We start from the raw sequence: 144,179 nt of genomic DNA on the forward strand, positions 1-144,179 counted from the left end.
TCAGATTTGCATCTAATGTACCGAAGCTGGACTTAGACATAATTTCACTCTCACAACATTATGGCTGGTTGGAGACAGTCCGAACCACAAATACCGGGTCCATGGTTCTGGCCATATACTGGGGGGACGGGGACGACTCCCATTAACCCCTGACTATACCGGGGATACGCTTATCACAATGCCTTACTGGTCTGTGCTGAAGCAGGGCATTCTGGCAGCCAAGTGGCTTGACTTTTATTAGTGAGCATGGTTACCCCCTCTCGGAACCACAGACTTAGAAATCGCCAGCTCATATACAGTGCATAAAATATATTTATATATATACCCTTATACATCATTTTAATAAAAAATATCACAAAATTCTTCTAAGTCCCTCAGGAAGAGTGAAAGACGCGCACGTTCATTTACAGAGCTCCTAGACCTTCCTATAAGAAGTTAGCCAAAAAGTAGCTTCGAAAAACGCTTAGGTTAAGTTTCAGAGTTGCTTCTAATGTACCGAAGCTGGACTTAGAGATGCTGTAATTTCACTCTCACAACATTATGGCTGGTTGGAGACAGTCCGAACCACAAATACCGGGTCCATGGTTCTGGCCATATACTGGGGGGACGGGGACTACTCCCATTAACCCCTGACTATACCGGGGATACGCTTATCACAATGCCTTTCTGGTCTGTGCTGAAGCAGGGCATTCTGGCAGCCAATTGGCTTGACTTTTATTAGTGAGCCTGGTTACCCCCTCTCGGAACCACAGACTTAGAAATCGCCAGCTCATATACAGTGCATAAAATATATTTATATATATACCCTTATACACCATTTAAATAAAAAATATCACAAAATTCTTCTACGTCACTCGGGAAGAGTGAAAGACGCGCACGTTCATTTTCAGAGCTCCTAGACCTTCCTATAAGAAGTTAGCCAAAAAGTAGCTTCGAAAAACGCTTAGGTTAAGTTTCAGAGTTGTTTCTAATGTACTGAAGCTGGACTTAGACATAATTTCACTCTCACAACATTATGGCTGGTTGGAGACAGTCCGAACCACAAATACCGGGTCCATGGTTCTGGCCATATACTGGGGGGGGGGGGGGACGACTCCCATTAACCCCTGACTATACCGGGGATACGCTTATCACAATGCCTTACTGGTCTGTGCTGAAGCAGGGCATTCTGGCAGCCAAGTGGCTTGACCTTTATTAGTGAGCCTGGTTACCCCCTCTCGGAACCACAGACTTAGAAATCGCCAGCTCATATACAGTGCATAAAATAAATGTATATATATATATACCCTTATACTGTACACCATTTTAATAAAAAATATCACAAAATTCTTCTAAGTCCCTCGGGAAGAGTGAAAGACGCGCACATTCATTTTCAGAGCTCTTAGACCTTCCTATAAGAAGTTAGCCAAAAAGTAGCTTCGAAAAACGCTTAGGTTAAGTTTCAGAGTTGCTTCTAATGTACCAAAGCTGGACTTAGACATAATTTCACTCTCACAACATTATGGCTGGTTGGAGACAGTCCGAACCACAAGTACCGGGTCCATGGTTCTGGCCATATACTGGGGGGACGGGGACGACTCCCATTAACCCCTGACCATACCGGAGATACGCTTATCACAATGCCTTACTGGTCTGTGCTGAAGCAGGGCATTCTGGCAGCCAAGTGGCTTGACCTTTATTAGTGAGCCTGGTTACCCCCTCTCGGAACCACAGACTTAGAAATCGCCAGCTCATATACAGTGCATAAAATATATTTATATATATACCCTTATACACCATTTTAATAAAAAATATCACAAAATTCTTCTAAGTCCCTCGGGAAGAGTGAAAGACGCGCACGTTCATTTTCAGAGCTCCTAGACATTCCTATAAGAAGTTAGCCAAAAAGTAGCTTCGAAAAAAGCTTAGGTTAAGTTTCAGATTTGCATCTAATGTACCGAAGCTGGACTTAGACATAATTTCACTCTCACAACATTATGGCTGGTTGGAGACAGTCCGAACCACAAATACCGGGTCCATGGTTCTGGCCATATACTGGGGGGACGGGGACTACTCCCATTAACCCCTGACTATACCGGGGATACGCGTATCACACTGCCTTACTGGTCTGTGCTGAAGCAGGGCATTCTGGCAGCCAAGTGGCTTGACCTTTATTAGTGAGCCTGGTTACCCCCTCTCGGAACCACAGACTTAGAAATCGCCAGCTCATATACAGTGCATAAAATATATTTATATATATACCCTTATACACCATTTTAATAAAAAATATCACAAAATTCTTCTACGTCACTCGGGAAGAGTGAAAGACGCGCACGTTCATTTTCAGAGCTCCTAGACCTTCCTATAAGAAGTTAGCCAAAAAGTAGCTTCGAAAAACGCTTAGGTTAAGTTTCAGAGTTGCTTCTAATGTACCAAAGCTGGACTTACAGTAGACATAATTTCACTCTCACAACATTATGGCTGGTTGGAGACAGTCCGAACCACAAGTACTGGGTCCATGGTTCTGGGCGTATACTGGGGGGACGGGGACGACTCCCATTAACCCCTGACTATACCGGGGATACGCGTATCACAATGCCTTTCTGGTCTGTGCTGAAGCAGGGCATACTGGCAACCAATTGGCTTGACTTTTATTAGTGAGCCTGGTTACCCCCTCTCGGAACCACAGACTTAGAAATCGCCAGCTCATATACAGTGCATAAAATATATTTATATATATACCCTTATACACCATTTAAATAAAAAATATCACAAAATTCTTCTACGTCACTCGGGAAGAGTGAAAGACGCGCACGTTCATTTTCAGAGCTCCTAGACCTTCCTATAAGAAGTTAGCCAAAAAGTAGCTTCGAAAAACGCTTAGGTTAAGTTTCAGAGTTGCTTCTAATGTACCAAAGCTGGACTTAGACATAATTTCACTCTCACAACATTATGGCTGGTTGGAGACAGTCCGAACCACAAATACCGGGTCCATGGTTCTGGCCATATACTGGGGGGGGGGGGACGACTCCCATTAACCCCTGACTATACCGGGGATACGCTTATCACAATGCCTTACTGGTCTGTGCTGAAGCAGGGCATTCTGGCAGCCAAGTGGCTTGACCTTTATTAGTGAGCCTGGTTACCCCCTCTCGGAACCACAGACTTAGAAATCGCCAGCTCATATACAGTGCATAAAATAAATGTATATATATATATACCCTTATACTGTACACCATTTTAATAAAAAATATCACAAAATTCTTCTAAGTCCCTCGGGAAGAGTGAAAGACGCGCACATTCATTTTCAGAGCTCTTAGACCTTCCTATAAGAAGTTAGCCAAAAAGTAGCTTCGAAAAACGCTTAGGTTAAGTTTCAGAGTTGCTTCTAATGTACCAAAGCTGGACTTAGACATAATTTCACTCTCACAACATTATGGCTGGTTGGAGACAGTCCGAACCACAAGTACCGGGTCCATAGTTCTGGCCATATACTGGGGGGACGGGGACGACTCCCATTAACCCCTGACCATACCGGAGATACGCTTATCACAATGCCTTACTGGTCTGTGCTGAAGCAGGGCATTCTGGCAGCCAAGTGGCTTGACCTTTATTAGTGAGCCTGGTTACCCCCTCTCGGAACCACAGACTTAGAAATCGCCAGCTCATATACAGTGCATAAAATATATTTATATATATACCCTTATACACCATTTTAATAAAAAATATCACAAAATTCTTCTAAGTCCCTCGGGAAGAGTGAAAGACGCGCACGTTCATTTTCAGAGCTCCTAGACATTCCTATAAGAAGTTAGCCAAAAAGTAGCTTCGAAAAAAGCTTAGGTTAAGTTTCAGATTTGCATCTAATGTACCGAAGCTGGACTTAGACATAATTTCACTCTCACAACATTATGGCTGGTTGGAGACAGTCCGAACCACAAATACCGGGTCCATGGTTCTGGCCATATACTGGGGGGACGGGGACTACTCCCATTAACCCCTGACTATACCGGGGATACGCGTATCACACTGCCTTACTGGTCTGTGCTGAAGCAGGGCATTCTGGCAGCCAAGTGGCTTGACCTTTATTAGTGAGCCTGGTTACCCCCTCTCGGAACCACAGACTTAGAAATCGCCAGCTCATATACAGTGCATAAAATATATTTATATATATACCCTTATACACCATTTTAATAAAAAATATCACAAAATTCTTCTACGTCACTCGGGAAGAGTGAAAGACGCGCACGTTCATTTTCAGAGCTCCTAGACCTTCCTATAAGAAGTTAGCCAAAAAGTAGCTTCGAAAAACGCTTAGGTTAAGTTTCAGAGTTGCTTCTAATGTACCAAAGCTGGACTTACAGTAGACATAATTTCACTCTCACAACATTATGGCTGGTTGGAGACAGTCCGAACCACAAGTACTGGGTCCATGGTTCTGGGCGTATACTGGGGGGACGGGGACGACTCCCATTAACCCCTGACTATACCGGGGATACGCGTATCACAATGCCTTTCTGGTCTGTGCTGAAGCAGGGCATACTGGCAACCAATTGGCTTGACTTTTATTAGTGAGCCTGGTTACCCCCTCTCGGAACCACAGACTTAGAAATCGCCAGCTCATATACAGTGCATAAAATATATTTATATATATACCCTTATACACCATTTAAATAAAAAATATCACAAAATTCTTCTACGTCACTCGGGAAGAGTGAAAGACGCGCACGTTCATTTTCAGAGCTCCTAGACCTTCCTATAAGAAGTTAGCCAAAAAGTAGCTTCGAAAAACGCTTAGGTTAAGTTTCAGAGTTGCTTCTAATGTACCAAAGCTGGACTTAGACATAATTTCACTCTCACAACATTATGGCTGGTTGGAGACAGTCCGAACCACAAATACCGGGTCCATGGTTCTGGCCATATACTGGGGGGACGGGGACTACTCCCATTAACCCCTGACTATACCGGGGATACGCGTATCACACTGCCTTACTGGTCTGTGCTGAAGCAGGGCATTCTGGCAGCCAAGTGGCTTGACCTTTATTAGTGAGCCTGGTTACCCCCTCTCGGAACCACAGACTTAGAAATCGCCAGCTCATATACAGTGCATAAAATATATTTATATATATACCCTTATACACCATTTTAATAAAAAATATCACAAAATTCTTCTACGTCACTCGGGAAGAGTGAAAGACGCGCACGTTCATTTTCAGAGCTCCTAGACCTTCCTATAAGAAGTTAGCCAAAAAGTAGCTTCGAAAAACGCTTAGGTTAAGTTTCAGAGTTGCTTCTAATGTACCAAAGCTGGACTTACAGTAGACATAATTTCACTCTCACAACATTATGGCTGGTTGGAGACAGTCCGAACCACAAGTACTGGGTCCATGGTTCTGGGCGTATACTGGGGGGACGGGGACGACTCCCATTAACCCCTGACTATACCGGGGATACGCGTATCACAATGCCTTTCTGGTCTGTGCTGAAGCAGGGCATACTGGCAACCAATTGGCTTGACTTTTATTAGTGAGCCTGGTTACCCCCTCTCGGAACCACAGACTTAGAAATCGCCAGCTCATATACAGTGCATAAAATATATTTATATATATACCCTTATACACCATTTAAATAAAAAATATCACAAAATTCTTCTACGTCACTCGGGAAGAGTGAAAGACGCGCACGTTCATTTTCAGAGCTCCTAGACCTTCCTATAAGAAGTTAGCCAAAAAGTAGCTTCGAAAAACGCTTAGGTTAAGTTTCAGAGTTGCTTCTAATGTACCAAAGCTGGACTTAGACATAATTTCACTCTCACAACATTATGGCTGGTTGGAGACAGTCCGAACCACAAATACCGGGTCCATGGTTCTGGCCATATACTGGGGGGACGGGGACTACTCCCATTAACCCCTGACTATACCGGGGATACGCGTATCACACTGCCTTACTGGTCTGTGCTGAAGCAGGGCATTCTGGCAGCCAAGTGGCTTGACCTTTATTAGTGAGCCTGGTTACCCCCTCTCGGAACCACAGACTTAGAAATCGCCAGCTCATATACAGTGCATAAAATATATTTATATATATACCCTTATACACCATTTTAATAAAAAATATCACAAAATTCTTCTACGTCACTCGGGAAGAGTGAAAGACGCGCACGTTCATTTTCAGAGCTCCTAGACCTTCCTATAAGAAGTTAGCCAAAAAGTAGCTTCGAAAAACGCTTAGGTTAAGTTTCAGAGTTGCTTCTAATGTACCAAAGCTGGACTTACAGTAGACATAATTTCACTCTCACAACATTATGGCTGGTTGGAGACAGTCCGAACCACAAGTACTGGGTCCATGGTTCTGGGCGTATACTGGGGGGACGGGGACGACTCCCATTAACCCCTGACTATACCGGGGATACGCGTATCACAATGCCTTTCTGGTCTGTGCTGAAGCAGGGCATACTGGCAACCAATTGGCTTGACTTTTATTAGTGAGCCTGGTTACCCCCTCTCGGAACCACAGACTTAGAAATCGCCAGCTCATATACAGTGCATAAAATATATTTATATATATACCCTTATACACCATTTAAATAAAAAATATCACAAAATTCTTCTACGTCACTCGGGAAGAGTGAAAGACGCGCACGTTCATTTTCAGAGCTCCTAGACCTTCCTATAAGAAGTTAGCCAAAAAGTAGCTTCGAAAAACGCTTAGGTTAAGTTTCAGAGTTGCTTCTAATGTACCAAAGCTGGACTTAGACATAATTTCACTCTCACAACATTATGGCTGGTTGGAGACAGTCCGAACCACAAATACCGGGTCCATGGTTCTGGCCATATACTGGGGGGACGGGGACGACTCCCATTAACCCCTGACTATACCGGGGATACACTTATCACAATGCCTTACTGGTCTGTGCTGAAGCAGGGCATTCTGGCAGCCAAGTGGCTTGACCTTTATTTGTGAGCCTTGTTACCACCTCTCGGAACCACAGACTTAGAAATCGCCAGATCATATACAGTGCATAAAATATATTTATATATATACCCTTATACCACCATTTTAATAAAAAATATCACAAAATTCTTCTAAGTCCCTCGGGAAGAGTGAAAGACGCGCACGTTCATTTTCAGAGCTCCTAGACCTTCCTATAAGAAGTTAGCCAAAAAGTAGCTTCGAAAAACGCTTAGGTTAAGTTTCAGAGTTGTTTCTAATGTACTGAAGCTGGACTTAGACATAATTTCACTCTCACAACATTATGGCTGGTTGGAGACAGTCCGAACCACAAATACCGGGTCCATGGTTCTGGCCATATACTGGGGGGGGGGGACGACGACTCCCATTAACCCCTGACTATACCGGGGATACGCTTATCACAATGCCTTACTGGTCTGTGCTGAAGCAGGGCATTCTGGCAGCCAAGTGGCTTGACCTTTATTAGTGAGCCTGGTTACCCCCTCTCGGAACCACAGACTTAGAAATCGCCAGCTCATATACAGTGCATAAAATAAATGTATATATATATACCCTTATACTGTACACCATTTTAATAAAAAATATCACAAAATTCTTCTAAGTCCCTCGGGAAGAGTGAAAGACGCGCACATTCATTTTCAGAGCTCTTAGACCTTCCTATAAGAAGTTAGCCAAAAAGTAGCTTCGAAAAACGCTTAGGTTAAGTTTCAGAGTTGCTTCTAATGTACCAAAGCTGGACTTAGACATAATTTCACTCTCACAACATTATGGCTGGTTGGAGACAGTCCGAACCACAAGTACCGGGTCCATGGTTCTGGCCATATACTGGGGGGACGGGGACGACTCCCATTAACCCCTGACCATACCGGAGATACGCTTATCACAATGCCTTACTGGTCTGTGCTGAAGCAGGGCATTCTGGCAGCCAAGTGGCTTGACCTTTATTAGTGAGCCTGGTTACCCCCTCTCGGAACCACAGACTTAGAAATCGCCAGCTCATATACAGTGCATAAAATATATTTATATATATACCCTTATACACCATTTTAATAAAAAATATCACAAAATTCTTCTAAGTCCCTCGGGAAGAGTGAAAGACGCGCACGTTCATTTTCAGAGCTCCTAGACATTCCTATAAGAAGTTAGCCAAAAAGTAGCTTCGAAAAAAGCTTAGGTTAAGTTTCAGATTTGCATCTAATGTACCGAAGCTGGACTTAGACATAATTTCACTCTCACAACATTATGGCTGGTTGGAGACAGTCCGAACCACAAATACCGGGTCCATGGTTCTGGCCATATACTGGGGGGACGGGGACGACTCCCATTAACCCCTGACTATACCGGGGATACGCTTATCACAATGCCTTACTGGTCTGTGCTGAAGCAGGGCATTCTGGCAGCCAAGTGGCTTGACCTTTATTAGTGAGCCTGGTTACCCCCTCTCGGAACCACAGACTTAGAAATCGCCAGCTCATATACAGTGCATAAAATATATTTATATATATACCCTTATACATCATTTTAATAAAAAATATCACAAAATTCTTCTAAGTCCCTCAGGAAGAGTGAAAGACGCGCACGTTCATTTTCAGAGCTCCTAGACCTTCCTATAAGAAGTTAGCCAAAAAGTAGCTTCGAAAAACGCTTAGGTTAAGTTTCAGAGTTGCTTCTAATGTACCGAAGCTGGACTTAGACATGCTGTAATTTCACTCTCACAACATTATGGCTGGTTGGAGACAGTCCGAACCACAAATACCGGGTCCATGGTTCTGGCCATATACTGGGGGGACGGGGACGACTCCCATTAACCCCTGACTATACCGGGGATACGCTTATCACAATGCCTTTCTGGTCTGTGCTGAAGCAGGGCATTCTGGCAACCAATTGGCTTGACTTTTATTAGTGAGCCTGGTTACCCCCTCTCGGAACCACAGACTTAGAAATCGCCAGCTCATATACAGTGCATAAAATATATTTATATATATACCCTTATACACCATTTTAATAAAAAATATCACAAAATTCTTCTACGTCACTCGGGAAGAGTGAAAGACGCGCACGTTCATTTTCAGAGCTCCTAGACCTTCCTATAAGAAGTTAGCCAAAAAGTAGCTTCGAAAAACGCTTAGGTTAAGTTTCAGAGTTGCTTCTAATGTACCAAAGCTGGACTTAGACATAATTTCACTCTCACAACATTATGGCTGGTTGGAGACAGTCCGAACCACAAATACCGGGTCCATGGTTCTGGCCATATACTGGGGGGACGGGGACGACTCCCATTAACCCCTGACTATACCGGGGATACACTTATCACAATGCCTTACTGGTCTGTGCTGAAGCAGGGCATTCTGGCAGCCAAGTGGCTTGACTTTTATTAGTGAGCCTGGTTACCCCCTCTCGGAACCACAGACTTAGAAATCGCCAGCTCATATACAGTGCATAAAATATATTTATATATATACCCTTATACACCATTTTAATAAAAAATATCACAAAATTCTTCTACGTCACTCGGGAAGAGTGAAAGACGCGCACGTTCATTTTCAGAGCTCCTAGACCTTCCTATAAGAAGTTAGCCAAAAAGTAGCTTCGAAAAACGCTTAGGTTAAGTTTCAGAGTTGCTTCTAATGTACCAAAGCTGGACTTAGACATAATTTCACTCTCACAACATTATGGCTGGTTGGAGACAGTCCGAACCACAAATACCGGGTCCATGGTTCTGGCCATATACTGGGGGGACGGGGACGACTCCCATTAACCCCTGACTATACCGGGGATACACTTATCACAATGCCTTACTGGTCTGTGCTGAAGCAGGGCATTCTGGCAGCCAAGTGGCTTGACCTTTATTTGTGAGCCTGGTTACCACCTCTCGGAACCACAGACTTAGAAATCGCCAGCTCATATACAGTGCATAAAATAAATTTATATATATACCCTTATACACCATTTTAATAAAAAATATCACAAAATTCTTCTAAGTCCCTCGGGAAGAGTGAAAGACGCGCACGTTCATTTTCAGAGCTCCTAGACCTTCCTATAAGAAGTTAGCCAAAAAGTAGCTTCGAAAAACGCTTAGGTTAAGTTTCAGAGTTGCTTCTAATGCACCAAAGCTGGACTTAGACATAATTTCACTCTCACAACATTATGGCTGGTTGGAGACAGTCCGAACCACAAGTATCGGGTCCATGGTTCTGGGCGTATACTGGGGGGACGGGGACGACTCCCATTAACCCCTGACTATACCGGGGATACGCTTATCACAATGCCTTTCTGGTCTGTGCTGAAGCAGGGCATTCTGGCAGCCAATTGGCTTGACTTTTATTAGTGAGCCTGGTTACCCCCTCTCGGAACCACAGATTTAGAAATCGCCAGCTCATATACATGCATAAAATATATTTATATATATACCCTTATACACCATTTTAATAAAAAATATCACAAAATTCTTCTAAGTCCCTCGGGAAGAGTGAAAGACGCGCACGTACATTTTCTGAGCTCCTAGACCTTCCTATAAGAAGTTAGCAAAAAAGTATCTTCGAAAAACGCTTAGGTTAAGTTTCAGAGTTGCTTCTAATGTACCAAAGCTGGACTTAGACATAATTTCACTCTCACAACATTATGGCTGGTTGGAGACAGTCCGAACCACAATTACCGGGTCCATGGTTCTGGGCGTATACTGGGGGGACGGGGACGACTCCCATTAACCCCTGACTATACCGGGGATACGCTTATCACAATGCCTTTCTGGTCTGTGCTGAAGCAGGGCATTCTGGCAGCCAAGTTGCTTGACCTTTATTAGTGAGCCTGGTTACCCCCTTTCGGAACCACAGACTTAGAAATCGCCAGCTCATATACAGTGCATAAAATATATTTATATACTGTATATACCCTTATACACCATTTTAATAAAAAATATCACAAAATTCTTCTAAGTCCCTCGGGAAGAGTGAAAGACGCGCACGTTCATTTTCAGATCTCCTAGACCTTCCTATAAGAAGTTAGCCAAAAAGTAGCTTCGAAAAACGCTTAGGTTAAGTTTCAGAGTTGCTTCTAATGTACCAAAGCTGGACTTAGACATAATTTCACTCTCACAACATTACAGTATGGCTGGTTGGAGACAGTCCGAACCACAATTACCGGGTCCATGGTTCTGGGCGTATACTGGGGGGACGGGGACGACTCCCATTAACCCCTGACTATACCGGGGATACTCTTATCACAATGCCTTTCTGGTCTGTGCTGAAGCAGGGCATTCTGGCAGCCAATTATCTTGACTTTTATTAGTGAGCCTGGTTACCCCCTCTCGGAACCACAGACTTAGAAATCGCCAGCTCATATACAGTGCATAAAATATATTTATATATATACCCTTATACACCATTTTAATAAAAAATATCACAAAATTCTTCTAAGTCCCTCGGGAAGAGTGAAAGACGCGCACGTACATTTTCTGAGCTCCTAGACCTTCCTATAAGAAGTTAGCAAAAAAGTATCTTCGAAAAACGCTTAGGTTAAGTTTCAGAGTTGCTTCTAATGTACCAAAGCTGGACTTAGACATAATTTCACTCTCACAACATTATGGCTGGTTGGAGACAGTCCGAACCACAATTACCGGGTCCATGGTTCTGGGCGTATACTGGGGGGACGGGGACGACTCCCATTAACCCCTGACTATACCGGGGATACGCTTATCACAATGCCTTTCTGGTCTGTGCTGAAGCAGGGCATTCTGGCAGCCAAGTTGCTTGACCTTTATTAGTGAGCCTGGTTACCCCCTCTCGGAACCACAGACTTAGAAATCGCCAGCTCATATACAGTGCATAAAATATATTTATATACTGTATATACCCTTATACACCATTTTAATAAAAAATATCACAAAATTCTTCTAAGTCCCTCGGGAAGAGTGAAAGACGCGCACGTTCATTTTCAGATCTCCTAGACCTTCCTATAAGAAGTTAGCCAAAAAGTAGCTTCGAAAAACGCTTAGGTTAAGTCTCAGAGTTGCATCTAATGTACCGAAGCTGGACTTAGACATAATTTCACTCTCACAACATTATGGCTGGTTGGAGACAGTCCGAACCACAAATACCGGGTCCATGGTTCTGGCCATATACTGGGGGGACGGGGACGACTCCCATTAACCCCTGACTATACCGGGGATACGCTTATCACAATGCCTTACTGGTCTGTGCTGAAGCAGGGCATTCTGGCAGCCAAGTGGCTTGACCTTTATTAGTGAGCCTGGTTACCCCCTCTCGGAACCACAGACTTAGAAATCGCCAGCTCATATACAGTGCATAAAATAAATTTATAAATATATACCCTTATACTGTACACCATTTTAATAAAAAATATCACAAAATTCTTCTAAGTCCCTCGGGAAGAGTGAAAGACGCGCACGTTCATTTTCAGAGCTCTTAGACCTTCCTATAAGAAGTTAGCCAAAAAGTAGCTTCGAAAAACGCTTAGGTTAAGTTTCAGAGTTGCTTCTAATGTACCAAAGCTGGACTTAGACATAATTTCACTCTCACAACATTATGGCTGGTTGGAGACAGTCCGAACCACAATTACCGGGTCCATGGTTCTGGGCGTATACTGGGGGGACGGGGACGACTCCCATTAACCCCTGACTATACCGGGGATACGCTTATCACAATGCCTTTCTGGTCTGTGCTGAAGCAGGGCATTCTGGCAGCCAATTATCTTGACTTTTATTAGTGAGCCTGGTTACCCCCTCTCGGAACCACAGACTTAGAAATCGCCAGCTCATATACAGTGCATAAAATATATTTATATATATACCCTTATACACCATTTTAATAAAAAATATCACAAAATTCTTCTAAGTCCCTCGGGAAGAGTGAAAGACGCGCACGTTCATTTTCAGAGCTCCTAGACCTTCCTATAAGAAGTTAGCCAAAAAGTAGCTTCGAAAAACGCTTAGGTTAAGTTTCAGATTTGCATCTAATGTACCGAAGTTGGACTTAGACATAATTTCACTCTCACAACATTATGGCTGGTTGGAGACAGTCCGAACCACAAATACCGGGTCCATGGTTCTGGCCATATACTGGGGGGACGGGGACGACTCCCATTAACCCCTGACTATACCGGGGATACGCTTATCACAATGCCTTACTGGTCTGTGCTGAAGCAGGGCATTCTGGCAGCCAAGTGGCTTGACCTTTATTAGTGAGCCTGGTTACCCCCTCTCGGAACCACAGACTTAGAAATCGCCAGCTCATATACAGTGCATAAAATATATTTATATATATACCCTTATTCATCATTTTAATAAAAAATATCACAAAATTCTTCTAAGTCCCTCAGGAAGAGTGAAAGACGCGCACGTTCATTTTCAGAGCTCCTAGACCTTCCTATAAGAAGTTAGCCAAAAAGTAGCTTCGAAAAACGCTTAGGTTAAGTTTCAGAGTTGCTTCTAATGTACCGAAGCTGGACTTAGACATGCTGTAATTTCACTCTCACAACATTATGGCTGGTTGGAGACAGTCCGAACCACAAATACCGGGTCCATGGTTCTGGCCATATACTGGGGGGACGGGGACGACTCCCATTAACCCCTGACTATACCGGGGATACGCTTATCACAATGCCTTTCTGGTCTGTGCTGAAGCAGGGCATTCTGGCAACCAATTGGCTTGACTTTTATTAGTGAGCCTGGTTACCCCCTCTCGGAACCACAGACTTAGAAATCGCCAGCTCATATACAGTGCATAAAATATATTTATATATATACCCTTATACACCATTTTAATAAAAAATATCACAAAATTCTTCTACGTCACTCGGGAAGAGTGAAAGACGCGCACGTTCATTTTCAGAGCTCCTAGACCTTCCTATAAGAAGTTAGCCAAAAAGTAGCTTCGAAAAACGCTTAGGTTAAGTTTCAGAGTTGCTTCTAATGTACCAAAGCTGGACTTAGACATAATTTCACTCTCACAACATTATGGCTGGTTGGAGACAGTCCGAACCACAAATACCGGGTCCATGGTTCTGGCCATATACTGGGGGGACGGGGACGACTCCCATTAACCCCTGACTATACCGGGGATACACTTATCACAATGCCTTACTGGTCTGTGCTGAAGCAGGGCATTCTGGCAGCCAAGTGGCTTGACCTTTATTTGTGAGCCTGGTTACCACCTCTCGGAACCATAGACTTAGAAATCGCCAGCTCATATACAGTGCATAAAATAAATTTATATATATACCCTTATACACCATTTTAATAAAAAATATCACAAAATTCTTCTAAGTCCCTCGGGAAGAGTGAAAGACGCGCACGTTCATTTTCAGAGCTCCTAGACCTTCCTATAAGAAGTTAGCCAAAAAGTAGCTTCGAAAAACGCTTAGGTTAAGTTTCAGAGTTGCTTCTAATGCACCAAAGCTGGACTTAGACATAATTTCACTCTCACAACATTATGGCTGGTTGGAGACAGTCCGAACCACAAGTATCGGGTCCATGGTTCTGGGCGTATACTGGGGGGACGGGGACGACTCCCATTAACCCCTGACTATACCGGGGATACGCTTATCACAATGCCTTTCTGGTCTGTGCTGAAGCAGGGCATTCTGGCAGCCAATTGGCTTGACTTTTATTAGTGAGCCTGGTTACCCCCTCTCGGAACCACAGATTTAGAAATCGCCAGCTCATATACATGCATAAAATATATTTATATATATACCCTTATACACCATTTTAATAAAAAATATCACAAAATTCTTCTAAGTCCCTCGGGAAGAGTGAAAGACGCGCACGTACATTTTCTGAGCTCCTAGACCTTCCTATAAGAAGTTAGCAAAAAAGTATCTTCGAAAAACACTTAGGTTAAGTTTCAGAGTTGCTTCTAATGTACCAAAGCTGGACTTAGACATAATTTCACTCTCACAACATTATGGCTGGTTGGAGACAGTCCGAACCACAATTACCGGGTCCATGGTTCTGGGCGTATACTGGGGGGACGGGGACGACTCCCATTAACCCCTGACTATACCGGGGATACGCTTATCACAATGCCTTTCTGGTCTGTGCTGAAGCAGGGCATTCTGGCAGCCAAGTTGCTTGACCTTTATTAGTGAGCCTGGTTACCCCCTCTCGGAACCACAGACTTAGAAATCGCCAGCTCATATACAGTGCATAAAATATATTTATATACTGTATATACCCTTATACACCATTTTAATAAAAAATATCACAAAATTCTTCTAAGTCCCTCGGGAAGAGTGAAAGACGCGCACGTTCATTTTCAGATCTCCTAGACCTTCCTATAAGAAGTTAGCCAAAAAGTAGCTTCGAAAAACGCTTAGGTTAAGTCTCAGAGTTGCATCTAATGTACCGAAGCTGGACTTAGACATAATTTCACTCTCACAACATTATGGCTGGTTGGAGACAGTCCGAACCACAAATACCGGGTCCATGGTTCTGGCCATATACTGGGGGGACGGGGACGACTCCCATTAACCCCTGACTATACCGGGGATACGCTTATCACAATGCCTTACTGGTCTGTGCTGAAGCAGGGCATTCTGGCAGCCAAGTGGCTTGACCTTTATTAGTGAGCCTGGTTACCCCCTCTCGGAACCACAGACTTAGAAATCGCCAGCTCATATACAGTGCATAAAATAAATTTATAAATATATACCCTTATACTGTACACCATTTTAATAAAAAATATCACAAAATTCTTCTAAGTCCCTCGGGAAGAGTGAAAGACGCGCACGTTCATTTTCAGAGCTCTTAGACCTTCCTATAAGAAGTTAGCCAAAAAGTAGCTTCGAAAAACGCTTAGGTTAAGTTTCAGAGTTGCTTCTAATGTACCAAAGCTGGACTTAGACATAATTTCACTCTCACAACATTATGGCTGGTTGGAGACAGTCCGAACCACAATTACCGGGTCCATGGTTCTGGGCGTATACTGGGGGGACGGGGACGACTCCCATTAACCCCTGACTATACCGGGGATACGCTTATCACAATGCCTTTCTGGTCTGTGCTGAAGCAGGGCATTCTGGCAGCCAATTATCTTGACTTTTATTAGTGAGCCTGGTTACCCCCTCTCGGAACCACAGACTTAGAAATCGCCAGCTCATATACAGTGCATAAAATATATTTATATATATACCCTTATACACCATTTTAATAAAAAATATCACAAAATTCTTCTAAGTCCCTCGGGAAGAGTGAAAGACGCGCACGTTCATTTTCAGAGCTCCTAGACCTTCCTATAAGAAGTTAGCCAAAAAGTAGCTTCGAAAAACGCTTAGGTTAAGTTTCAGATTTGCATCTAATGTACCGAAGTTGGACTTAGACATAATTTCACTCTCACAACATTATGGCTGGTTGGAGACAGTCCGAACCACAAATACCGGGTCCAAGGTTCTGGCCATATACTGGGGGGACGGGGACGACTCCCATTAACCCCTGACTATACCGGGGATACGCTTATCACAATGCCTTACTGGTCTGTGCTGAAGCAGGGCATTCTGGCAGCCAATTGGCTTGACTTTTATTAGTGAGCCTGGTTACCCCCTCTCGGAACCACAGACTTAGAAATCGCCAGCTCATATACAGTGCATAAAATATATTTATATATATACCATTATACATCATTTTAATAAAAAATATCACAAAATTCTTCTAAGTCCCTCGGGAAGAGTGAAAGACGCGCATTTTCATTTTCAGAGCTCCTAGACCTTCCTATAAGAAGTTAGCCAAAAAGTAGCTTCGAAAAACGCTTAGGTTAAGTTTCAGAGTTGTTTCTAATGTACTGAAGCTGGACTTAGACATAATTTCACTCTCACAACATTATGGCTGGTTGGAGACAGTCCGAACCACAAATACCGGGTCCATGGTTCTGGCCATATACTGGGGGGGGGGGACGACTCCCATTAACCCCTGACTATACCGGGGATACGCTTATCACAATGCCTTTCTGGTCTGTGCTGAAGCAGGGCATTCTGGCAGCCAATTGGCTTGACTTTTATTAGTGAGCCTGGTTACCCCCTCTCGGAACCACAGACTTAGAAATCGCCAGCTCATATACAGTGCATAAAATATATTTATATATATACCATTATACATAATTTTAATAAAAAATATCACAAAATTCTTCTAAGTCCCTCGGGAAGAGTGAAAGACGCGCACGTTCATTTTCAGAGCTCCTAGACCTTCCTATAAGAAGTTAGCCAAAAAGTAGCTTCGAAAAACGCTTAGGTTAAGTTTCAGAGTTGTTTCTAATGTACTGAAGCTGGACTTAGACATAATTTCACTCTCACAACATTATGGCTGGTTGGAGACAGTCCGAACCACAATTACCGGGTCCATGGTTCTGGGCGTATACTGGGGGGACGGGGACGACTCCCATTAACCCCTGACTATACCGGGGATACGCTTATCACAATGCCTTTCTGGTCTGTGCTGAAGCAGGGCATTCTGGCAGCCAATTATCTTGACTTTTATTAGTGAGCCTGGTTACCCCCTCTCGGAACCACAGACTTAGAAATCGCCAGCTCATATACAGTGCATAAAATATATTTATATATATACCCTTATACACCATTTTAATAAAAAATATCACAAAATTCTTCTAAGTCCCTCGGGAAGAGTGAAAGACGCGCACGTTCATTTTCAGAGCTCCTAGACCTTCCTATAAGAAGTTAGCCAAAAAGTAGCTTCGAAAAACGCTTAGGTTAAGTTTCAGATTTGCATCTAATGTACCGAAGTTGGACTTAGACATAATTTCACTCTCACAACATTATGGCTGGTTGGAGACAGTCCGAACCACAAATACCGGGTCCAAGGTTCTGGCCATATACTGGGGGGACGGGGACGACTCCCATTAACCCCTGACTATACCGGGGATACGCTTATCACAATGCCTTACTGGTCTGTGCTGAAGCAGGGCATTCTGGCAGCCAATTGGCTTGACTTTTATTAGTGAGCCTGGTTACCCCCTCTCGGAACCACAGACTTAGAAATCGCCAGCTCATATACAGTGCATAAAATATATTTATATATATACCATTATACATCATTTTAATAAAAAATATCACAAAATTCTTCTAAGTCCCTCGGGAAGAGTGAAAGACGCGCATTTTCATTTTCAGAGCTCCTAGACCTTCCTATAAGAAGTTAGCCAAAAAGTAGCTTCGAAAAACGCTTAGGTTAAGTTTCAGAGTTGTTTCTAATGTACTGAAGCTGGACTTAGACATAATTTCACTCTCACAACATTATGGCTGGTTGGAGACAGTCCGAACCACAAATACCGGGTCCATGGTTCTGGCCATATACTGGGGGGGGGGGACGACTCCCATTAACCCCTGACTATACCGGGGATACGCTTATCACAATGCCTTTCTGGTCTGTGCTGAAGCAGGGCATTCTGGCAGCCAATTGGCTTGACTTTTATTAGTGAGCCTGGTTACCCCCTCTCGGAACCACAGACTTAGAAATCGCCAGCTCATATACAGTGCATAAAATATATTTATATATATACCATTATACATAATTTTAATAAAAAATATCACAAAATTCTTCTAAGTCCCTCGGGAAGAGTGAAAGACGCGCACGTTCATTTTCAGAGCTCCTAGACCTTCCTATAAGAAGTTAGCCAAAAAGTAGCTTCGAAAAACGCTTAGGTTAAGTTTCAGAGTTGTTTCTAATGTACTGAAGCTGGACTTAGACATAATTTCACTCTCACAACATTATGGCTGGTTGGAGACAGTCCGAACCACAAATACCGGGTCCATGGTTCTGGCCATATACTGGGGGGGGGGACGACGACTCCCATTAACCCCTGACTATACCGGGGATACGCTTATCACAATGCCTTACTGGTCTGTGCTGAAGCAGGGCATTCTGGCAGCCAAGTGGCTTGACCTTTATTAGTGAGCCTGGTTACCCCCTCTCGGAACCACAGACTTAGAAATCGCCAGCTCATATACAGTGCATAAAATAAATGTATATATATATACCCTTATACTGTACACCATTTTAATAAAAAATATCACAAAATTCTTCTAAGTCCCTCGGGAAGAGTGAAAGACGCGCACATTCATTTTCAGAGCTCCTAGACCTTCCTATAAGAAGTTAGCCAAAAAGTAGCTTCGAAAAACGCTTACTGTAGGTTAAGTTTCAGAATTGCTTCTAATGTACCAAAGCTGGACTTAGACATAATTTCACTCTCACAACATTATGGCTGGTTGGAGAATGTCCGAACCACAAGTACCGGGTCCATGGTTCTGGCCATATACTGGGGGGACGGGGACGACTCCCATTAACCCCTGACCATACCGGAGATACGCTTATCACAATGCCTTACTGGTCTGTGCTGAAGCAGGGCATTCTGGCAGCCAAGTGGCTTGACCTTTATTAGTGAGCCTGGTTACCCCCTCTCGGAACCACAGACTTAGAAATCGCCAGCTCATATACAGTGCATAAAATATATTTATATATATACCCTTATACATCATTTTAATAAAAAATATCACAAAATTCTTCTAAGTCTCTCAGGAAGAGTGAAAGACGCGCACGTTCATTTTCAGAGCTCCTAGACCTTCCTATAAGAAGTTAGCCAAAAAGTAGCTTCGAAAAACGCTTAGGTTAAGTTTCAGAGTTGCTTCTAATGTACCGAAGCTGGACTTAGACATGCTGTAATTTCACTCTCACAACATTATGGCTGGTTGGAGACAGTCCGAACCACAAATACCGGGTCCATGGTTCTGGCCATATACTGGGGGGACGGGGACTACTCCCATTAACCCCTGACTATACCGGGGATACGCGTATCACACTGCCTTACTGGTCTGTGCTGAAGCAGGGCATTCTGGCAGCCAAGTGGCTTGACCTTTATTAGTGAGCCTGGTTACCCCCTCTCGGAACCACAGACTTAGAAATCGCCAGCTCATATACAGTGCATAAAATATATTAATATATATACCCTTATACACCATTTTAATAAAAAATATCACAAAATTCTTCTAAGTCCCTCTGGAAGAGTGAAAGACGCGCACGTTCATTTTCAGAGCTCCTAGACCTTCCTATAAGAAGTTAGCCAAAAAGTAGCTTCGAAAAACGCTTAGGTTAAGTTTCAGAGTTGCTTCTAATGTACCGAAGCTGGACTTAGACATGCTGTAATTTCACTCTCACAACATTATGGCTGGTTGGAGACAGTCCGAACCACAAATACCGGGTCCATGGTTCTGGCCATATACTGGGGGGACGGGGACTACTCCCATTAACCCCTGACTATACCGGGGATACGCGTATCACACTGCCTTACTGGTCTGTGCTGAAGCAGGGCATTCTGACAGCCAAGTGGCTTGACCTTTATTAGTGAGCCTGGTTACCCCCTCTCGGAACCACAGACTTAGAAATCGCCAGCTCATATACAGTGCATAAAATATATTAATATATATACCCTTATACACCATTTTAATAAAAAATATCACAAAATTCTTCTAAGTCCCTCTGGAAGAGTGAAAGACGCGCACGTTCATTTTCAGAGCTCCTAGACCTTCCTATAAGAAGTTAGCCAAAAAGTAGCTTCGAAAAACGCTTAGGTTAAGTTTCAGAGTTGCTTCTAATGTACCAAAGCTGGACTTACAGTAGACATAATTTCACTCTCACAACATTATGGCTGGTTGGAGACAGTCCGAACCACAAGTACTGGGTCCATGGTTCTGGGCGTATACTGGGGGGACGGGGACGACTCCCATTAACCCCTGACTATACCGGGGATACGCTTATCACAATGCCTTTCTGGTCTGTGCTGAAGCAGGGCATTCTGGCAACCAATTGGCTTGACTTTTATTAGTGAGCCTGGTTACCCCCTCTCGGAACCACAGACTTAGAAATCGCCAGCTCATATACAGTGCATAAAATATATTTATATATATACCCTTATACACCATTTAAATAAAAAATATCACACAATTCTTCTACGTCACTCGGGAAGAGTGAAAGACGCGCACGTTCATTTTCAGTGCTCCTAGACCTTCCTATAAGAAGTTAGCCAAAAAGTAGCTTCGAAAAACGCTTAGGTTAAGTTTCAGAGTTGCTTCTAATGTACCAAAGCTGGACTTAGACATAATTTCACTCTCACAACATTATGGCTGGTTGGAGACAGTCCGAACCACAAGTACCGGGTCCATGGTTCTGGCCATATACTGGGGGGACGGGGACGACTCCCATTAACCCCTGACCATACCGGAGATACGCTTATCACAATGCCTTACTGGTCTGTGCTGAAGCAGGGCATTCTGGCAGCCAAGTGGCTTGACCTTTATTAGTGAGCCTGGTTACCCCCTCTCGGAACCACAGACTTAGAAATCGCCAGCTCATATACAGTGCATAAAATATATTTATATATATACCCTTATACACCATTTTAATAAAAAATATCACAAAATTCTTCTAAGTCCCTCGGGAAGAGTGAAAGACGCGCACGTTCATTTTCAGAGCTCCTAGACATTCCTATAAGAAGTTAGCCAAAAAGTAGCTTCGAAAAAAGCTTAGGTTAAGTTTCAGATTTGCATCTAATGTACCGAAGCTGGACTTAGACATAATTTCACTCTCACAACATTATGGCTGGTTGGAGACAGTCCGAACCACAAATACCGGGTCCATGGTTCTGGCCATATACTGGGGGGATGGGGACGACTCCCATTAACCCCTGACTATACCGGGGATACGCTTATCACAATGCCTTACTGGTCTGTGCTGAAGCAGGGCATTCTGGCAGCCAAGTGGCTTGACCTTTATTAGTGAGCCTGGTTACCCCCTCTCGGAACCACAGACTTAGAAATCGCCAGCTCATATACAGTGCATAAAATATATTTATATATATACCCTTATACATCATTTTAATAAAAAATATCACAAAATTCTTCTAAGTCCCTCAGGAAGAGTGAAAGACGCGCACGTTCATTTTCAGAGCTCCTAGACCTTCCTATAAGAAGTTAGCCAAAAAGTAGCTTCGAAAAACGCTTAGGTTAAGTTTCAGAGTTGCTTCTAATGTACCAAAGCTGGACTTAGACATAATTTCACTCTCACAACATTATGGCTGGTTGGAGACAGTCCGAACCACAAGTATCGGGTCCATGGTTCTGGGCGTATACTGGGGGGACGGGGACGACTCCCATTAACCCCTGACTATACCGGGGATACGCTTATCACAATGCCTTTCTGGTCTGTGCTGAAGCAGGGCATTCTGGCAGCCAATTGGCTTGACTTTTATTAGTGAGCCTGGTTACCCCCTCTCGGAACCACAGATTTAGAAATCGCCAGCTCATATACATGCATAAAATATATTTATATATATACCCTTATACACCATTTTAATAAAAAATATCACAAAATTCTTCTAAGTCCCTCGGGAAGAGTGAAAGACGCGCACGTACATTTTCTGAGCTCCTAGACCTTCCTATAAGAAGTTAGCAAAAAAGTATCTTCGAAAAACGCTTAGGTTAAGTTTCAGAGTTGCTTCTAATGTACCAAAGCTGGACTTAGACATAATTTCACTCTCACAACATTATGGCTGGTTGGAGACAGTCCGAACCACAATTACCGGGTCCATGGTTCTGGGCGTATACTGGGGGGACGGGGACGACTCCCATTAACCCCTGACTATACCGGGGATACGCTTATCACAATGCCTTTCTGGTCTGTGCTGAAGCAGGGCATTCTGGCAGCCAATTATCTTGACTTTTATTAGTGAGCCTGGTTACCCCCTCTCGGAACCACAGACTTAGAAATCGCCAGCTCATATACAGTGCATAAAATATATTTATATATATACCCTTATACACCATTTTAATAAAAAATATCACAAAATTCTTCTAAGTCCCTCGGGAAGAGTGAAAGACGCGCACGTTCATTTTCAGAGCTCCTAGACCTTCCTATAAGAAGTTAGCCAAAAAGTAGCTTCGAAAAACGCTTAGGTTAAGTTTCAGAGTTGTTTCTAATGTACTGAAGCTGGACTTAGACATAATTTCACTCTCACAACATTATGGCTGGTTGGAGACAGTCCGAACCACAAATACCGGGTCCATGGTTCTGGCCATATACTGGGGGGGGGGGGGACGACTCCCATTAACCCCTGACTATACCGGGGATACGCTTATCACAATGCCTTTCTGGTCTGTGCTGAAGCAGGGCATTCTGGCAGCCAATTGGCTTGACTTTTATTAGTGAGCCTGGTTACCCCCTCTCGGAACCACAGACTTAGAAATCGCCAGCTCATATACAGTGCATAAAATATATTTATATATATACCATTATACATCATTTTAATAAAAAATATCACAAAATTCTTCTAAGTCCCTCGGGAAGAGTGAAAGACGCGCACGTTCATTTTCAGAGCTCCTAGACCTTCCTATAAGAAGTTAGCCAAAAAGTAGCTTCGAAAAACGCTTAGGTTAAGTTTCAGAGTTGTTTCTAATGTACTGAAGCTGGACTTAGACATAATTTCACTCTCACAACATTATGGCTGGTTGGAGACAGTCCGAACCACAAATACCGGGTCCATGGTTCTGGCCATATACTGGGGGGGGGGACGACGACTCCCATTAACCCCTGACTATACCGGGGATACGCTTATCACAATGCCTTACTGGTCTGTGCTGAAGCAGGGCATTCTGGCAGCCAAGTGGCTTGACCTTTATTAGTGAGCCTGGTTACCCCCTCTCGGAACCACAGACTTAGAAATCGCCAGCTCATATACAGTGCATAAAATAAATGTATATATATATACCCTTATACTGTACACCATTTTAATAAAAAATATCACAAAATTCTTCTAAGTCCCTCGGGAAGAGTGAAAGACGCGCACATTCATTTTCAGAGCTCTTAGACCTTCCTATAAGAAGTTAGCCAAAAAGTAGCTTCGAAAAACGCTTACTGTAGGTTACAGTAAGTTTCAGAATTGCTTCTAATGTACCAAAGCTGGACTTAGACATAATTTCACTCTCACAACATTATGGCTGGTTGGAGAATGTCCGAACCACAAGTACCGGGTCCATGGTTCTGGCCATATACTGGGGGGACGGGGACGACTCCCATTAACCCCTGACCATACCGGAGATACGCTTATCACAATGCCTTACTGGTCTGTGCTGAAGCAGGGCATTCTGGCAGCCAAGTGGCTTGACCTTTATTAGTGAGCCTGGTTACCCCCTCTCGGAACCACAGACTTAGAAATCGCCAGCTCATATACAGTGCATAAAATATATTTATATATATACCCTTATACATCATTTTAATAAAAAATATCACAAAATTCTTCTAAGTCTCTCAGGAAGAGTGAAAGACGCGCACGTTCATTTTCAGAGCTCCTAGACCTTCCTATAAGAAGTTAGCCAAAAAGAAGCTTCGAAAAACGCTTAGGTTAAGTTTCAGAGTTGCTTCTAATGTACCGAAGCTGGACTTAGACATGCTGTAATTTCACTCTCACAACATTATGGCTGGTTGGAGACAGTCCGAACCACAAATACCGGGTCCATGGTTCTGGCCATATACTGGGGGGACGGGGACTACTCCCATTAACCCCTGACTATACCGGGGATACGCGTATCACACTGCCTTACTGGTCTGTGCTGAAGCAGGGCATTCTGGCAGCCAAGTGGCTTGACCTTTATTAGTGAGCCTGGTTACCCCCTCTCGGAACCACAGACTTAGAAATCGCCAGCTCATATACAGTGCATAAAATATATTTATATATATACCCTTATACACCATTTTAATAAAAAATATCACAAAATTCTTCTAAGTCCCTCTGGAAGAGTAAAAGACGCGCACGTTCATTTTCAGAGCTCCTAGACCTTCCTATAAGAAGTTAGCCAAAAAGTAGCTTCGAAAAACGCTTAGGTTAAGTTTCAGAGTTGCTTCTAATGTACCAAAGCTGGACTTACAGTAGACATAATTTCACTCTCACAACATTATGGCTGGTTGGAGACAGTCCGAACCACAAGTACTGGGTCCATGGTTCTGGGCGTATACTGGGGGGACGGGGACGACTCCCATTAACCCCTGACTATACCGGGGATACGCTTATCACAATGCCTTTCTGGTCTGTGCTGAAGCAGGGCATTCTGGCAACCAATTGGCTTGACTTTTATTAGTGAGCCTGGTTACCCCCTCTCGGAACCACAGCATTAGAAATCGCCAGCTCATATACAGTGCATAAAATATATTTATATATATACCCTTATACACCATTTAAATAAAAAATATCACAAAATTCTTCTACGTCACTCGGGAAGAGTGAAAGACGCGCACGTTCATTTTCAGAGCTCCTAGACCTTCCTATAAGAAGTTAGCCAAAAAGGTGCTTCGAAAAACGCTTAGGTTAAGTTTCAGAGTTGCTTCTAATGTACCAAAGCTGGACTTAGACATAATTTCACTCTCACAACATTATGGCTGGTTGGAGACAGTCCGAACCACAAGTACCGGGTCCATGGTTCTGGCCATATACTGGGGGGACGGGGACGACTCCCATTAACCCCTGACCATACCGGAGATACGCTTATCACAATGCCTTACTGGTCTGTGCTGAAGCAGGGCATTCTGGCAGCCAAGTGGCTTGACCTTTATTAGTGAGCCTGGTTACCCCCTCTCGGAACCACAGACTTAGAAATCGCCAGCTCATATACAGTGCATAAAATATATTTATATATATACCCTTATACACCATTTTAATAAAAAATATCACAAAATTCTTCTAAGTCCCTCGGGAAGAGTGAAAGACGCGCACGTTCATTTTCAGAGCTCCTAGACATTCCTATAAGAAGTTAGCCAAAAAGTAGCTTCGAAAAAAGCTTAGGTTAAGTTTCAGATTTGCATCTAATGTACCGAAGCTGGACTTAGACATAATTTCACTCTCACAACATTATGGCTGGTTGGAGACAGTCCGAACCACAAATACCGGGTCCATGGTTCTGGCCATATACTGGGGGGACGGGGACGACTCCCATTAACCCCTGACTATACCGGGGATACGCTTATCACAATGCCTTACTGGTCTGTGCTGAAGCAGGGCATTCTGGCAGCCAAGTGGCTTGACCTTTATTAGTGAGCCTGGTTACCCCCTCTCGGAACCACAGACTTAGAAATCGCCAGCTCATATACAGTGCATAAAATATATTTATATATATACCCTTATACATCATTTTAATAAAAAATATCACAAAATTCTTCTAAGTCCCTCAGGAAGAGTGAAAGACGCGCACGTTCATTTTCAGAGCTCCTAGACCTTCCTATAAGAAGTTAGCCAAAAAGTAGCTTCGAAAAACGCTTAGGTTAAGTTTCAGAGTTGCTTCTAATGTACCGAAGCTGGACTTAGACATGCTGTAATTTCACTCTCACAACATTATGGCTGGTTGGAGACCGTCCGAACCACAAATACCGGGTCCATGGTTCTGGCCATATACTGGGGGGACGGGGACTACTCCCATTAACCCCTGACTATACCGGGGATACGCGTATCACACTGCCTTACTGGTCTGTGCTGAAGCAGGGCATTCTGGCAGCCAAGTGGCTTGACCTTTATTAGTGAGCCTGGTTACCCCCTCTCGGAACCACAGACTTAGAAATCGCCAGCTCATATACAGTGCATAAAATATATTTATATATATACCCTTATACACCATTTTAATAAAAAATATCACAAAATTCTTCTAAGTCCCTCTGGAAGAGTGAAAGACGCGCACGTTCATTTTCAGAGCTCCTAGACCTTCCTATAAGAAGTTAGCCAAAAAGTAGCTTCGAAAAACGCTTAGGTTAAGTTTCAGAGTTGCTTCTAATGTACCAAAGCTGGACTTAGACATAATTTCACTCTCACAACATTATGGCTGGTTGGAGACAGTCCGAACCACAAATACCGGGTCCATGGTTCTGGCCATATACTGGGGGGACGGGGACGACTCCCATTAACCCCTGACTATACCGGGGATACGCTTATCACAATGCCTTACTGGTCTGTGCTGAAGCAGGGCATTCTGGCAGCCAAGTGGCTTGACCTTTATTTGTGAGCCTGGTTACCACCTCTCGGAACCACAGACTTAGAAATCGCCAGCTCATATACAGTGCATAAAATAAATTTATATATATACCCTTATACACCATTTTAATAAAAAATATCACAACATTCTTCTAAGTCCCTCGGGAAGAGTGAAAGACGCGCACGTTCATTTTCAGAGCTCCTAGACCTTCCTATAAGAAGTTAGCCAAAAAGTAGCTTCGAAAAACGCTTAGGTTAAGTTTCAGAGTTGCTTCTAATGTACCAAAGCTGGACTTAGACATAATTTCACTCTCACAACATTATGGCTGGTTGGAGACAGTCCGAACCACAAGTATCGGGTCCATGGTTCTGGGCGTATACTGGGGGGACGGGGACGACTCCCATTAACCCCTGACTATACCGGGGATACGCTTATCACAATGCCTTACTGGTCTGTGCTGAAGCAGGGCATTCTGGCAGCCAAGTGGCTTGACCTTTATTAGTGAGCCTGGTTACCCCCTCTCGGAACCACAGACTTAGAAATCGCCAGCTCATATACAGTGCATAAAATATATTTATATATATATCCTTATACATCATTTTAATAAAAAATATCACAAAATTCTTCTAAGTCCCTCAGGAAGAGTGAAAGACGCGCACGTTCATTTTCAGAGCTCCTAGACCTTCCTATAAGAAGTTAGCCAAAAAGTAGCTTCGAAAAACGCTTAGGTTAAGTTTCAGAGTTGCTTCTAATGTACCGAAGCTGGACTTAGACATGCTGTAATTTCACTCTCACAACATTATGGCTGGTTGGAGACCGTCCGAACCACAAATACCGGGTCCATGGTTCTGGCCATATACTGGGGGGACGGGGACTACTCCCATTAACCCCTGACTATACCGGGGATACGCGTATCACACTGCCTTACTGGTCTGTGCTGAAGCAGGGCATTCTGGCAGCCAAGTGGCTTGACCTTTATTAGTGAGCCTGGTTACCCCCTCTCGGAACCACAGACTTAGAAATCGCCAGCTCATATACAGTGCATAAAATATATTTATATATATACCCTTATACACCATTTTAATAAAAAATATCACAAAATTCTTCTAAGTCCCTCTGGAAGAGTGAAAGACGCGCACGTTCATTTTCAGAGCTCCTAGACCTTCCTATAAGAAGTTAGCCAAAAAGTAGCTTCGAAAAACGCTTAGGTTAAGTTTCAGAGTTGCTTCTAATGTACCAAAGCTGGACTTAGACATAATTTCACTCTCACAACATTATGGCTGGTTGGAGACAGTCCGAACCACAAATACCGGGTCCATGGTTCTGGCCATATACTGGGGGGACGGGGACGACTCCCATTAACCCCTGACTATACCGGGGATACGCTTATCACAATGCCTTACTGGTCTGTGCTGAAGCAGGGCATTCTGGCAGCCAATTGGCTTGACTTTTATTAGTGAGCCTGGTTACCCCCTCTCGGAACCACAGATTTAGAAATCGCCAGCTCATATACATGCATAAAATATATTTATATATATACCCTTATACACCATTTTAATAAAAAATATCACAAAATTCTTCTAAGTCCCTCGGGAAGAGTGAAAGACGCGCACGTACATTTTCAGAGCTCCTAGACCTTTCTATAAGAAGTTAGCCAAAAAGTATCTTCGAAAAACGCTTAGGTTAAGTTTCAGAGTTGCTTCTAATGTACCAAAGCTGGACTTAGACATAATTTCACTCTCACAACATTATGGCTGGTTGGAGACAGTCCGAACCACAATTACCGGGTCCATGGTTCTGGGCGTATACTGGGGGGACGGGGACGACTCCCATTAACCCCTGACTATACCGGGGATACGCTTATCACAATGCCTTTCTGGTCTGTGCTGAAGCAGGGCATTCTGGCAGCCAATTATCTTGACTTTTATTAGTGAGCCTGGTTACCCCCTCTCGGAACCACAGACTTAGAAATCGCCAGCTCATATACAGTGCATAAAATATATTTATATATATACCCTTATACACCATTTTAATAAAAAATATCACAAAATTCTTCTAAGTCCCTCGGGAAGAGTGAAAGACGCGCACGTTCATTTTCAGAGCTCCTAGACCTTCCTATAAGAAGTTAGCCAAAAAGTAGCTTCGAAAAACGCTTAGGTTAAGTTTCAGATTTGCATCTAATGTACCGAAGTTGGACTTAGACATAATTTCACTCTCACAACATTATGGCTGGTTGGAGACAGTCCGAACCACAAATACCGGGTCCAAGGTTCTGGCCATATACTGGGGGGACGGGGACGACTCCCATTAACCCCTGACTATACCGGGGATACGCTTATCACAATGCCTTACTGGTCTGTGCTGAAGCAGGGCATTCTGGCAGCCAATTGGCTTGACTTTTATTAGTGAGCCTGGTTACCCCCTCTCGGAACCACAGACTTAGAAATCGCCAGCTCATATACAGTGCATAAAATATATTTATATATATACCATTATACATCATTTTAATAAAAAATATCACAAAATTCTTCTAAGTCCCTCGGGAAGAGTGAAAGACGCGCACGTTCATTTTCAGAGCTCCTAGACCTTCCTATAAGAAGTTAGCCAAAAAGTAGCTTCGAAAAACGCTTAGGTTAAGTTTCAGAGTTGTTTCTAATGTACTGAAGCTGGACTTAGACATAATTTCACTCTCACAACATTATGGCTGGTTGGAGACAGTCCGAACCACAAATACCGGGTCCATGGTTCTGGCCATATACTGGGGGGGGGGGGACGACTCCCATTAACCCCTGACTATACCGGGGATACGCTTATCACAATGCCTTTCTGGTCTGTGCTGAAGCAGGGCATTCTGGCAGCCAATTGGCTTGACTTTTATTAGTGAGCCTGGTTACCCCCTCTCGGAACCACAGACTTAGAAATCGCCAGCTCATATACAGTGCATAAAATATATTTATATATATACCATTATACATCATTTTAATAAAAAATATCACAAAATTCTTCTAAGTCCCTCGGGAAGAGTGAAAGACGCGCACGTTCATTTTCAGCGCTCCTAGACCTTCCTATAAGAAGTTAGCCAAAAAGTAGCTTCGAAAAACGCTTAGGTTAAGTTTCAGAGTTGTTTCTAATGTATTGAAGCTGGACTTAGACATAATTTCACTCTCACAACATTATGGCTGGTTGGACACAGTCCGAACCACAAATACCGGGTCCATGGTTCTGGCCATATACTGGGGGGGGGGACGACGACTCCCATTAACCCCTGACTATACCGGGGATACGCTTATCACAATGCCTTACTGGTCTGTGCTGAAGCAGGGCATTCTGGCAGCCAAGTGGCTTGACGTTTATTAGGGAGCCTGGTTACCCCCTCTCGGAACCACAGACTTAGAAATCGCCAGCTCATATACAGTGCATAAAATAAATGTATATATATATACCCTTATACTGTACACCATTTTAATAAAAAATATCACAAAATTCTTCTAAGTCCCTCGGGAAGAGTGAAAGACGCGCACATTCATTTTTAGAGCTCTTAGACCTTCCTATAAGAAGTTAGCCAAAAAGTAGCTTCGAAAAACGCTTACTGTACTGTAGGTTAAGTTTCAGAATTGCTTCTAATGTACCAAAGCTGGACTTAGACATAATTTCACTCTCACAACATTATGGCTGGTTGGAGAATGTCCGAACCACAAGTACCGGGTCCATGGTTCTGGCCATATACTGGGGGGACGGGGACGACTCCCATTAACCCCTGACCATACCGGAGATACGCTTATCACAATGCCTTACTGGTCTGTGCTGAAGCAGGGCATTCTGGCAGCCAAGTGGCTTGACCTTTATTAGTGAGCCTGGTTACCCCCTCTCGGAACCACAGACTTAGAAATCGCCAGCTCATATACAGTGCATAAAATATATTTATATATATACCCTTATACATCATTTTAATAAAAAATATCACAAAATTCTTCTAAGTCTCTCAGGAAGAGTGAAAGACGCGCACGTTCATTTTCAGAGCTCCTAGACCTTCCTATAAGAAGTTAGCCAAAAAGTAGCTTCGAAAAACGCTTAGGTTAAGTTTCAGAGTTGCTTCTAATGTACCGAAGCTGGACTTAGACATGCTGTAATTTCACTCTCACAACATTATGGCTGGTTGGAGACAGTCCGAACCACAAATACCGGGTCCATGGTTCTGGCCATATACTGGGGGGACGGGGACTACTCCCATTAACCCCTGACTATACCGGGGATACGCGTATCACACTGCCTTACTGGTCTGTGCTGAAGCAGGGCATTCTGGCAGCCAAGTGGCTTGACCTTTATTAGTGAGCCTGGTTACCCCCTCTCGGAACCACAGACTTAGAAATCGCCAGCTCATATACAGTGCATAAAATATATTTATATATATACCCTTATACACCATTTTAATAAAAAATATCACAAAATTCTTCTAAGTCCCTCTGGAAGAGTGAAAGACGCGCACGTTCATTTTCAGAGCTCCTAGACCTTCCTATAAGAAGTTAGCCAAAAAGTAGCTTCGAAAAACGCTTAGGTTAAGTTTCAGAGTTGCTTCTAATGTACCAAAGCTGGACTTAGACATAATTTCACTCTCACAACATTATGGCTGGTTGGAGACAGTCCGAACCACAAGTACCGGGTCCATGGTTCTGGCCATATACTGGGGGGACGGGGACGACTCCCATTAACCCCTGACTATACCGGGGATACGCTTATCACAATGCCTTACTGGTCTGTGCTGAAGCAGGGCATTCTGGCAGCCAAGTGGCTTGACCTTTATTAGTGAGCCTGGTTACCCCCTCTCGGAACCACAGACTTAGAAATCGCCAGCTCATATACAGTGCATAAAATATATTTATATATATACCCTTATACACCATTTTAATAAAAAATATCACAAAATTCTTCTAAGTCCCTCGGGAAGAGTGAAAGACGCGCACGTTCATTTTCAGAGCTCCTAGACATTCCTATAAGAAGTTAGCCAAAAAGTAGCTTCGAAAAAAGCTTAGGTTAAGTTTCAGATTTGCATCTAATGTACCGAAGCTAGACTTAGACATAATTTCACTCTCACAACATTATGGCTGGTTGGAGACAGTCCGAACCACAAATACCGGGTCCATGGTTCTGGCCATATACTGGGGGGACGGGGACGACTCCCATTAACCCCTGACTATACCGGGGATACGCTTATCACAATGCCTTACTGGTCTGTGCTGAAGCAGGGCATTCTGGCAGCCAAGTGGCTTGACCTTTATTAGTGAGCCTGGTTACCCCCTCTCGGAACCACAGACTTAGAAATCGCCAGCTCATATACAGTGCATAAAATATATTTATATATATACCCTTATACATCATTTTAATAAAAAATATCACAAAACTCTTCTAAGTCCCTCAGGAAGAGTGAAAGACGCGCACGTTCATTTTCAGAGCTCCTAGACCTTCCTATAAGAAGTTAGCCAAAAAGTAGCTTCGAAAAACGCTTAGGTTAAGTTTCAGAGTTGCTTCTAATGTACCGAAGCTGGACTTAGACATGCTGTAATTTCACTCTCACAACATTATGGCTGGTTGGAGACAGTCCGAACCACAAATACCGGGTCCATGGTTCTGGCCATATACTGGGGGGACGGGGACTACTCCCATTAACCCCTGACTATACCGGGGATACGCGTATCACACTGCCTTACTGGTCTGTGCTGAAGCAGGGCATTCTGGCAGCCAAGTGGCTTGACCTTTATTAGTGAGCCTGGTTACCCCCTCTCGGAACCACAGACTTAGAAATCGCCAGCTCATATACAGTGCATAAAATATATTTATATATATACCCTTATACACCATTTTAATAAAAAATATCACAAAATTCTTCTACGTCACTCGGGAAGAGTGAAAGACGCGCACGTTCATTTTCAGAGCTCCTAGACCTTCCTATAAGAAGTTAGCCAAAAAGTAGCTACGAAAAACGCTTAGGTTAAGTTTCAGAGTTGCTTATAATGTACCAAAGCTGTACTTACAGTAGACATAATTTCACTCTCACAACATTATGGCTGGTTGGAGACAGTCCGAACCACAAGTACTGGGTCCATGGTTCTGGGCGTATACTGGGGGGACGGGGACGACTCCCATTAACCCCTGACTATACCGGGGATACGCTTATCACAATGCCTTTCTGGTCTGTGCTGAAGCAGGGCATTCTGGCAACCAATTGGCTTGACTTTTATTAGTGAGCCTGGTTACCCCCTCTCGGAACCACAGACTTAGAAATCGCCAGCTCATATACAGTGCATAAAATATATTTATATATATACCCTTATACACCATTTAAATAAAAAATATCACAAAATTCTTCTACGTCACTCGGGAAGAGTGAAAGACGCGCACGTTCATTTTCAGAGCTCCTAGACCTTCCTATAAGAAGTTAGCCAAAAAGTAGCTTCGAAAAACGCTTAGGTTAAGTTTCAGAGTTGCTTCTAATGTACCAAAGCTGGACTTAGACATAATTTCACTCTCACAACATTATGGCTGGTTGGAGACAGTCCGAACCACAAGTATCGGGTCCATGGTTCTGGGCGTATACTGGGGGGACGGGGACGACTCCCATTAACCCCTGACTATACCGGGGATACGCTTATCACAATGCCTTTCTGGTCTGTGCTGAAGCAGGGCATTCTGGCAGCCAATTGGCTTGACTTTTATTAGTGAGCCTGGTTACCCCCTCTCGGAACCACAGATTTAGAAATCGCCAGCTCATATACATGCATAAAATATATTTATATATATACCCTTATACACCATTTTAATAAAAAATATCACAAAATTCTTCTAAGTCCCTCGGGAAGAGTGAAAGACGCGCACGTACATTTTCTGAGCTCCTAGACCTTCCTATAAGAAGTTAGCCAAAATGTATCTTCGAAAAACGCTTAGGTTAAGTTTCAGAGTTGCTTCTAATGTACCAAAGCTGGACTTAGACATAATTTCACTCTCACAACATTATGGCTGGTTGGAGACAGTCCGAACCACAATTACCGGGTCCATGGTTCTGGGCGTATACTGGGGGGACGGGGACGACTCCCATTAACCCCTGACTATACCGGGGATACGCTTATCACAATGCCTTTCTGGTCTGTGCTGAAGCAGGGCATTCTGGCAGCCAAGTTGCTTGACCTTTATTAGTGAGCCTGGTTACCCCCTCTCGGAACCACAGACTTAGAAATCGCCAGCTCATATACAGTGCATAAAATATATTTATATATATACCCTTATACACCATTTTAATAAAAAATATCACAAAATTCTTCTAAGTCCCTCTGGAAGAGTAAAAGACGCGTACGTTCATTTTCAGAGCTCTTAGACCTTCCTATAAGAAGTTAGCCAAAAAGTAGCTTCGAAAAACGCTTAGGTTAAGTTTCAGAGTTGCTTCTAATGTACCAAAGCTGGACTTAGACATAATTTCACTCTCACAACATTATGGCTGGTTGGAGACAGTCCGAACCACAAGTACCGGGTCCATGGTTCTGGCCATATACTGGGGGGACGGGGGGGACTCCCATTAAGCCCTGACTATACCGGAGATACGCTTATCACAATGCCTTACTGGTCTGTGCTGAAGCAGGGCATTCTGGCAGCCAAGTGGCTTGACCTTTATTAGTGAGCCTGGTTACCCCCTCTCGGAACCACAGACTTAGAAATTGCCAGCTCATATACAGTGCATAAAATATATTTATATATATACCCTTATACACCATTTTAATAAAAAAATATCACAAAATTCTTCTAAGTCCCTCGGGAAGAGTGAAAGACGCGCACGTACATTTTCAGAGCTCCTAGACCTTTCTATAAGAAGTTAGCCAAAAAGTATCTTCGAAAAACGCTTAGGTTAAGTTTCAGAGTTGCTTCTAATGTACCAAAGCTGGACTTAGACATAATTTCACTCTCACAACATTATGGCTGGTTGGAGACAGTCCGAACCACAATTACCGGGTCCATGGTTCTGGGCGTATACTGGGGGGACGGGGACGACTCCCATTAACCCCTGACTATACCGGGGATACGCTTATCACAATGCCTTTCTGGTCTGTGCTGAAGCAGGGCATTCTGGCAGCCAATTGTCTTGACTTTTATTAGTGAGCCTGGTTACCCCCTCTCGGAACCACAGACTTAGAAATCGCCAGCTCATAGACAGTGCATAAAATATATTTATATATATACCCTTATACACCATTTTAATAAAAAAATATCACAAAATTCTTCTAAGTCCCTCGGGAAGAGTGAAAGACGCGCACGTACATTTTCAGAGCTCCTAGACCTTTCTATAAGAAGTTAGCCAAAAAGTATCTTCGAAAAACGCTTAGGTTAAGTTTCAGAGTTGCTTCTAATGTACCAAAGCTGGACTTAGACATAATTTCACTCTCACAACATTGTGGCTGGTTGGAGACAGTCCGAACCACAAGTACCGGGTCCATGGTTCTGGGCGTATACTGGGGGGACGGGGACGACTCCCATTAACCCCTGACTATACCGGGGATACGCTTATCACAATGCCTTACTGGTCTGTGCTGAAGCAGGGCATTCTGGCAGCCAATTGGCTTGACTTTTATTAGTGAGCCTGGTTACCCCCTCTCGGAACCACAGACTTAGAAATCGCCAGGTCATATACAGTGCATAAAATATATTTATATATATACCATTATACATCATTTTAATAAAAAATATCACAAAATTCTTCTAAGTCCCTCGGGAAGAGTGAAAGACGCGCACGTTCATTTTCAGAGCTCCTAGACCTTCCTATAAGAAGTTAGCCAACAAGTAGCTTCGAAAAACGCTTAGGTTAAGTTTCAGAGTTGTTTCTAATGTACTGAAGCTGGACTTAGACATAATTTCACTCTCACAACATTATGGCTGGTTGGAGACAGTCCGAACCACAAATACCGGGTCCATGGTTCTGGCCATATACTGGGGGGGGACGACGACTCCCATTAACCCCTGACTATACTGGGGATACGCTTATCACAATGCCTTTCTGGTCTGTGCTGAAGCAGGGCATTCTGGCAGCCAATTGGCTTGACTTTTATTAGTGAGCCTGGTTACCCCCTCTCGGAACCACAGACTTAGAAATCGCCAGCTCATATACAGTGCATAAAATATATTTATATATATACCATTATACATCATTTTAATAAAAAATATCACAAAATTCTTCTAAGTCCCTCGGGAAGAGTGAAAGACGCGCACGTTCATTTTCAGAGCTCCTAGACCTTTCTATAAGAAGTTAGCCAAAAAGTAGCTTCGAAAAACGCTTAGGTTAAGTTTCAGAGTTGTTTCTAATGTACTGAAGCTGGACTTAGACATAATTTCACTCTCACAACATTATGGCTGGTTGGAGACAGTCCGAACCACAAATACCGGGTCCATGGTTCTGGCCATATACTGGGGGGACGGGGACGACTCCCATTAACCCCTGACTATACCGGGGATACGCTTATCACAATGCCTTACTGGTCTGTGCTGAAGCAGAGCATTCTGGCAGCCAAGTGGCTTGACCTTTATTAGTGAGCCTGGTTACCCCCTCTCGGAACCACAGACTTAGAAATCGCCAGCTCATATACAGTGCATAAAATAAATGTATATATATATACCCTTATACTGTACACCATTTTAATAAAAAATATCACAAAATTCTTCTAAGTCCCTCGGGAAGAGTGAAAGACGCGCACATTCATTTTCAGAGCTCTTAGACCTTCCTATAAGAAGTTAGCCAAAAAGTAGCTTCGAAAAACGCTTAGGTAAAGTTTCAGAGTTGCTTCTAATGTACCAAAGCTGGACTTAGACATAATTTCACTCTCACAACATTATGGCTGGTTGGAGACAGTCCGAACCACAAGTACCGGGTCCATGGTTCTGGCCATATACTGGGGGGACGGGGACGACTCCCATTAACCCCTGACCATACCGGAGATACGCTTATCACAATGACTTACTGGTCTGTGCTGAAGCAGGGCATTCTGGCAGCCAAGTGGCTTGACCTTTATTAGTGAGCCTGGTTACCCCCTCTCGGAACCACAGACTTAGAAATCGCCAGCTCATATACAGTGCATAAAATATATTTATATATATACCCTTATACACCATTTTAATAAAAAATATCACAAAATTCTTCTAAGTCCCTCGGGAAGAGTGAAAGACGCGCACGTTCATTTTCAGAGCTCCTAGACATTCCTATAAGAAGTTAGCCAAAAAGTAGCTTCGAAAAAAGCTTAGGTTAAGTTTCAGATTTGCATCTAATGTACCGAAGCTGGACTTAGACATAATTTCACTCTCACAACATTATGGCTGGTTGGAGACAGTCCGAACCACAAATACCGGGTCCATGGTTCTGGCCATATACTGGGGGGACGGGGACGACTCCCATTAACCCCTGACTATACCGGGGATACGCTTATCACAATGCCTTACTGGTCTGTGCTGAAGCAGGTCATTCTGGCAGCCAAGTGGCTTGACCTTTATTAGTGAGCCTGGTTACCCCCTCTCGGAACCACAGACTTAGAAATCGCCAGCTCATATACAGTGCATAAAATATATTTATATATATACCCTTATACACCATTTTAATAAAAAATATCACAAAATTCTTCTAAGTCCCTCGGGAAGAGTGAAAGACGCGCACGTTCATTTTCAGAGCTCCTAGACCTTCCTATAAGAAGTTAGCCAAAAAGTAGCTTCGAAAAACGCTTAGGTTAAGTTTCAGAGTTGTTTCTAATGTACTGAAGCTGGACTTAGACATAATTTCACTCTCACAACATTATGGCTGGTTGGAGACAGTCCGAACCACAAATACCGGGTCCATGGTTCTGGCCATATACTGGGGGGGGGGGGGGGACGACTCCCATTAACCCCTGACTATACCGGGGATACGCTTATCACAATGCCTTTCTGGTCTGTGCTGAAGCAGGGCATTCTGGCAGCCAATTGGCTTGACTTTTATTAGTGAGCCTGGTTACCCCCTCTCGGAACCACAGACTTAGAAATCGCCAGCTCATATACAGTGCATAAAATATATTTATATATATACCATTATACATCATTTTAATAAAAAATATCACAAAATTCTTCTAAGTCCCTCGGGAAGAGTGAAAGACGCGCACGTTCATTTTCAGAGCTCCTAGACCTTCCTATACGAAGTTAGCCAAAAAGTAGCTTCGAAAAACGCTTAGGTTAAGTTTCAGAGTTGTTTCTAATGTACTGAAGCTGGACTTAGACATAATTTCACTCTCACAACATTATGGCTGGTTGGAGACAGTCCGAACCACAAATACCGGGTCCATGGTTCTGGCCATATACTGGGGGGGGGGGGACGACTCCCATTAACCCCTGACTATACCGGGGATACGCTTATCACAATGCCTTTCTGGTCTGTGCTGAAGCAGGGCATTCTGGCAGCCAATTGGCTTGACTTTTATTAGTGAGCCTGGTTACCCCCTCTCGGAACCACAGACTTAGAAATCGCCAGCTCATATACAGTGCATAAAATATATTTATATATATACCATTATACATCATTTTAATAAAAAATATCACAAAATTCTTCTAAGTCCCTCGGGAAGAGTGAAAGACGCGCACGTTCATTTTCAGAGCTCCTAGACCTTCCTATAAGAAGTTAGCCAAAAAGTAGCTTCGAAAAACGCTTAGGTTAAGTTTCAGAGTTGTTTCTAATGTACTGAATCTGGACTTAGACATAATTTCACTCTCACAACATTATGGCTGGTTGGAGACAGTCCGAACCACAAATACCGGGTCCATGGTTCTGGCCATATACTGGGGGGGGGGACGACGACTCCCATTAACCCCTGACTATACCGGGGATACGCTTATCACAATGCCTTACTGGTCTGTGCTGAAGCAGGGCATTCTGGCAGCCAAGTGGCTTGACCTTTATTAGGGAGCCTGGTTACCCCCTCTCGGAACCACAGACTTAGAAATCGCCAGCTCATATACAGTGCATAAAATAAATGTATATATATATACCCTTATACTGTACACCATTTTAATAAAAAATATCACAAAATTCTTCTAAGTCCCTCGGGAAGAGTGAAAGACGCGCATATTCATTTTCAGAGCTCTTAGACCTTCCTATAAGAAGTTAGCCAAAAAGTAGCTTCGAAAAACGCTTACTGTAGGTTAAGTTTCAGAATTGCTTCTAATGTACCAAAGCTGGACTTAGACATAATTTCACTCTCACAACATTATGGCTGGTTGGAGAATGTCCGAACCACAAGTACCGGGTCCATGGTTCTGGCCATATACTGGGGGGACGGGGACGACTCCCATTAACCCCTGACCATACCGGAGATACGCTTATCACAATGCCTTACTGGTCTGTGCTGAAGCAGGGCATTCTGGCAGCCAAGTGGCTTGACCTTTATTAGTGAGCCTGGTTACCCCCTCTCGGAACCACAGACTTAGAAATCGCCAGCTCATATACAGTGCATAAAATATATTTATATATATACCCTTATACATCATTTTAATAAAAAATATCACAAAATTCTTCTAAGTCTCTCAGGAAGAGTGAAAGACGCGCACGTTCATTTTCAGAGCTCCTAGACCTTCCTATAAGAAGTTAGCCAAAAAGTAGCTTCGAAAAACGCTTAGGTTAAGTTTCAGAGTTGCTTCTAATGTACCGAAGCTGGACTTAGACATGCTGTAATTTCACTCTCACAACATTATGGCTGGTTGGAGACAGTCCGAACCACAAATACCGGGTCCATGGTTCTGGCCATATACTGGGGGGACGGGGACTACTCCCATTAACCCCTGACTATACCGGGGATACGCGTATCACACTGCCTTACTGGTCTGTGCTGAAGCAGGGCATTCTGGCAGCCAAGTGGCTTGACCTTTATTAGTGAGCCTGGTTACCCCCTCTCGGAACCACAGACTTAGAAATCGCCAGCTCATATACAGTGCATAAAATATATTTATATATATACCCTTATACACCATTTTAATAAAAAATATCACAAAATTCTTCTAAGTCCCTCTGGAAGAGTGAAAGACGCGCACGTTCATTTTCAGAGCTCCTAGACCTTCCTATAAGAAGTTAGCCAAAAAGTAGCTTCGAAAAACGCTTAGGTTAAGTTTCAGAGTTGCTTCTAATGTACCAAAGCTGGACTTACAGTAGACATAATTTCACTCTCACAACATTATGGCTGGTTGGAGACAGTCCGAACCACAAGTACTGGGTCCATGGTTCTGGGCGTATACTGGGGGGACGGGGACGACTCCCATTAACCCCTGACTATACCGGGGATACGCTTATCACAATGCCTTTCTGGTCTGTGCTGAAGCAGGGCATTCTGGCAACCAATTGGCTTGACTTTTATTAGTGAGCCTGGTTACCCCCTCTCGGAACCACAGACTTAGAAATCGCCAGCTCATATACAGTGCATAAAATATATTTATATATATACCCTTATACACCATTTAAATAAAAAATATCACAAAATTCTTCTACGTCACTCGGGAAGAGTGAAAGACGCGCACGTTCATTTTCAGAGCTCCTAGACCTTCCTATAAGAAGTTAGCCAAAAAGTAGCTTCGAAAAACGCTTAGGTTAAGTTTCAGAGTTGCTTCTAATGTACCAAAGCTGGACTTAGACATAATTTCACTCTCACAACATTATGGCTGGTTGGAGACAGTCCGAACCACAAGTACCGGGTCCATGGTTCTGGCCATATACTGGGGGGACGGGGACGACTCCCATTAACCCCTGACCATACCGGAGATACGCTTATCACAATGCCTTACTGGTCTGTGCTGAAGCAGGGCATTCTGGCAGCCAAGTGGCTTGACCTTTATTAGTGAGCCTGGTTACCCCCTCTCGGAACCACAGACTTAGAAATCGCCAGCTCAAAAACAGTGCATAAAATATATTTATATATATACCCTTATACACCATTTTAATAAAAAATATCACAAAATTCTTCTAAGTCCCTCGGGAAGAGTGAAAGACGCGCACGTTCATTTTCAGAGCTCCTAGACATTCCTATAAGAAGTTAGCCAAAAAGTAGCTTCGAAAAAAGCTTAGGTTAAGTTTCAGATTTGCATCTAATGTACCGAAGCTAGACTTAGACATAATTTCACTCTCACAACATTATGGCTGGTTGGAGACAGTCCGAACCACAAATACCGGGTCCATGGTTCTGGCCATATACTGGGGGGACGGGGACGACTCCCATTAACCCCTGACTATACCGGGGATACGCTTATCACAATGCCTTACTGGTCTGTGCTGAAGCAGGGCATTCTGGCAGCCAAGTGGCTTGACCTTTATTAGTGAGCCTGGTTACCCCCTCTCGGAACCACAGACTTAGAAATCGCCAGCTCATATACAGTGCATAAAATATATTTATATATATACCCTTATACATCATTTTAATAAAAAATATCACAAAACTCTTCTAAGTCCCTCAGGAAGAGTGAAAGACGCGCACGTTCATTTTCAGAGCTCCTAGACCTTCCTATAAGAAGTTAGCCAAAAAGTAGCTTCGAAAAACGCTTAGGTTAAGTTTCAGAGTTGCTTCTAATGTACCGAAGCTGGACTTAGACATGCTGTAATTTCACTCTCACAACATTATGGCTGGTTGGAGACAGTCCGAACCACAAATACCGGGTCCATGGTTCTGGCCATATACTGGGGGGACGGGGACTACTCCCATTAACCCCTGACTATACCGGGGATACGCGTATCACACTGCCTTACTGGTCTGTGCTGAAGCAGGGCATTCTGGCAGCCAAGTGGCTTGACCTTTATTAGTGAGCCTGGTTACCCCCTCTCGGAACCACAGACTTAGAAATCGCCAGCTCATATACAGTGCATAAAATATATTTATATATATACCCTTATACACCATTTTAATAAAAAATATCACAAAATTCTTCTAAGTCCCTCTGGAAGAGTGAAAGACGCGCACGTTCATTTTCAGAGCTCCTAGACCTTCCTATAAGAAGTTAGCCAAAAAGTAGCTACGAAAAACGCTTAGGTTAAGTTTCAGAGTTGCTTATAATGTACCAAAGCTGGACTTACAGTAGACATAATTTCACTCTCACAACATTATGGCTGGTTGGAGACAGTCCGAACCACAAGTACTGGGTCCATGGTTCTGGGCGTATACTGGGGGGACGGGGACGACTCCCATTAACCCCTGACTATACCGGGGATACGCTTATCACAATGCCTTTCTGGTCTGTGCTGAAGCAGGGCATTCTGGCAACCAATTGGCTTGACTTTTATTAGTGAGCCTGGTTACCCCCTCTCGGAACCACAGACTTAGAAATCGCCAGCTCATATACAGTGCATAAAATATATTTATATATATACCCTTATACACCATTTAAATAAAAAATATCACAAAATTCTTCTACGTCACTCGGGAAGAGTGAAAGACGCGCACGTTCATTTTCAGAGCTCCTAGACCTTCCTATAAGAAGTTAGCCAAAAAGTAGCTTCGAAAAACGCTTAGGTTAAGTTTCAGAGTTGCTTCTAATGTACCAAAGCTGGACTTAGACATAATTTCACTCTCACAACATTATGGCTGGTTGGAGACAGTCCGAACCACAAGTATCGGGTCCATGGTTCTGGGCGTATACTGGGGGGACGGGGACGACTCCCATTAACCCCTGACTATACCGGGGATACGCTTATCACAATGCCTTTCTGGTCTGTGCTGAAGCAGGGCATTCTGGCAGCCAATTGGCTTGACTTTTATTAGTGAGCCTGGTTACCCCCTCTCGGAACCACAGACTTAGAAATCGCCAGCTCATATACAGTGCATAAAATATATTTATATATATACCCTTATACACCATTTTAATAAAAAATATCACAAAATTCTTCTAAGTCCCTCGGGAAGAGTGAAAGACGCGCACGTTCATTTTCAGAGCTCCTAGACCTTCCTATAAGAAGTTAGCCAAAAAGTAGCTTCGAAAAACGCTTAGGTTAAGTCTCAGAGTTGCATCTAATGTACCGAAGCTGGACTTAGACATAATTTCACTCTCACAACATTATGGCTGGTTGGAGACAGTCCGAACCACAAATACCGGGTCCATGGTTCTGGCCATATACTGGGGGGACGGGGACGACTCCCATTAACCCCTGACTATACCGGGGATACGCTTATCACAATGCCTTACTGGTCTGTGCTGAAGCAGGGCATTCTGGCAGCCAAGTGGCTTGACCTTTATTAGTGAGCCTGGTTACCCCCTCTCAGAACCACAGACTTAGAAATCGCCAGCTCATATACAGTGCATAAAATAAATTTATATATATATACCCTTATACTGTACACCATTTTAATAAAAAATATCACAAAATTCTTCTAAGTCCCTCTGGAAGAGTAAAAGACGCGTACGTTCATTTTCAGAGCTCTTAGACCTTCCTATAAGAAGTTAGCCAAAAAGTAGCTTCGAAAAACGCTTAGGTTAAGTTTCAGAGTTGCTTCTAATGTACCAAAGCTGGACTTAGACATAATTTCACTCTCACAACATTATGGCTGGTTGGAGACAGTCCGAACCACAATTACCGGGTCCATGGTTCTGGGCGTATACTGGGGGGACGGGGACGACTCCCATTAACCCCTGACTATACCGGGGATACGCTTATCACAATGCCTTACTGGTCTGTGCTGAAGCAGGGCATTCTGGCAGCCAATTGGCTTGACTTTTATTAGTGAGCCTGGTTACCCCCTCTCGGAACCACAGACTTAGAAATCGCCAGCTCATATACAGTGCATAAAATATATTTATATATATACCATTATACATCATTTTAATAAAAAATATCACAAAATTCTTCTAAGTCCCTCGGGAAGAGTGAAAGACGCGCACGTTCATTTTCAGAGCTCCTAGACCTTCCTATAAGAAGTTAGCCAACAAGTAGCTTCGAAAAACGCTTAGGTTAAGTTTCAGAGTTGTTTCTAATGTACTGAAGCTGGACTTAGACATAATTTCACTCTCACAACATTATGGCTGGTTGGAGACAGTCCGAACCACAAATACCGGGTCCATGGTTCTGGCCATATACTGGGGGGGGACGACGACTCCCATTAACCCCTGACTATACCGGGGATACGCTTATCACAATGCCTTTCTGGTCTGTGCTGAAGCAGGGCATTCTGGCAGCCAATTGGCTTGACTTTTATTAGTGAGCCTGGTTACCCCCTCTCGGAACCACAGACTTAGAAATCGCCAGCTCATATACAGTGCATAAAATATATTTATATATATACCATTATACATCATTTTAATAAAAAATATCACAAAATTCTTCTAAGTCCCTCGGGAAGAGTGAAAGACGCGCACGTTCATTTTCAGAGCTCCTAGACCTTTCTATAAGAAGTTAGCCAAAAAGTAGCTTCGAAAAACGCTTAGGTTAAGTTTCAGAGTTGTTTCTAATGTACTGAAGCTGGACTTAGACATAATTTCACTCTCACAACATTATGGCTGGTTGGAGACAGTCCGAACCACAAATACCGGGTCCATGGTTCTGGCCATATACTGGGGGGACGGGGACGACTCCCATTAACCCCTGACTATACCGGGGATACGCTTATCACAATGCCTTACTGGTCTGTGCTGAAGCAGAGCATTCTGGCAGCCAAGTGGCTTGACCTTTATTAGTGAGCCTGGTTACCCCCTCTCGGAACCACAGACTTAGAAATCGCCAGCTCATATACAGTGCATAAAATAAATGTATATATATATACCCTTATACACCCTTTTAATAAAAAATATCACAAAATTCTTCTAAGTCCCTCGGGAAGAGTGAAAGACGCGCACGTTCATTTACAGAGCTCCTAGACCTTCCTATAAGAAGTTAGCCAAAAAGTAGCTTCGAAAAACGCTTAGGTTAAGTTTCAGAGTTGCTTGTAATGTACCGAAGCTGGACTTGGACATAATTTCACTCTCACAACATTATGGCTGGTTGGAGACAGTCCGAACCACAAGTACCGGGTCCATGGTTCTGGGCGTATACTGGGGGGACGGGGACGACTCCCATTAACCCCTGACTATACCGGGGATACGCTTATCACAATGCCTTTCTGGTCTGTGCTGAAGCAGGGCATTCTGGCAGCCAAGTGGCTTGAACTTTATTAGTGAGCCTGGTTACCCCCTCTCGGAACCACAGACTTAGAAATCGCCAGCTCATATAGAGTGCATAAAATATATTTATATATATACCCTTATTCACCATTTTAATAAAAAATATCACAAAATTCTTCTAAGTCCCTCGGGAATAGTGAAAGACGCGCACGTTCATTTTCAGAGCTCCTAGACCTTCCTATAAGAAGTTAGCCAAAAAGTAGCTTCTAAAAACGCTTAGGTTAATTTTCAGAGTTGCTTCTAATGTACCGAAGCTGGACTTAGACATAATTTCACTCTCACAACATTATGGCTGGTTGGAGACAGTCCGAACTACAAATAGCGGGTCCATGGTACTGGGCATATACTGGGGGGACGGGGACGACTCCCATTAACCCCTGACTATACCGGGGATACGCTTATCACAATGCCTTTCTGGTCTGTGCTGAAGCAGGGCATTCTGGCAGCCAAGTGGCTTGACCTTTATTAGTGAGCCTGGTTACCCCCTCTCAGAACCACAGACTTAGAAATCGCCAGCTCATATACAGTGCATAAAATATATTTATATATATACCCTTATACACCATTTTAATAAAAAATATCACAAAATTCTTCTAAGTCCCTCGGGAAGAGTGAAAGACGCGCAGGTTCATTGTCAGAGCTCCTAGACCTTCCTATAAGAAGTTAGCCAAAAAGTAGCTTCTAAAAACGCTTAGGTTAAGTTTCAGAGTTGCTTCTAATGTACCGAAGCTGGACTTAGACATAATTTCACTCTCACAACATTATGGCTGGTTGGAGACAGTCCGAACCACAAGTACCGGGTCCATGGTTCTGGGCGTATACTGGGGGGACGGGGACGACTCCCATTAACCCCTGACTATACCGGGGATACGCTTATCACAATGCCTTTCTGGTCTGTGCTGAAGCAGGGCATTCTGGCAGCCAAGTGGCTTGAACTTTATTAGTGAGCCTGGTTACCCCCTCTCGGAACCACAGACTTAGAAATCGCCAGCTCATATAGAGTGCATAAAATATATTTATATATATATACCCTTATACACCATTTTAATAAAAAATATCACAAAATTCTTCTAAGTCCCTCGGGAAGAGTGAAAGACGCGCACGTTCATTTTCAGAGCTCCTAGACCTTCCTATAAGAAGTTAGCCAAAAAGTAGCTTCGAAAAACGCTTAGGTTAAGTTTCAGAGTTGCTTGTAATGTACCGAAGCTGGACTTGGACATAATTTCACTCTCACAACATTATGGCTGGTTGGAGACAGTCCGAACCACAAGTACCGGGTCCATAGCTCTGGGCGTATACTGGGGGGACGGGGACGACTCCCATTAACCCCTGACTATACCGGGGATACGCTTATCACAATGCCTTTCTGGTCTGTGCTGAAGCAGGGCATTCTGGCAGCCAAGTGGCTTGGCCTTTATTAGTGAGCCTGGTTACCCCCTCTCGGAACCACAGACTTAGAAATCGCCAGCTCATATACAGTGCATAAAATATATTTATATATATACCCTTTTACACCATTTTAATAAAAAATATCACAAAATTCTTCTAAGTCCCTCGGGAAGAGTGAAAGACGCGCACGTTCATTTATAGTGCTCCTAGACCTTCCTATAAGAAGTTAGCCAAAAAGCAGCTTCTAAAAACGCTTACAGTAGGTTAAGTTTCAGAGTTGCTTCTAATGTACCGAAGCTGGACTTAGACATAATTTCACTCTCACAACATTATGGCTGGTTGGAGACAGTCCGAACCACAATTAGCGGGTCCATGGTTCTGGGCATATACTGGGGGGACGGGGACGACTCCCATTAACCCCTGACTATACCGGGGATACGCTTATCACAATGCCTTTCTGGTCTGTGCTGAAGCAGGGCATTCTGGCAGCCAAGTGGCTTGACCTTTATTAGTGAGCCTGGTTACCCCCTCTCAGAACCACAGACTTAGAAATCGCCAGCTCATATACAGTGCATAAAATATATTTATATATATACCCTTATACACCATTTTAATAAAAAATATCACAAAATTCTTCTAAGTCCCTCGGGAAGAGTGAAAGACGCGCACGTTCATTTTCAGAGCTCCTAGACCTTCCTATAAGAAGTTAGCCAAAAAGTAGCTTCTAAAAACGCTTAGGTTAAGTTTCAGAGTTGCTTCTAATGTACCGAAGCTGGACTTAGACATAATTTCACTCTCACAACATTATGGCTGGTTGGAGACAGTCCGAACCACAAGTACCGGGTCCATGGTTCTGGGCGTATACTGGGGGGACGGGGACGACTCCCATTAACCCCTGACTATACCGGGGATACGCTTATCACAATGCCTTTCTGGTCTGTGCTGAAGCAGGGCATTCTGGCAGCCAAGTGGCTTGAACTTTATTAGTGAGCCTGGTTACCCCCTCTCGGAACCACAGACTTAGAAATCGCCAGCTCATATAGAGTGCATAAAATATATTTATATATATACCCTTATTCACCATTTTAATAAAAAATATCACAAAATTCTTCTAAGTCCCTCGGGAATAGTGAAAGACGCGCACGTTCATTTTCAGAGCTCCTAGACCTTCCTATAAGAAGTTAGCCAAAAAGTAGCTTCTAAAAACGCTTAGGTTAATTTTCAGAGTTGCTTCTAATGTACCGAAGCTGGACTTAGACATAATTTCACTCTCACAACATTATGGCTGGTTGGAGACAGTCCGAACTACAAATAGCGGGTCCATGGTACTGGGCATATACTGGGGGGACGGGGACGACTCCCATTAACCCCTGACTATACCGGGGATACGCTTATCACAATGCCTTTCTGGTCTGTGCTGAAGCAGGGCATTCTGGCAGCCAAGTGGCTTGACCTTTATTAGTGAGCCTGGTTACCCCCTCTCAGAACCACAGACTTAGAAATCGCCAGCTCATATACAGTGCATAAAATATATTTATATATATACCCTTATACACCATTTTAATAAAAAATATCACAAAATTCTTCTAAGTCCCTCGGGAAGAGTGAAAGACGCGCACGTTCATTTTCAGAGCTCCTAGACCTTCCTATAAGAAGTTAGCCAAAAAGTAGCTACTAAAAACGCTTAGGTTAAGTTTCAGAGTTGCTTCTAATGTACCGAAGCTGGACTTAGACATAATTTCACTCTCACAACATTATGGCTGGTTGGAGACAGTCCGAACCACAAGTACCGGGTCCATGGTTCTGGGCGTATACTGGGGGGACGGGGACGACTCCCATTAACCCCTGACTATACCGGGGATACGCTTATCACAATGCCTTTCTGGTCTGTGCTGAAGCAGGGCATTCTGGCAGCCAAGTGGCTTGAACTTTATTAGTGAGCCTGGTTACTCCCTCTCGAAACCACAGACTTAGAAATCGCCAGCTCATATAGAGTGCATAAAATATATTTATATATATACCCTTATTCACCATTTTAATAAAAAATATCACAAAATTCTTCTAAGTCCCTCGGGAATAGTGAAAGACGCGCACGTTCATTTTCAGAGCTCCTAGACCTTCCTATAAGAAGTTAGCCAAAAAGTAGCTTCTAAAAACGCTTAGGTTAATTTTCAGAGTTGCTTCTAATGTACCGAAGCTGGACTTAGACATAATTTCACTCTCACAACATTATGGCTGGTTGGAGACAGTCCGAACTACAAATAGCGGGTCCATGGTACTGGGCATATACTGGGGGGACGGGGACGACTCCCATTAACCCCTGACTATACCGGGGATACGCTTATCACAATGCCTTTCTGGTCTGTGCTGAAGCAGGGCATTCTGGCAGCCAAGTGGCTTGACCTTTATTAGTGAGCCTGGTTACCCCCTCTCAGAACCACAGACTTAGAAATCGCCAGCTCATATACAGTGCATAAAATATATTTATATATATACCCTTATACACCATTTTAATAAAAAATATCACAAAATTCTTCTAAGTCCCTCGGGAAGAGTGAAAGACGCGCAGGTTCATTGTCAGAGCTCCTAGACCTTCCTATAAGAAGTTAGCCAAAAAGTAGCTTCTAAAAACGCTTAGGTTAAGTTTCAGAGTTGCTTCTAATGTACCGAAGCTGGACTTAGACATAATTTCACTCTCACAACATTATGGCTGGTTGGAGACAGTCCGAACCACAAGTACCGGGTCCATGGTTCTGGGCGTATACTGGGGGGACGGGGACGACTCCCATTAACCCCTGACTATACCGGGGATACGCTTATCACAATGCCTTTCTGGTCTGTGCTGAAGCAGGGCATTCTGGCAGCCAAGTGGCTTGACCTTTATTAGTGAGCCTGGTTACCCCCTCTCGGAACCACAGACTTAGAAATCGCCAGCTCATATACAGTGCATAAAATATATTTATATATATATACCCTTATACACCCTTTTAATAAAAAATATCACAAAATTCTTCTAAGTCCCTCGGGAAGAGTGAAAGACGCGCACGTTCATTTACAGAGCTCCTAGACCTTCCTATAAGAAGTTAGCCAAAAAGCAGCTTTGAAAAACGCTTATGTTAAGTTTCAGAGTTGCTTCTAATGTACCGAAGCTGGACTTAGACATAATTTCACTCTCACAACATTATGGCTGGTTGGAGACAGTCCGAACCACAAATAGCGGGTCCATGGTTCTGGGCATATACTGGGGGGACGGGGACGACTCCCATTAACCCCTGACTATACCGGGGATACGCTTATCACAATGCCTTTCTGGTCTGTGCTGAAGCAGGGCATTCTGGCAGCCAAGTGGCTTGACCTTTATTAGTGAGCCTGGTTACCCCCTCTCAGAACCACAGACTTAGAAATCGCCAGCTCATATACAGTGCATAAAATATATTTATATATATACCCTTATACACCATTTTAATAAAAAATATCACAAAATTCTTCTAAGTCCCTCGGGAAGAGTGAAAGACGCGCACGTTCATTTTCAGAGCTCCTAGACCTTCCTATAAGAAGTTAGCCAAAAAGCAGCTTCTAAAAACGCTTAGGTTAAGTTTCAGAGTTGCTTCTAATGTACCGAAGCTGGACTTAGACATAATTTCACTCTCACAACATTATGGCTGGTTGGAGACAGTCCGAACCACAAATAGCGGGTCCATGGTTCTGGGCATATACTGGGGGGACGGGGACGACTCCCATTAACCCCTGACTATACCGGGGATACGCTTATCACAATGACTTTCTGGTCTGTGCTGAAGCAGGGCATTCTGGCAGCCAAGTGGCTTGACCTTTATTAGTGAGCCTGGTTACCCCCTCTCAGAACCACAGACTTAGAAATCGCCAGCTCATATACAGTGCATAAAATATATTTATATATATACCCTTATACACCATTTTAATAAAAAATATCACAAAATTCTTCTAAGTCCCTCGGGAAGAGTGAAAGACGCGCAGGTTCATTTTCAGAGCTCCTAGACCTTCCTATAAGAAGTTAGCCAAAAAGTAGCTTCTAAAAACGCTTAGGTTAAGTTTCAGAGTTGCTTCTAATGTACCGAAGCTGGACTTAGACATAATTTCACTCTCACAACATTATGGCTGGTTGGAGACAGTCCGAAACACAAGTACCGGGTCCATGGTTCTGGGCGTATACTGGGGGGGCGTGGGGGACTCCCATTAACCCCTGACTATACCGGGGATACGCTTATCACAATGCCTTTCTGGTCTGTGCTGAAGCAGGGCATTCTGGCAGCCAAGTGGCTTGAACTTTATTAGTGAGCCTGGTTACCCCCTCTCGAAACCACAGACTTAGAAATCGCCAGCTCATATAGAGTGCATAAAATATATTTATATATATACCCTTATTCACCATTTTAATAAAAAATATCACAAAATTCTTCTAAGTCCCTCGGGAATAGTGAAAGACGCGCACGTTCATTTTCAGAGCTCCTAGACCTTCCTATAAGAAGTTAGCCAAAAAGTAGCTTCTAAAAACGCTTAGGTTAATTTTCAGAGTTGCTTCTAATGTACCGAAGCTGGACTTAGACATAATTTCACTCTCACAACATTATGGCTGGTTGGAGACAGTCCGAACTACAAATAGCGGGTCCATGGTACTGGGCATATACTGGGGGGACGGGGACGACTCCCATTAACCCCTGACTATACCGGGGATACGCTTATCACAATGCCTTTCTGGTCTGTGCTGAAGCAGGGCATTCTGGCAGCCAAGTGGCTTGACCTTTATTAGTGAGCCTGGTTACCCCCTCTCAGAACCACAGACTTAGAAATCGCCAGCTCATATACAGTGCATAAAATATATTTATATATATACCCTTATACACCATTTTAATAAAAAATATCACAAAATTCTTCTAAGTCCCTCGGGAAGAGTGAAAGACGCGCAGGTTCATTGTCAGAGCTCCTAGACCTTCCTATAAGAAGTTAGCCAAAAAGTAGCTTCTAAAAACGCTTAGGTTAAGTTTCAGAGTTGCTTCTAATGTACCGAAGCTGGACTTAGACATAATTTCACTCTCACAACATTATGGCTGGTTGGAGACAGTCCGAACCACAAGTACCGGGTCCATGGTTCTGGGCGTATACTGGGGGGACGGGGACGACTCCCATTAACCCCTGACTATACCGGGGATACGCTTATCACAATGCCATTCTGGTCTGTGCTGAAGCAGGGCATTCTGGCAGCCAAGTGGCTTGAACTTTATTAGTGAGCCTGGTTACCCCCTCTCGGAACCACAGACTTAGAAATCGCCAGCTCATATAGAGTGCATAAAATATATTTATATATATACCCTTATTCACCATTTTAATAAAAAATATCACAAAATTCTTCTAAGTCCCTCGGGAATAGTGAAAGACGCGCACGTTCATTTTCAGAGCTCCTAGACCTTCCTATAAGAAGTTAGCCAAAAAGTAGCTACTAAAAACGCTTAGGTTAAGTTTCAGAGTTGCTTCTAATGTACCGAAGCTGGACTTAGACATAATTTCACTCTCACAACATTATGGCTGGTTGGAGACAGTCCGAACCACAAGTACCGGGTCCATGGTTCTGGGCGTATACTGGGGGGACGGGGACGACTCCCATTAACCCCTGACTATACCGGGGATACGCTTATCACAATGCCTTTCTGGTCTGTGCTGAAGCAGGGCATTCTGGCAGCCAAGTGGCTTGAACTTTATTAGTGAGCCTGGTTACCCCCTCTCGAAACCACAGACTTAGAAATCGCCAGCTCATATAGAGTGCATAAAATATATTTATATATATACCCTTATTCACCATTTTAATAAAAAATATCACAAAATTCTTCTAAGTCCCTCGGGAATAGTGAAAGACGCGCACGTTCATTTTCAGAGCTCCTAGACCTTCCTATAAGAAGTTAGCCAAAAAGTAGCTTCTAAAAACGCTTAGGTTAATTTTCAGAGTTGCTTCTAATGTACCGAAGCTGGACTTAGACATAATTTCACTCTCACAACATTATGGCTGGTTGGAGACAGTCCGAACTACAAATAGCGGGTCCATGGTACTGGGCATATACTGGGGGGACGGGGACGACTCCCATTAACCCCTGACTATACCGGGGATACGCTTATCACAATGCCTTTCTGGTCTGTGCTGAAGCAGGGCATTCTGGCAGCCAAGTGGCTTGACCTTTATTAGTGAGCCTGGTTACCCCCTCTCAGAACCACAGACTTAGAAATCGCCAGCTCATATACAGTGCATAAAATATATTTATATATATACCCTTATACACCATTTTAATAAAAAATATCACAAAATTCTTCTAAGTCCCTCGGGAAGAGTGAAAGACGCGCAGGTTCATTGTCAGAGCTCCTAGACCTTCCTATAAGAAGTTAGCCAAAAAGTAGCTTCTAAAAACGCTTAGGTTAAGTTTCAGAGTTGCTTCTAATGTACCGAAGCTGGACTTAGACATAATTTCACTCTCACAACATTATGGCTGGTTGGAGACAGTCCGAACCACAAGTACCGGGTCCATGGTTCTGGGCGTATACTGGGGGGACGGGGACGACTCCCATTAACCCCTGACTATACCGGGGATACGCTTATCACAATGCCTTTCTGGTCTGTGCTGAAGCAGGGCATTCTGGCAGCCAAGTGGCTTGACCTTTATTAGTGAGCCTGGTTACCCCCTCTCGGAACCACAGACTTAGAAATCGCCAGCTCATATACAGTGCATAAAATATATTTATATATATATACCCTTATACACCCTTTTAATAAAAAATATCACAAAATTCTTCTAAGTCCCTCGGGAAGAGTGAAAGACGCGCACGTTCATTTACAGAGCTCCTAGACCTTCCTATAAGAAGTTAGCCAAAAAGCAGCTTTGAAAAACGCTTATGTTAAGTTTCAGAGTTGCTTCTAATGTACCGAAGCTGGACTTAGACATAATTTCACTCTCACAACATTATGGCTGGTTGGAGACAGTCCGAACCACAAATAGCGGGTCCATGGTTCTGGGCATATACTGGGGGGACGGGGACGACTCCCATTAACCCCTGACTATACCGGGGATACGCTTATCACAATGCCTTTCTGGTCTGTGCTGAAGCAGGGCATTCTGGCAGCCAAGTGGCTTGACCTTTATTAGTGAGCCTGGTTACCCCCTCTCAGAACCACAGACTTAGAAATCGCCAGCTCATATACAGTGCATAAAATATATTTATATATATACCCTTATACACCATTTTAATAAAAAATATCACAAAATTCTTCTAAGTCCCTCGGGAAGAGTGAAAGACGCGCACGTTCATTTTCAGAGCTCCTAGACCTTCCTATAAGAAGTTAGCCAAAAAGCAGCTTCTAAAAACGCTTAGGTTAAGTTTCAGAGTTGCTTCTAATGTACCGAAGCTGGACTTAGACATAATTTCACTCTCACAACATTATGGCTGGTTGGAGACAGTCCGAACCACAAATAGCGGGTCCATGGTTCTGGGCATATACTGGGGGGACGGGGACGACTCCCATTAACCCCTGACTATACCGGGGATACGCTTATCACAATGACTTTCTGGTCTGTGCTGAAGCAGGGCATTCTGGCAGCCAAGTGGCTTGACCTTTATTAGTGAGCCTGGTTACCCCCTCTCAGAACCACAGACTTAGAAATAGCCAGCTCATATACAGTGCATAAAATATATTTATATATATACCCTTATACACCATTTTAATAAAAAATATCACAAAATTCTTCTAAGTCCCTCGGGAAGAGTGAAAGACGCGCAGGTTCATTTTCAGAGCTCCTAGACCTTCCTATAAGAAGTTAGCCAAAAAGTAGCTTCTAAAAACGCTTAGGTTAAGTTTCAGAGTTGCTTCTAATGTACCGAAGCTGGACTTAGACATAATTTCACTCTCACAACATTATGGCTGGTTGGAGACAGTCCGAAACACAAGTACCGGGTCCATGGTTCTGGGCGTATACTGGGGGGGCGGGGGGGACTCCCATTAACCCCTGACTATACCGGGGATACGCTTATCACAATGCCTTTCTGGTCTGTGCTGAAGCAGGGCATTCTGGCAGCCAAGTGGCTTGAACTTTATTAGTGAGCCTGGTTACCCCCTCTCGAAACCACAGACTTAGAAATCGCCAGCTCATATAGAGTGCATAAAATATATTTATATATATACCCTTATTCACCATTTTAATAAAAAATATCACAAAATTCTTCTAAGTCCCTCGGGAATAGTGAAAGACGCGCACGTTCATTTTCAGAGCTCCTAGACCTTCCTATAAGAAGTTAGCCAAAAAGTAGCTTCTAAAAACGCTTAGGTTAATTTTCAGAGTTGCTTCTAATGTACCGAAGCTGGACTTAGACATAATTTCACTCTCACAACATTATGGCTGGTTGGAGACAGTCCGAACTACAAATAGCGGGTCCATGGTACTGGGCATATACTGGGGGGACGGGGACGACTCCCATTAACCCCTGACTATACCGGGGATACGCTTATCACAATGCCTTTCTGGTCTGTGCTGAAGCAGGGCATTCTGGCAGCCAAGTGGCTTGACCTTTATTAGTGAGCCTGGTTACCCCCTCTCAGAACCACAGACTTAGAAATCGCCAGCTCATATACAGTGCATAAAATATATTTATATATATACCCTTATACACCATTTTAATAAAAAATATCACAAAATTCTTCTAAGTCCCTCGGGAAGAGTGAAAGACGCGCAGGTTCATTGTCAGAGCTCCTAGACCTTCCTATAAGAAGTTAGCCAAAAAGTAGCTTCTAAAAACGCTTAGGTTAAGTTTCAGAGTTGCTTCTAATGTACCGAAGCTGGACTTAGACATAATTTCACTCTCACAACATTATGGCTGGTTGGAGACAGTCCGAACCACAAGTACCGGGTCCATGGTTCTGGGCGTATACTGGGGGGACGGGGACGACTCCCATTAACCCCTGACTATACCGGGGATACGCTTATCACAATGCCTTTCTGGTCTGTGCTGAAGCAGGGCATTCTGGCAGCCAAGTGGCTTGACCTTTATTAGTGAGCCTGGTTACCCCCTCTCGGAACCACAGACTTAGAAATCGCCAGCTCATATACAGTGCATAAAATATATTTATATATATATACCCTTATACACCCTTTTAATAAAAAATATCACAAAATTCTTCTAAGTCCCTCGGGAAGAGTGAAAGACGCGCACGTTCATTTACAGAGCTCCTAGACCTTCCTATAAGAAGTTAGCCAAAAAGCAGCTTTGAAAAACGCTTATGTTAAGTTTCAGAGTTGCTTCTAATGTACCGAAGCTGGACTTAGACATAATTTCACTCTCACAACATTATGGCTGGTTGGAGACAGTCCGAACCACAAATAGCGGGTCCATGGTTCTGGGCATATACTGGGGGGACGGGGACGACTCCCATTAACCCCTGACTATACCGGGGATACGCTTATCACAATGCCTTTCTGGTCTGTGCTGAAGCAGGGCATTCTGGCAGCCAAGTGGCTTGACCTTTATTAGTGAGCCTGGTTACCCCCTCTCAGAACCACAGACTTAGAAATCGCCAGCTCATATACAGTGCATAAAATATATTTATATATATACCCTTATACACCATTTTAATAAAAAATATCACAAAATTCTTCTAAGTCCCTCGGGAAGAGTGAAAGACGCGCACGTTCATTTTCAGAGCTCCTAGACCTTCCTATAAGAAGTTAGCCAAAAAGCAGCTTCTAAAAACGCTTAGGTTAAGTTTCAGAGTTGCTTCTAATGTACCGAAGCTGGACTTAGACATAATTTCACTCTCACAACATTATGGCTGGTTGGAGACAGTCCGAACCACAAATAGCGGGTCCATGGTTCTGGGCATATACTGGGGGGACGGGGACGACTCCCATTAACCCCTGACTATACCGGGGATACGCTTATCACAATGACTTTCTGGTCTGTGCTGAAGCAGGGCATTCTGGCAGCCAAGTGGCTTGACCTTTATTAGTGAGCCTGGTTACCCCCTCTCAGAACCACAGACTTAGAAATCGCCAGCTCATATACAGTGCATAAAATATATTTATATATATACCCTTATACACCATTTTAATAAAAAATATCACAAAATTCTTCTAAGTCCCTCGGGAAGAGTGAAAGACGCGCAGGTTCATTTTCAGAGCTCCTAGACCTTCCTATAAGAAGTTAGCCAAAAAGTAGCTTCTAAAAACGCTTAGGTTAAGTTTCAGAGTTGCTTCTAATGTACCGAAGCTGGACTTAGACATAATTTCACTCTCACAACATTATGGCTGGTTGGAGACAGTCCGAAACACAAGTACCGGGTCCATGGTTCTGGGCGTATACTGGGGGGGCGGGGGGGACTCCCATTAACCCCTGACTATACCGGGGATACGCTTATCACAATGCCTTTCTGGTCTGTGCTGAAGCAGGGCATTCTGGCAGCCAAGTGGCTTGAACTTTATTAGTGAGCCTGGTTACCCCCTCTCGAAACCACAGACTTAGAAATCGCCAGCTCATATAGAGTGCATAAAATATATTTATATATATACCCTTATTCACCATTTTAATAAAAAATATCACAAAATTCTTCTAAGTCCCTCGGGAATAGTGAAAGACGCGCACGTTCATTTTCAGAGCTCCTAGACCTTCCTATAAGAAGTTAGCCAAAAAGTAGCTTCTAAAAACGCTTAGGTTAATTTTCAGAGTTGCTTCTAATGTACCGAAGCTGGACTTAGACATAATTTCACTCTCACAACATTATGGCTGGTTGGAGACAGTCCGAACTACAAATAGCGGGTCCATGGTACTGGGCATATACTGGGGGGACGGGGACGACTCCCATTAACCCCTGACTATACCGGGGATACGCTTATCACAATGCCTTTCTGGTCTGTGCTGAAGCAGGGCATTCTGGCAGCCAAGTGGCTTGACCTTTATTAGTGAGCCTGGTTACCCCCTCTCAGAACCACAGACTTAGAAATCGCCAGCTCATATACAGTGCATAAAATATATTTATATATATACCCTTATACACCATTTTAATAAAAAATATCACAAAATTCTTCTAAGTCCCTCGGGAAGAGTGAAAGACGCGCAGGTTCATTGTCAGAGCTCCTAGACCTTCCTATAAGAAGTTAGCCAAAAAGTAGCTTCTAAAAACGCTTAGGTTAAGTTTCAGAGTTGCTTCTAATGTACCGAAGCTGGACTTAGACATAATTTCACTCTCACAACATTATGGCTGGTTGGAGACAGTCCGAACCACAAGTACCGGGTCCATGGTTCTGGGCGTATACTGGGGGGACGGGGACGACTCCCATTAACCCCTGACTATACCGGGGATACGCTTATCACAATGCCATTCTGGTCTGTGCTGAAGCAGGGCATTCTGGCAGCCAAGTGGCTTGAACTTTATTAGTGAGCCTGGTTACCCCCTCTCGGAACCACAGACTTAGAAATCGCCAGCTCATATAGAGTGCATAAAATATATTTATATATATACCCTTATTCACCATTTTAATAAAAAATATCACAAAATTCTTCTAAGTCCCTCGGGAAGAGTGAAAGACGCGCAGGTTCATTGTCAGAGCTCCTAGACCTTCCTATAAGAAGTTAGCCAAAAAGTAGCTTCTAAAAACGCTTAGGTTAAGTTTCAGAGTTGCTTCTAATGTACCGAAGCTGGACTTAGACATAATTTCACTCTCACAACATTATGGCTGGTTGGAGACAGTCCGAACCACAAGTACCGGGTCCATGGTTCTGGGCGTATACTGGGGGGACGGGGACGACTCCCATTAACCCCTGACTATACCGGGGATACGCTTATCACAATGCCTTTCTGGTCTGTGCTGAAGCAGGGCATTCTGGCAGCCAAGTGGCTTGACCTTTATTAGTGAGCCTGGTTACCCCCTCTCGGAACCACAGACTTAGAAATCGCCAGCTCATATACAGTGCATAAAATATATTTATATATATATACCCTTATACACCCTTTTAATAAAAAATATCACAAAATTCTTCTAAGTCCCTCGGGAAGAGTGAAAGACGCGCACGTTCATTTACAGAGCTCCTAGACCTTCCTATAAGAAGTTAGCCAAAAAGCAGCTTTGAAAAACGCTTATGTTAAGTTTCAGAGTTGCTTCTAATGTACCGAAGCTGGACTTAGACATAATTTCACTCTCACAACATTATGGCTGGTTGGAGACAGTCCGAACCACAAATAGCGGGTCCATGGTTCTGGGCATATACTGGGGGGACGGGGACGACTCCCATTAACCCCTGACTATACCGGGGATACGCTTATCACAATGCCTTTCTGGTCTGTGCTGAAGCAGGGCATTCTGGCAGCCAAGTGGCTTGACCTTTATTAGTGAGCCTGGTTACCCCCTCTCAGAACCACAGACTTAGAAATCGCCAGCTCATATACAGTGCATAAAATATATTTATATATATACCCTTATACACCATTTTAATAAAAAATATCACAAAATTCTTCTAAGTCCCTCGGGAAGAGTGAAAGACGCGCACGTTCATTTTCAGAGCTCCTAGACCTTCCTATAAGAAGTTAGCCAAAAAGCAGCTTCTAAAAACGCTTAGGTTAAGTTTCAGAGTTGCTTCTAATGTACCGAAGCTGGACTTAGACATAATTTCACTCTCACAACATTATGGCTGGTTGGAGACAGTCCGAACCACAAATAGCGGGTCCATGGTTCTGGGCATATACTGGGGGGACGGGGACGACTCCCATTAACCCCTGACTATACCGGGGATACGCTTATCACAATGACTTTCTGGTCTGTGCTGAAGCAGGGCATTCTGGCAGCCAAGTGGCTTGACCTTTATTAGTGAGCCTGGTTACCCCCTCTCAGAACCACAGACTTAGAAATCGCCAGCTCATATACAGTGCATAAAATATATTTATATATATACCCTTATACACCATTTTAATAAAAAATATCACAAAATTCTTCTAAGTCCCTCGGGAAGAGTGAAAGACGCGCAGGTTCATTTTCAGAGCTCCTAGACCTTCCTATAAGAAGTTAGCCAAAAAGTAGCTTCTAAAAACGCTTAGGTTAAGTTTCAGAGTTGCTTCTAATGTACCGAAGCTGGACTTAGACATAATTTCACTCTCACAACATTATGGCTGGTTGGAGACAGTCCGAAACACAAGTACCGGGTCCATGGTTCTGGGCGTATACTGGGGGGGCGGGGGGGACTCCCATTAACCCCTGACTATACCGGGGATACGCTTATCACAATGCCTTTCTGGTCTGTGCTGAAGCAGGGCATTCTGGCAGCCAAGTGGCTTGAACTTTATTAGTGAGCCTGGTTACCCCCTCTCGAAACCACAGACTTAGAAATCGCCAGCTTATATAGAGTGCATAAAATATATTTATATATATACCCTTATTCACCATTTTAATAAAAAATATCACAAAATTCTTCTAAGTCCCTCGGGAATAGTGAAAGACGCGCACGTTCATTTTCAGAGCTCCTAGACCTTCCTATAAGAAGTTAGCCAAAAAGCAGCTTCTAAAAACGCTTAGGTTAAGTTTCAGAGTTGCTTCTAATGTACCGAAGCTGGACTTAGACATAATTTCACTCTCACAACATTATGGCTGGTTGGAGACAGTCCGAACCACAAATAGCGGGTCCATGGTTCTGGGCATATACTGGGGGGACGGGGACGACTCCCATTAACCCCTGACTATACCGGGGATACGCTTATCACAATGACTTTCTGGTCTGTGCTGAAGCAGGGCATTCTGGCAGCCAAGTGGCTTGACCTTTATTAGTGAGCCTGGTTACCCCCTCTCAGAACCACAGACTTAGAAATCGCCAGCTCATATACAGTGCATAAAATATATTTATATATATACCCTTATACACCATTTTAATAAAAAATATCACAAAATTCTTCTAAGTCCCTCGGGAAGAGTGAAAGACGCGCAGGTTCATTGTCAGAGCTCCTAGACCTTCCTATAAGAAGTTAGCCAAAAAGTAGCTTCTAAAAACGCTTAGGTTAAGTTTCAGAGTTGCTTCTAATGTACCGAAGCTGGACTTAGACATAATTTCACTCTCACAACATTATGGCTGGTTGGAGACAGTCCGAACCACAAGTACCGGGTCCATGGTTCTGGGCGTATACTGGGGGGACGGGGACGACTCCCATTAACCCCTGACTATACCGGGGATACGCTTATCACAATGCCATTCTGGTCTGTGCTGAAGCAGGGCATTCTGGCAGCCAAGTGGCTTGAACTTTATTAGTGAGCCTGGTTACCCCCTCTCGGAACCACAGACTTAGAAATCGCCAGCTCATATAGAGTGCATAAAATATATTTATATATATACCCTTATTCACCATTTTAATAAAAAATATCACAAAATTCTTCTAAGTCCCTCGGGAAGAGTGAAAGACGCGCAGGTTCATTGTCAGAGCTCCTAGACCTTCCTATAAGAAGTTAGCCAAAAAGTAGCTTCTAAAAACGCTTAGGTTAAGTTTCAGAGTTGCTTCTAATGTACCGAAGCTGGACTTAGACATAATTTCACTCTCACAACATTATGGCTGGTTGGAGACAGTCCGAACCACAAGTACCGGGTCCATGGTTCTGGGCGTATACTGGGGGGACGGGGACGACTCCCATTAACCCCTGACTATACCGGGGATACGCTTATCACAATGCCTTTCTGGTCTGTGCTGAAGCAGGGCATTCTGGCAGCCAAGTGGCTTGACCTTTATTAGTGAGCCTGGTTACCCCCTCTCGGAACCACAGACTTAGAAATCGCCAGCTCATATACAGTGCATAAAATATATTTATATATATATACCCTTATACACCCTTTTAATAAAAAATATCACAAAATTCTTCTAAGTCCCTCGGGAAGAGTGAAAGACGCGCACGTTCATTTACAGAGCTCCTAGACCTTCCTATAAGAAGTTAGCCAAAAAGCAGCTTTGAAAAACGCTTATGTTAAGTTTCAGAGTTGCTTCTAATGTACCGAAGCTGGACTTAGACATAATTTCACTCTCACAACATTATGGCTGGTTGGAGACAGTCCGAACCACAAATAGCGGGTCCATGGTTCTGGGCATATACTGGGGGGACGGGGACGACTCCCATTAACCCCTGACTATACCGGGGATACGCTTATCACAATGCCTTTCTGGTCTGTGCTGAAGCAGGGCATTCTGGCAGCCAAGTGGCTTGACCTTTATTAGTGAGCCTGGTTACCCCCTCTCAGAACCACAGACTTAGAAATCGCCAGCTCATATACAGTGCATAAAATATATTTATATATATACCCTTATACACCATTTTAATAAAAAATATCACAAAATTCTTCTAAGTCCCTCGGGAAGAGTGAAAGACGCGCACGTTCATTTTCAGAGCTCCTAGACCTTCCTATAAGAAGTTAGCCAAAAAGCAGCTTCTAAAAACGCTTAGGTTAAGTTTCAGAGTTGCTTCTAATGTACCGAAGCTGGACTTAGACATAATTTCACTCTCACAACATTATGGCTGGTTGGAGACAGTCCGAACCACAAATAGCGGGTCCATGGTTCTGGGCATATACTGGGGGGACGGGGACGACTCCCATTAACCCCTGACTATACCGGGGATACGCTTATCACAATGACTTTCTGGTCTGTGCTGAAGCAGGGCATTCTGGCAGCCAAGTGGCTTGACCTTTATTAGTGAGCCTGGTTACCCCCTCTCAGAACCACAGACTTAGAAATCGCCAGCTCATATACAGTGCATAAAATATATTTATATATATACCCTTATACACCATTTTAATAAAAAATATCACAAAATTCTTCTAAGTCCCTCGGGAAGAGTGAAAGACGCGCAGGTTCATTTTCAGAGCTCCTAGACCTTCCTATAAGAAGTTAGCCAAAAAGTAGCTTCTAAAAACGCTTAGGTTAAGTTTCAGAGTTGCTTCTAATGTACCGAAGCTGGACTTAGACATAATTTCACTCTCACAACATTATGGCTGGTTGGAGACAGTCCGAAACACAAGTACCGGGTCCATGGTTCTGGGCGTATACTGGGGGGGCGGGGGGGACTCCCATTAACCCCTGACTATACCGGGGATACGCTTATCACAATGCCTTTCTGGTCTGTGCTGAAGCAGGGCATTCTGGCAGCCAAGTGGCTTGAACTTTATTAGTGAGCCTGGTTACCCCCTCTCGAAACCACAGACTTAGAAATCGCCAGCTTATATAGAGTGCATAAAATATATTTATATATATACCCTTATTCACCATTTTAATAAAAAATATCACAAAATTCTTCTAAGTCCCTCGGGAATAGTGAAAGACGCGCACGTTCATTTTCAGAGCTCCTAGACCTTCCTATAAGAAGTTAGCCAAAAAGTAGCTTCTAAAAACGCTTAGGTTAATTTTCAGAGTTGCTTCTAATGTACCGAAGCTGGACTTAGACATAATTTCACTCTCACAACATTATGGCTGGTTGGAGACAGTCCGAACTACAAATAGCGGGTCCATGGTACTGGGCATATACTGGGGGGACGGGGACGACTCCCATTAACCCCTGACTATACCGGGGATACGCTTATCACAATGCCTTTCTGGTCTGTGCTGAAGCAGGGCATTCTGGCAGCCAAGTGGCTTGACCTTTATTAGTGAGCCTGGTTACCCCCTCTCAGAACCACAGACTTAGAAATCGCCAGCTCATATACAGTGCATAAAATATATTTATATATATACCCTTATACACCATTTTAATAAAAAATATCACAAAATTCTTCTAAGTCCCTCGGGAAGAGTGAAAGACGCGCACGTTCATTTTCAGAGCTCCTAGACCTTCCTATAAGAAGTTAGCCAAAAAGCAGCTTCTAAAAACGCTTAGGTTAAGTTTCAGAGTTGCTTCTAATGTACCGAAGCTGGACTTAGACATAATTTCACTCTCACAACATTATGGCTGGTTGGAGACAGTCCGAACCACAAATAGCGGGTCCATGGTTCTGGGCATATACTGGGGGGACGGGGACGACTCCCATTAACCCCTGACTATACCGGGGATACGCTTATCACAATGACTTTCTGGTCTGTGCTGAAGCAGGGCATTCTGGCAGCCAAGTGGCTTGACCTTTATTAGTGAGCCTGGTTACCCCCTCTCAGAACCACAGACTTAGAAATCGCCAGCTCATATACAGTGCATAAAATATATTTATATATATACCCTTATACACCATTTTAATAAAAAATATCACAAAATTCTTCTAAGTCCCTCGGGAAGAGTGAAAGACGCGCAGGTTCATTTTCAGAGCTCCTAGACCTTCCTATAAGAAGTTAGCCAAAAAGTAGCTTCTAAAAACGCTTAGGTTAAGTTTCAGAGTTGCTTCTAATGTACCGAAGCTGGACTTAGACATAATTTCACTCTCACAACATTATGGCTGGTTGGAGACAGTCCGAAACACAAGTACCGGGTCCATGGTTCTGGGCGTATACTGGGGGGGCGGGGGGGACTCCCATTAACCCCTGACTATACCGGGGATACGCTTATCACAATGCCTTTCTGGTCTGTGCTGAAGCAGGGCATTCTGGCAGCCAAGTGGCTTGAACTTTATTAGTGAGCCTGGTTACCCCCTCTCGAAACCACAGACTTAGAAATCGCCAGCTCATATAGAGTGCATAAAATATATTTATATATATACCCTTATTCACCATTTTAATAAAAAATATCACAAAATTCTTCTAAGTCCCTCGGGAATAGTGAAAGACGCGCACGTTCATTTTCAGAGCTCCTAGACCTTCCTATAAGAAGTTAGCCAAAAAGTAGCTTCTAAAAACGCTTAGGTTAATTTTCAGAGTTGCTTCTAATGTACCGAAGCTGGACTTAGACATAATTTCACTCTCACAACATTATGGCTGGTTGGAGACAGTCCGAACTACAAATAGCGGGTCCATGGTACTGGGCATATACTGGGGGGACGGGGACGACTCCCATTAACCCCTGACTATACCGGGGATACGCTTATCACAATGCCTTTCTGGTCTGTGCTGAAGCAGGGCATTCTGGCAGCCAAGTGGCTTGACCTTTATTAGTGAGCCTGGTTACCCCCTCTCAGAACCACAGACTTAGAAATCGCCAGCTCATATACAGTGCATAAAATATATTTATATATATACCCTTATACACCATTTTAATAAAAAATATCACAAAATTCTTCTAAGTCCCTCGGGAAGAGTGAAAGACGCGCAGGTTCATTGTCAGAGCTCCTAGACCTTCCTATAAGAAGTTAGCCAAAAAGTAGCTTCTAAAAACGCTTAGGTTAAGTTTCAGAGTTGCTTCTAATGTACCGAAGCTGGACTTAGACATAATTTCACTCTCACAACATTATGGCTGGTTGGAGACAGTCCGAACCACAAGTACCGGGTCCATGGTTCTGGGCGTATACTGGGGGGACGGGGACGACTCCCATTAACCCCTGACTATACCGGGGATACGCTTATCACAATGCCATTCTGGTCTGTGCTGAAGCAGGGCATTCTGGCAGCCAAGTGGCTTGAACTTTATTAGTGAGCCTGGTTAACCCCTCTCGGAACCACAGACTTAGAAATCGCCAGCTCATATAGAGTGCATAAAATATATTTATATATATACCCTTATTCACCATTTTAATAAAAAATATCACAAAATTCTTCTAAGTCCCTCGGGAATAGTGAAAGACGCGCACGTTCATTTTCAGAGCTCCTAGACCTTCCTATAAGAAGTTAGCCAAAAAGTAGCTTCTAAAAACGCTTAGGTTAATTTTCAGAGTTGCTTCTAATGTACCGAAGCTGGACTTAGACATAATTTCACTCTCACAACATTATGGCTGGTTGGAGACAGTCCGAACTACAAATAGCGGGTCCATGGTACTGGGCATATACTGGGGGGACGGGGACGACTCCCATTAACCCCTGACTATACCGGGGATACGCTTATCACAATGCCTTTCTGGTCTGTGCTGAAGCAGGGCATTCTGGCAGCCAAGTGGCTTGACCTTTATTAGTGAGCCTGGTTACCCCCTCTCAGAACCACAGACTTAGAAATCGCCAGCTCATATACAGTGCATAAAATATATTTATATATATACCCTTATACACCATTTTAATAAAAAATATCACAAAATTCTTCTAAGTCCCTCGGGAAGAGTGAAAGACGCGCACGTTCATTTTCAGAGCTCCTAGACCTTCCTATAAGAAGTTAGCCAAAAAGTAGCTTCTAAAAACGCTTAGGTTAAGTTTCAGAGTTGCTTCTAATGTACCGAAGCTGGACTTAGACATAATTTCACTCTCACAACATTATGGCTGGTTGGAGACAGTCCGAAACACAAGTACCGGGTCCATGGTTCTGGGCGTATACTGGGGGGGCGGGGGGGACTCCCATTAACCCCTGACTATACCGGGGATACGCTTATCACAATGCCTTTCTGGTCTGTGCTGAAGCAGGGCATTCTGGCAGCCAAGTGGCTTGAACTTTATTAGTGAGCCTGGTTACCCCCTCTCGAAACCACAGACTTAGAAATCGCCAGCTCATATAGAGTGCATAAAATATATTTATATATATACCCTTATTCACCATTTTAATAAAAAATATCACAAAATTCTTCTAAGTCCCTCGGGAATAGTGAAAGACGCGCACGTTCATTTTCAGAGCTCCTAGACCTTCCTATAAGAAGTTAGCCAAAAAGTAGCTTCTAAAAACGCTTAGGTTAATTTTCAGAGTTGCTTCTAATGTACCGAAGCTGGACTTAGACATAATTTCACTCTCACAACATTATGGCTGGTTGGAGACAGTCCGAACTACAAATAGCGGGTCCATGGTACTGGGCATATACTGGGGGGACGGGGACGACTCCCATTAACCCCTGACTATACCGGGGATACGCTTATCACAATGCCTTTCTGGTCTGTGCTGAAGCAGGGCATTCTGGCAGCCAAGTGGCTTGACCTTTATTAGTGAGCCTGGTTACCCCCTCTCAGAACCACAGACTTAGAAATCGCCAGCTCATATACAGTGCATAAAATATATTTATATATATACCCTTATACACCATTTTAATAAAAAATATCACAAAATTCTTCTAAGTCCCTCGGGAAGAGTGAAAGACGCGCAGGTTCATTGTCAGAGCTCCTAGACCTTCCTATAAGAAGTTAGCCAAAAAGTAGCTTCTAAAAACGCTTAGGTTAAGTTTCAGAGTTGCTTCTAATGTACCGAAGCTGGACTTAGACATAATTTCACTCTCACAACATTATGGCTGGTTGGAGACAGTCCGAACCACAAGTACCGGGTCCATGGTTCTGGGCGTATACTGGGGGGACGGGGACGACTCCCATTAACCCCTGACTATACCGGGGATACGCTTATCACAATGCCATTCTGGTCTGTGCTGAAGCAGGGCATTCTGGCAGCCAAGTGGCTTGAACTTTATTAGTGAGCCTGGTTACCCCCTCTCGGAACCACAGACTTAGAAATCGCCAGCTCATATAGAGTGCATAAAATATATTTATATATATACCCTTATTCACCATTTTAATAAAAAATATCACAAAATTCTTCTAAGTCCCTCGGGAATAGTGAAAGACGCGCACGTTCATTTTCAGAGCTCCTAGACCTTCCTATAAGAAGTTAGCCAAAAAGTAGCTTCTAAAAACGCTTAGGTTAATTTTCAGAGTTGCTTCTAATGTACCGAAGCTGGACTTAGACATAATTTCACTCTCACAACATTATGGCTGGTTGGAGACAGTCCGAACTACAAATAGCGGGTCCATGGTACTGGGCATATACTGGGGGGACGGGGACGACTCCCATTAACCCCTGACTATACCGGGGATACGCTTATCACAATGCCTTTCTGGTCTGTGCTGAAGCAGGGCATTCTGGCAGCCAAGTGGCTTGACCTTTATTAGTGAGCCTGGTTACCCCCTCTCAGAACCACAGACTTAGAAATCGCCAGCTCATATACAGTGCATAAAATATATTTATATATATACCCTTATACACCATTTTAATAAAAAATATCACAAAATTCTTCTAAGTCCCTCGGGAAGAGTGAAAGACGCGCACGTTCATTTTCAGAGCTCCTAGACCTTCCTATAAGAAGTTAGCCAAAAAGTAGCTACTAAAAACGCTTAGGTTAAGTTTCAGAGTTGCTTCTAATGTACCGAAGCTGGACTTAGACATAATTTCACTCTCACAACATTATGGCTGGTTGGAGACAGTCCGAACCACAAGTACCGGGTCCATGGTTCTGGGCGTATACTGGGGGGACGGGGACGACTCCCATTAACCCCTGACTATACCGGGGATACGCTTATCACAATGCCATTCTGGTCTGTGCTGAAGCAGGGCATTCTGGCAGCCAAGTGGCTTGAACTTTATTAGTGAGCCTGGTTACCCCCTCTCGGAACCACAGACTTAGAAATCGCCAGCTCATATAGAGTGCATAAAATATATTTATATATATACCCTTATTCACCATTTTAATAAAAAATATCACAAAATTCTTCTAAGTCCCTCGGGAATAGTGAAAGACGCGCACGTTCATTTTCAGAGCTCCTAGACCTTCCTATAAGAAGTTAGCCAAAAAGTAGCTTCTAAAAACGCTTAGGTTAATTTTCAGAGTTGCTTCTAATGTACCGAAGCTGGACTTAGACATAATTTCACTCTCACAACATTATGGCTGGTTGGAGACAGTCCGAACTACAAATAGCGGGTCCATGGTACTGGGCATATACTGGGGGGACGGGGACGACTCCCATTAACCCCTGACTATACCGGGGATACGCTTATCACAATGCCTTTCTGGTCTGTGCTGAAGCAGGGCATTCTGGCAGCCAAGTGGCTTGACCTTTATTAGTGAGCCTGGTTACCCCCTCTCAGAACCACAGACTTAGAAATCGCCAGCTCATATACAGTGCATAAAATATATTTATATATATACCCTTATACACCATTTTAATAAAAAATATCACAAAATTCTTCTAAGTCCCTCGGGAAGAGTGAAAGACGCGCAGGTTCATTGTCAGAGCTCCTAGACCTTCCTATAAGAAGTTAGCCAAAAAGTAGCTTCTAAAAACGCTTAGGTTAAGTTTCAGAGTTGCTTCTAATGTACCGAAGCTGGACTTAGACATAATTTCACTCTCACAACATTATGGCTGGTTGGAGACAGTCCGAACCACAAGTACCGGGTCCATGGTTCTGGGCGTATACTGGGGGGACGGGGACGACTCCCATTAACCCCTGACTATACCGGGGATACGCTTATCACAATGCCATTCTGGTCTGTGCTGAAGCAGGGCATTCTGGCAGCCAAGTGGCTTGAACTTTATTAGTGAGCCTGGTTACCCCCTCTCGGAACCACAGACTTAGAAATCGCCAGCTCATATAGAGTGCATAAAATATATTTATATATATACCCTTATTCACCATTTTAATAAAAAATATCACAAAATTCTTCTAAGTCCCTCGGGAATAGTGAAAGACGCGCACGTTCATTTTCAGAGCTCCTAGACCTTCCTATAAGAAGTTAGCCAAAAAGTAGCTTCTAAAAACGCTTAGGTTAATTTTCAGAGTTGCTTCTAATGTACCGAAGCTGGACTTAGACATAATTTCACTCTCACAACATTATGGCTGGTTGGAGACAGTCCGAACTACAAATAGCGGGTCCATGGTACTGGGCATATACTGGGGGGACGGGGACGACTCCCATTAACCCCTGACTATACCGGGGATACGCTTATCACAATGCCTTTCTGGTCTGTGCTGAAGCAGGGCATTCTGGCAGCCAAGTGGCTTGACCTTTATTAGTGAGCCTGGTTACCCCCTCTCAGAACCACAGACTTAGAAATCGCCAGCTCATATACAGTGCATAAAATATATTTATATATATACCCTTATACACCATTTTAATAAAAAATATCACAAAATTCTTCTAAGTCCCTCGGGAAGAGTGAAAGACGCGCACGTTCATTTTCAGAGCTCCTAGACCTTCCTATAAGAAGTTAGCCAAAAAGTAGCTACTAAAAACGCTTAGGTTAAGTTTCAGAGTTGCTTCTAATGTACCGAAGCTGGACTTAGACATAATTTCACTCTCACAACATTATGGCTGGTTGGAGACAGTCCGAACCACAAGTACCGGGTCCATGGTTCTGGGCGTATACTGGGGGGACGGGGACGACTCCCATTAACCCCTGACTATACCGGGGATACGCTTATCACAATGCCTTTCTGGTCTGTGCTGAAGCAGGGCATTCTGGCAGCCAAGTGGCTTGAACTTTATTAGTGAGCCTGGTTACCCCCTCTCGAAACCACAGACTTAGAAATCGCCAGCTCATATAGAGTGCATAAAATATATTTATATATATACCCTTATTCACCATTTTAATAAAAAATATCACAAAATTCTTCTAAGTCCCTCGGGAATAGTGAAAGACGCGCACGTTCATTTTCAGAGCTCCTAGACCTTCCTATAAGAAGTTAGCCAAAAAGTAGCTTCTAAAAACGCTTAGGTTAATTTTCAGAGTTGCTTCTAATGTACCGAAGCTGGACTTAGACATAATTTCACTCTCACAACATTATGGCTGGTTGGAGACAGTCCGAACTACAAATAGCGGGTCCATGGTACTGGGCATATACTGGGGGGACGGGGACGACTCCCATTAACCCCTGACTATACCGGGGATACGCTTATCACAATGCCTTTCTGGTCTGTGCTGAAGCAGGGCATTCTGGCAGCCAAGTGGCTTGACCTTTATTAGTGAGCCTGGTTACCCCCTCTCAGAACCACAGACTTAGAAATCGCCAGCTCATATACAGTGCATAAAATATATTTATATATATACCCTTATACACCATTTTAATAAAAAATATCACAAAATTCTTCTAAGTCCCTCGGGAAGAGTGAAAGACGCGCAGGTTCATTGTCAGAGCTCCTAGACCTTCCTATAAGAAGTTAGCCAAAAAGTAGCTTCTAAAAACGCTTAGGTTAAGTTTCAGAGTTGCTTCTAATGTACCGAAGCTGGACTTAGACATAATTTCACTCTCACAACATTATGGCTGGTTGGAGACAGTCCGAACCACAAGTACCGGGTCCATGGTTCTGGGCGTATACTGGGGGGACGGGGACGACTCCCATTAACCCCTGACTATACCGGGGATACGCTTATCACAATGCCTTTCTGGTCTGTGCTGAAGCAGGGCATTCTGGCAGCCAAGTGGCTTGACCTTTATTAGTGAGCCTGGTTACCCCCTCTCGGAACCACAGACTTAGAAATCGCCAGCTCATATACAGTGCATAAAATATATTTATATATATATACCCTTATACACCCTTTTAATAAAAAATATCACAAAATTCTTCTAAGTCCCTCGGGAAGAGTGAAAGACGCGCACGTTCATTTACAGAGCTCCTAGACCTTCCTATAAGAAGTTAGCCAAAAAGCAGCTTTGAAAAACGCTTATGTTAAGTTTCAGAGTTGCTTCTAATGTACCGAAGCTGGACTTAGACATAATTTCACTCTCACAACATTATGGCTGGTTGGAGACAGTCCGAACCACAAATAGCGGGTCCATGGTTCTGGGCATATACTGGGGGGACGGGGACGACTCCCATTAACCCCTGACTATACCGGGGATACGCTTATCACAATGCCTTTCTGGTCTGTGCTGAAGCAGGGCATTCTGGCAGCCAAGTGGCTTGACCTTTATTAGTGAGCCTGGTTACCCCCTCTCAGAACCACAGACTTAGAAATCGCCAGCTCATATACAGTGCATAAAATATATTTATATATATACCCTTATACACCATTTTAATAAAAAATATCACAAAATTCTTCTAAGTCCCTCGGGAAGAGTGAAAGACGCGCACGTTCATTTTCAGAGCTCCTAGACCTTCCTATAAGAAGTTAGCCAAAAAGCAGCTTCTAAAAACGCTTAGGTTAAGTTTCAGAGTTGCTTCTAATGTACCGAAGCTGGACTTAGACATAATTTCACTCTCACAACATTATGGCTGGTTGGAGACAGTCCGAACCACAAATAGCGGGTCCATGGTTCTGGGCATATACTGGGGGGACGGGGACGACTCCCATTAACCCCTGACTATACCGGGGATACGCTTATCACAATGACTTTCTGGTCTGTGCTGAAGCAGGGCATTCTGGCAGCCAAGTGGCTTGACCTTTATTAGTGAGCCTGGTTACCCCCTCTCAGAACCACAGACTTAGAAATCGCCAGCTCATATACAGTGCATAAAATATATTTATATATATACCCTTATACACCATTTTAATAAAAAATATCACAAAATTCTTCTAAGTCCCTCGGGAAGAGTGAAAGACGCGCAGGTTCATTTTCAGAGCTCCTAGACCTTCCTATAAGAAGTTAGCCAAAAAGTAGCTTCTAAAAACGCTTAGGTTAAGTTTCAGAGTTGCTTCTAATGTACCGAAGCTGGACTTAGACATAATTTCACTCTCACAACATTATGGCTGGTTGGAGACAGTCCGAAACACAAGTACCGGGTCCATGGTTCTGGGCGTATACTGGGGGGGTGGGGGGGACTCCCATTAACCCCTGACTATACCGGGGATACGCTTATCACAATGCCTTTCTGGTCTGTGCTGAAGCAGGGCATTCTGGCAGCCAAGTGGCTTGAACTTTATTAGTGAGCCTGGTTACCCCCTCTCGGAACCACAGACTTAGAAATCGCCAGCTCATATACAGTGCATAAAATATATTTATATATATACCCTTATACACCATTTTAATAAAAAATATCACAAAATTCTTCTAAGTCCCTCGGGAAGAGTGAAAGACGCGCACGTTCATTTTCAGAGCTCCTAGACCTTCCTATAAGAAGTTAGCCAAAAAGCAGCTTCTAAAAACGCTTAGGTTAAGTTTCAGAGTTGCTTCTAATGTACCGAAGCTGGACTTAGACATAATTTCACTCTCACAACATTATGGCTGGTTGGAGACAGTCCGAACCACAAATAGCGGGTCCATGGTTCTGGGCATATACTGGGGGGACGGGGACGACTCCCATTAACCCCTGACTATACCGGGGATACGCTTATCACAATGCCTTTCTGGTCTGTGCTGAAGCAGGGCATTCTGGCAGCCAAGTGGCTTGACCTTTATTAGTGAGCCTGGTTACCCCCTCTCAGAACCACAGACTTAGAAATCGCCAGCTCATATACAGTGCATAAAATATATTTATATATATACCCTTATACACCATTTTAATAAAAAATATCACAAAATTCTTCTAAGTCCCTCGGGAAGAGTGAAAGACGCGCACGTTCATTTACAGAGCTCCTAGACCTTCCTATAAGAAGTTAGCCAAAAAGCAGCTTCGAAAAACGCTTATGTTAAGTTTCAGAGTTGCTTCTAATGTACCGAAGCTGGACTTAGACATAATTTCACTCTCACAACATTATGGCAGGTTGGAGACAGTCCGAACCACAAATAGCGGGTCCATGGTTCTGGGCATATACTGGGGGGACGGGGACGACTCCCATTAACCCCTGACTATACCGGGGATACACTTATCACAATGCCTTTCTGGTCTGTGCTGAAGCAGTACATTCTGGCAGCCAAGTGGCTTGACCTTTATTAGTGAGCCTGGTTACCCCCTCTCAGAACCACAGACTTAGAAATCGCCAGCTCATATACAGTGCATAAAATATATTTATATATATACCCTTATACACCCTTTTAATAAAAAATATCACAAAATTCTTCTAAGTCCCTCGTGAAGAGTGAAAGACGCGCACGTTCATTTTCAGAGCTCCTAGACCTTCCTATAAGAAGTTAGCCAAAAAGTAGCTTCGAAAAACGCTTAGGTTAAGTTTCAGAGTTGCTTCTAATGTACCAAAGCTGGACTTAGACATAATTTCACTCTCACAACATTATGGCTGGTTGGAGACAGTCCGAACCACAAGTACCGGGTCCATGGTTCTGGGCGTATACTGGGGGGACGGGGACGACTCCCATTAACCCCTGACTATACCGGGGATACGCTTATCACAATGCCTTTCTGGTCTGTGCTGAAGCAGGGCATTCTGGCAGCCAAGTGGCTTGAACTTTATTAGTGAGCCTGGTTACCCCCTCTCGGAACCACAGACTTAGAAATCGCCAGCTCATATACAGTGCATAAAATATATTTATATATATATACCCTTATACACCATTTTAATAAAAAATATCACAAAATTCTTCTAAGTCCCTCGGGAAGAGTGAAAGACGCGCACGTTCATTTTCAGAGCTCCTAGACCTTCCTATAAGAAGTTAGCCAAAAAGTAGCTTCGAAAAACGCTTAGGTTAAGTTTCAGAGTTGCTTCTAATGTACCGAAGCTGGACTTAGACATAATTTCACTCTCACAACATTATGGCTGGTTGGAGACAGTCCGAACCACAAATAGCGGGTCCATGGTTCTGGGCATATACTGGGGGGACGGGGACGACTCCCATTAACCCCTGACTATACCGGGGATACGCTTATCACAATGCCTTTCTGGTCTGTGCTGAAGCAGGGCATTCTGGCAGCCAAGTGGCTTGACCTTTATTAGTGAGCCTGATTACCCCCTCTCAGAACCACAGACTTAGAAATCGCCAGCTCATATACAGTGCATAAAATATATTTATATATATACCCTTATACACCATTTTAATAAAAAATATCACAAAATTCTTCTAAGTCCCTCGGGAAGAGTGAAAGACGCGCACGTTCATTTTCAGAGCTCCTAGACCTTCCTATAAGAAGTTAGCCAAAAAGTAGCTTCTAAAAACGCTTAGGTTAAGTTTCAGAGTTGCTTCTAATGTACCGAAGCTGGACTTAGACATAATTTCACTCTCACAACATTATGGCTGGTTGGAGACAGTCCGAACCACAAGTACCGGGTCCATGGTTCTGGGCGTATACTGGGGGGACGGGGACGACTCCCATTAACCCCTGACTATACCGGGGATACGCTTATCACAATGCCTTTCTGGTCTGTGCTGAAGCAGGGCATTCTGGCAGCCAAGTGGCTTGAACTTTATTAGTGAGCCTGGTTACCCCCTCTCGGAACCACAGACTTAGAAATCGCCAGCTCATATAGAGTGCATAAAATATATTTATATATATACCCTTATACACCATTTTAATAAAAAATATCACAAAATTCTTCTAAGTCCCTCGGGAAGAGTGAAAGACGCGCACGTTCATTTTCAGAGCTCCTAGACCTTCCTATAAGAAGTTAGCCAAAAAGCAGCTTCTAAAAACGCTTAGGTTAAGTTTCAGAGTTGCTTCTAATGTACCGAAGCTGGACTTAGACATAATTTCACTCTCACAACATTATGGCTGGTTGGAGACAGTCCGAACCACAAATAGCGGGTCCATGGTTCTGGGCATATACTGGGGGGACGGGGACGACTCCCATTAACCCCTGACTATACCGGGGATACGCTTATCACAATGCCTTTCTGGTCTGTGCTGAAGCAGGGCATTCTGGCAGCCAAGTGGCTTGACCTTTATTAGTGAGCCTGGTTACCCCCTCTCAGAACCACAGACTTAGAAATCGCCAGCTCATATACAGTGCATAAAATATATTTATATATATACCCTTATACACCATTTTAATAAAAAATATCACAAAATTCTTCTAAGTCCCTCGGGAAGAGTGAAAGACGCGCAGGTTCATTTTCAGAGCTCCTAGACCTTCCTATAAGAAGTTAGCCAAAAAGTAGCTTCTAAAAACGCTTAGGTTAAGTTTCAGAGTTGCTTCTAATGTACCGAAGCTGGACTTAGACATAATTTCACTCTCACAACATTATGGCTGGTTGGAGACAGTCCGAACCACAAATAGCGGGTCCATGGTTCTGGGCATATACTGGGGGGACGGGGACGACTCCCATTAACCCCTGACTATACCGGGGATACGCTTATCACAATGCCTTTCTGGTCTGTGCTGAAGCAGGGCATTCTGGCAGCCAAGTGGCTTGACCTTTATTAGTGAGCCTGATTACCCCCTCTCAGAACCACAGACTTAGAAATCGCCAGCTCATATACAGTGCATAAAATATATTTATATATATACCCTTATACACCATTTTAATAAAAAATATCACAAAATTCTTCTAAGTCCCTCGGGAAGAGTGAAAGACGCGCACGTTCATTTTCAGAGCTCCTAGACCTTCCTATAAGAAGTTAGCCAAAAAGTAGCTTCTAAAAACGCTTAGGTTAAGTTTCAGAGTTGCTTCTAATGTACCGAAGCTGGACTTAGACATAATTTCACTCTCACAACATTATGGCTGGTTGGAGACAGTCCGAACCACAAGTACCGGGTCCATGGTTCTGGGCGTATACTGGGGGGACGGGGACGACTCCCATTAACCCCTGACTATACCGGGGATACGCTTATCACAATGCCTTTCTGGTCTGTGCTGAAGCAGGGCATTCTGGCAGCCAAGTGGCTTGAACTTTATTAGTGAGCCTGGTTACCCCCTCTCGGAACCACAGACTTAGAAATCGCCAGCTCATATAGAGTGCATAAAATATATTTATATATATACCCTTATACACCATTTTAATAAAAAATATCACAAAATTCTTCTAAGTCCCTCGGGAAGAGTGAAAGACGCGCACGTTCATTTTCAGAGCTCCTAGACCTTCCTATAAGAAGTTAGCCAAAAAGCAGCTTCTAAAAACGCTTAGGTTAAGTTTCAGAGTTGCTTCTAATGTACCGAAGCTGGACTTAGACATAATTTCACTCTCACAACATTATGGCTGGTTGGAGACAGTCCGAACCACAAGTACCGGGTCCATGGTTCTGGGCGTATACTGGGGGGACGGGGACGACTCCCATTAACCCCTGACTATACCGGGGATACGCTTATCACAATGCCTTTCTGGTCTGTGCTGAAGCAGGGCATTCTGGCAGCCAAGTGGCTTGAACTTTATTAGTGAGCCTGGTTACCCCCTCTCGGAACCACAGACTTAGAAATCGCCAGCTCATATAGAGTGCATAAAATATATTTATATATATACCCTTATACACCATTTTAATAAAAAATATCACAAAATTCTTCTAAGTCCCTCGGGAAGAGTGAAAGACGCGCACGTTCATTTTCAGAGCTCCTAGACCTTCCTATAAGAAGTTAGCCAAAAAGCAGCTTCTAAAAACGCTTAGGTTAAGTTTCAGAGTTGCTTCTAATGTACCGAAGCTGGACTTAGACATAATTTCACTCTCACAACATTATGGCTGGTTGGAGACAGTCCGAACCACAAATAGCGGGTCCATGGTTCTGGGCATATACTGGGGGGACGGGGACGACTCCCATTAACCCCTGACTATACCGGGGATACGCTTATCACAATGCCTTTCTGGTCTGTGCTGAAGCAGGGCATTCTGGCAGCCAAGTGGCTTGACCTTTATTAGTGAGCCTGGTTACCCCCTCTCAGAACCACAGACTTAGAAATCGCCAGCTCATATACAGTGCATAAAATATATTTATATATATACCCTTATACACCATTTTAATAAAAAATATCACAAAATTCTTCTAAGTCCCTCGGGAAGAGTGAAAGACGCGCAGGTTCATTTTCAGAGCTCCTAGACCTTCCTATAAGAAGTTAGCCAAAAAGTAGCTTCTAAAAACGCTTAGGTTAAGTTTCAGAGTTGCTTCTAATGTACCGAAGCTGGACTTAGACATAATTTCACTCTCACAACATTATGGCTGGTTGGAGACAGTCCGAACCACAAATAGCGGGTCCATGGTTCTGGGCATATACTGGGGGGACGGGGACGACTCCCATTAACCCCTGACTATACCGGGGATACGCTTATCACAATGCCTTTCTGGTCTGTGCTGAAGCAGGGCATTCTGGCAGCCAAGTGGCTTGACCTTTATTAGTGAGCCTGATTACCCCCCTCTCAGAACCACAGACTTAGAAATCGCCAGCTCATATACAGTGCATAAAATATATTTATATATATACCCTTATACACCATTTTAATAAAAAATATCACAAAATTCTTCTAAGTCCCTCGGGAAGAGTGAAAGACGCGCACGTTCATTTTCAGAGCTCCTAGACCTTCCTATAAGAAGTTAGCCAAAAAGTAGCTTCTAAAAACGCTTAGGTTAAGTTTCAGAGTTGCTTCTAATGTACCGAAGCTGGACTTAGACATAATTTCACTCTCACAACATTATGGCTGGTTGGAGACAGTCCGAACCACAAGTACCGGGTCCATGGTTCTGGGCGTATACTGGGGGGACGGGGACGACTCCCATTAACCCCTGACTATACCGGGGATACGCTTATCACAATGCCTTTCTGGTCTGTGCTGAAGCAGGGCATTCTGGCAGCCAAGTGGCTTGAACTTTATTAGTGAGCCTGGTTACCCCCTCTCGGAACCACAGACTTAGAAATCGCCAGCTCATATAGAGTGCATAAAATATATTTATATATATACCCTTATACACCATTTTAATAAAAAATATCACAAAATTCTTCTAAGTCCCTCGGGAAGAGTGAAAGACGCGCACGTTCATTTTCAGAGCTCCTAGACCTTCCTATAAGAAGTTAGCCAAAAAGCAGCTTCTAAAAACGCTTAGGTTAAGTTTCAGAGTTGCTTCTAATGTACCGAAGCTGGACTTAGACATAATTTCACTCTCACAACATTATGGCTGGTTGGAGACAGTCCGAACCACAAATAGCGGGTCCATGGTTCTGGGCATATACTGGGGGGACGGGGACGACTCCCATTAACCCCTGACTATACCGGGGATACGCTTATCACAATGCCTTTCTGGTCTGTGCTGAAGCAGGGCATTCTGGCAGCCAAGTGGCTTGACCTTTATTAGTGAGCCTGGTTACCCCCTCTCAGAACCACAGACTTAGAAATCGCCAGCTCATATACAGTGCATAAAATATATTTATATATATACCCTTATACACCATTTTAATAAAAAATATCACAAAATTCTTCTAAGTCCCTCGGGAAGAGTGAAAGACGCGCAGGTTCATTTTCAGAGCTCCTAGACCTTCCTATAAGAAGTTAGCCAAAAAGTAGCTTCTAAAAACGCTTAGGTTAAGTTTCAGAGTTGCTTCTAATGTACCGAAGCTGGACTTAGACATAATTTCACTCTCACAACATTATGGCTGGTTGGAGACAGTCCGAACCACAAATAGCGGGTCCATGGTTCTGGGCATATACTGGGGGGACGGGGACGACTCCCATTAACCCCTGACTATACCGGGGATACGCTTATCACAATGCCTTTCTGGTCTGTGCTGAAGCAGGGCATTCTGGCAGCCAAGTGGCTTGACCTTTATTAGTGAGCCTGGTTACCCCCTCTCAGAACCACAGACTTAGAAATCGCCAGCTCATATACAGTGCATAAAATATATTTATATATATACCCTTATACACCATTTTAATAAAAAATATCACAAAATTCTTCTAAGTCCCTCGGAAAGAGTGAAAGACGCGCAGGTTCATTGTCAGAGCTCCTAGACCTTCCTATAAGAAGTTAGCCAAAAAGTAGCTTCTAAAAACGCTTAGGTTAAGTTTCAGAGTTGCTTCTAATGTACCGAAGCTGGACTTAGACATAATTTCACTCTCACAACATTATGGCTGGTTGGAGACAGTCCGAACCACAAGTACCGGGTCCATGGTTCTGGGCGTATACTGGGGGGACGGGGACGACTCCCATTAACCCCTGACTATACCGGGGATACGCTTATCACAATGCCTTTCTGGTCTGTGCTGAAGCAGGGCATTCTGGCAGCCAAGTGGCTTGAATTTTATTAGTGAGCCTGGTTACCCCCTCTCGGAACCACAGACTTAGAAATCGCCAGCTCATATAGAGTGCATAAAATATATTTATATATATACCCTTATACACCATTTTAATAAAAAATATCACAAAATTCTTCTAAGTCCCTCGGGAAGAGTGAAAGACGCGCACGTTCATTTTCAGAGCTCCTAGACCTTCCTATAAGAAGTTAGCCAAATAGTAGCTTCGAAAAACGCTTAGGTTAAGTTTCAGAGTTGCTTCTAATGTACCGAAGCTGGACTTGGACATAATTTCACTCTCACAACATTATGGCTGGTTGGAGACAGTCCTAACCACAAGTACTGGGTCCATGGTTCTAGGAGTATACTGGGGGGACGGGGACGACTCCCATTAACCCCTGACTATACCGGGGATACACTTATCACAATGCCTTTCTGGTCTGTGCTGAAGCAGGGCATTCTGGCAGCCAAGTGGCTTGACCTTTATTAGTGAGCCTGGTTACCCCCTCTCGGAACCACAGACTTAGAAATCGCCAGCTCATATACAGTGCATAAAATATATTTATATATATACCCTTATACACCATTTTAATAAAAAATATCACAAAATTCTTCTAAGTCCCTCGGGAAGAGTGAAAGACGCGCACGTTCATTTACAGATCTCCTAGACCTTCCTATAAGAAGTTAGCCAAAAAGCAGCTTCGAAAAACGCTTATGTTAAGTTTCAGAGTTGCTTCTAATGTACCGAAGCTGGACTTAGACATAATTTCACTCTCACAACATTATGGCTGGTTGGAGACAGTCCGAACCACAAATAGCGGGTCCATGGTTCTGGGCATATACTGGGGGGACGGGGACGACTCCCATTAACCCCTGACTATACCGGGGATACGCTTATCACAATGCCTTTCTGGTCTGTGCTGAAGCAGGGCATTCTGGCAGCCAAGTGGCTTGACCTTTATTAGTGAGCCTGGTTACCCCCTCTCAGAACCACAGACTTAGAAATCGCCAGCTCATATACAGTGCATAAAATATATTTATATATATACCCTTATACACCATTTTAATAAAAAATATCACAAAATTCTTCTAAGTCCCTCGGGAAGAGTGAAAGACGCGCAGGTTCATTTTCAGAGCTCCTAGACCTTCCTATAAGAAGTTAGCCAAAAAGTAGCTTATTAAAACGCTTAGGTTAAGTTTCAGAGTTGCTTCTAATGTACCGAAGCTGGACTTAGACATAATTTCACTCTCACAACATTATGGCTGGTTGGAGACAGTCCGAACCACAAATAGCGGGTCCATGGTTCTGGGCATATACTGGGGGGACGGGGACGACTCCCATTAACCCCTGACTATACCGGGGATACGCTTATCACAATGCCTTTCTGGTCTGTGCTGAAGCAGGGCATTCTGGCAGCCAAGTGGCTTGACCTTTATTAGTGAGCCTGGTTACCCCCTCTCAGAACCACAGACTTAGAAATCGCCAGCTCATATACAGTGCATAAAATATATTTATATATATACCCTTATACACCATTTTAATAAAAAATATCACAAAATTCTTCTAAGTCCCTCGGGAAGAGTGAAAGACGCGCAGGTTCATTGTCAGAGCTCCTAGACCTTCCTATAAGAAGTTAGCCAAAAAGTAGCTTCTAAAAACGCTTAGGTTAAGTTTCAGAGTTGCTTCTAATGTACCGAAGCTGGACTTAGACATAATTTCACTCTCACAACATTATGGCTGGTTGGAGACAGTCCGAACCACAAGTACCGGGTCCATGGTTCTGGGCGTATACTGGGGGGACGGGGACGACTCCCATTAACCCCTGACTATACCGGGGATACGCTTATCACAATGCCTTTCTGGTCTGTGCTGAAGCAGGGCATTCTGGCAGCCAAGTGGCTTGAATTTTATTAGTGAGCCTGGTTACCCCCTCTCGGAACCACAGACTTAGAAATCGCCAGCTCATATAGAGTGCATAAAATATATTTATATATATACCCTTATACACCATTTTAATAAAAAATATCACAAAATTCTTCTAAGTCCCTCGGGAAGAGTGAAAGACGCGCACGTTCATTTTCAGAGCTCCTAGACCTTCCTATAAGAAGTTAGCCAAATAGTAGCTTCGAAAAACGCTTAGGTTAAGTTTCAGAGTTGCTTCTAATGTACCGAAGCTGGACTTGGACATAATTTCACTCTCACAACATTATGGCTGGTTGGAGACAGTCCTAACCACAAGTACTGGGTCCATGGTTCTAGGAGTATACTGGGGGGACGGGGACGACTCCCATTAACCCCTGACTATACCGGGGATACACTTATCACAATGCCTTTCTGGTCTGTGCTGAAGCAGGGCATTCTGGCAGCCAAGTGGCTTGACCTTTATTAGTGAGCCTGGTAACCCCCTCTCGGAACCACAGACTTAGAAATCGCCAGCTCATATACAGTGCATAAAATATATTTATATATATACCCTTATACACCATTTTAATAAAAAATATCACAAAATTCTTCTAAGTCCCTCGGGAAGAGTGAAAGACGCGCACGTTCATTTACAGAGCTCCTAGACCTTCCTATAAGAAGTTAGCCAAAAAGCAGCTTCTAAAAACGCTTAGGTTAAGTTTCAGAGTTGCTTCTAATGTACCGAAGCTGGACTTAGACATAATTTCACTCTCACAACATTATGGCTGGTTGGAGACAGTCCGAACCACAAATAGCGGGTCCATGGTTCTGGGCATATACTGGGGGGACGGGGACGACTCCCATTAACCCCTGACTATACCGGGGATACGCTTATCACAATGCCTTTCTGGTCTGTGCTGAAGCAGGGCATTCTGGCAGCCAAGTGGCTTGACCTTTATTAGTGAGCCTGGTTACCCCCTCTCAGAACCACAGACTTAGAAATCGCCAGCTCATATACAGTGCATAAAATATATTTATATATATACCCTTATACACCATTTTAATAAAAAATATCACAAAATTCTTCTAAGTCCCTCGGGAAGAGTGAAAGACGCGCAGGTTCATTTTCAGAGCTCCTAGACCTTCCTATAAGAAGTTAGCCAAAAAGTAGCTTCTAAAAACGCTTAGGTTAAGTTTCAGAGTTGCTTCTAATGTACCGAAGCTGGACTTAGACATAATTTCACTCTCACAACATTATGGCTGGTTGGAGACAGTCCGAACCACAAATAGCGGGTCCATGGTTCTGGGCATATACTGGGGGGACGGGGACGACTCCCATTAACCCCTGACTATACCGGGGATACGCTTATCACAATGCCTTTCTGGTCTGTGCTGAAGCAGGGCATTCTGGCAGCCAAGTGGCTTGACCTTTATTAGTGAGCCTGGTTACCCCCTCTCAGAACCACAGACTTAGAAATCGCCAGCTCATATACAGTGCATAAAATATATTTATATATATACCCTTATACACCATTTTAATAAAAAATATCACAAAATTCTTCTAAGTCCCTCGGGAAGAGTGAAAGACGCGCAGGTTCATTGTCAGAGCTCCTAGACCTTCCTATAAGAAGTTAGCCAAAAAGTAGCTTCTAAAAACGCTTAGGTTAAGTTTCAGAGTTGCTTCTAATGTACCGAAGCTGGACTTAGACATAATTTCACTCTCACAACATTATGGCTGGTTGGAGACAGTCCGAACCACAAGTACCGGGTCCATGGTTCTGGGCGTATACTGGGGGGACGGGGACGACTCCCATTAACCCCTGACTATACCGGGGATACGCTTATCACAATGCCTTTCTGGTCTGTGCTGAAGCAGGGCATTCTGGCAGCCAAGTGGCTTGAATTTTATTAGTGAGCCTGGTTACCCCCTCTCGGAACCACAGACTTAGAAATCGCCAGCTCATATAGAGTGCATAAAATATATTTATATATATACCCTTATACACCATTTTAATAAAAAATATCACAAAATTCTTCTAAGTCCCTCGGGAAGAGTGAAAGACGCGCACGTTCATTTTCAGAGCTCCTAGACCTTCCTATAAGAAGTTAGCCAAATAGTAGCTTCGAAAAACGCTTAGGTTAAGTTTCAGAGTTGCTTCTAATGTACCGAAGCTGGACTTGGACATAATTTCACTCTCACAACATTATGGCTGGTTGGAGACAGTCCTAACCACAAGTACTGGGTCCATGGTTCTAGGAGTATACTGGGGGGACGGGGACGACTCCCATTAACCCCTGACTATACCGGGGATACACTTATCACAATGCCTTTCTGGTCTGTGCTGAAGCAGGGCATTCTGGCAGCCAAGTGGCTTGACCTTTATTAGTGAGCCTGGTTACCCCCTCTCGGAACCACAGACTTAGAAATCGCCAGCTCATATACAGTGCATAAAATATATTTATATATATACCCTTATACACCATTTTAATAAAAAATATCACAAAATTCTTCTAAGTCCCTCGGGAAGAGTGAAAGACGCGCACGTTCATTTACAGAGCTCCTAGACCTTCCTATAAGAAGTTAGCCAAAAAGCAGCTTCGAAAAACGCTTATGTTAAGTTTCAGAGTTGCTTCTAATGTACCGAAGCTGGACTTAGACATAATTTCACTCTCACAACATTATGGCTGGTTGGAGACAGTCCGAACCACAAATAGCGGGTCCATGGTTCTGGGCATATACTGGGGGGACGGGGACGACTCCCATTAACCCCTGACTATACCGGGGATACGCTTATCACAATGCCTTTCTGGTCTGTGCTGAAGCAGGGCATTCTGGCAGCCAAGTGGCTTGACCTTTATTAGTGAGCCTGGTTACCCCCTCTCAGAACCACAGACTTAGAAATCGCCAGCTCATATACAGTGCATAAAATATATTTATATATATACCCTTATACACCATTTTAATAAAAAATATCACAAAATTCTTCTAAGTCCCTCGGGAAGAGTGAAAGACGCGCAGGTTCATTTTCAGAGCTCCTAGACCTTCCTATAAGAAGTTAGCCAAAAAGTAGCTTCTAAAAACACTTAGGTTAAGTTTCAGAGTTGCTTCTAATGTACCGAAGCTGGACTTGGACATAATTTCACTCTCACAACATTATGGCTGGTTGGAGACAGTCCTAACCACAAGTACTGGGTCCATGGTTCTAGGAGTATACTGGGGGGACGGGGACGACTCCCATTAACCCCTGACTATACCGGGGATACACTTATCACAATGCCTTTCTGGTCTGTGCTGAAGCAGTACATTCTGGCAGCCAAGTGGCTTGACCTTTATTAGTGAGCCTGGTTACCCCCTCTCAGAACCACAGACTTAGAAATCGCCAGCTCATATACAGTGCATAAAAAATATTTATATATATACCCTTATACACCCTTTTAATAAAAAATATCACAAAATTCTTCTAAGTCCCTCGTGAAGAGTGAAAGACGCGCACGTTCATTTTCAGAGCTCCTAGACCTTCCTATAAGAAGTTAGCCAAAAAGTAGCTTCGAAAAACGCTTAGGTTAAGTTTCAGAGTTGCTTCTAATGTACCAAAGCTGGACTTAGACATAATTTCACTCTCACAACATTATGGCTGGTTGGAGACAGTCCGAACCACAAGTACCGGGTCCATGGTTCTGGGCGTATACTGGGGGGACGGGGACGACTCCCATTAACCCCTGACTATACCGGGGATACGCTTATCACAATGCCTTTCTGGTCTGTGCTGAAGCAGGGCATTCTGGCAGCCAAGTGGCTTGAACTTTATTAGTGAGCCTGGTTACCCCCTCTCGGAAACACAGACTTAGAAATCGCCAGCTCATATACAGTGCATAAAATATATTTATATATATATACCCTTATACACCATTTTAATAAAAAATATCACAAAATTCTTCTAAGTCCCTCGGGAAGAGTGAAAGACGCGCACGTTCATTTTCAGAGCTCCTAGACCTTCCTATAAGAAGTTAGCCAAAAAGTAGCTTCGAAAAACGCTTAGGTTAAGTTTCAGAGTTGCTTCTAATGTACCGAAGCTGGACATGGACATAATTTCACTCTCACAACATTATGGCTGGTTGGAGACAGTCCTAACCACAAGTACTGGGTCCATGGTTCTGGGCGTATACTGGGGGGGACGGGGACGACTCCCATTAACCCCTGACTATACCGGGGATACGCTTATCACAATGCCTTTCTGGTCTGTGCTGAAGCAGGGCATTCTGGCAGCCAAGTGGCTTGAACTTTATTAGTGAGCCTGGTTACCCCCTCTCGGAACCACAGACTTAGAAATCGCCAGCTCATATAGAGTGCATAAAATATATTTATATATATACCCTTATACACCATTTTAATAAAAAATATCACAAAATTCTTCTAAGTCCCTCGGGAAGAGTGAAAGACGCGCACGTTCATTTTCAGAGCTCCTAGACCTTCCTATAAGAAGTTAGCCAAAAAGCAGCTTCTAAAAACGCTTAGGTTAAGTTTCAGAGTTGCTTCTAATGTACCGAAGCTGGACTTAGACATAATTTCACTCTCACAACATTATGGCTGGTTGGAGACAGTCCGAACCACAAATAGCGGGTCCATGGTTCTGGGCATATACTGGGGGGACGGGGACGACTCCCATTAACCCCTGACTATACCGGGGATACGCTTATCACAATGCCTTTCTGGTCTGTGCTGAAGCAGGGCATTCTGGCAGCCAAGTGGCTTGACCTTTATTAGTGAGCCTGGTTACCCCCTCTCAGAACCACAGACTTAGAAATCGCCAGCTCATATACAGTGCATAAAATATATTTATATATATACCCTTATACACCATTTTAATAAAAAATATCACAAAATTCTTCTAAGTCCCTCGGGAAGAGTGAAAGACGCGCAGGTTCATTTTCAGAGCTCCTAGACCTTCCTATAAGAAGTTAGCCAAAAAGTAGCTTCTAAAAACGCTTAGGTTAAGTTTCAGAGATGCTTCTAATGTACCGAAGCTGGACTTAGACATAATTTCACTCTCACAACATTATGGCTGGTTGGAGACAGTCCGAACCACAAATAGCGGGTCCATGGTTCTGGGCATATACTGGGGGGACGGGGACGACTCCCATTAACCCCTGACTATACCGGGGATACGCTTATCACAATGCCTTTCTGGTCTGTGCTGAAGCAGGGCATTCTGGCAGCCAAGTGGCTTGACCTTTATTAGTGAGCCTGATTACCCCCTCTCAGAACCACAGACTTAGAAATCGCCAGCTCATATACAGTGCATAAAATATATTTATATATATACCCTTATACACCATTTTAATAAAAAATATCACAAAATTCTTCTAAGTCCCTCGGGAAGAGTGAAAGACGCGCACGTTCATTTTCAGAGCTCCTAGACCTTCCTATAAGAAGTTAGCCAAAAAGTAGCTTCTAAAAACGCTTAGGTTAAGTTTCAGAGTTGCTTCTAATGTACCGAAGCTGGACTTAGACATAATTTCACTCTCACAACATTATGGCTGGTTGGAGACAGTCCGAACCACAAGTACCGGGTCCATGGTTCTGGGCGTATACTGGGGGGACGGGGACGACTCCCATTAACCCCTGACTATACCGGGGATACGCTTATCACAATGCCTTTCTGGTCTGTGCTGAAGCAGGGCATTCTGGCAGCCAAGTGGCTTGAACTTTATTAGTGAGCCTGGTTACCCCCTCTCGGAACCACAGACTTAGAAATCGCCAGCTCATATAGAGTGCATAAAATATATTTATATATATACCCTTATACACCATTTTAATAAAAAATATCACAAAATTCTTCTAAGTCCCTCGGGAAGAGTGAAAGACGCGCACGTTCATTTTCAGAGCTCCTAGACCTTCCTATAAGAAGTTAGCCAAAAAGCAGCTTCTAAAAACGCTTAGTTTAAGTTTCAGAGTTGCTTCTAATGTACCGAAGCTGGACTTAGACATAATTTCACTCTCACAACATTATGGCTGGTTGGAGACAGTCCGAACCACAAATAGCGGGTCCATGGTTCTGGGCATATACTGGGGGGACGGGGACGACTCCCATTAACCCCTGACTATACCGGGGATACGCTTATCACAATGCCTTTCTGGTCTGTGCTGAAGCAGGGCATTCTGGCAGCCAAGTGGCTTGACCTTTATTAGTGAGCCTGGTTACCCCCTCTCAGAACCACAGACTTAGAAATCGCCAGCTCATATACAGTGCATAAAATATATTTATATATATACCCTTATACACCATTTTAATAAAAAATATCACAAAATTCTTCTAAGTCCCTCGGGAAGAGTGAAAGACGCGCAGGTTCATTTTCAGAGCTCCTAGACCTTCCTATAAGAAGTTAGCCAAAAAGTAGCTTCTAAAAACGCTTAGGTGAAGTTTCAGAGTTGCTTCTAATGTACCGAAGCTGGACTTAGACATAATTTCACTCTCACAACATTATGGCTGGTTGGAGACAGTCCGAACCACAAATAGCGGGTCCATGGTTCTGGGCATATACTGGGGGGACGGGGACGACTCCCATTAACCCCTGACTATACCGGGGATACGCTTATCACAATGCCTTTCTGGTCTGTGCTGAAGCAGGGCATTCTGGCAGCCAAGTGGCTTGACCTTTATTAGTGAGCCTGGTTACCCCCTCTCAGAACCACAGACTTAGAAATCGCCAGCTCATATACAGTGCATAAAATATATTTATATATATACCCTTATACACCATTTTAATAAAAAATATCACAAAATTCTTCTAAGTCCCTCGGGAAGAGTGAAAGACGCGCAGGTTCATTGTCAGAGCTCCTAGACCTTCCTATAAGAAGTTAGCCAAAAAGTAGCTTCTAAAAACGCTTAGGTTAAGTTTCAGAGTTGCTTCTAATGTACCGAAGCTGGACTTAGACATAATTTCACTCTCACAACATTATGGCTGGTTGGAGACAGTCCGAACCACAAGTACCGGGTCCATGGTTCTGGGCGTATACTGGGGGGACGGGGACGACTCCCATTAACCCCTGACTATACCGGGGATACGCTTATCACAATGCCTTTCTGGTCTGTGCTGAAGCAGGGCATTCTGGCAGCCAAGTGGCTTGAATTTTATTAGTGAGCCTGGTTACCCCCTCTCGGAACCACAGACTTAGAAATCGCCAGCTCATATAGAGTGCATAAAATATATTTATATATATACCCTTATACACCATTTTAATAAAAAATATCACAAAATTCTTCTAAGTCCCTCGGGAAGAGTGAAAGACGCGCACGTTCATTTTCAGAGCTCCTAGACCTTCCTATAAGAAGTTAGCCAAATAGTAGCTTCGAAAAACGCTTAGGTTAAGTTTCAGAGTTGCTTCTAATGTACCGAAGCTGGACTTGGACATAATTTCACTCTCACAACATTATGGCTGGTTGGAGACAGTCCTAACCACAAGTACTGGGTCCATGGTTCTAGGAGTTTACTGGGGGGACGGGGACGACTCCCATTAACCCCTGACTATACCGGGGATACACTTATCACAATGCCTTTCTGGTCTGTGCTGAAGCAGGGCATTCTGGCAGCCAAGTGGCTTGACCTTTATTAGTGAGCCTGGTTACCCCCTCTCGGAACCACAGACTTAGAAATCGCCAGCTCATATACAGTGCATAAAATATATTTATATATATACCCTTATACACCATTTTAATAAAAAATATCACAAAATTCTTCTAAGTCCCTCGGGAAGAGTGAAAGACGCGCATGTTCATTTACAGAGCTCCTAGACCTTCCTATAAGAAGTTAGCCAAAAAGCAGCTTCGAAAAACGCTTATGTTAAGTTTCAGAGTTGCTTCTAATGTACCGAAGCTGGACTTAGACATAATTTCACTCTCACAACATTATGGCTGGTTGGAGACAGTCCGAACCACAAATAGCGGGTCCATGGTTCTGGGCATATACTGGGGGGACGGGGACGACTCCCATTAACCCCTGACTATACCGGGGATACGCTTATCACAATGCCTTTCTGGTCTGTGCTGAAGCAGGGCATTCTGGCAGCCAAGTGGCTTGACCTTTATTAGTGAGCCTGGTTACCCCCTCTCAGAACCACAGACTTAGAAATCGCCAGCTCATATACAGTGCATAAAATATATTTATATATATACCCTTATACACCATTTTAATAAAAAATATCACAAAATTCTTCTAAGTCCCTCGGGAAGAGTGAAAGACGCGCACGTTCATTTTCAGAGCTCCTAGACCTTCCTATAAGAAGTTAGCCAAAAAGTAGCTTCTAAAAACGCTTAGGTTAAGTTTCAGAGTTGCTTCTAATGTACCGAAGCTGGACTTAGACATAATTTCACTCTCACAACATTATGGCTGGTTGGAGACAGTCCGAACCACAAATAGCGGGTCCATGGTTCTGGGCATATACTGGGGGGACGGGGACGACTCCCATTAACCCCTGACTATACCGGGGATACGCTTATCACAATGCCTTTCTGGTCTGTGCTGAAGCAGGGCATTCTGGCAGCCAAGTGGCTTGAACTTTATTAGTGAGCCTGGTTACCCCCTCTCGGAACCACAGACTTAGAAATCGCCAGCTCATATAGAGTGCATAAAATATATTTATATATATACCCTTATACACCATTTTAATAAAAAATATCACAAAATTCTTCTAAGTCTCTCGGGAAGAGTGAAAGACGCGCACGTTCATTTACAGAGCTCCTAGACCTTCCTATAAGAAGTTAGCCAAAAAGCAGCTTCGAAAAACGCTTATGTTAAGTTTCAGAGTTGCTTCTAATGTACCGAAGCTGGACTTAGACATAATTTCACTCTCACAACATTATGGCTGGTTGGAGACAGTCCGAACCACAAATAGCGGGTCCATGGTTCTGGGCATATACTGGGGGGACGGGGACGACTCCCATTAACCCCTGACTATACCGGGGATACGCTTATCACAATGCCTTTCTGGTCTGTGCTGAAGCAGGGCATTCTGGCAGCCAAGTGGCTTGACCTTTATTAGTGAGCCTGGTTACCCCCTCTCAGAACCACAGACTTAGAAATCGCCAGCTCATATACAGTGCATAAAATATATTTATATATATACCCTTATACACCATTTTAATAAAAAATATCACAAAATTCTTCTAAGTCCCTCGGGAAGAGTGAAAGACGCTCACGTTCATTTTCAGAGCTCCTAGACCTTCCTATAAGAAGTTAGCCAAAAAGCAGCTTCTAAAAACGCTTAGGTTAAGTTTCAGAGTTGCTTCTAATGTACCGAAGCTGGACTTAGACATAATTTCACTCTCACAACATTATGGCTGGTTGGAGACAGTCCGAACCACAAATAGCGGGTCCATGGTTCTGGGCATATACTGGGGGGACGGGGACGACTCCCATTAACCCTTGACTATACCGGGGATACGCTTATCACAATGCCTTTCTGGTCTGTGCTGAAGCAGGGCATTCTGGCAGCCAAGTGGCTTGACCTTTATTAGTGAGCCTGGTTACCCCCTCTCAGAACCACAGACTTAGAAATCGCCAGCTCATATACAGTGCATAAAATATATTTATATATATACCCTTATACACCATTTTAATAAAAAATATCACAAAATTCTTCTAAGTCCCTCGGGAAGAGTGAAAGACGCGCAGGTTCATTTTCAGAGCTCCTAGACCTTCCTATAAGAAGTTAGCCAAAAAGTAGCTTCTAAAAACGCTTAGGTTAAGTTTCAGAGTTGCTTCTAATGTACCGAAGCTGGACTTAGACATAATTTCACTCTCACAACATTATGGCTGGTTGGAGACAGTCCGAACCACAAATAGCGGGTCCATGGTTCTGGGCATATACTGGGGGGACGGGGACGACTCCCATTAACCCCTGACTATACCGGGGATACGCTTATCACAATGCCTTTCTGGTCTGTGCTGAAGCAGGGCATTCTGGCAGCCAAGTGGCTTGACCTTTATTAGTGAGCCTGATTACCCCCTCTCAGAACCACAGACTTAGAAATCGCCAGCTCATATACAGTGCATAAAATATATTTATATATATACCCTTATACACCATTTTAATAAAAAATATCACAAAATTCTTCTAAGTCCCTCGGGAAGAGTGAAAGACGCGCACGTTCATTTTCAGAGCTCCTAGACCTTCCTATAAGAAGTTAGCCAAAAAGCAGCTTCTAAAAACGCTTAGGTTAAGTTTCAGAGTTGCTTCTAATGTACCGAAGCTGGACTTAGACATAATTTCACTCTCACAACATTATGGCTGGTTGGAGACAGTCCGAACCACAAATAGCGGGTCCATGGTTCTGGGCATATACTGGGGGGACGGGGACGACCCCCATTAACCCCTGACTATACCGGGGATACGCTTATCACAATGCCTTTCTGGTCTGTGCTGAAGCAGGGCATTCTGGCAGCCAAGTGGCTTGACCTTTATTAGTGAGCCTGGTTACCCCCTCTCAGAACCACAGACTTAGAAATCGCCAGCTCATATACAGTGCATAAAATATATTTATATATATACCCTTATACACCATTTTAATAAAAAATATCACAAAATTCTTCTAAGTCCCTCGGGAAGAGTGAAAGACGCGCAGGTTCATTTTCAGAGCTCCTAGACCTTCCTATAAGAAGTTAGCCAAAAAGTAGCTTCTAAAAACGCTTAGGTGAAGTTTCAGAGTTGCTTCTAATGTACCGAAGCTGGACTTAGACATAATTTCACTCTCACAACATTATGGCTGGTTGGAGACAGTCCGAACCACAAATAGCGGGTCCATGGTTCTGGGCATATACTGGGGGGACGGGGACGACTCCCATTAACCCCTGACTATACCGGGGATACGCTTATCACAATGCCTTTCTGGTCTGTGCTGAAGCAGGGCATTCTGGCAGCCAAGTGGCTTGACCTTTATTAGTGAGCCTGGTTACCCCCTCTCAGAACCACAGACTTAGAAATCGCCAGCTCATATACAGTGCATAAAATATATTTATATATATACCCTTATACACCATTTTAATAAAAAATATCACAAAATTCTTCTAAGTCCCTCGGGAAGAGTGAAAGACGCGCAGGTTCATTGTCAGAGCTCCTAGACCTTCCTATAAGAAGTTAGCCAAAAAGTAGCTTCTAAAAACGCTTAGGTTAAGTTTCAGAGTTGCTTCTAATGTACCGAAGCTGGACTTAGACATAATTTCACTCTCACAACATTATGGCTGGTTGGAGACAGTCCGAACCACAAGTACCGGGTCCATGGTTCTGGGCGTATACTGGGGGGACGGGGACGACTCCCATTAACCCCTGACTATACCGGGGATACGCTTATCACAATGCCTTTCTGGTCTGTGCTGAAGCAGGGCATTCTGGCAGCCAAGTGGCTTGAATTTTATTAGTGAGCCTGGTTACCCCCTCTCGGAACCACAGACTTAGAAATCGCCAGCTCATATAGAGTGCATAAAATATATTTATATATATACCCTTATACACCATTTTAATAAAAAATATCACAAAATTCTTCTAAGTCCCTCGGGAAGAGTGAAAGACGCGCACGTTCATTTTCAGAGCTCCTAGACCTTCCTATAAGAAGTTAGCCAAATAGTAGCTTCGAAAAACGCTTAGGTTAAGTTTCAGAGTTGCTTCTAATGTACCGAAGCTGGACTTGGACATAATTTCACTCTCACAACATTATGGCTGGTTGGAGACAGTCCTAACCACAAGTACTGGGTCCATGGTTCTAGGAGTTTACTGGGGGGACGGGGACGACTCCCATTAACCCCTGACTATACCGGGGATACACTTATCACAATGCCTTTCTGGTCTGTGCTGAAGCAGGGCATTCTGGCAGCCAAGTGGCTTGACCTTTATTAGTGAGCCTGGTTACCCCCTCTCGGAACCACAGACTTAGAAATCGCCAGCTCATATACAGTGCATAAAATATATTTATATATATACCCTTATACACCATTTTAATAAAAAATATCACAAAATTCTTCTAAGTCCCTCGGGAAGAGTGAAAGACGCGCATGTTCATTTACAGAGCTCCTAGACCTTCCTATAAGAAGTTAGCCAAAAAGCAGCTTCGAAAAACGCTTATGTTAAGTTTCAGAGTTGCTTCTAATGTACCGAAGCTGGACTTAGACATAATTTCACTCTCACAACATTATGGCTGGTTGGAGACAGTCCGAACCACAAATAGCGGGTCCATGGTTCTGGGCATATACTGGGGGGACGGGGACGACTCCCATTAACCCCTGACTATACCGGGGATACGCTTATCACAATGCCTTTCTGGTCTGTGCTGAAGCAGGGCATTCTGGCAGCCAAGTGGCTTGACCTTTATTAGTGAGCCTGGTTACCCCCTCTCAGAACCACAGACTTAGAAATCGCCAGCTCATATACAGTGCATAAAATATATTTATATATATACCCTTATACACCATTTTAATAAAAAATATCACAAAATTCTTCTAAGTCCCTCGGGAAGAGTGAAAGACGCGCACGTTCATTTTCAGAGCTCCTAGACCTTCCTATAAGAAGTTAGCCAAAAAGTAGCTTCTAAAAACGCTTAGGTTAAGTTTCAGAGTTGCTTCTAATGTACCGAAGCTGGACTTAGACATAATTTCACTCTCACAACATTATGGCTGGTTGGAGACAGTCCGAACCACAAATAGCGGGTCCATGGTTCTGGGCATATACTGGGGGGACGGGGACGACTCCCATTAACCCCTGACTATACCGGGGATACGCTTATCACAATGCCTTTCTGGTCTGTGCTGAAGCAGGGCATTCTGGCAGCCAAGTGGCTTGAACTTTATTAGTGAGCCTGGTTACCCCCTCTCGGAACCACAGACTTAGAAATCGCCAGCTCATATAGAGTGCATAAAATATATTTATATATATACCCTTATACACCATTTTAATAAAAAATATCACAAAATTCTTCTAAGTCTCTCGGGAAGAGTGAAAGACGCGCACGTTCATTTACAGAGCTCCTAGACCTTCCTATAAGAAGTTAGCCAAAAAGCAGCTTCGAAAAACGCTTATGTTAAGTTTCAGAGTTGCTTCTAATGTACCGAAGCTGGACTTAGACATAATTTCACTCTCACAACATTATGGCTGGTTGGAGACAGTCCGAACCACAAATAGCGGGTCCATGGTTCTGGGCATATACTGGGGGGACGGGGACGACTCCCATTAACCCCTGACTATACCGGGGATACGCTTATCACAATGCCTTTCTGGTCTGTGCTGAAGCAGGGCATTCTGGCAGCCAAGTGGCTTGACCTTTATTAGTGAGCCTGGTTACCCCCTCTCAGAACCACAGACTTAGAAATCGCCAGCTCATATACAGTGCATAAAATATATTTATATATATACCCTTATACACCATTTTAATAAAAAATATCACAAAATTCTTCTAAGTCCCTCGGGAAGAGTGAAAGACGCTCACGTTCATTTTCAGAGCTCCTAGACCTTCCTATAAGAAGTTAGCCAAAAAGCAGCTTCTAAAAACGCTTAGGTTAAGTTTCAGAGTTGCTTCTAATGTACCGAAGCTGGACTTAGACATAATTTCACTCTCACAACATTATGGCTGGTTGGAGACAGTCCGAACCACAAATAGCGGGTCCATGGTTCTGGGCATATACTGGGGGGACGGGGACGACTCCCATTAACCCTTGACTATACCGGGGATACGCTTATCACAATGCCTTTCTGGTCTGTGCTGAAGCAGGGCATTCTGGCAGCCAAGTGGCTTGACCTTTATTAGTGAGCCTGGTTACCCCCTCTCAGAACCACAGACTTAGAAATCGCCAGCTCATATACAGTGCATAAAATATATTTATATATATACCCTTATACACCATTTTAATAAAAAATATCACAAAATTCTTCTAAGTCCCTCGGGAAGAGTGAAAGACGCGCAGGTTCATTTTCAGAGCTCCTAGACCTTCCTATAAGAAGTTAGCCAAAAAGTAGCTTCTAAAAACGCTTAGGTTAAGTTTCAGAGTTGCTTCTAATGTACCGAAGCTGGACTTAGACATAATTTCACTCTCACAACATTATGGCTGGTTGGAGACAGTCCGAACCACAAATAGCGGGTCCATGGTTCTGGGCATATACTGGGGGGACGGGGACGACTCCCATTAACCCCTGACTATACCGGGGATACGCTTATCACAATGCCTTTCTGGTCTGTGCTGAAGCAGGGCATTCTGGCAGCCAAGTGGCTTGACCTTTATTAGTGAGCCTGATTACCCCCTCTCAGAACCACAGACTTAGAAATCGCCAGCTCATATACAGTGCATAAAATATATTTATATATATACCCTTATACACCATTTTAATAAAAAATATCACAAAATTCTTCTAAGTCCCTCGGGAAGAGTGAAAGACGCGCACGTTCATTTTCAGAGCTCCTAGACCTTCCTATAAGAAGTTAGCCAAAAAGCAGCTTCTAAAAACGCTTAGGTTAAGTTTCAGAGTTGCTTCTAATGTACCGAAGCTGGACTTAGACATAATTTCACTCTCACAACATTATGGCTGGTTGGAGACAGTCCGAACCACAAATAGCGGGTCCATGGTTCTGGGCATATACTGGGGGGACGGGGACGACCCCCATTAACCCCTGACTATACCGGGGATACGATTATCACAATGCCTTTCTGGTCTGTGCTGAAGCAGGGCATTCTGGCAGCCAAGTGGCTTGACCTTTATTAGTGAGCCTGGTTACCCCCTCTCAGAACCACAGATTTAGAAATCGCCAGCTCATATACAGTGCATAAAATATATTTATATATATACCCTTATACACCATTTTAATAAAAAATATCACAAAATTCTTCTAAGTCCCTCGGGAAGAGTGAAAGACGCGCACGTTCATTTTCAGAGCTCCTAGACCTTCCTATAAGAAGTTAGCCAAAAAGTAGCTTCTAAAAACGCTTAGGTTAAGTTTCAGAGTTGCTTCTAATGTACCGAAGCTGGACTTAGACATAATTTCACTCTCACAACATTATGGCTGGTTGGAGACAGTCCGAACCACAAATAGCGGGTCCATGGTTCTGGGCATATACTGGGGGGACGGGGACGACTCCCATTAACCCCTGACTATACCGGGGATACGCTTATCACAATGCCTTTCTGGTCTGTGCTGAAGCAGGGCATTCTGGCAGCCAAGTGGCTTGAACTTTATTAGTGAGCCTGGTTACCCCCTCTCGGAACCACAGACTTAGAAATCGCCAGCTCATATAGAGTGCATAAAATATATTTATATATATACCCTTATACACCATTTTAATAAAAAATATCACAAAATTCTTCTAAGTCCCTCGGGAAGAGTGAAAGACGCGCACGTTCATTTACAGAGCTCCTAGACCTTCCTATAAGAAGTTAGCCAAAAAGCAGCTTCGAAAAACGCTTATGTTAAGTTTCAGAGTTGCTTCTAATGTACCGAAGCTGGACTTAGACATAATTTCACTCTCACAACATTATGGCTGGTTGGAGACAGTCCGAACCACAAATAGCGGGTCCATGGTTCTGGGCATATACTGGGGGGACGGGGACGACTCCCATTAACCCCTGACTATACCGGGGATACGCTTATCACAATGCCTTTCTGGTCTGTGCTGAAGCAGGGCATTCTGGCAGCCAAGTGGCTTGACCTTTATTAGTGAGCCTGGTTACCCCCTCTCAGAACCACAGACTTAGAAATCGCCAGCTCATATACAGTGCATAAAATATATTTATATATATACCCTTATACACCATTTTAATAAAAAATATCACAAAATTCTTCTAAGTCCCTCGGGAAGAGTGAAAGACGCGCAGGTTCATTTTCAGAGCTCCTAGACCTTCCTATAAGAAGTTAGCCAAAAAGTAGCTTCTAAAAACGCTTAGGTTAAGTTTCAGAGTTGCTTCTAATGTACCGAAGCTGGACTTAGACATAATTTCACTCTCACAACATTATGGCTGGTTGGAGACAGTCCGAACCACAAATAGCGGGTCCATGGTTCTGGGCATATACTGGGGGGACGGGGACGACTCCCATTAACCCCTGACTATACCGGGGATACGCTTATCACAATGCCTTTCTGGTCTGTGCTGAAGCAGGGCATTCTGGCAGCCAAGTGGCTTGAACTTTATTAGTGAGCCTGGTTACCCCCTCTCGGAACCACAGACTTAGAAATCGCCAGCTCATATACAGTGCATAAAATATATTTATATATATACCCTTATACACCATTTTAATAAAAAATATCACAAAATTCTTCTAAGTCCCTCGGGAAGAGTGAAAGACGCGCACGTTCATTTTCAGAGCTCCTAGACCTTCCTATAAGAAGTTAGCCAAAAAGCAGCTTCTAAAAACGCTTAGGTTAAGTTTCAGAGTTGCTTCTAATGTACCGAAGCTGGACTTAGACATAATTTCACTCTCACAACATTATGGCTGGTTGGAGACAGTCCGAACCACAAATAGCGGGTCCATGGTTCTGGGCATATACTGGGGGGACGGGGACGACTCCCATTAACCCTTGACTATACCGGGGATACGCTTATCACAATGCCTTTCTGGTCTGTGCTGAAGCAGGGCATTCTGGCAGCCAAGTGGCTTGACCTTTATTAGTGAGCCTGATTACCCCCTCTCAGAACCACAGACTTAGAAATCGCCAGCTCATATACAGTGCATAAAATATATTTATATATATACCCTTATACACCATTTTAATAAAAAATATCACAAAATTCTTCTAAGTCCCTCGGGAAGAGTGAAAGACGCGCACGTTCATTTTCAGAGCTCCTAGACCTTCCTATAAGAAGTTAGCCAAAAAGCAGCTTCTAAAAACGCTTAGGTTAAGTTTCAGAGTTGCTTCTAATGTACCGAAGCTGGACTTAGACATAATTTCACTCTCACAACATTATGGCTGGTTGGAGACAGTCCGAACCACAAATAGCGGGTCCATGGTTCTGGGCATAAACTGGGGGGACGGGGACGACTCCCATTAACCCCTGACTATACCGGGGATAAGCTTATCACAATGCCTTTCTGGTCTGTGCTGAAGCAGGGCATTCTGGCAGCCAAGTGGCTTGACCTTTATTAGTGAGCCTGGTTACCCCCTCTCAGAACCACAGACTTAGAAATCGCCAGCTCATATACAGTGAATAAAATATATTTATATATATACCCTTATACACCATTTTAATAAAAAATATCACAAAATTCTTCTAAGTCCCTCGGGAAGAGTGAAAGACGCGCAGGTTCATTTTCAGAGCTCCTAGACCTTCCTATAAGAAGTTAGCCAAAAAGTAGCTTCTAAAAACGCTTAGGTTAAGTTTCAGAGTTGCTTCTAATGTACCGAAGCTGGACTTAGACATAATTTCACTCTCACAACATTATGGCTGGTTGGAGACAGTCCGAACCACAAATAGCGGGTCCATGGTTCTGGGCATATACTGGGGGGACGGGGACGACTCCCATTAACCCTTGACTATACCGGGGATACGCTTATCACAATGCCTTTCTGGTCTGTGCTGAAGCAGGGCATTCTGGCAGCCAAGTGGCTTGATCTTTATTAGTGAGCCTGGTTACCCCCTCTCAGAACCACAGACTTAGAAATCGCCAGCTCATATACAGTGCATAAAATATATTTATATATATACCCTTATACACCATTTTAATAAAAAATATCACAAAATTCTTCTAAGTCCCTCGGGAAGAGTGAAAGACGCGCAGGTTCATTGTCAGAGCTCCTAGACCTTCCTATAAGAAGTTAGCCAAAAAGTAGCTTCTAAAAACGCTTAGGTTAAGTTTCAGAGTTGCTTCTACTGTACCGAAGCTGGACTTAGACATAATTTCACTCTCACAACATTATGGCTGGTTGGAGACAGTCCGAACCACAAGTACCGGGTCCATGGTTCTGGGCGTATACTGGGGGGACGGGGACGACTCCCATTAACCCCTGACTATACCGGGGATACGCTTATCACAATGCCTTTCTGGTCTGTGCTGAAGCAGGGCATTCTGGCAGTCAAGTGGCTTGAATTTTATTAGTGAGCCTGGTTACCCCCTCTCGGAACCACAGACTTAGAAATCGCCAGCTCATATAGAGTGCATAAAATATATTTATATATATACCCTTATACACCATTTTAATAAAAAATATCACAAAATTCTTCTAAGTCCCTCGGGAAGAGTGAAAGACGCGCACGTTCATTTTCAGAGCTCCTAGACCTTCCTATAAGAAGTTAGCCAAATAGTAGCTTCGAAAAACGCTTAGGTTAAGTTTCAGAGTTGCTTCTAATGTACCGAAGCTGGACTTGGACATAATTTCACTCTCACAACATTATGGCTGGTTGGAGACAGTCCTAACCACAAGTACTGGGTCCATGGTTCTGGGAGTATACTGGGGGGACGGGGACGACTCCCATTAACCCCTGACTATACCGGGGATACACTTATCACAATGCCTTTCTGGTCTGTGCTGAAGCAGGGCATTCTGGCAGCCAAGTGGCTTGACCTTTATTAGTGAGCCTGGTTACCCCCTCTCAGGACCACAGACTTAGAAATCGCCAGCTCATATACAGTGCATAAAATATATTTATATATATACCCTTATACACCATTTTAATAAAAAATATCACAAAATTCTTCTAAGTCCCTCGGGAAGAGTGAAAGACGCGCACGTTCATTTACAGAGCTCCTAGACCTTCCTATAAGAAGTTAGCCAAAAAGCAGCTTCGAAAAACGCTTATGTTAAGTTTCAGAGTTGCTTCTAATGTACCGAAGCTGGACTTAGACATAATTTCACTCTCACAACATTATGGCAGGTTGGAGACAGTCCGAACCACAAATAGCGGGTCCATGGTTCTGGGCATATACTGGGGGGACGGGGACGACTCCCATTAACCCCTGACTATACCGGGGATACACTTATCACAATGCCTTTCTGGTCTGTGCTGAAGCAGTACATTCTGGCAGCCAAGTGGCTTGACCTTTATTAGTGAGCCTGGTTACCCCCTCTCAGAACCACAGACTTAGAAATCGCCAGCTCATATACAGTGCATAAAATATATTTATATATATACCCTTATACACCCTTTTAATAAAAAATATCACAAAATTCTTCTAAGTCCCTCGTGAAGAGTGAAAGACGCGCAAGTTCATTTTCAGAGCTCCTAGATCTTCCTATAAGAAGTTAGCCAAAAAGTAGCTTCGAAAAACGCTTAGGTTAAGTTTCAGAGTTGCTTCTAATGTACCAAAGCTGGACTTAGACATAATTTCACTCTCACAACATTATGGCTGGTTGGAGACAGTCCGAACCACAAGTACCGGGTCCATGGTTCTGGGCGTATACTGGGGGGACGGGGACGACTCCCATTAACCCCTGACTATACCGGGGATACGCTTATCACAATGCCTTTCTGGTCTGTGCTGAAGCAGGGCATTCTGGCAGCCAAGTGGCTTGAACTTTATTAGTGAGCCTGGTTACCCCCTCTCGGAACCACAGACTTAGAAATCGCCAGCTCATATACAGTGCATAAAATATATTTATATATATATACCCTTATACACCATTTTAATAAAAAATATCACAAAATTCTTCTAAGTCCCTCGGGAAGAGTGAAAGACGCGCACGTTCATTTTCAGAGCTCCTAGACCTTCCTATAAGAAGTTAGCCAAAAAGTAGCTTCGAAAAACGCTTAGGTTAAGTTTCAGAGTTGCTTCTAATGTACCGAAGCTGGACTTAGACATAATTTCACTCTCACAACATTATGGCTGGTTGGAGACAGTCCGAACCACAAATAGCGGGTCCATGGTTCTGGGCATATACTGGGGGGACGGGGACGACTCCCATTAACCCCTGACTATACCGGGGATACGCTTATCACAATGCCTTTCTGGTCTGTGCTGAAGCAGGGCATTCTGGCAGCCAAGTGGCTTGACCTTTATTAGTGAGCCTGATTACCCCCTCTCAGAACCACAGACTTAGAAATCGCCAGCTCATATACAGTGCATAAAATATATTTATATATATACCCTTATACACCATTTTAATAAAAAATATCACAAAATTCTTCTAAGTCCCTCGGGAAGAGTGAAAGACGCGCACGTTCATTTTCAGAGCTCCTAGACCTTCCTATAAGAAGTTAGCCAAAAAGTAGCTTCTAAAAACGCTTAGGTTAAGTTTCAGAGTTGCTTCTAATGTACCGAAGCTGGACTTAGACATAATTTCACTCTCACAACATTATGGCTGGTTGGAGACAGTCCGAACCACAAGTACCGGGTCCATGGTTCTGGGCGTATACTGGGGGGACGGGGACGACTCCCATTAACCCCTGACTATACCGGGGATACGCTTATCACAATGCCTTTCTGGTCTGTGCTGAAGCAGGGCATTCTGGCAGCCAAGTGGCTTGAACTTTATTAGTGAGCCTGGTTACCCCCTCTCGGAACCACAGACTTAGAAATCGCCAGCTCATATAGAGTGCATAAAATATATTTATATATATACCCTTATACACCATTTTAATAAAAAATATCACAAAATTCTTCTAAGTCCCTCGGGAAGAGTGAAAGACGCGCACGTTCATTTTCAGAGCTCCTAGACCTTCCTATAAGAAGTTAGCCAAAAAGCAGCTTCTAAAAACGCTTAGGTTAAGTTTCAGAGTTGCTTCTAATGTACCGAAGCTGGACTTAGACATAATTTCACTCTCACAACATTATGGCTGGTTGGAGACAGTCCGAACCACAAATAGCGGGTCCATGGTTCTGGGCATATACTGGGGGGACGGGGACGACTCCCATTAACCCCTGACTATACCGGGGATACGCTTATCACAATGCCTTTCTGGTCTGTGCTGAAGCAGGGCATTCTGGCAGCCAAGTGGCTTGACCTTTATTAGTGAGCCTGGTTACCCCCTCTCAGAACCACAGACTTAGAAATCGCCAGCTCATATACAGTGCATAAAATATATTTATATATATACCCTTATACACCATTTTAATAAAAAATATCACAAAATTCTTCTAAGTCCCTCGGGAAGAGTGAAAGACGCGCAGGTTCATTGTCAGAGCTCCTAGACCTTCCTATAAGAAGTTAGCCAAAAAGTAGCTTCTAAAAACGCTTAGGTTAAGTTTCAGAGTTGCTTCTAATGTACCGAAGCTGGACTTAGACATAATTTCACTCTCACAACATTATGGCTGGTTGGAGACAGTCCGAACCACAAGTACCGGGTCCATGGTTCTGGGCGTATACTGGGGGGACGGGGACGACTCCCATTAACCCCTGACTATACCGGGGATACGCTTATCACAATGCCTTTCTGGTCTGTGCTGAAGCAGGGCATTCTGGCAGCCACGTGGCTTGAATTTTATTAGTGAGCCTGGTTACCCCCTCTCGGAACCACAGACTTAGAAATCGCCAGCTCATATAGAGTGCATAAAATATATTTATATATATACCCTTATACACCATTTTAATAAAAAATATCACAAAATTCTTCTAAGTCCCTCGGGAAGAGTGAAAGACGCGCACGTTCATTTTCAGAGCTCCTAGACCTTCCTATAAGAAGTTAGCCAAATAGTAGCTTCGAAAAACGCTTAGGTTAAGTTTCAGAGTTGCTTCTAATGTACCGAAGCTGGACTTGGACATAATTTCACTCTCACAACATTATGGCTGGTTGGAGACAGTCCTAACCACAAGTACTGGGTCCATGGTTCTAGGAGTATACTGGGGGGACGGGGACGACTCCCATTAACCCCTGACTATACCGGGGATACACTTATCACAATGCCTTTCTGGTCTGTGCTGAAGCAGGGCATTCTGGCAGCCAAGTGGCTTGACCTTTATTAGTGAGCCTGGTTACCCCCTCTCAGAACCACAGACTTAGAAATCGCCAGCTCATATACAGTGCATAAAATATATTTATATATATACCCTTATACACCATTTTAATAAAAAATATCACAAAATTCTTCTAAGTCCCTCGGGAAGAGTGAAAGACGCGCAGGTTCATTTTCAGAGCTCCTAGACCTTCCTATAAGAAGTTAGCCAAAAAGTAGCTTCTAAAAACGCTTAGGTTAAGTTTCAGAGTTGCTTCTAATGTACCGAAGCTGGACTTAGACATAATTTCACTCTCACAACATTATGGCTGGTTGGAGACAGTCCGAACCACAAGTACCGAGTCCATGGTTCTGGGCATATACTGGGGGGACGGGGACGACTCCCATTAACCCCTGACTATACCGGGGATACGCTTATCACAATGCCTTTCTGGTCTGTGCTGAAGCAGGGCATTCTGGCAGCCAAGTGGCTTGACCTTTATTAGTGAGCCTGGTTACCCCCTCTCAGAACCACAGACTTAGAAATCGCCAGCTCATATACAGTGCATAAAATATATTTATATATATACCCTTATACACCATTTTAATAAAAAATATCACAAAATTCTTCTAAGTCCCTCGGGAAGAGTGAAAGACGCGCAGGTTCATTTTCAGAGCTCCTAGACCTTCCTATAAGAAGTTAGCCAAAAAGTAGCTTCTAAAAACGCTTAGGTTAAGTTTCAGAGTTGCTTCTAATGTACCGAAGCTGGACTTAGACATAATTTCACTCTCACAACATTATGGCTGGTTGGAGACAGTCCGAACCACAAATAGCGGGTCCATGGTTCTGGGCATATACTGGGGGGACGGGGACGACTCCCATTAACCCCTGACTATACCGGGGATACGCTTATCACAATGCCTTTCTGGTCTGTGCTGAAGCAGGGCATTCTGGCAGCCAAGTGGCTTGACCTTTATTAGTGAGCCTGGTTACCCCCTCTCAGAACCACAGACTTAGAAATCGCCAGCTCATATACAGTGCATAAAATATATTTATATATATACCCTTATACACCATTTTAATAAAAAATATCACAAAATTCTTCTAAGTCCCTCGGGAAGAGTGAAAGACGCGCAGGTTCATTGTCAGAGCTCCTAGACCTTCCTATAAGAAGTTAGCCAAAAAGTAGCTTCTAAAAACGCTTAGGTTAAGTTTCAGAGTTGCTTCTAATGTACCGAAGCTGGACTTAGACATAATTTCACTCTCACAACATTATGGCTGGTTGGAGACAGTCCGAACCACAAGTACCGGGTCCATGGTTCTGGGCGTATACTGGGGGGACGGGGACGACTCCCATTAACCCCTGACTATACCGGGGATACGCTTATCACAATGCCTTTCTGGTCTGTGCTGAAGCAGGGCATTCTGGCAGTCAAGTGGCTTGAATTTTATTAGTGAGCCTGGTTACCCCCTCTCGGAACCACAGACTTAGAAATCGCCAGCTCATATAGAGTGCATAAAATATATTTATATATATACCCTTATACACCATTTTAATAAAAAATATCACAAAATTCTTCTAAGTCCCTCGGGAAGAGTGAAAGACGCGCACGTTCATTTTCAGAGCTCCTAGAACTTCCTATAAGAAGTTAGCCAAATAGTAGCTTCGAAAAACGCTTAGGTTAAGTTTCAGAGTTGCTTCTAATGTACCGAAGCTGGACTTGGACATAATTTCACTCTCACAACATTATGGCTGGTTGGAGACAGTCCTAACCACAAGTACTGGGTCCATGGTTCTGGGAGTATACTGGGGGGACGGGGACGACTCCCATTAACCCCTGACTATACCGGGGATACACTTATCACAATGCCTTTCTGGTCTGTGCTGAAGCAGGGCATTCTGGCAGCCAAGTGGCTTGACCTTTATTAGTGAGCCTGGTTACCCCCTCTCAGGACCACATACTTAGAAATCGCCAGCTCATATACAGTGCATAAAATATATTTATATATATACCCTTATACACCATTTTAATAAAAAATATCACAAAATTATTCTAAGTCCCTCGGGAAGAGTGAAAGACGCGCACGTTCATTTACAGAGCTCCTAGACCTTCCTATAAGAAGTTAGCCAAAAAGCAGCTTCGAAAAACGCTTATGTTAAGTTTCAGAGTTGCTTCTAATGTACCGAAGCTGGACTTAGACATAATTTCACTCTCACAACATTATGGCAGGTTGGAGACAGTCCGAACCACAAATAGCGGGTCCATGGTTCTGGGCATAAACTGGGGGGACGGGGACGACTCCCATTAACCCCTGACTATACCGGGGATACACTTATCACAATGCCTTTCTGGTCTGTGCTGAAGCAGTACATTCTGGCAGCCAAGTGGCTTGACCTTTATTAGTGAGCCTGGTTACCCCCTCTCAGAACCACAGACTTAGAAATCGCCAGCTCATATACAGTGCATAAAAAATATTTATATATATACCCTTATACACCCTTTTAATAAAAAATATCACAAAATTCTTCTAAGTCCCTCGTGAAGAGTGAAAGACGCGCACGTTCATTTTCAGAGCTCCTAGACCTTCCTATAAGAAGTTAGCCAAAAAGTAGCTTCGAAAAACGCTTAGGTTAAGTTTCAGAGTTGCTTCTAATGTACCAAAGCTGGACTTAGACATAATTTCACTCTCACAACATTATGGCTGGTTGGAGACAGTCCGAACCACAAGTACCGGGTCCATGGTTCTGGGCGTATACTGGGGGGACGGGGACGACTCCCATTAACCCCTGACTATACCGGGGATACGCTTATCACAATGCCTTTCTGGTCTGTGCTGAAGCAGGGCATTCTGGCAGCCAAGTGGCTTGAACTTTATTAGTGAGCCTGGTTACCCCCTCTCGGAACCACAGACTTAGAAATCGCCAGCTCATATACAGTGCATAAAATATATTTATATATATATACCCTTATACACCATTTTAATAAAAAATATCACAAAATTCTTCTAAGTCCCTCGGGAAGAGTGAAAGACGCGCACGTTCATTTTCAGAGCTCCTAGACCTTCCTATAAGAAGTTAGCCAAAAAGTAGCTTCGAAAAACGCTTAGGTTAAGTTTCAGAGTTGCTTCTAATGTACCGAAGCTGGACATGGACATAATTTCACTCTCACAACATTATGGCTGGTTGGAGACAGTCCTAACCACAAGTACTGGGTCCATGGTTCTGGGCGTATACTGGGGGGACGGGGACGACTCCCATTAACCCCTGACTATACCGGGGATACGCTTATCACAATGCCTTTCTGGTCTGTGCTGAAGCAGGGCATTCTGGCAGCCAAGTGGCTTGAACTTTATTAGTGAGCCTGGTTACCCCCTCTCGGAACCACAGACTTAGAAATCGCCAGCTCATATAGAGTGCATAAAATATATTTATATATATACCCTTATACACCATTTTAATAAAAAATATCACAAAATTCTTCTAAGTCCCTCGGGAAGAGTGAAAGACGCGCACGTTCATTTTCAGAGCTCCTATACCTTCCTATAAGAAGTTAGCCAAAAAGCAGCTTCTAAAAACGCTTAGGTTAAGTTTCAGAGTTGCTTCTAATGTACCGAAGCTGGACTTAGACATAATTTCACTCTCACAACATTATGGCTGGTTGGAGACAGTCCGAACCACAAATAGCGGGTCCATGGTTCTGGGCATATACTGGGGGGACGGGGACGACTCCCATTAACCCCTGACTATACCGGGGATACGCTTATCACAATGCCTTTCTGGTCTGTGCTGAAGCAGGGCATTCTGGCAGCCAAGTGGCTTGACCTTTATTAGTGAGCCTGGTTACCCCCTCTCAGAACCACAGACTTAGAAATCGCCAGCTCATATACAGTGCATAAAATATATTTATATATATACCCTTATACACCATTTTAATAAAAAATATCACAAAATTCTTCTAAGTCCCTCGGGAAGAGTGAAAGACGCGCAGGTTCATTTTCAGAGCTCCTAGACCTTCCTATAAGAAGTTAGCCAAAAAGTAGCTTCTAAAAACGCTTAGGTTAAGTTTCAGAGATGCTTCTAATGTACCGAAGCTGGACTTAGACATAATTTCACTCTCACAACATTATGGCTGGTTGGAGACAGTCCGAACCACAAATAGCGGGTCCATGGTTCTGGGCATATACTGGGGGGACGGGGACGACTCCCATTAACCCCTGACTATACCGGGGATACGCTTATCACAATGCCTTTCTGGTCTGTGCTGAAGCAGGGCATTCTGGCAGCGAAGTGGCTTGACCTTTATTAGTGAGCCTGATTACCCCCTCTCAGAACCACAGACTTAGAAATCGCCAGCTCATATACAGTGCATAAAATATATTTATATATATACCCTTATACACCATTTTAATAAAAAATATCACAAAATTCTTCTAAGTCCCTCGGGAAGAGTGAAAGACGCGCACGTTCATTTTCAGAGCTCCTAGACCTTCCTATAAGAAGTTAGCCAAAAAGTAGCTTCTAAAAACGCTTAGGTTAAGTTTCAGAGTTGCTTCTAATGTACCGAAGCTGGACTTAGACATAATTTCACTCTCACAACATTATGGCTGGTTGGAGACAGTCCGAACCACAAGTACCGGGTCCATGGTTCTGGGCGTATACTGGGGGGACGGGGACGACTCCCATTAACCCCTGACTATACCGGGGATACACTTATCACAATGCCTTTCTGGTCTGTGCTGAAGCAGGGCATTCTGGCAGCCAAGTGGCTTGAACTTTATTAGTGAGCCTGGTTACCCCCTCTCGGAACCACAGACTTAGAAATCGCCAGCTCATATAGAGTGCATAAAATATATTTATATATATACCCTTATACACCATTTTAATAAAAAATATCACAAAATTCTTCTAAGTCCCTCGGGAAGAGTGAAAGACGCGCACGTTCATTTTCAGAGCTCCTAGACCTTCCTATAAGAAGTTAGCCAAAAAGCAGCTTCTAAAAACGCTTAGGTTAAGTTTCAGAGTTGCTTCTAATGTACCGAAGCTGGACTTAGACATAATTTCACTCTCACAACATTATGGCTGGTTGGAGACAGTCCGAACCACAAATAGCGGGTCCATGGTTCTGGGCATATACTGGGGGGACGGGGACGACTCCCATTAACCCCTGACTATACCGGGGATACGCTTATCACAATGCCTTTCTGGTCTGTGCTGAAGCAGGGCATTCTGGCAGCCAAGTGGCTTGACCTTTATTAGTGAGCCTGGTTACCCCCTCTCAGAACCACAGACTTAGAAATCGCCAGCTCATATACAGTGCATAAAATATATTTATATATATACCCTTATACACCATTTTAATAAAAAATATCACAAAATTCTTCTAAGTCCCTCGGGAAGAGTGAAAGACGCGCAGGTTCATTGTCAGAGCTCCTAGACCTTCCTATAAGAAGTTAGCCAAAAAGTAGCTTCTAAAAACGCTTAGGTTAAGTTTCAGAGTTGCTTCTAATGTACCGAAGCTGGACTTAGACATAATTTCACTCTCACAACATTATGGCTGGTTGGAGACAGTCCGAACCACAAGTACCGGGTCCATGGTTCTGGGCGTATACTGGGGGGACGGGGACGACTCCCATTAACCCCTGACTATACCGGGGATACGCTTATCACAATGCCTTTCTGGTCTGTGCTGAAGCAGGGCATTCTGGCAGCCAAGTGGCTTGAATTTTATTAGTGAGCCTGGTTACCCCCTCTCGGAACCACAGACTTAGAAATCGCCAGCTCATATAGAGTGCATAAAATATATTTATATATATACCCTTATACACCATTTTAATAAAAAATATCACAAAATTCTTCTAAGTCCCTCGGGAAGAGTGAAAGACGCGCAGGTTCATTTTCAGAGCTCCTAGACCTTCCTATAAGAAGTTAGCCAAATAGTAGCTTCGAAAAACGCTTAGGTTAAGTTTCAGAGTTGCTTCTAATGTACCGAAGCTGGACTTGGACATAATTTCACTCTCACAACATTATGGCTGGTTGGAGACAGTCCTAACCACAAGTACTGGGTCCATGGTTCTAGGAGTATACTGGGGGGACGGGGACGACTCCCATTAACCCCTGACTATACCGGGGATACACTTATCACAATGCCTTTCTGGTCTGTGCTGAAGCAGGGCATTCTGGCAGCCAAGTGGCTTGACCTTTATTAGTGAGCCTGGTTACCCCCTCTCGGAACCACAGACTTAGAAATCGCCAGCTCATATACAGTGCATAAAATATATTTATATATATACCCTTATACACCATTTTAATAAAAAATATCACAAAATTCTTCTAAGTCCCTCGGGAAGAGTGAAAGACGCGCATGTTCATTTACAGAGCTCCTAGACCTTCCTATAAGAAGTTAGCCAAAAAGCAGCTCCGAAAAACGCTTATGTTAAGTTTCAGAGTTGCTTCTAATGTACCGAAGCTGGACTTAGACATAATTTCACTCTCACAACATTATGGCTGGTTGGAGACAGTCCGAACCACAAATAGCGGGTCCATGGTTCTGGGCATATACTGGGGGGACGGGGACGACTCCAATTAACCCCTGACTATACCGGGGATACGCTTATCACAATGCCTTTCTGGTCTGTGCTGAAGCAGGGCATTCTGGCAGCCAAGTGGCTTGACCTTTATTAGTGAGCCTGGTTACCCCCTCTCAGAACCACAGACTTAGAAATCGCCAGCTCATATACAGTGCATAAAATATATTTATATATATACCCTTATACACCATTTTAATAAAAAATATCACAAAATTCTTCTAAGTCCCTCGGGAAGAGTGAAAGACGCGCACGTTCATTTTCAGAGCTCCTAGACCTTCCTATAAGAAGTTAGCCAAAAAGTAGCTTCTAAAAACGCTTAGGTTAAGTTTCAGAGTTGCTTCTAATGTACCGAAGCTGGACTTAGACATAATTTCACTCTCACAACATTATGGCTGGTTGGAGACAGTCCGAACCACAAATAGCGGGTCCATGGTTCTGGGCATATACTGGGGGGACGGGGACGACTCCCATTAACCCCTGACTATACCGGGGATACGCTTATCACAATGCCTTTCTGGTCTGTGCTGAAGCAGGGCATTCTGGCAGCCAAGTGGCTTGAACTTTATTAGTGAGCCTGGTTACCCCCTCTCGGAACCACAGACTTAGAAATCGCCAGCTCATATAGAGTGCATAAAATATATTTATATATATATACCCTTATACACCATTTTAATAAAAAATATCACAAAATTCTTCTAAGTCCCTCGGGAAGAGTGAAAGACGCGCACGTTCATTTACAGAGCTCCTAGACCTTCCTATAAGAAGTTAGCCAAAAAGCAGCTTCGAAAAACGCTTATGTTAAGTTTCAGAGTTGCTTCTAATGTACCGAAGCTGGACTTAGACATAATTTCACTCTCACAACATTATGGCTGGTTGGAGACAGTCCGAACCTCAAATAGCGGGTCCATGGTTCTGGGCATATACTGGGGGGACGGGGACGACTCCCATTAACCCCTGACTATACCGGGGATACGCTTATCACAATGCCTTTCTGGTCTGTGCTGAAGCAGGGCATTCTGGCAGCCAAGTGGCTTGACCTTTATTAGTGAGCCTGGTTACCCCCTCTCAGAACCACAGACTTAGAAATCGCCAGCTCATATACAGTGCATAAAATATATTTATATATATACCCTTATACACCATTTTAATAAAAAATATCACAAAATTCTTCTAAGTCCCTCGGGAAGAGTGAAAGACGCGCAGGTTCATTTTCAGAGCTCCTAGACCTTCCTATAAGAAGTTAGCCAAAAAGTAGCTTCTAAAAACGCTTAGGTTAAGTTTCAGAGTTGCTTCTAATGTACCGAAGCTGGACTTAGACATAATTTCACTCTCACAACATTATGGCTGGTTGGAGACAGTCCGAACCACAAATAGCGGGTCCATGGTTCTGGGCATATACTGGGGGGACGGGGACGACTCCCATTAACCCCTGACTATACCGGGGATACGCTTATCACAATGCCTTTCTGGTCTGTGCTGAAGCAGGGCATTCTGGCAGCCAAGTGGCTTGAACTTTATTAGTGAGCCTGGTTACCCCCTCTCGGAACCACAGACTTAGAAATCGCCAGCTCATATAGAGTGCATAAAATATATTTATATATATACCCTTATACACCATTTTAATAAAAAATATCACAAAATTCTTCTAAGTCCCTCGGGAAGAGTGAAAGACGCGCACGTTCATTTTCAGAGCTCCTAGACCTTCCTATAAGAAGTTAGCCAAAAAGCAGCTTCTAAAAACGCTTAGGTTAAGTTTCAGAGTTGCTTCTAATGTACCGAAGCTGGACTTAGACATAATTTCACTCTCACAACATTATGGCTGGTTGGAGACAGTCCGAACCACAAATAGCGGGTCCATGGTTCTGGGCATATACTGGGGGGACGGGGACGACTCCCATTAACCCTTGACTATACCGGGGATACGCTTATCACAATGCCTTTCTGGTCTGTGCTGAAGCAGGGCATTCTGGCAGCCAAGTGGCTTGACCTTTATTAGTGAGCCTGGTTACCCCCTCTCAGAACCACAGACTTAGAAATCGCCAGCTCATATACAGTGCATAAAATATATTTATATATATACCCTTATACACCATTTTAATAAAAAATATCACAAAATTCTTCTAAGTCCCTCGGGAAGAGTGAAAGACGCGCAGGTTCATTTTCAGCGCTCCTAGACCTTCCTATAAGAAGTTAGCCAAAAAGTAGCTTCTAAAAACGCTTAGGTTAAGTTTCAGAGTTGCTTCTAATGTACCGAAGCTGGACTTAGACATAATTTCACTCTCACAACATTATGGCTGGTTGGAGACAGTCCGAACCACAAGTACCGGGTCCATGGTTCTGGCCATATACTGGGGGGACGGGGACGACTCCCATTAACCCCTGACTATACCGGGGATACGCTTATCACAATGCCTTTCTGGTCTGTGCTGAAGCAGGGCATTCTGGCAGCCAAGTGGCTTGACCTTTATTAGTGAGCCTGGTTACCCCCTCTCAGAACCACAGACTTAGAAATCGCCAGCTCATATACAGTGCATAAAATATATTTATATATATACCCTTATACACCATTTTAATAAAAAATATCACAAAATTCTTCTAAGTCCCTCGGGAAGAGTGAAAGACGCGCAGGTTCATTTTCAGAGCTCCTAGACCTTCCTATAAGAAGTTAGCCAAAAAGTAGCTTCTAAAAACGCTTAGGTTAAGTTTCAGAGTTGCTTCTAATGTACCGAAGCTGGACTTAGACATAATTTCACTCTCACAACATTATGGCTGGTTGGAGACAGTCCGAACCACAAATAGCGGGTCCATGGTTCTGGGCATATACTGGGGGGACGGGGACGACTCCCATTAACCCCTGACTATACCGGGGATACGCTTATCACAATGCCTTTCTGGTCTGTGCTGAAGCAGGGCATTCTGGCAGCCAAGTGGCTTGAACTTTATTAGTGAGCCTGGTTACCCCCTCTCGGAACCACAGACTTAGAAATCGCCAGCTCATATAGAGTGCATAAAATATATTTATATATATACCCTTATACACCATTTTAATAAAAAATATCACAAAATTCTTCTAAGTCCCTCGGGAAGAGTGAAAGACGCGCACGTTCATTTTCAGAGCTCCTAGACCTTCCTATAAGAAGTTAGCCAAAAAGCAGCTTCTAAAAACGCTTAGGTTAAGTTTCAGAGTTGCTTCTAATGTACCGAAGCTGGACTTAGACATAATTTCACTCTCACAACATTATGGCTGGTTGGAGACAGTCCGAACCACAAATAGCGGGTCCATGGTTCTGGGCATATACTGGGGGGACGGGGACGACTCCCATTAACCCTTGACTATACCGGGGATACGCTTATCACAATGCCTTTCTGGTCTGTGCTGAAGCAGGGCATTCTGGCAGCCAAGTGGCTTGACCTTTATTAGTGAGCCTGGTTACCCCCTCTCAGAACCACAGACTTAGAAATCGCCAGCTCATATACAGTGCATAAAATATATTTATATATATACCCTTATACACCATTTTAATAAAAAATATCACAAAATTCTTCTAAGTCCCTCGGGAAGAGTGAAAGACGCGCAGGTTCATTTTCAGAGCTCCTAGACCTTCCTATAAGAAGTTAGCCAAAAAGTAGCTTCTAAAAACGCTTAGGTTAAGTTTCAGAGTTGCTTCTAATGTACCGAAGCTGGACTTAGACATAATTTCACTCTCACAACATTATGGCTGGTTGGAGACAGTCCGAACCACAAATAGCGGGTCCATGGTTCTGGGCATATACTGGGGGGACGGGGACGACTCCCATTAACCCCTGACTATACCGGGGATACGCTTATCACAATGCCTTTCTGGTCTGTGCTGAAGCAGGGCATTCTGGCAGCCAAGTGGCTTGACCTTTATTAGTGAGCCTGATTACCCCCTCTCAGAACCACAGACTTAGAAATCGCCAGCTCATATACAGTGCATAAAATATATTTATATATATACCCTTATACACCATTTTAATAAAAAATATCACAAAATTCTTCTAAGTCCCTCGGGAAGAGTGAAAGACGCGCACGTTCATTTTCAGAGCTCCTAGACCTTCCTATAAGAAGTTAGCCAAAAAGCAGCTTCTAAAAACGCTTAGGTTAAGTTTCAGAGTTGCTTCTAATGTACCGAAGCTGGACAGACATAATTTCACTCTCACAACATTATGGCTGGTTGGAGACAGTCCGAACCACAAATAGCGGGTCCATGGTTCTGGGCATATACTGGGGGGACGGGGACGACTCCCATTAACCCCTGACTATACCGGGGATACGCTTATCACAATGCCTTTCTGGTCTGTGCTGAAGCAGGGCATTCTGGCAGCCAAGTGGCTTGACCTTTATTAGTGAGCCTGGTTACCCCCTCTCAGAACCACAGACTTAGAAATCGCCAGCTCATATACAGTGCATAAAATATATTTATATATATACCCTTATACACCATTTTAATAAAAAATATCACAAAATTCTTCTAAGTCCCTCGGGAAGAGTGAAAGACGCGCAGGTTCATTTTCAGAGCTCCTAGACCTTCCTATAAGAAGTTAGCCAAAAAGTAGCTTCTAAAAACGCTTAGGTTAAGTTTCAGAGTTGCTTCTAATGTACCGAAGCTGGACTTAGACATAATTTCACTCTCACAACATTATGGCTGGTTGGAGACAGTCCGAACCACAAATAGCGGGTCCATGGTTCTGGGCATAAACTGGGGGGACGGGGACGACTCCCATTAACCCCTGACTATACCGGGGATACGCTTATCACAATGCCTTTCTGGTCTGTGCTGAAGCAGGGCATTCTGGCAGCCAAGTGGCTTGACCTTTATTAGTGAGCCTGGTTACCCCCTCTCAGAACCACAGACTTAGAAATCGCCAGCTCATATACAGTGCATAAAATATATTTATATATATACCCTTATACACCATTTTAATAAAAAATATTACAAAATTCTTCTAAGTCCCTCGGGAAGAGTGAAAGACGCGCAGGTTCATTTTCAGAGCTCCTAGACCTTCTTTTAAGAAGTTAGCCAAAAAGTAGCTTCTAAAAACGCTTAGGTTAAGTTTCAGAGTTGCTTCTAATGTACCGAAGCTGGACTTAGACATAATTTCACTCTCACAACATTATGGCTGGTTGGAGACAGTCCGAACCACAAATAGCGGGTCCATGGTTCTGGGCATATACTGGGGGGACGGGGACGACTCCCATTAACCCCTGACTATACCGGGGATACGCTTATCACAATGCCTTTCTGGTCTGTGCTGAAGCAGGGCATTCTGGCAGCCAAGTGGCTTGACCTTTATTAGTGAGCCTGGTTACCCCCTCTCAGAACCACAGACTTAGAAATCGCCAGCTCATATACAGTGCATAAAATATATTTATATATATACCCTTATACACCATTTTAATAAAAAATATCACAAAATTCTTCTAAGTCCCTCGGGAAGAGTGAAAGACGCGCAGGTTCATTGTCAGAGCTCCTAGACCTTCCTATAAGAAGTTAGCAAAAAGTAGCTTCTAAAAACGCTTAGGTTAAGTTTCAGAGTTGCTTCTAATGTACCGAAGCTGGACTTGGACATAATTTCACTCTCACAACATTATGGCTGGTTGGAGACAGTCCTAACCACAAGTACTGGGTCCATGGTTCTAGGAGTATACTGGGGGGACGGGGACGACTCCCATTAAACCCTGACTATACCGGGGATACACTTATCACAATGCCTTTCTGGTCTGTGCTGAAGCAGGGCATTCTGGCAGCCAAGTGGCTTGACCTTTATTAGTGAGCCTGGTTACCCCCTCTCGGAACCACAGACTTAGAAATCGCCAGCTCATATACAGTGCATAAAATATATTTATATATATACCCTTATACACCATTTTAATAAAAAATATCACAAAATTCTTCTAAGTCCCTCGGGAAGAGTGAAAGACGCGCACGTTCATTTACAGAGCTCCTAGACCTTCCTATAAGAAGTTAGCCAAAAAGCAGCTTCGAAAAACGCTTATGTTAAGTTTCAGAGTTGCTTCTAATGTACCGAAGCTGGACTTAGACATAATTTCACTCTCACAACATTATGGCTGGTTGGAGACAGTCCGAACCACAAATAGCGGGTCCATGGTTCTGGGCATATACTGGGGGGACGGGGACGACTCCCATTAACCCCTGACTATACCGGGGATACGCTTATCACAATGCCTTTCTGGTCTGTGCTGAAGCAGGGCATTCTGGCAGCCAAGTGGCTTGACCTTTATTAGTGAGCCTGGTTACCCCCTCTCAGAACCACAGACTTAGAAATCGCCAGCTCATATACAGTGCATAAAATATATTTATATATATACCCTTATACACCATTTTAATAAAAAATATCACAAAATTCTTCTAAGTCCCTCGGGAAGAGTGAAAGACGCGCAGGTTCATTTTCAGAGCTCCTAGACCTTCCTATAAGAAGTTAGCCAAAAAGTAGCTTCTAAAAACGCTTAGGTTAAGTTTCAGAGTTGCTTCTAATGTACCGAAGCTGGACTTAGACATAATTTCACTCTCACAACATTATGGCTGGTTGGAGACAGTCCGAACCACAAATAGCGGGTCCATGGTTCTGGGCATATACTGGGGGGACGGGGACGACTCCCATTAACCCCTGACTATACCGGGGATACGCTTATCACAATGCCTTTCTGGTCTGTGCTGAAGCAGGGCATTCTGGCAGCCAAGTGGCTTGAACTTTATTAGTGAGCCTGGTTACCCCCTCTCGGAACCACAGACTTAGAAATCGCCAGCTCATATAGAGTGCATAAAATATATTTATATATATACCCTTATACACCATTTTAATAAAAAATATCACAAAATTCTTCTAAGTCCCTCGGGAAGAGTGAAAGACGCGCACGTTCATTTTCAGAGCTCCTAGACCTTCCTATAAGAAGTTAGCCAAAAAGCAGCTTCTAAAAACGCTTAGGTTAAGTTTCAGAGTTGCTTCTAATGTACCGAAGCTGGACTTAGACATAATTTCACTCTCACAACATTATGGCTGGTTGGAGACAGTCCGAACCACAAATAGCGGGTCCATGGTTCTGGGCATATACTGGGGGGACGGGGACGACTCCCATTAACCCTTGACTATACCGGGGATACGCTTATCACAATGCCTTTCTGGTCTGTGCTGAAGCAGGGCATTCTGGCAGCCAAGTGGCTTGACCTTTATTAGTGAGCCTGGTTACCCCCTCTCAGAACCACAGACTTAGAAATCGCCAGCTCATATACAGTGCATAAAATATATTTATATATATACCCTTATACACCATTTTAATAAAAAATATCACAAAATTCTTCTAAGTCCCTCGGGAAGAGTGAAAGACGCGCAGGTTCATTTTCAGAGCTCCTAGACCTTCCTATAAGAAGTTAGCCAAAAAGTAGCTTCTAAAAACGCTTAGGTTAAGTTTCAGAGTTGCTTCTAATGTACCGAAGCTGGACTTAGACATAATTTCACTCTCACAACATTATGGCTGGTTGGAGACAGTCCGAACCACAAATAGCGGGTCCATGGTTCTGGGCATATACTGGGGGGACGGGGACGACTCCCATTAACCCCTGACTATACCGGGGATACGCTTATCACAATGCCTTTCTGGTCTGTGCTGAAGCAGGGCATTCTGGCAGCCAAGTGGCTTGACCTTTATTAGTGAGCCTGATTACCCCCTCTCAGAACCACAGACTTAGAAATCGCCAGCTCATATACAGTGCATAAAATATATTTATATATATACCCTTATACACCATTTTAATAAAAAATATCACAAAATTCTTCTAAGTCCCTCGGGAAGAGTGAAAGACGCGCACGTTCATTTTCAGAGCTCCTAGACCTTCCTATAAGAAGTTAGCCAAAAAGTAGCTTCTAAAAACGCTTAGGTTAAGTTTCAGAGTTGCTTCTAATGTACCGAAGCTGGACTTAGACATAATTTCACTCTCACAACATTATGGCTGGTTGGAGACAGTCCGAACCACAAATAGCGGGTCCATGGTTCTGGGCATATACTGGGGGGACGGGGACGACTCCCATTAACCCCTGACTATACCGGGGATGCGCTTATCACAATGCCTTTCTGGTCTGTGCTGAAGCAGGGCATTCTGGCAGCCAAGTGGCTTGACCTTTATTAGTGAGCCTGGTTACCCCCTCTCAGAACCACAGACTTAGAAATCGCCAGCTCATATACAGTGCATAAAATATATTTATATATATACCCTTATACACCATTTTAATAAAAAATATCACAAAATTCTTCTAAGTCCCTCGGGAAGAGTGAAAGACGCGCAGGTTCATTTTCAGAGCTCCTAGACCTTCCTATAAGAAGTTAGCCAAAAAGTAGCTTCTAAAAACGCTTAGGTTAAGTTTCAGAGTTGCTTCTAATGTACCGAAGCTGGACTTAGACATAATTTCACTCTCACAACATTATGGCTGGTTGGAGACAGTCCGAACCACAAATAGCGGGTCCATGGTTCTGGGCATATACTGGGGGGACGGGGACGACTCCCATTAACCCCTGACTATACCGGGGATACGCTTATCACAATGCCTTTCTGGTCTGTGCTGAAGCAGGGCATTCTGGCAGCCAAGTGGCTTGACCTTTATTAGTGAGCCTGATTACCCCCTCTCAGAACCACAGACTTAGAAATCGCCAGCTCATATACAGTGCATAAAATATATTTATATATATACCCTTATACACCATTTTAATAAAAAATATCACAAAATTCTTCTAAGTCCCTCGGGAAGAGTGAAAGACGCGCACGTTCATTTTCAGAGCTCCTAGACCTTCCTATAAGAAGTTAGCCAAAAAGCAGCTTCTAAAAACGCTTAGGTTAAGTTTCAGAGTTGCTTCTAATGTACCGAAGCTGGACAGACATAATTTCACTCTCACAACATTATGGCTGGTTGGAGACAGTCCGAACCACAAATAGCGGGTCCATGGTTCTGGGCATATACTGGGGGGACGGGGACGACTCCCATTAACCCCTGACTATACCGGGGATACGCTTATCACAATGCCTTTCTGGTCTGTGCTGAAGCAGGGCATTCTGGCAGCCAAGTGGCTTGACCTTTATTAGTGAGCCTGGTTACCCCCTCTCAGAACCACAGACTTAGAAATCGCCAGCTCATATACAGTGCATAAAATATATTTATATATATACCCTTATACACCATTTTAATAAAAAATATCACAAAATTCTTCTAAGTCCCTCGGGAAGAGTGAAAGACGCGCAGGTTCATTTTCAGAGCTCCTAGACCTTCCTATAAGAAGTTAGCCAAAAAGTAGCTTCTAAAAACGCTTAGGTTAAGTTTCAGAGTTGCTTCTAATGTACCGAAGCTGGACTTAGACATAATTTCACTCTCACAACATTATGGCTGGTTGGAGACAGTCCGAACCACAAATAGCGGGTCCATGGTTCTGGGCATAAACTGGGGGGACGGGGACGACTCCCATTAACCCCTGACTATACCGGGGATACGCTTATCACAATGCCTTTCTGGTCTGTGCTGAAGCAGGGCATTCTGGCAGCCAAGTGGCTTGACCTTTATTAGTGAGCCTGGTTACCCCCTCTCAGAACCACAGACTTAGAAATCGCCAGCTCATATACAGTGCATAAAATATATTTATATATATACCCTTATACACCATTTTAATAAAAAATATTACAAAATTCTTCTAAGTCCCTCGGGAAGAGTGAAAGACGCGCAGGTTCATTTTCAGAGCTCCTAGACCTTCTTTTAAGAAGTTAGCCAAAAAGTAGCTTCTAAAAACGCTTAGGTTAAGTTTCAGAGTTGCTTCTAATGTACCGAAGCTGGACTTAGACATAATTTCACTCTCACAACATTATGGCTGGTTGGAGACAGTCCGAACCACAAATAGCGGGTCCATGGTTCTGGGCATATACTGGGGGGACGGGGACGACTCCCATTAACCCCTGACTATACCGGGGATACGCTTATCACAATGCCTTTCTGGTCTGTGCTGAAGCAGGGCATTCTGGCAGCCAAGTGGCTTGACCTTTATTAGTGAGCCTGGTTACCCCCTCTCAGAACCACAGACTTAGAAATCGCCAGCTCATATACAGTGCATAAAATATATTTATATATATACCCTTATACACCATTTTAATAAAAAATATCACAAAATTCTTCTAAGTCCCTCGGGAAGAGTGAAAGACGCGCAGGTTCATTGTCAGAGCTCCTAGACCTTCCTATAAGAAGTTAGCAAAAAGTAGCTTCTAAAAACGCTTAGGTTAAGTTTCAGAGTTGCTTCTAATGTACCGAAGCTGGACTTGGACATAATTTCACTCTCACAACATTATGGCTGGTTGGAGACAGTCCTAACCACAAGTACTGGGTCCATGGTTCTAGGAGTATACTGGGGGGACGGGGACGACTCCCATTAAACCCTGACTATACCGGGGATACACTTATCACAATGCCTTTCTGGTCTGTGCTGAAGCAGGGCATTCTGGCAGCCAAGTGGCTTGACCTTTATTAGTGAGCCTGGTTACCCCCTCTCGGAACCACAGACTTAGAAATCGCCAGCTCATATACAGTGCATAAAATATATTTATATATATACCCTTATACACCATTTTAATAAAAAATATCACAAAATTCTTCTAAGTCCCTCGGGAAGAGTGAAAGACGCGCACGTTCATTTACAGAGCTCCTAGACCTTCCTATAAGAAGTTAGCCAAAAAGCAGCTTCGAAAAACGCTTATGTTAAGTTTCAGAGTTGCTTCTAATGTACCGAAGCTGGACTTAGACATAATTTCACTCTCACAACATTATGGCTGGTTGGAGACAGTCCGAACCACAAATAGCGGGTCCATGGTTCTGGGCATATACTGGGGGGACGGGGACGACTCCCATTAACCCCTGACTATACCGGGGATACGCTTATCACAATGCCTTTCTGGTCTGTGCTGAAGCAGGGCATTCTGGCAGCCAAGTGGCTTGACCTTTATTAGTGAGCCTGGTTACCCCCTCTCAGAACCACAGACTTAGAAATCGCCAGCTCATATACAGTGCATAAAATATATTTATATATATACCCTTATACACCATTTTAATAAAAAATATCACAAAATTCTTCTAAGTCCCTCGGGAAGAGTGAAAGACGCGCAGGTTCATTTTCAGAGCTCCTAGACCTTCCTATAAGAAGTTAGCCAAAAAGTAGCTTCTAAAAACGCTTAGGTTAAGTTTCAGAGTTGCTTCTAATGTACCGAAGCTGGACTTAGACATAATTTCACTCTCACAACATTATGGCTGGTTGGAGACAGTCCGAACCACAAATAGCGGGTCCATGGTTCTGGGCATATACTGGGGGGACGGGGACGACTCCCATTAACCCCTGACTATACCGGGGATACGCTTATCACAATGCCTTTCTGGTCTGTGCTGAAGCAGGGCATTCTGGCAGCCAAGTGGCTTGAACTTTATTAGTGAGCCTGGTTACCCCCTCTCGGAACCACAGACTTAGAAATCGCCAGCTCATATAGAGTGCATAAAATATATTTATATATATACCCTTATACACCATTTTAATAAAAAATATCACAAAATTCTTCTAAGTCCCTCGGGAAGAGTGAAAGACGCGCACGTTCATTTTCAGAGCTCCTAGACCTTCCTATAAGAAGTTAGCCAAAAAGCAGCTTCTAAAAACGCTTAGGTTAAGTTTCAGAGTTGCTTCTAATGTACCGAAGCTGGACTTAGACATAATTTCACTCTCACAACATTATGGCTGGTTGGAGACAGTCCGAACCACAAATAGCGGGTCCATGGTTCTGGGCATATACTGGGGGGACGGGGACGACTCCCATTAACCCTTGACTATACCGGGGATACGCTTATCACAATGCCTTTCTGGTCTGTGCTGAAGCAGGGCATTCTGGCAGCCAAGTGGCTTGACCTTTATTAGTGAGCCTGGTTACCCCCTCTCAGAACCACAGACTTAGAAATCGCCAGCTCATATACAGTGCATAAAATATATTTATATATATACCCTTATACACCATTTTAATAAAAAATATCACAAAATTCTTCTAAGTCCCTCGGGAAGAGTGAAAGACGCGCAGGTTCATTTTCAGAGCTCCTAGACCTTCCTATAAGAAGTTAGCCAAAAAGTAGCTTCTAAAAACGCTTAGGTTAAGTTTCAGAGTTGCTTCTAATGTACCGAAGCTGGACTTAGACATAATTTCACTCTCACAACATTATGGCTGGTTGGAGACAGTCCGAACCACAAATAGCGGGTCCATGGTTCTGGGCATATACTGGGGGGACGGGGACGACTCCCATTAACCCCTGACTATACCGGGGATACGCTTATCACAATGCCTTTCTGGTCTGTGCTGAAGCAGGGCATTCTGGCAGCCAAGTGGCTTGACCTTTATTAGTGAGCCTGATTACCCCCTCTCAGAACCACAGACTTAGAAATCGCCAGCTCATATACAGTGCATAAAATATATTTATATATATACCCTTATACACCATTTTAATAAAAAATATCACAAAATTCTTCTAAGTCCCTCGGGAAGAGTGAAAGACGCGCACGTTCATTTTCAGAGCTCCTAGACCTTCCTATAAGAAGTTAGCCAAAAAGTAGCTTCTAAAAACGCTTAGGTTAAGTTTCAGAGTTGCTTCTAATGTACCGAAGCTGGACTTAGACATAATTTCACTCTCACAACATTATGGCTGGTTGGAGACAGTCCGAACCACAAATAGCGGGTCCATGGTTCTGGGCATATACTGGGGGGACGGGGACGACTCCCATTAACCCCTGACTATACCGGGGATGCGCTTATCACAATGCCTTTCTGGTCTGTGCTGAAGCAGGGCATTCTGGCAGCCAAGTGGCTTGACCTTTATTAGTGAGCCTGGTTACCCCCTCTCAGAACCACAGACTTAGAAATCGCCAGCTCATATACAGTGCATAAAATATATTTATATATATACCCTTATACACCATTTTAATAAAAAATATCACAAAATTCTTCTAAGTCCCTCGGGAAGAGTGAAAGACGCGCAGGTTCATTTTCAGAGCTCCTAGACCTTCCTATAAGAAGTTAGCCAAAAAGTAGCTTCTAAAAACGCTTAGGTTAAGTTTCAGAGTTGCTTCTAATGTACCGAAGCTGGACTTAGACATAATTTCACTCTCACAACATTATGGCTGGTTGGAGACAGTCCGAACCACAAATAGCGGGTCCATGGTTCTGGGCATATACTGGGGGGACGGGGACGACTCCCATTAACCCCTGACTATACCGGGGATACGCTTATCACAATGCCTTTCTGGTCTGTGCTGAAGCAGGGCATTCTGGCAGCCAAGTGGCTTGACCTTTATTAGTGAGCCTGATTACCCCCTCTCAGAACCACAGACTTAGAAATCGCCAGCTCATATACAGTGCATAAAATATATTTATATATATACCCTTATACACCATTTTAATAAAAAATATCACAAAATTCTTCTAAGTCCCTCGGGAAGAGTGAAAGACGCGCACGTTCATTTTCAGAGCTCCTAGACCTTCCTATAAGAAGTTAGCCAAAAAGTAGCTTCTAAAAACGCTTAGGTTAAGTTTCAGAGTTGCTTCTAATGTACCGAAGCTGGACTTAGACATAATTTCACTCTCACAACATTATGGCTGGTTGGAGACAGTCCGAACCACAAATAGCGGGTCCATGGTTCTGGGCATATACTGGGGGGACGGGGACGACTCCCATTAACCCCTGACTATACCGGGGATACGCTTATCACAATGCCTTTCTGGTCTGTGCTGAAGCAGGGCATTCTGGCAGCCAAGTGGCTTGAACTTTATTAGTGAGCCTGGTTACCCCCTCTCAGAACCACAGACTTAGAAATCGCCAGCTCATATACAGTGCATAAAATATATTTATATATATACCCTTATACACCATTTTAATAAAAAATATCACAAAATTCTTCTAAGTCCCTCGGGAAGAGTGAAAGACGCGCAGGTTCATTTTCAGAGCTCCTAGACCTTCCTATAAGAAGTTAGCCAAAAAGTAGCTTCTAAAAACGCTTAGGTTAAGTTTCAGAGTTGCATCTAATGTACCGAAGCTGGACTTAGACATAATTTCACTCTCACAACATTATGGCTGGTTGGAGACAGTCCGAACCACAAATAGCGGGTCCATGGTTCTGGGCATATACTGGGGGGACGGGGACGACTCCCATTAACCCCTGACTATACCGGGGATACGCTTATCACAATGCCTTTCTGGTCTGTGCTGAAGCAGGGCATTCTGGCAGCCAAGTGGCTTGACCTTTATTAGTGAGCCTGATTACCCCCTCTCAGAACCACAGACTTAGAAATCGCCAGCTCATATACAGTGCATAAAATATATTTATATATATACCCTTATACACCATTTTAATAAAAAATATCACAAAATTCTTTTAAGTCCCTCGGGAAGAGTGAAAGACGCGCACGTTCATTTTCAGAGCTCCTAGACCTTCCTATAAGAAGTTAGCCAAAAAGTAGCTTCTAAAAACGCTTAGGTTAAGTTTCAGAGTTGCTTCTAATGTACCGAAGCTGGACTTAGACATAATTTCACTCTCACAACATTATGGCTGGTTGGAGACAGTCCGAACCACAAATAGCGGGTCCATGGTTCTGGGCATATACTGGGGGGACGGGGACGACTCCCATTAACCCCTGACTATACCGGGGATGCGCTTATCACAATGCCTTTCTGGTCTGTGCTGAAGCAGGGCATTCTGGCAGCCAAGTGGCTTGACCTTTATTAGTGAGCCTGGTTACCCCCTCTCAGAACCACAGACTTAGAAATCGCCAGCTCATATACAGTGCATAAAATATATTTATATATATACCCTTATACACCATTTTAATAAAAAATATCACAAAATTCTTCTAAGTCCCTCGGGAAGAGTGAAAGACGCGCAGGTTCATTGTCAGAGCTCCTAGACCTTCCTATAAGAAGTTAGCCAAAAAGCAGCTTCGAAAAACGCTTATGTTAAGTTTCAGAGTTGCTTCTAATGTACCGAAGCTGGACTTAGACATAATTTCACTCTCACAACATTATGGCTGTTTGGAGACAGTCCGAACCACAAATAGCGGGTCCATGGTTCTGGGCATATACTGGGGGGACGGGGACGACTCCCATTAACCCCTGACTATACCGGGGATACGCTTATCACAATGCCTTTCTGGTCTGTGCTGAAGCAGGGCATTCTGGCAGCCAAGTGGCTTGACCTTTATTAGTGAGCCTGGTTACCCCCTCTCAGAACCACAGACTTAGAAATCGCCAGCTCATATACAGTGCATAAAATATATTTATATATATACCCTTATACACCATTTTAATAAAAAATATCACAAAATTCTTCTAAGTCCCTCGGGAAGAGTGAAAGACGCGCAGGTTCATTTTCAGAGCTCCTAGACCTTCTTATAAGAAGTTAGCCAAAAAGTAGCTTCTAAAAACGCTTAGGTTAAGTTTCAGAGTTGCTTCTAATGTACCGAAGCTGGACTTAGACATAATTTCACTCTCACAACATTATGGCTGGTTGGAGACAGTCCGAACCACAAATAGCGGGTCCATGGTTCTGGGCATATACTGGGGGGACGGGGACGACTCCCATTAACCCCTGACTATACCGGGGATACGCTTATCACAATGCCTTTCTGGTCTGTGCTGAAGCAGGGCATTCTGGCAGCCAAGTGGCTTGACCTTTATTAGTGAGCCTGATTACCCCCTCTCAGAACCACAGACTTAGAAATCGCCAGCTCATATACAGTGCATAAAATATATTTATATATATACCCTTATACACCATTTTAATAAAAAATATCACAAAATTCTTCTAAGTCCCTCGGGAAGAGTGAAAGACGCGCACGTTCATTTTCAGAGCTCCTAGACCTTCCTATAAGAAGTTAGCCAAAAAGTAGCTTCTAAAAACGCTTAGGTTAAGTTTCAGAGTTGCTTCTAATGTACCGAAGCTGGACTTAGACATAATTTCACTCTCACAACATTATGGCTGGTTGGAGACAGTCCGAACCACAAATAGCGGGTCCATGGTTCTGGGCATATACTGGGGGGACGGGGACGACTCCCATTAACCCCTGACTATACCGGGGATACGCTTATCACAATGCCTTTCTGGTCTGTGCTGAAGCAGGGCATTCTGGCAGCCAAGTGGCTTGAACTTTATTAGTGAGCCTGGTTACCCCCTCTCGGAACCACAGACTTAGAAATCGCCAGCTCATATAGAGTGCATAAAATATATTTATATATATACCCTTATACACCATTTTAATAAAAAATATCACAAAATTCTTCTAAGTCCCTCGGGAAGAGTGAAAGACGCGCACGTTCATTTTCAGAGCTCCTAGACCTTCCTATAAGAAGTTAGCCAAAAAGCAGCTTCTAAAAACGCGTAGGTTAAGTTTCAGAGTTGCTTCTAATGTACCGAAGCTGGACTTAGACATAATTTCACTCTCACAACATTATGGCTGGTTGGAGACAGTCCGAACCACAAATAGCGGGTCCATGGTTCTGGGCATATACTGGGGGGACGGGGACGACTCCCATTAACCCTTGACTATACCGGGGATACGCTTATCACAATGCCTTTCTGGTCTGTGCTGAAGCAGGGCATTCTGGCAGCCAAGTGGCTTGACCTTTATTAGTGAGCCTGGTTACCCCCTCTCAGAACCACAGACTTAGAAATCGCCAGCTCATATACAGTGCATAAAATATATTTATATATATACCCTTATACACCATTTTAATAAAAAATATCACAAAATTCTTCTAAGTCCCTCGGGAAGAGTGAAAGACGCGCAGGTTCATTTTCAGAGCTCCTAGACCTTCCTATAAGAAGTTAGCCAAAAAGTAGCTTCTAAAAACGCTTAGGTTAAGTTTCAGAGTTGCTTCTAATGTACCGAAGCTGGACTTAGACATAATTTCACTCTCACAACATTATGGCTGGTTGGAGACAGTCCGAACCACAAATAGCGGGTCCATGGTTCTGGGCATATACTGGGGGGACGGGGACGACTCCCATTAACCCCTGACTATACCGGGGATACGCTTATCACAATGCCTTTCTGGTCTGTGCTGAAGCAGGGCATTCTGGCAGCCAAGTGGCTTGACCTTTATTAGTGAGCCTGATTACCCCCTCTCAGAACCACAGACTTAGAAATCGCCAGCTCATATACAGTGCATAAAATATATTTATATATATACCCTTATACACCATTTTAATAAAAAATATCACAAAATTCTTCTAAGTCCCTCGGGAAGAGTGAAAGACGCGCACGTTCATTTTCAGAGCTCCTAGACCTTCCTATAAGAAGTTAGCCAAAAAGTAGCTTCTAAAAACGCTTAGGTTAAGTTTCAGAGTTGCTTCTAATGTACCGAAGCTGGACTTAGACATAATTTCACTCTCACAACATTATGGCTGGTTGGAGACAGTCCGAACCACAAATAGCGGGTCCATGGTTCTGGGCATATACTGGGGGGACGGGGACGACTCCCATTAACCCCTGACTATACCGGGGATACGCTTATCACAATGCCTTTCTGGTCTGTGCTGAAGCAGGGCATTCTGGCAGCCAAGTGGCTTGACCTTTATTAGTGAGCCTGGTTACCCCCTCTCAGAACCACAGACTTAGAAATCGCCAGCTCATATACAGTGCATAAAATATATTTATATATATACCCTTATACACCATTTTAATAAAAAATATCACAAAATTCTTCTAAGTCCCTCGGGAAGAGTGAAAGACGCGCAGGTTCATTGTCAGAGCTCCTAGACCTTCCTATAAGAAGTTAGCCAAAAAGCAGCTTCGAAAAACGCTTATGTTAAGTTTCAGAGTTGCTTCTAATGTACCGAAGCTGGACTTAGACATAATTTCACTCTCACAACATTATGGCTGGTTGGAGACAGTCCGAACCACAAATAGCGGGTCCATGGTTCTGGGCATATACTGGGGGGACGGGGACGACTCCCATTAACCCCTGACTATACCGGGGATACGCTTATCACAATGCCTTTCTGGTCTGTGCTGAAGCAGGGCATTCTGGCAGCCAAGTGGCTTGACCTTTATTAGTGAGCCTGGTTACCCCCTCTCAGAACCACAGACTTAGAAATCGCCAGCTCATATACAGTGCATAAAATATATTTATATATATACCCTTATACACCATTTTAATAAAAAATATCACAAAATTCTTCTAAGTCCCTCGGGAAGAGTGAAAGACGCGCAGGTTCATTTTCAGAGCTCCTAGACCTTCCTATAAGAAGTTAGCCAAAAAGTAGCTTCTAAAAACGCTTAGGTTAAGTTTCAGAGTTGCTTCTAATGTACCGAAGCTGGACTTAGACATAATTTCACTCTCACAACATTATGGCTGGTTGGAGACAGTCCGAACCACAAATAGCGGGTCCATGGTTCTGGGCATATACTGGGGGGACGGGGACGACTCCCATTAACCCCTGACTATACCGGGGATACGCTTATCACAATGCCTTTCTGGTCTGTGCTGAAGCAGGGCATTCTGGCAGCCAAGTGGCTTGACCTTTATTAGTGAGCCTGATTACCCCCTCTCAGAACCACAGACTTAGAAATCGCCAGCTCATATACAGTGCATAAAATATATTTATATATATACCCTTATACACCATTTTAATAAAAAATATCACAAAATTCTTCTAAGTACCTCGGGAAGAGTGAAAGACGCGCACGTTCATTTTCAGAGCTCCTAGACCTTCCTATAAGAAGTTAGCCAAAAAGTAGCTTCTAAAAACGCTTAGGTTAAGTTTCAGAGTTGCTTCTAATGTACCGAAGCTGGACTTAGACATAATTTCACTCTCACAACATTATGGCTGGTTGGAGACAGTCCGAACCACAAATAGCGGGTCCATGGTTCTGGGCATATACTGGGGGGACGGGGACGACTCCCATTAACCCCTGACTATACCGGGGATACGCTTATCACAATGCCTTTCTGGTCTGTGCTGAAGCAGGGCATTCTGGCAGCCAAGTGGCTTGACCTTTATTAGTGAGCCTGGTTACCCCCTCTCAGAACCACAGACTTAGAAATCGCCAGCTCATATACAGTGCATAAAATATATTTATATATATACCCTTATACACCATTTTAATAAAAAATATCACAAAATTCTTCTAAGTCCCTCGGGAAGAGTGAAAGACGCGCAGGTTCATTTTCAGAGCTCCTAGACCTTCCTATAAGAAGTTAGCCAAAAAGTAGCTTCTAAAAACGCTTAGGTTAAGTTTCAGAGTTGCTTCTAATGTACCGAAGCTGGACTTAGACATAATTTCACTCTCACAACATTATGGCTGGTTGGAGACAGTCCGAACCACAAATAGCGGGTCCATGGTTCTGGGCATATACTGGGGGGACGGGGACGACTCCCATTAACCCCTGACTATACCGGGGATACGCTTATCACAATGCCTTTCTGGTCTGTGCTGAAGCAGGGCATTCTGGCAGCCAAGTGGCTTGAACTTTATTAGTGAGCCTGGTTACCCCCTCTCGGAACCACAGACTTAGAAATCGCCAGCTCATATAGAGTGCATAAAATATATTTATATATATACCCTTATACACCATTTTAATAAAAAATATCACAAAATTCTTCTAAGTCCCTCGGGAAGAGTGAAAGACGCGCACGTTCATTTTCAGAGCTCCTAGACCTTCCTATAAGAAGTTAGCCAAAAAGCAGCTTCTAAAAACGCTTAGGTTAAGTTTCAGAGTTGCTTCTAATGTACCGAAGCTGGACTTAGACATAATTTCACTCTCACAACATTATGGCTGGTTGGAGACAGTCCGAACCACAAATAGCGGGTCCATGGTTCTGGGCATATACTGGGGGGACGGGGACGACTCCCATTAACCCTTGACTATACCGGGGATACGCTTATCACAATGCCTTTCTGGTCTGTGCTGAAGCAGGGCATTCTGGCAGCCAAGTGGCTTGAACTTTATTAGTGAGCCTGGTTACCCCCTCTCGGAACCACAGACTTAGAAATCGCCAGCTCATATAGAGTGCATAAAATATATTTATATATATACCCTTATACACCATTTTAATAAAAAATATCACAAAATTCTTCTAAGTCCCTCGGGAAGAGTGAAAGACGCGCACGTTCATTTTCAGAGCTCCTAGACCTTCCTATAAGAAGTTAGCCAAAAAGTAGCTTCTAAAAACGCTTAGGTTAAGTTTCAGAGTTGCTTCTAATGTACCGAAGCTGGACTTAGACATAATTTCACTCTCACAACATTATGGCTGGTTGGAGACAGTCCGAACCACAAATAGCGGGTCCATGGTTCTGGGCATATACTGGGGGGACGGGGACGACTCCCATTAACCCCTGACTATACCGGGGATACGCTTATCACAATGCCTTTCTGGTCTGTGCTGAAGCAGGGCATTCTGGCAGCCAAGTGGCTTGACCTTTATTAGTGAGCCTGATTACCCCCTCTCAGAACCACAGACTTAGAAATCGCCAGCTCATATACAGTGCATAAAATATATTTATATATATACCCTTATACACCATTTTAATAAAAAATATCACAAAATTCTTCTAAGTCCCTCGGGAAGAGTGAAAGACGCGCACATTCATTTTCAGAGCTCCTAGACCTTCCTATAAGAAGTTAGCCAAAAAGTAGCTTCTAAAAACGCTTAGGTTAAGTTTCAGAGTTGCTTCTAATGTACCGAAGCTGGACTTAGACATAATTTCACTCTCACAACATTATGGCTGGTTGGAGACAGTCCGAACCACAAGTACCGGGTCCATGGTTCTGGGCGTATACTGGGGGGACGGGGACGACTCCCATTAACCCCTGACTATACCGGGGATACGCTTATCACAATGCCTTTCTGGTCTGTGCTGAAGCAGGGCATTCTGGCAGCCAAGTGGCTTGAACTTTATTAGTGAGCCTGGTTACCCCCTCTCGGAACCACAGACTTAGAAATCGCCAGCTCATATAGAGTGCATAAAATATATTTATATATATACCCTTATACACCATTTTAATAAAAAATATCACAAAATTCTTCTAAGTCCCTCGGGAAGAGTGAAAGACGCGCACGTTCATTTTCAGAGCTCCTAGACCTTCCTATAAGAAGTTAGCCAAAAAGCAGCTTCGAAAAACGCTTATGTTAAGTTTCAGAGTTGCTTCTAATGTACCGAAGCTGGACTTAGACATAATTTCACTCTCACAACATTATGGCTGGTTGGAGACAGTCCGAACCACAAATAGCGGGTCCATGGTTCTGGGCATATACTGGGGGGACGGGGACGACTCCCATTAACCCCTGACTATACCGGGGATACGCTTATCACAATGCCTTTCTGGTCTGTGCTGAAGCAGGGCATTCTGGCAGCCAAGTGGCTTGACCTTTATTAGTGAGCCTGGTTACCCCCTCTCAGAACCACAGACTTAGAAATCGCCAGCTCATATACAGTGCATAAAATATATTTATATATATACCCTTATACACCATTTTAATAAAAAATATCACAAAATTCTTCTAAGTCCCTCGGGAAGAGTGAAAGACGCGCAGGTTCATTTTCAGAGCTCCTAGACCTTCCTATAAGAAGTTAGCCAAAAAGTAGCTTCTAAAAACGCTTAGGTTAAGTTTCAGAGTTGCTTCTAATGTACCGAAGCTGGACTTAGACATAATTTCACTCTCACAACATTATGGCTGGTTGGAGACAGTCCGAACCACAAATAGCGGGTCCATGGTTCTGGGCATATACTGGGGGGACGGGGACGACTCCCATTAACCCCTGACTATACCGGGGATACGCTTATCACAATGCCTTTCTGGTCTGTGCTGAAGCAGGGCATTCTGGCAGCCAAGTGGCTTGACCTTTATTAGTGAGCCTGATTACCCCCTCTCAGAACCACAGACTTAGAAATCGCCAGCTCATATACAGTGCATAAAATATATTTATATATATACCCTTATACACCATTTTAATAAAAAATATCACAAAATTCTTCTAAGTCCCTCGGGAAGAGTGAAAGACGCGCACGTTCATTTTCAGAGCTCCTAGACCTTCCTATAAGAAGTTAGCCAAAAAGTAGCTTCTAAAAACGCTTAGGTTAAGTTTCAGAGTTGCTTCTAATGTACCGAAGCTGGACTTAGACATAATTTCACTCTCACAACATTATGGCTGGTTGGAGACAGTCCGAACCACAAATAGCGGGTCCATGGTTCTGGGCATATACTGGGGGGACGGGGACGACTCCCATTAACCCCTGACTATACCGGGGATACGCTTATCACAATGCCTTTCTGGTCTGTGCTGAAGCAGGGCATTCTGGCAGCCAAGTGGCTTGAACTTTATTAGTGAGCCTGGTTACCCCCTCTCGGAACCACAGACTTAGAAATCGCCAGCTCATATAGAGTGCATAAAATATATTTATATATATACCCTTATACACCATTTTAATAAAAAATATCACAAAATTCTTCTAAGTCCCTCGGGAAGAGTGAAAGACGCGCACGTTCATTTTCAGAGCTCCTAGACCTTCCTATAAGAAGTTAGCCAAAAAGCAGCTTCTAAAAACGCTTAGGTTAAGTTTCAGAGTTGCTTCTAATGTACCGAAGCTGGACTTAGACATAATTTCACTCTCACAACATTATGGCTGGTTGGAGACAGTCCGAACCACAAATAGCGGGTCCATGGTTCTGGGCATATACTGGGGGGACGGGGACGACTCCCATTAACCCCTGACTATACCGGGGATACGCTTATCACAATGCCTTTCTGGTCTGTGCTGAAGCAGGGCATTCTGGCAGCCAAGTGGCTTGACCTTTATTAGTGAGCCTGGTTACCCCCTCTCAGAACCACAGACTTAGAAATCGCCAGCTCATATACAGTGCATAAAATATATTTATATATATACCCTTATACACCATTTTAATAAAAAATATCACAAAATTCTTCTAAGTCCCTCGGGAAGAGTGAAAGACGCGCAGGTTCATTTTCAGAGCTCCTAGACCTTCCTATAAGAAGTTAGCCAAAAAGTAGCTTCTAAAAACGCTTAGGTTAAGTTTCAGAGTTGCTTCTAATGTACCGAAGCTGGACTTAGACATAATTTCACTCTCACAACATTATGGCTGGTTGGAGACAGTCCGAACCACAAATAGCGGGTCCATGGTTCTGGGCATATACTGGGGGGACGGGGACGACTCCCATTAACCCCTGACTATACCGGGGATACGCTTATCACAATGCCTTTCTGGTCTGTGCTGAAGCAGGGCATTCTGGCAGCCAAGTGGCTTGACCTTTATTAGTGAGCCTGATTACCCCCTCTCAGAACCACAGACTTAGAAATCGCCAGCTCATATACAGTGCATAAAATATATTTATATATATACCCTTATACACCATTTTAATAAAAAATATCACAAAATTCTTCTAAGTCCCTCGGGAAGAGTGAAAGACGCGCACGTTCATTTTCAGAGCTCCTAGACCTTCCTATAAGAAGTTAGCCAAAAAGTAGCTTCTAAAAACGCTTAGGTTAAGTTTCAGAGTTGCTTCTAATGTACCGAAGCTGGACTTAGACATAATTTCACTCTCACAACATTATGGCTGGTTGGAGACAGTCCGAACCACAAATAGCGGGTCCATGGTTCTGGGCATATACTGGGGGGACGGGGACGACTCCCATTAACCCCTGACTATACCGGGGATACGCTTATCACAATGCCTTTCTGGTCTGTGCTGAAGCAGGGCATTCTGGCAGCCAAGTGGCTTGAACTTTATTAGTGAGCCTGGTTACCCCCTCTCGGAACCACAGACTTAGAAATCGCCAGCTCATATAGAGTGCATAAAATATATTTATATATATACCCTTATACACCATTTTAATAAAAAATATCACAAAATTCTTCTAAGTCCCTCGGGAAGAGTGAAAGACGCGCACGTTCATTTTCAGAGCTCCTAGACCTTCCTATAAGAAGTTAGCCAAAAAGTAGCTTCTAAAAACGCTTAGGTTAAGTTTCAGAGTTGCATCTAATGTACCGAAGCTGGACTTAGACATAATTTCACTCTCACAACATTATGGCTGGTTGGAGACAGTCCGAACCACAAATAGCGGGTCCATGGTTCTGGGCATATACTGGGGGGACGGGGACGACTCCCATTAACCCCTGACTATACCGGGGATACGCTTATCACAATGCCTTTCTGGTCTGTGCTGAAGCAGGGCATTCTGGCAGCCAAGTGGCTTGACCTTTATTAGTGAGCCTGATTACCCCCTCTCAGAACCACAGACTTAGAAATCGCCAGCTCATATACAGTGCATAAAATATATTTATATATATACCCTTATACACCATTTTAATAAAAAATATCACAAAATTCTTCTAAGTCCCTCGGGAAGAGTGAAAGACGCGCACGTTCATTTTCAGAGCTCCTAGACCTTCCTATAAGAAGTTAGCCAAAAAGTAGCTTCTAAAAACGCTTAGGTTAAGTTTCAGAGTTGCTTCTAATGTACCGAAGCTGGACTTAGACATAATTTCACTCTCACAACATTATGGCTGGTTGGAGACAGTCCGAACCACAAATAGCGGGTCCATGGTTCTGGGCATATACAGTACTGGGGGGACGGGGACGACTCCCATTAACCCCTGACTATACCGGGGATGCGCTTATCACAATGCCTTTCTGGTCTGTGCTGAAGCAGGGCATTCTGGCAGCCAAGTGGCTTGACCTTTATTAGTGAGCCTGGTTACCCCCTCTCAGAACCACAGACTTAGAAATCGCCAGCTCATATACAGTGCATAAAATATATTTATATATATACCCTTATACACCATTTTAATAAAAAATATCACAAAATTCTTCTAAGTCCCTCGGGAAGAGTGAAAGACGCGCAGGTTCATTGTCAGAGCTCCTAGACCTTCCTATAAGAAGTTAGCCAAAAAGCAGCTTCGAAAAACGCTTATGTTAAGTTTCAGAGTTGCTTCTAATGTACCGAAGCTGGACTTAGACATAATTTCACTCTCACAACATTATGGCTGGTTGGAGACAGTCCGAACCACAAATAGCGGGTCCATGGTTCTGGGCATATACTGGGGGGACGGGGACGACTCCCATTAACCCCTGACTATACCGGGGATACGCTTATCACAATGCCTTTCTGGTCTGTGCTGAAGCAGGGCATTCTGGCAGCCAAGTGGCTTGACCTTTATTAGTGAGCCTGGTTACCCCCTCTCAGAACCACAGACTTAGAAATCGCCAGCTCATATACAGTGCATAAAATATATTTATATATATACCCTTATACACCATTTTAATAAAAAATATCACAAAATTCTTCTAAGTCCCTCGGGAAGAGTGAAAGACGCGCAGGTTCATTTTCAGAGCTCCTAGACCTTCTTATAAGAAGTTAGCCAAAAAGTAGCTTCTAAAAACGCTTAGGTTAAGTTTCAGAGTTGCTTCTAATGTACCGAAGCTGGACTTAGACATAATTTCACTCTCACAACATTATGGCTGGTTGGAGACAGTCCGAACCACAAATAGCGGGTCCATGGTTCTGGGCATATACTGGGGGGACGGGGACGACTCCCATTAACCCCTGACTATACCGGGGATACGCTTATCACAATGCCTTTCTGGTCTGTGCTGAAGCAGGGCATTCTGGCAGCCAAGTGGCTTGACCTTTATTAGTGAGCCTGATTACCCCCTCTCAGAACCACAGACTTAGAAATCGCCAGCTCATATACAGTGCATAAAATATATTTATATATATACCCTTATACACCATTTTAATAAAAAATATCACAAAATTCTTCTAAGTCCCTCGGGAAGAGTGAAAGACGCGCACGTTCATTTTCAGAGCTCCTAGACCTTCCTATAAGAAGTTAGCCAAAAAGTAGCTTCTAAAAACGCTTAGGTTAAGTTTCAGAGTTGCTTCTAATGTACCGAAGCTGGACTTAGACATAATTTCACTCTCACAACATTATGGCTGGTTGGAGACAGTCCGAACCACAAATAGCGGGTCCATGGTTCTGGGCATATACTGGGGGGACGGGGACGACTCCCATTAACCCCTGACTATACCGGGGATACGCTTATCACAATGCCTTTCTGGTCTGTGCTGAAGCAGGGCATTCTGGCAGCCAAGTGGCTTGAACTTTATTAGTGAGCCTGGTTACCCCCTCTCGGAACCACAGACTTAGAAATCGCCAGCTCATATAGAGTGCATAAAATATATTTATATATATACCCTTATACACCATTTTAATAAAAAATATCACAAAATTCTTCTAAGTCCCTCGGGAAGAGTGAAAGACGCGCACGTTCATTTTCAGAGCTCCTAGACCTTCCTATAAGAAGTTAGCCAAAAAGCAGCTTCTAAAAACGCTTAGGTTAAGTTTCAGAGTTGCTTCTAATGTACCGAAGCTGGACTTAGACATAATTTCACTCTCACAACATTATGGCTGGTTGGAGACAGTCCGAACCACAAATAGCGGGTCCATGGTTCTGGGCATATACTGGGGGGACGGGGACGACTCCCATTAACCCTTGACTATACCGGGGATACGCTTATCACAATGCCTTTCTGGTCTGTGCTGAAGCAGGGCATTCTGGCAGCCAAGTGGCTTGACCTTTATTAGTGAGCCTGGTTACCCCCTCTCAGAACCACAGACTTAGAAATCGCCAGCTCATATACAGTGCATAAAATATATTTATATATATACCCTTATACACCATTTTAATAAAAAATATCACAAAATTCTTCTAAGTCCCTCGGGAAGAGTGAAAGACGCGCAGGTTCATTTTCAGAGCTCCTAGACCTTCCTATAAGAAGTTAGCCAAAAAGTAGCTTCTAAAAACGCTTAGGTTAAGTTTCAGAGTTGCTTCTAATGTACCGAAGCTGGACTTAGACATAATTTCACTCTCACAACATTATGGCTGGTTGGAGACAGTCCGAACCACAAATAGCGGGTCCATGGTTCTGGGCATATACTGGGGGGACGGGGACGACTCCCATTAACCCCTGACTATACCGGGGATACGCTTATCACAATGCCTTTCTGGTCTGTGCTGAAGCAGGGCATTCTGGCAGCCAAGTGGCTTGACCTTTATTAGTGAGCCTGATTACCCCCTCTCAGAACCACAGACTTAGAAATCGCCAGCTCATATACAGTGCATAAAATATATTTATATATATACCCTTATACACCATTTTAATAAAAAATATCACAAAATTCTTCTAAGTCCCTCGGGAAGAGTGAAAGACGCGCACGTTCATTTTCAGAGCTCCTAGACCTTCCTATAAGAAGTTAGCCAAAAAGTAGCTTCTAAAAACGCTTAGGTTAAGTTTCAGAGTTGCTTCTAATGTACCGAAGCTGGACTTAGACATAATTTCACTCTCACAACATTATGGCTGGTTGGAGACAGTCCGAACCACAAATAGCGGGTCCATGGTTCTGGGCATATACTGGGGGGACGGGGACGACTCCCATTAACCCCTGACTATACCGGGGATACGCTTATCACAATGCCTTTCTGGTCTGTGCTGAAGCAGGGCATTCTGGCAGCCAAGTGGCTTGACCTTTATTAGTGAGCCTGGTTACCCCCTCTCAGAACCACAGACTTAGAAATCGCCAGCTCATATACAGTGCATAAAATATATTTATATATATACCCTTATACACCATTTTAATAAAAAATATCACAAAATTCTTCTAAGTCCCTCGGGAAGAGTGAAAGACGCGCAGGTTCATTGTCAGAGCTCCTAGACCTTCCTATAAGAAGTTAGCCAAAAAGCAGCTTCGAAAAACGCTTATGTTAAGTTTCAGAGTTGCTTCTAATGTACCGAAGCTGGACTTAGACATAATTTCACTCTCACAACATTATGGCTGGTTGGAGACAGTCCGAACCACAAATAGCGGGTCCATGGTTCTGGGCATATACTGGGGGGACGGGGACGACTCCCATTAACCCCTGACTATACCGGGGATACGCTTATCACAATGCCTTTCTGGTCTGTGCTGAAGCAGGGCATTCTGGCAGCCAAGTGGCTTGACCTTTATTAGTGAGCCTGGTTACCCCCTCTCAGAACCACAGACTTAGAAATCGCCAGCTCATATACAGTGCATAAAATATATTTATATATATACCCTTATACACCATTTTAATAAAAAATATCACAAAATTCTTCTAAGTCCCTCGGGAAGAGTGAAAGACGCGCAGGTTCATTTTCAGAGCTCCTAGACCTTCCTATAAGAAGTTAGCCAAAAAGTAGCTTCTAAAAACGCTTAGGTTAAGTTTCAGAGTTGCTTCTAATGTACCGAAGCTGGACTTAGACATAATTTCACTCTCACAACATTATGGCTGGTTGGAGACAGTCCGAACCACAAATAGCGGGTCCATGGTTCTGGGCATATACTGGGGGGACGGGGACGACTCCCATTAACCCCTGACTATACCGGGGATACGCTTATCACAATGCCTTTCTGGTCTGTGCTGAAGCAGGGCATTCTGGCAGCCAAGTGGCTTGACCTTTATTAGTGAGCCTGATTACCCCCTCTCAGAACCACAGACTTAGAAATCGCCAGCTCATATACAGTGCATAAAATATATTTATATATATACCCTTATACACCATTTTAATAAAAAATATCACAAAATTCTTCTAAGTACCTCGGGAAGAGTGAAAGACGCGCACGTTCATTTTCAGAGCTCCTAGACCTTCCTATAAGAAGTTAGCCAAAAAGTAGCTTCTAAAAACGCTTAGGTTAAGTTTCAGAGTTGCTTCTAATGTACCGAAGCTGGACTTAGACATAATTTCACTCTCACAACATTATGGCTGGTTGGAGACAGTCCGAACCACAAATAGCGGGTCCATGGTTCTGGGCATATACTGGGGGGACGGGGACGACTCCCATTAACCCCTGACTATACCGGGGATACGCTTATCACAATGCCTTTCTGGTCTGTGCTGAAGCAGGGCATTCTGGCAGCCAAGTGGCTTGACCTTTATTAGTGAGCCTGGTTACCCCCTCTCAGAACCACAGACTTAGAAATCGCCAGCTCATATACAGTGCATAAAATATATTTATATATATACCCTTATACACCATTTTAATAAAAAATATCACAAAATTCTTCTAAGTCCCTCGGGAAGAGTGAAAGACGCGCAGGTTCATTTTCAGAGCTCCTAGACCTTCCTATAAGAAGTTAGCCAAAAAGTAGCTTCTAAAAACGCTTAGGTTAAGTTTCAGAGTTGCTTCTAATGTACCGAAGCTGGACTTAGACATAATTTCACTCTCACAACATTATGGCTGGTTGGAGACAGTCCGAACCACAAATAGCGGGTCCATGGTTCTGGGCATATACTGGGGGGACGGGGACGACTCCCATTAACCCCTGACTATACCGGGGATACGCTTATCACAATGCCTTTCTGGTCTGTGCTGAAGCAGGGCATTCTGGCAGCCAAGTGGCTTGAACTTTATTAGTGAGCCTGGTTACCCCCTCTCGGAACCACAGACTTAGAAATCGCCAGCTCATATAGAGTGCATAAAATATATTTATATATATACCCTTATACACCATTTTAATAAAAAATATCACAAAATTCTTCTAAGTCCCTCGGGAAGAGTGAAAGACGCGCACGTTCATTTTCAGAGCTCCTAGACCTTCCTATAAGAAGTTAGCCAAAAAGCAGCTTCTAAAAACGCTTAGGTTAAGTTTCAGAGTTGCTTCTAATGTACCGAAGCTGGACTTAGACATAATTTCACTCTCACAACATTATGGCTGGTTGGAGACAGTCCGAACCACAAATAGCGGGTCCATGGTTCTGGGCATATACTGGGGGGACGGGGACGACTCCCATTAACCCTTGACTATACCGGGGATACGCTTATCACAATGCCTTTCTGGTCTGTGCTGAAGCAGGGCATTCTGGCAGCCAAGTGGCTTGAACTTTATTAGTGAGCCTGGTTACCCCCTCTCGGAACCACAGACTTAGAAATCGCCAGCTCATATAGAGTGCATAAAATATATTTATATATATACCCTTATACACCATTTTAATAAAAAATATCACAAAATTCTTCTAAGTCCCTCGGGAAGAGTGAAAGACGCGCACGTTCATTTTCAGAGCTCCTAGACCTTCCTATAAGAAGTTAGCCAAAAAGTAGCTTCTAAAAACGCTTAGGTTAAGTTTCAGAGTTGCTTCTAATGTACCGAAGCTGGACTTAGACATAATTTCACTCTCACAACATTATGGCTGGTTGGAGACAGTCCGAACCACAAATAGCGGGTCCATGGTTCTGGGCATATACTGGGGGGACGGGGACGACTCCCATTAACCCCTGACTATACCGGGGATACGCTTATCACAATGCCTTTCTGGTCTGTGCTGAAGCAGGGCATTCTGGCAGCCAAGTGGCTTGACCTTTATTAGTGAGCCTGATTACCCCCTCTCAGAACCACAGACTTAGAAATCGCCAGCTCATATACAGTGCATAAAATATATTTATATATATACCCTTATACACCATTTTAATAAAAAATATCACAAAATTCTTCTAAGTCCCTCGGGAAGAGTGAAAGACGCGCACATTCATTTTCAGAGCTCCTAGACCTTCCTATAAGAAGTTAGCCAAAAAGTAGCTTCTAAAAACGCTTAGGTTAAGTTTCAGAGTTGCTTCTAATGTACCGAAGCTGGACTTAGACATAATTTCACTCTCACAACATTATGGCTGGTTGGAGACAGTCCGAACCACAAGTACCGGGTCCATGGTTCTGGGCGTATACTGGGGGGACGGGGACGACTCCCATTAACCCCTGACTATACCGGGGATACGCTTATCACAATGCCTTTCTGGTCTGTGCTGAAGCAGGGCATTCTGGCAGCCAAGTGGCTTGAACTTTATTAGTGAGCCTGGTTACCCCCTCTCGGAACCACAGACTTAGAAATCGCCAGCTCATATAGAGTGCATAAAATATATTTATATATATACCCTTATACACCATTTTAATAAAAAATATCACAAAATTCTTCTAAGTCCCTCGGGAAGAGTGAAAGACGCGCACGTTCATTTTCAGAGCTCCTAGACCTTCCTATAAGAAGTTAGCCAAAAAGCAGCTTCGAAAAACGCTTATGTTAAGTTTCAGAGTTGCTTCTAATGTACCGAAGCTGGACTTAGACATAATTTCACTCTCACAACATTATGGCTGGTTGGAGACAGTCCGAACCACAAATAGCGGGTCCATGGTTCTGGGCATATACTGGGGGGACGGGGACGACTCCCATTAACCCCTGACTATACCGGGGATACGCTTATCACAATGCCTTTCTGGTCTGTGCTGAAGCAGGGCATTCTGGCAGCCAAGTGGCTTGACCTTTATTAGTGAGCCTGGTTACCCCCTCTCAGAACCACAGACTTAGAAATCGCCAGCTCATATACAGTGCATAAAATATATTTATATATATACCCTTATACACCATTTTAATAAAAAATATCACAAAATTCTTCTAAGTCCCTCGGGAAGAGTGAAAGACGCGCAGGTTCATTTTCAGAGCTCCTAGACCTTCCTATAAGAAGTTAGCCAAAAAGTAGCTTCTAAAAACGCTTAGGTTAAGTTTCAGAGTTGCTTCTAATGTACCGAAGCTGGACTTAGACATAATTTCACTCTCACAACATTATGGCTGGTTGGAGACAGTCCGAACCACAAATAGCGGGTCCATGGTTCTGGGCATATACTGGGGGGACGGGGACGACTCCCATTAACCCCTGACTATACCGGGGATACGCTTATCACAATGCCTTTCTGGTCTGTGCTGAAGCAGGGCATTCTGGCAGCCAAGTGGCTTGACCTTTATTAGTGAGCCTGATTACCCCCTCTCAGAACCACAGACTTAGAAATCGCCAGCTCATATACAGTGCATAAAATATATTTATATATATACCCTTATACACCATTTTAATAAAAAATATCACAAAATTCTTCTAAGTCCCTCGGGAAGAGTGAAAGACGCGCACATTCATTTTCAGAGCTCCTAGACCTTCCTATAAGAAGTTAGCCAAAAAGTAGCTTCTAAAAACGCTTAGGTTAAGTTTCAGAGTTGCTTCTAATGTACCGAAGCTGGACTTAGACATAATTTCACTCTCACAACATTATGGCTGGTTGGAGACAGTCCGAACCACAAGTACCGGGTCCATGGTTCTGGGCGTATACTGGGGGGACGGGGACGACTCCCATTAACCCCTGACTATACCGGGGATACGCTTATCACAATGCCTTTCTGGTCTGTGCTGAAGCAGGGCATTCTGGCAGCCAAGTGGCTTGAACTTTATTAGTGAGCCTGGTTACCCCCTCTCGGAACCACAGACTTAGAAATCGCCAGCTCATATAGAGTGCATAAAATATATTTATATATATACCCTTATACACCATTTTAATAAAAAATATCACAAAATTCTTCTAAGTCCCTCGGGAAGAGTGAAAGACGCGCACGTTCATTTTCAGAGCTCCTAGACCTTCCTATAAGAAGTTAGCCAAAAAGCAGCTTCGAAAAACGCTTATGTTAAGTTTCAGAGTTGCTTCTAATGTACCGAAGCTGGACTTAGACATAATTTCACTCTCACAACATTATGGCTGGTTGGAGACAGTCCGAACCACAAATAGCGGGTCCATGGTTCTGGGCATATACTGGGGGGACGGGGACGACTCCCATTAACCCCTGACTATACCGGGGATACGCTTATCACAATGCCTTTCTGGTCTGTGCTGAAGCAGGGCATTCTGGCAGCCAAGTGGCTTGACCTTTATTAGTGAGCCTGGTTACCCCCTCTCAGAACCACAGACTTAGAAATCGCCAGCTCATATACAGTGCATAAAATATATTTATATATATACCCTTATACACCATTTTAATAAAAAATATCACAAAATTCTTCTAAGTCCCTCGGGAAGAGTGAAAGACGCGCAGGTTCATTTTCAGAGCTCCTAGACCTTCCTATAAGAAGTTAGCCAAAAAGTAGCTTCTAAAAACGCTTAGGTTAAGTTTCAGAGTTGCTTCTAATGTACCGAAGCTGGACTTAGACATAATTTCACTCTCACAACATTATGGCTGGTTGGAGACAGTCCGAACCACAAATAGCGGGTCCATGGTTCTGGGCATATACTGGGGGGACGGGGACGACTCCCATTAACCCCTGACTATACCGGGGATACGCTTATCACAATGCCTTTCTGGTCTGTGCTGAAGCAGGGCATTCTGGCAGCCAAGTGGCTTGACCTTTATTAGTGAGCCTGATTACCCCCTCTCAGAACCACAGACTTAGAAATCGCCAGCTCATATACAGTGCATAAAATATATTTATATATATACCCTTATACACCATTTTAATAAAAAATATCACAAAATTCTTCTAAGTCCCTCGGGAAGAGTGAAAGACGCGCACGTTCATTTTCAGAGCTCCTAGACCTTCCTATAAGAAGTTAGCCAAAAAGTAGCTTCTAAAAACGCTTAGGTTAAGTTTCAGAGTTGCTTCTAATGTACCGAAGCTGGACTTAGACATAATTTCACTCTCACAACATTATGGCTGGTTGGAGACAGTCCGAACCACAAATAGCGGGTCCATGGTTCTGGGCATATACTGGGGGGACGGGGACGACTCCCATTAACCCCTGACTATACCGGGGATACGCTTATCACAATGCCTTTCTGGTCTGTGCTGAAGCAGGGCATTCTGGCAGCCAAGTGGCTTGACCTTTATTAGTGAGCCTGGTTACCCCCTCTCAGAACCACAGACTTAGAAATCGCCAGCTCATATACAGTGCATAAAATATATTTATATATATACCCTTATACACCATTTTAATAAAAAATATCACAAAATTCTTCTAAGTCCCTCGGGAAGAGTGAAAGACGCGCAGGTTCATTTTCAGAGCTCCTAGACCTTCCTATAAGAAGTTAGCCAAAAAGTAGCTTCTAAAAACGCTTAGGTTAAGTTTCAGAGTTGCTTCTAATGTACCGAAGCTGGACTTAGACATAATTTCACTCTCACAACATTATGGCTGGTTGGAGATAGTCCGAACCACAAATAGCGGGTCCATGGTTCTGGGCATATACTGGGGGGACGGGGACGACTCCCATTAACCCCTGACTATACCGGGGATACGCTTATCACAATGCCTTTCTGGTCTGTGCTGAAGCAGGGCATTCTGGCAGCCAAGTGGCTTGAACTTTATTAGTGAGCCTGGTTACCCCCTCTCGGAACCACAGACTTAGAAATCGCCAGCTCATATAGAGTGCATAAAATATATTTATATATATACCCTTATACACCATTTTAATAAAAAATATCACAAAATTCTTCTAAGTCCCTCGGGAAGAGTGAAAGACGCGCACGTTCATTTTCAGAGCTCCTAGACCTTCCTATAAGAAGTTAGCCAAAAAGCAGCTTCT

Source organism: Ascaphus truei, chromosome 2 (genome assembly GCF_040206685.1).
Source record: "Ascaphus truei isolate aAscTru1 chromosome 2, aAscTru1.hap1, whole genome shotgun sequence".
In the NCBI taxonomy this organism is placed as follows: Eukaryota; Metazoa; Chordata; class Amphibia; order Anura; family Ascaphidae; genus Ascaphus; species Ascaphus truei.